This window comes from Hydra viridissima, unplaced genomic scaffold (assembly GCF_058129835.1).
Source record: "Hydra viridissima isolate aposymbiotic clone 2 unplaced genomic scaffold, HvirCarnegie_v1 scaffold_4, whole genome shotgun sequence".
Lineage (NCBI taxonomy): Eukaryota > Metazoa > Cnidaria > Hydrozoa > Anthoathecata > Hydridae > Hydra > Hydra viridissima.
The window spans coordinates 6,126,153-6,260,236 of record NW_028324303.1 but is presented as its reverse complement, the minus strand read 5'-3'; the positions used below and the strand labels follow the sequence as shown (position 1 = coordinate 6,260,236).

Genomic DNA, 134,084 nt, shown 5'->3' with positions numbered 1-134,084 from the left:
AACAAATTTATCACAAGATGTTAAACTTTCCATTCCACTTCATCTTTGATTTTTTCTGATTTAACACAAAGCAGACTATCACCTTCTTGGAAGTCAATGAAATTGTTAAGAATAACTCCACACTCAGAAAGTTTTTTTGCCATAGTAATGTCAGTTGAACCCCGCCTTAAAGATTTTAATGATCCTAGAAAATGAGAAATGTAAAAAATAAATAAAAGAAGAAAAGAAAATAATAATAAACTTTTTATTTTTCGTTGTTGTTTTTCAAACTATTTTGCTCTTAGATGAACAACAATGTTTCCTGGACAATATCCTATAAACTAGTTCAGCTTATCACTGAAAGGTCAAGCTTAGACTTTTCATAACAAAACAACTTAATGCTATATAGTTTACAAATAATGAAAAATTCTTTTCTTAAACTTTAGAAAATTGTTTTAAAGTTTTGATAAAAAAAAACACATTTCTTTGCTCAATAACTTTTTAAACTTTTTAAACTTTTTTAAACTTTTTAAACTTTTTTAAACTTTTTAAACTTTTTAAACATAACTTTATCAAAACTATTTAACTTTGTATAACATTTAATTGCAACATTTTTTTTTTGTTAATTTACAACTTAAGTAGAGCATAAGATCTTGTAACAGCATAAACTTACCTTTGAAAATCTCTTCATTATTCCTTAACACCTTCCAAACATAATTATCTGAGGTATCCAAAGACCCTTCAAGCACTTGACAACCAGCTGCAACTCCTTTCCGAGCTCCTGTGAGTTTGAAAACATTTATAACAACAGCTTCACCAATAACTGTTTCCTTATTTTTGTATGGAAGGAAGCTTTCTACATCATCCTTAACAAAAATGCACAAAATTATGAAAGGATAATTTCATGAAAAGTAAAATGATGACTGCAGAACAACTTTTAATTTCTTTTTTTATATCAAAATGTTTTGGATAGCAAAGATTTTATATCATTTTTTAAATATTTTAACTTGAAAAGGCTAAAAGATTGTGCCACTAAAGAGAATTATAACATTAGTCTTAGCTGAAAAATAAACAAACAAAAAACAGTTTTTTAATCAATTTTTACATTTTGACATATATTGGGAATGAAAAATACAATTAGTTCAGAACATTATTAGCTAATTTTTCAAAATGGTAGGTTAGGCAAGTTTTCCATTCTCTTCAAAAAGGTTATCTTTTCTCACTCAGGTATTGGATGACCATTTCTTCATAATTACATCAGGCAAATTTAGCTTTAACCATAAAAATGATACTATTTAACCATAAAAATGATACTCTTTAACCATAAAAATGATACTCTTTAACCATAAAAATGATACTCTTTAACCATAAAAATGATACTCTTTAACCATAAAAATGATACTCTTTAACCATAAAAATGATACTCTTTAACCATAAAAATGATACTCTTTAACCATAAAAATGATACTCTTTAACCATAAAAATGATACTCTTTAACCATAAAAATGATACTCTTTAACCATAAAAATGATACTCTTTAACCATAAAAATGATACTCTTTAAAGAAAGACATTTGTTTCTTGATACACTCTGGGTAGAGTAGGCCCATGATATGAAGTCAATTTTTCAATATCATAATATTACAATAACCTTTATACCTTTAAAATATTTTACTATCCCCTTTTATACTAAAATATTTCAACTTATTGAGGTAACATTTAGAAGTCTACAAGTGTCATAAATGTTTTAACATAACAGAAAGTAAAGCTCTATTGACAAATTTTAAAATATTTTCTTAACAGTAATTAAAAGAAATAATTTTAAAAAGATTCAACATAATAACTTATAGTTTGGTTTATTTGATTATTTGCATGTTTATTTTTGACTGAAACGTTTTTAAAAGTCAAAAGCAAACATGGTTTCTAATAACAACTGCCATCTGCTGTTACAATTCAAAACTAAGAATTCCTGATTGCCCAACAACAACCAGGTTGTCACAGTTGCATAACTGGGATTGATAATATTTTAGTTCAGAAAGAAAGAAGGACAAAAAGCATTTTTTGACAGGACAAAAAGCATCTTTTGACAGGAAAGCTCTTGATCATACAAGATAACTGAGGAGAATTTTATTATCTTTACAGATTTTTCAAGCAACAACAGTGATACCACTGAAGTAGCTAAAGACTAGTCACAATATTCAGACCATGAAAACCACTAAGCAAGAAAATTGTAACATGACATTATTACTGCACTAGACACAACTGAGTGATAGAAAAAGTCAAAGCTTCAGCATACCAAAACTAAGACTGATAATATGGAATATCTTGAATTAATGATAATTTTTCTTGAAGAGTTTTCTTTGATAGGATTGAATTTTTAAAAACCAGGAGCAAAACATTACTCAAGATGGATAGCTAAAGCTATTTACAGTTTGCAGATATGGATGATCCATGAACTCTTTTAGGTTACAAGCCAAGGAAATAGTATTTTGTGATTTGATTGTTTGAGTATATGTCACAGCATGCTTCACAACACAATTTCCTGTAAAATGCCCAATCAATGGACTAAATTCTGATAAACCTGAATTCTGACACTGTCAAAAGTAACCATAACAAGTTTTCCAAGACAATTTTTGTACCTAAATAAGGATTAGTGGGACTTTCATTTTTCAATCAAGCTGTGCCAAATTCAGTTAAGCCAGCAATGATGTCTCACCAAGCAGTAAAACTGGTTCTACCAAAAAGCTTAGATAGAAATCAGGGACTGTGGATCATTAAAACTAGATAATTTTGTCTCCCAAAATGCTTTTTTTTTCAAACTCTTGGAATCATTTGGGTTTTTTATAGAGGATCCTTTTTCATGGGACTCTTACAGTGCAGACCTAAGAACTGCTTAACAGCTGCAGGTTATTAATGACAATTCAGAAAAGGGTTTTTCCTTCACCAATAAATAATTTGTTTTTGAAACTCAAAAGCAATATCATTTACAGCTGGTATAGGAACATGCAGCTAAAAATTACTAAATTTGACCTATATTGCATAATTTTAAAACATTATCAAAGTCTCTAAATATTCATTCATTTTTTTATTCGATGGAGCCACACAGGGGGTAACCCAAAAGAAATTTTACATAAGTAACAGTATATATATATATATATATATATATATATATATATATATATATATATATATATATATATATATATATAGCTATTTTAAGTTGTATTATATTCAAATACAATATCTCCTGTTTGTATAAGAGTGCTCAATATTTTGTATAAATAGAGCAATATGTATATATAAAATGAAGAAACAACAACTATGTATGGTACTTAAAGTTTCATGCCTAGCGGCAATCATCAGCCATGAAATACAAATCAAAAATCTATAAAAACCATTACAAATTGCAAAAATTACTGTATCATGTGCTCTGAAAGAAAAGAAAAGAAAAGAAAAGAAAAGGAAAAGAAAAGGAAAAGAAAAGAAAGAAAAGAAAGAAATAATATAGGCCTAGTCACCAGTATCAAATTTCGAAAGAAGAAATTTATTTCTATGCCTGCATTTTGTATATACTTATATATATATATATATATATATATATATATATATATATATATATATATATATATATATATATATATATATATATATATATATATATATACTTATGCTTTCTAATATTGTTTTTCAACATTAGGGTTGACATGTAAAGATGACCTCATGCCTCATGAGGTCAAAATATAAAAACAGACTGTATATTTTTTTTGCTATTAATGTTGATTAAAATACGAAACAAGATCATATTTTTTAGATTAGAAGCACAATGCTCCATGACTGTGAGGAAATCTGCTTTGATTTTAAAAAAAAATTGCCATGCCTAAACATTTTAACCCAGGATGTGTACCACTTCAGACAGTAGGCCTTCTACTCCTTCGGCATTAATTTCTTTTTTCCCAAAATATATATTTGTAATTTAACAGCATTACAGTGTTAATTCCAGTTTGAAGACATTCCTGTATGGAATGTAATAGCAATATACTAATCAAAAGTTTCTAGCAGAAACACCAGCATACTGGAGGAATGTTTTGCAGAAATACCAAATAGCTATACAAACCAGAGCTATACAACATCATCAGTATGACAAGTGACATGTTTCTGAAATTCAAAGAAGTTATGATAGAAGATAGTGTTTGGTAGTCTTTTATTTCCAGGCCTGGTTGCTCAGAGAGACTCAAATATTAAAGGGTAATCCTCACCTTATCATATACAGGGATAAATGGAATGAACCTTTCAGTTCTAAGTATGTTATTTCTTGACAGGCCAGAAAAAAACCATGTGGCTGAATGCCTTATTCAAATCAGGCCTATACAGCTCCTTTGCTCCTCTCCAATTCAAAATTGCCTGAAGAAATCATCAGTTGCCAAAACCAGAGCAAATCTCAGACTTACAATCAAAATCAGCTATTACAAGACTGACAAGAAAAACTGTGGTTAATTAACACATCAGAAAAAATAATGCATTAGAAAATCCCTACAAAATTATGTGCCTTTCATTTCTTTTAGTAATCAAAATGACTAGGACTGCCAGTTTAAAACAAGAGATGCCCTTAGAGATGTCCTTATAGATGTCCTGTGGCTTAATTGAATATAAACAAAATATATTGTGGCTCAGTAAGGAGATCAGCTATATATCAGAAAACCTATTTTCATAAAAAAAACTGCTTTCTATAAAAATTAAAAGTAAAAAAAAATTGGAAGGCCTTCCCCTGTAACTTTATGTGATTTGATGACTTTATGATTGTATAAAAGTAAAGGATTTTAAATGTATTCTACTTTTTTGTTATTTATCTTTAGTTTATCTTTATATTTATCTTCTAGTTATGCTATTTTATTTTTCAAATATTGCATACAAAGTATTTAAATTGAACAAACATCTTTACCTTTAATACATCTAAGAGCTTGTAAATAATATTATGAGAGCGTAAGGGGATCTGCATTTGCTCTGCTTTCAATGCAATACTTTTATCAGTATCCAAATTGAAAGAATAAACAATACCTTCAACAAATAAATGACACATTATTACCTTTAACAAACAAATTGTAAAATCATGGATTAAAAAAAGGAAAATGATTTCAGAAAAAATGAATTAAAAGTAAAAATATAATACAGCTTTAGAAAACAACCTTTTGCAATACTAGCCATTTGCAAATCACTCTCATTAATAGGACCAACAGAAGCTTCAAGAATATTCAATTTGATATCACTTGAATGAAATGAATTGATGATATTTACAATTGCTTCTAGTGATCCACTCGAATCCGCTGATAATTATAGTATAAAACAATATTTTAATAAATACCAAAAAATTTGTAATTGACAACTCATACCACCAATTTTCAGATTGGAAAATAAATTTCATTTGTGCTTTTTGATTCAAATACCTTAAAAATTTTGAAAATATCTTAAAAATTTTGAAACAACTTCTTTTAAACACACATAAAGTAACCATGATTCTTTTCAAAACAGACACTGTTTAATTATTTTTTATCCAACAAAACTCAAAACTTTGAGGTAATTGCAACCATCAACATTTTAAAAGTAAAATGTAGCCACATTATTTAGAATCCTATAAAGTAATTTTGAAAAAAAAGTAAAATTACCTTTCAGTACAATGTTAACAGCAGAATTTTGAACAGTGTCATCCTTCACACCAGCAGCAGCTTCTTGCCGCATTAATACTCTCATAGGAATCTTTTTTGATCTCCCACCTTTCATTTCTGATGAAATTGACTTTTTACCAATGGCTTTTTGTAAGGGTGACTGTTTCACATTAACAGGCCTGCTTTCTATCTCTTTTAGTTTAATGATACTTTGGGCTTCAGACTTAAAATAACAGAGTAAAATAAGACAGCTACATAAGAAATTATGATTAAAATTTACTAATTATGCAGTGGAAATTATGCATCAACTTTTTAAAATAGTATACTTCATTTTTCACTTGAATAGCAACATCACCAGGTTTGGGCAAACTCTTCCACCCCATCACTTGACAGGGTTCTGAAGGAAATGCTTGTTTCATTATTACACCATTATGATCATAAAGTTGACGAACCTAAAAAGAAATCAAATGATAAAAACATTGCCACAAACACACAAAATGTCAGCTTGAAGCATCTTTCTTTTATAATGAATTACATGAATATCTAATACTATAACTTAAACAAAACCTTTGCAAAAGAATTTCCTGCTAATAAAACATGACCAACTTTAAGAGTTCCTTGTTTAACCAAGAGAGAAGCAATTGTCCTTTAAAAAGAGAAAAATAATGTTTCCCAGAAATAATATACAAACAAGGATTTATAAATGTACTAAAAATAAAATATACTTTTAAAAATGGTACTTTTTTACTATCAATTTGTAAATATTTTTTTTAGAATACTTCTAATAAAATTAAAAAAAAATTTATCCTAACCATGATCTCCACATAATCAAACCTGTTAGTCCAAAAAAATAACTGTCATCAATAGAAAATTTCTTAGATAGAAATTAGTAAATGAATTCATACAACACTTAAATAATTATACAACAAACCCATTCAATTTATTTTTTTCTGCTTCTAACACAACAGCTTCAACAGGCCCATCATAATTTGCTTCAATTTTGTGCTCTTTTGAAACCTCGCTAAGCAGAATTAAAAATTTGTCAATATTTGTACCCTAAAAAAACGAACATAATTTAAGTGATTATTTAGTTATGTAGAAAAAACAATTTCAGGTACAGGAATACTTCGTATTTACTTGCCTTCAAATCAAACTTAGCACTAATAAAAAATATTTATGAATAAAAAAAAGTCAAGTTAAAATCTCAAAAAAAAAATGCTTATAAAAAAGTCACATAAATATAAGGTTTTATTAAATTATATAAGAACCTTTAAAGCAGAAACATTAATACTTTTGATTGTTCCCCCAAACTCTTCAAGGTGTATGCCATTAGTGAGCAAATCTCTTCGAATTTTAGCCTAAGAAAAAATCTATAATAATATTACTAGTATAAATTATTTTCATATAAGTAATCATGTTAAGAACTGATTATCATATTATTAGTTTACAAAACAATTTATTAAGACTCCTCATCATTGATGTGGTTACACCTATCAAAAATTAACATTGCAGAAAATGAAAAACTAAACTTACAGGATTAACATTGGGCTTATCAATTTTGTTTATTGCAACAATCAGAGGAACTGAAATCAAAAAATTATTCATAATATAATCATACATGATTACAATCATTATCACTACTATTATCATCATGATTACCATTATCAATATAAGGAAAGTTACTTAACTATTAATCATATATAAGGATAGCTTTAACTACTAATCATTTTTATTTAATTTATGAGAAAACTGGTATGTTTTAGTATTTCTAGTATGTTTTCTTCATTTAATAAACTTTTATGCTGTTGCACCAACAGCACTGAAAGCTCTTTCTGAAGATGCTGAGGAAGCAGGCACACAAACATTTTTAAGCAGCCTGAGCAAGGAGAAGAAATTTCTATTTATTTGCTCTCCAAAAATCCAGCATGTCCACACAAAATTTAAACTTTATTAGTCCATAAATCTTGTACAACAGTTGTATTGCTGGTTAATCTTTAACAAATAAATGACATTTATAGTGTGATCTGCTCATTAAAACAACCATTGTTGTCATCATCATGATATTTATCAATACACATAATATAATCAACTTTTCTACCTTGTGCTTCTTTAATATGCTGAATGCATTCTTTTGTTTGAGCCATAATTCCATCATCAGCTGCAATAACAAGAACCACTATGTCTGTCAGGTGTGCACCACGTGAACGCATCAAACTGAAAGCAGCATGTCCAGGAGTATCAATAAATGTTACTTTTGTATTATCAAGACCTGGTACCTGAACTAAAACATTCTCATCTTATTAAAAAATCTGAAAAATTATAAAAACTATTACTTACCAAAATATAGTAAATAAAGTACAATAACTCAATTAAATTCCAAATGTACAATAAGTCAATTATTCAGATTTGTTAAAAACTCTGATGACACAGTTTTGAATAACCACCACGCAATTACCTGAAAAAGCTCCAATAGATTGTGTAATTCCTCCAGCTTCTTGAGCAGCAACAGATGTTCTCCTCAGGTAATCTAATAATGTAGTTTTGCCATGATCTACATGTCCCATTATTGTTACAATTGGAGGTCTACAATAATTTTAAAAAGATATTTAAATACAAATACCCTAAAATTTATATTTAATTTATAAATAATTATATTATTGATTTTTTGTTTTATTTGTTATTTTATTAAAAGTTTTTATTACTTTTAATTAAATAATTTAATAAACCCCAATTTAAAATAAAAATCATGGTCACCTTCAGATAAATTTAACAAACCATGGGCACTTTTTAAAATGAAAACCATGGTCACCTTCAGAAAAACTAATTGATTACAGTTTTTAGAAATTCCTTACATTACATAAACATGTCCTGAGAACCCTTTTTTTAATGAAAATTATGCAATTAAAAAAATTATGCATTTTATTTGTTTATTCACTAACTTTTACTTTTTTTATTTCTCATAGTCTTTACCTATTCATCAGAGGGAGCTTTTTGTAGATCTTTCTAAAACCAACCAGTTCCTGATCTTTGTCTAGAAACATTTCTCAATTGAGGCTAAAGTGACTGGCAAGAGTACAGGGATGTATAAAACTTGGATAAAATCAGCATCAGAGAGATAAAAAGAGTCTTCTTACACTTTGTCTAGGATGGCTCCAAACATCTTCATTTGTTCAAGAAAATTACTGGTTCTATATAATCTAATAAAAACTTCCCAATGTTTACAGGTATTTTTTTTTCATGTTCTCATCCCACCCCCAAATTTTGGAATAAATTTGTAGTTCTACTTGTATGTCCCTAAGCACGCTACCTGCAAGTTTCAACATGTATTATTAGGCAACTGTTGCATGTACCCTCTTTCTCATTTAGCAGTTCATGGGCAAGATGAACACTTCTGGAATACTTTTGAGTTTCTGCAATCTGCTTCAAAATAGCAGTGTTGCCAAATACCAAAAAACTTATATAATAAACAAATGATATGTCCAGCTTTTCCTCCATTAGGAAAGACTGTATGAAACACCAACACAGTTGTGCCTAGAGTTTACAGAAACTTTAATCGTTGAGTAGTAAACATGTGGAATTAAGTGAATTTTAAAACAGTTTCTATGTTAATAAATGTCTTTGGTTAAGATTAGCCCTTCTCTAGTTTTGTTTTTATATTTTAATTCTGAAAAGAAAACCTTAAGGGATGCTTCAGTGATTTTAATTAGTTATTTAAACTAAAAATAAATTTGCTCTTATTACTTCAGATCCAGGCACAGATAATAAAGAAGTTTTCAACTGAGAGATCAGAAACCTGATATCTTGAACTGGAACAGCATAAGCAAATCCCAAGATAATTATACAGATTTCGATAATTTTTCTTGCCAATTTTTCTTCATAAGGAATCCATTTTCAGGCCCCTGGACCAATGCACAGAACAAGACGGATGGCTAAATTCATTTACTTATCAAAGAGCTGGATGTTTCGTAGTTAGTTTAAACTGTCAAGACAAGAAAAGCAAGTGTTTTTTTCAATGTAAGTCTTCACTGCAGAGAGCTGCATCTTTGAACACATGGTGGTTCTTTTATAAGTTGGTAGTTCTTTTAAAAATTGAAGGTTCTTTGTCTTTACTGCAGAGACACATGTCTATGAACACATGGTGGTTCTTTCAAAAACTAAAACTGAATCAGAAGACAACACATGGAAAAGATCAAATAGGCTATCAGTTAGTTACAGGGTGCGGCAGCAGTTTGTGAACTTTTTAGAACATTTTTCAAAATGAATTTTTAAAGCACTAAAAAATTATATAAATGGAATATCAATAAAAGAAAGTTGAAGATAAATGCTTTTCCCACCTAAACATTCAATTAAGTCTCCTTTTTTTGATCACTGTCTCAAGCCTGATAAAAAAAAAGCAGTGATCAAAAAAAAAGGATACTATAGTCAAGGGGATTCAGGTCAGGGCTGGATGGTGGCCAAAAGTGTTTGGGCCAGAAACTAGCCATATTGTCCTGAAGATATTGTTAGGTTTTTCTGGACCCAAGGTAAATTGTCCTGTTGAAAGATGTAATTGTTTTCTGGGAATGTCTTTTTCAGCCATGGCACCACATAACGTGTTAGTAAGCTGATATACACATGAGGTAACTTTTTCTTTCTTGGTGGACATTTTTCTCCATTAGAAGCACTGATTCCTAGCGCCATGATGGACTGAGGGTGCTCAGTGTGACACACAGGTGGTGCTTGGTCACCCTTCTGCACAATCAATCTGTCATTTCGCCTATTGAGCACACAGTCAACACTAAAATATTTTTCATCTCAGTAAACTTTAACTGTTGACAAAGCATGGCTTTTCAGCTGATTCAGAAGCTTCTTTAATCACTCCAATCTCAAAGTTTTTAGCCTTTCTGTCAAAGGTTGGCCCACACTGACTTTTCCAACTGTTTTTAGAGTTCTTCTGACTATCCTCTCATCAACATTGAACAGTTTTGCTGTCTTTATGATGGACATAGTAGAATTCTTTTCAACATGCTTTTTAAGCTTTTCTGTGAACCATTTATCAACGTTTTTGTTCATTGGAGAGGGCATTTGAGCTCTCTCAGCACTGTAATATTTTTTCATATTGTAAAATGTAGTTTTAGACACTCCAGAAATACGAATCACTTTAAGTGCAGGAAAACCAGCGTGAATTAAATTTAAAACTTCAGTTCTTTTGGCTTACATTGTAAAAATTTTAACTAAAATATTTTTATTCACAATTTTATTCAAATCTAAGACATTCATTGAACATTAACTAACAAAAAAAACCGCAAAAGTATTCTATTTACATCACAAAATCTAGCCAAAAGTAAGTTCGCAAATCGCTGCGGCAATCTGTAGAAAATTGGTGCAAAATGTTAAACAATGATTGTAGAGAACAAGAAGAGGCTTTTATTCAAGAATGTAATCAGCTTATGGCACATGATGATTTTAACCCCTAAAATATTTCATAAAAATGATTTCTTACTACAAATCAGTTCCTGATATGTTTTTAAAATTTGTCAAATTTTGAAAAAAATTTCCTTGAAAATGTTTTGTTTAACAAATAACTTTGAGATTATATCCAAACATCACATAGAATTTTACCTGGCTGATTGTTAAAATTTCAAGTTTTTAAAATTTATTTTAAAATTTAGTAATTAGAAAAATGTGTTTTTTTTCATTAAACTAAAACTATTAAAATTTACTTATTTTTATCATTAACTTTAAGTTAAAATTTTTACTATAAATTTACTAATAGATTTTTACGGTTTGAAAAAAATAAAATATTTACACTTTATTTTTCCATTTTAATTTGCAAACAAATACCAATTTAAAGCTAACTATAGTAAAACACTGAAATTTTCTCAAAAGGAAACCTCAGCAAATTGGATTTTTGATGATAGAAACATTTTCTAATCTTTTAATGATAGAAACAGATTTATTAACATATTATGAATTGTCATAACACATTTAACTTTTTAAATTGATGCAAGACAAAGAGTTGGAAAAAAATGGAAATCCACATAATAAGTTGCCAAATTAAATGAAAAACTGGTATAAGGCATAATCAAGTAAAGAAATTTCTTTAAAACTATTGGATCTTAAATTGGGATTTTAAAAAAAGTTTTTTAAAAATTTTTTACTGTGATTTTAAAAAAGAGGGATTAGTAAATGCCAACAAAATTAAAAAGCTTTTTATTCTTCAATTTTTTGTAACTTAGTTAAAAACTCAAACAGCCAGGGAAATGAAGAAAGTTAAAATTGAAAAATTTTACTATACGAGCTTGTTTGCATAATAAAATAAAATGGGAAATACATCCACTAGATCAATAAATACCCATAATAGAATTCCTGATTGAAACTCTAAAACTGTTTTAGTGCTTTTTTTTTTACTAAATTACTGACCGGTATCACTCACCTCAATTGCATGTAAAATAATGGAAGGTATAATAAGATGTAAACTTGAAACTTTTCTATATAAGTTCAAACTAATAAGCAAGCAACAGCACGGTTTTGTTAAAAATAAATCATACTTAACGAATCTACTTGAAACACTTGATTTTATTTCAACCGCTTTAGAGAATGGTAAACCTGTTGATGTTATTTTTTTGGATTTTGCCAGGGCATTTGACACAGTACCACATAAAAGATTGTTGCTTAAACTTACAGCTTATGGAATATCTGGTCTGACAATACAATGGATTGCAGCATTCTTAAAAGAAAGAAAACAAAAAGTTGTGATAGGCGAAAATGTATCCTCTTGGGCAGAAATTACCAGTGGTGTGCCACAAGGGACAGTAATTGGACCACTCTTATTTGTACTATTTATAAACGATTTGCCTGATACTTTAAAAAATCTAACAAAGCTATATGCTGACGACACCAAAATTATGAATGAAATGCTTTCCAGTGCATCAACTCTTTCTTTGCAATCAGATCTTGATTCAGCTTTTAAGTGGACTCAAGACTGGCTTGTGAAATTTAATATTTCAAAATGTACGGTCATGCACTTTGGCCGAAATAACAAAAAATCACCCTTTTATATCAATGAACAAAAGTTAAACATAACAGAATCTGAAAGTGATCATGGAGTAGTCTTCTCAAGCAATCTGAAATGGAAAAATCATGTAATAAAATGCGTAGGTAAAGCCAACCAAATGTTGGGTCGGATTAAAAAATGCTTCGTTTGCTTAGATATTAGACTGCTAAGAATTCTTTATGTTTCTTTTGTGCAACCAGTTAGAGTTTGCAGTACAAGTTTGGTCACCTATTCGAAAGGGAGAAATTGAATTATTAGAGAGAGTTCAACATTGTGCAACTCGATTAATACCATCACTTAAAAAAATGAACTATGAGTATCGTCTAAAAGCTCTCGACTTGACTACCTTGACAAAAAGAATACAACGAGGAGATATGGTTCAATTTTATAAATTCTTCAACAGTTTTAACGATTTGGAAACAATAAAAAAAATTAGTATTCAAAAAACTCAAACAAGAGGTCACAGCTTTAAATATGTCAAAGAAATCACTAAGCAAGCATGTCGTGAAAACTTTTTATTTAATAGATCGGTCAATTTATGGAACAGCTTGCCAAGTGAGTTGATCAGTTAACAGTTTTAAAGCAGGTCTTGATTGCTGGATGAGTAGCAATTAAGCGAATCGGCTTTCATAGTGTGTTGATACCACACTCACTGGCTCACACTAAATACAGCATTTACTAATACTAATACTAATACTAAATTGCTAAAAAAAGATTTTAAAAGAACAATTATGAATAGCCAAAATATGATTTTTTTAACTGATATGTGAAAAGAGGAAGTCCTTTATGCTAATGTAAAAATAAGTAAACAACCTTTTTAAACAATGAGCATCCTGCATGACAACATTGAAATTGTATTCATCAGCTATTGCCTCAGCTATTTCAAAGTCAAGAACTAAAAAAGAAATAAAATTTTAAAAACTTTAATAAACTCTTTATACAAATTGCAAATACTTGAATAATCCAAGACGGCAACAACAAAAACAACAAAACAATATAAAAGCAATGATGAAATAGTTAATTTGTTTAACTTATAAATAGATTTAAGTGATAAAGGTTTTAAGTTTGCAACATATAAAAATATATTTATAAAAAAAAATCTAAAACTTTAATGTTTGAAATACTAGAATTTTGAGTTTTCTTTGATGAAAAAAAAATTCCAAGTTTTAGTATTATGAACATTAAGAACACAAAGTGCAACTCTTGTGGTCATTATTTTGTTGACATTTAAAAGCCATAACATTTTGACACTTGCCATAAACATATAACTTAAATAGATTTTGCCTGCAAAGACTTTTTTTTTTAGGCTAAAATATTTTAACAATACATAAATAAACAATAAAGTCTGTGTAAGATTTATTTTATTGGAAAAAATCTGGAAAGTAGGAGCTATTAAGAAGAATTAAGTCATTAGGTTTATTTTGATCTTTTATTACCTAGATATAGTCACTTTAATCTGAATAGTATGGTTAAAGACCTGTGATTTCTTACAACTCATCTTTTAAAAGCACTTTATCTCAATGAGAATTTTTTATTCATTAAACCACTTGAAAAGAATTTATCACCAAATAATTAAACATTCCCTATGAGTTTAAAACTAATTTCAAATTAAAATGGAACTTTAAACTTTTTTTTTTTTTACATAATTTAAAATACCTAAACTATTTTTAATATTTGCTTTTTTGGTAAAATCTTTTAAGTTATGCAGCTTTTCAAATCTTACCAATTCTTAATGTTGCTTTATAAAAAGCCAAGCTTTTAGATCTTTAGTTAAAACTGCTGCTATACATTTATCATAATTAATTGACTTCTTATTTCACTTGAAAAATTGAAATTGAATTATTTAATTAAACTATGAATTAGTTAAAATTTCCTAAAGGTTTCAGAATTTTTTCACTTATATAAAAATGCACTTAGCCAGGAAGTTAATTGTTCACTGCATAATATGGAGTTTTGGCATAACTTAACTATTATCTGTTGACTCTTCAAAACTATTATCTGTTGACTCTTCAAAAAGGTCAGCACTAATTAAGAGTACATAAAATACAAACCCATCTCATTTGAAGGAAAATTTTTCATTAAACCTATATATATATATATATATATATATATATATATATATATATATATATATATATATATATATATATATATAACTTTTTTGCAATAGTAACTATTTACTTTGCATTTGTTAATTATCTCTCATCTTGATTGAAAACATTCATTTATACCTGTATTGGGACCTTTAGTTGTACAATAACCATAGTCTTTTAACAACTTTATTAAGGATACTGAATCAACTCCAAGTTTATTTGACATTTCAGCTACAGTTATATGATTGCTTAGAACTAAACTCTAAATAAAATTAAAAATTTTAAATTTTTTTTGCATAAACATAACAAAGAAAAATAAAAACTTGATTGTAGATAAATTTGTAGTTGTAGATAAAGCTTATCACACACCAGAAAAAAAATGTTTATTCATTTACATCTATACATTTGGGATGAAAAACAATTTTAATTGTTATAAGAAATTAAAAAAAAAAAACTACTGCTTTTTTTGTTTGAGAGTTGTATTTCTTTCCAGACGAAAACCATCTCCACTATATTAAAAAAAAAGACAATAAGAACATTTATTTCTTTTCTTTTTTCATTTTGTCTAATAAAAATATGTTTTACATACAGTAAACAGGAGAGATTGCTCTATACACATACCTGATTTATATTTTTTGCTTTTAATCCATTTAAATAAATAGTTTTAGACTTGTATAAATCTGTATGAATGACCTAAAAAAGTAAGAAAAAATTCTTGAAAGCAAAAGTAAGAAAAAATTCTTTAACTTATTTTACTTTTTCTCAAATTAATTTCTACAACATAAAAATTATCTTTTGTTAAAAAAAAAAATTACTTTTCATATTTGTAAACTACTACTGTTTTAAAGATATTAATGGGGAAAAAATAGCAACCAATTCCTCAAAGTTAAAGTTACTAAGATTTAAAGAACTATTAAATGTTTTACATTGAAAGTTTTTAACATGAATTTACAGAATGCTTTTTGATAACACTACTAATTTTCTGATTGTAAGTGCCTGTTAACGCTTGTTTAATGTCTAGCTGCCCTATGATTTAGCATTCATCTAGTGTTCTTATTTTTAAATTTTATAAATTTTTCTGTAGTTCTTCCTAAGTTTAGATACTATAATACCTATTCAAGTAGGTTGTGTGTAAAACTGACACTTTTTAATAATTGATAATTATTTTTAACTCTTAATATAACTAAAATGTAATGAAAAGTCATTAAAAAAATTTCAGAAAAGCTCACATGGTACTTATGCAATTTTTAATGCATATGTTCATTTTATAATTTTGAAATGGGTTAACAAAAAGGTAGCAGTGATGTAATGTAACACAATCATTATAGTATTCCAGATTTGTTTTTACTTCTTAATATTTTGCAGTAAAAGAAGTCACTTCATCTTTATTCTGAAATTTTTTATCAAAACCCAAAATATATGATTTTTATTATTACATTATCACATTTCAAAGAAATGTTAAAAAATTAGGCTAAAAAATTGGTTGTGCTTTTTAAGAAAATTTAAAAGTTAAAATATGAATTAGTTAGTCAAAGTGCAATATGAAAACTATATTTTTTGATTATCTAAGACAATCTTTTATAGCCAGCAAGACAGTGTACAAAACTAAAAAATGCTTCTAAATAGTAATTTACATACCACAATATTCAAATAATTTACAATTTGAGATACCAATGTCAACAAATTGGGAAAAAGTTTAAATATTAAAATTCATTAAAAAAAAAAAAAAAAAAAAGTGGTAAATTCAAACAAATTTAATTTAATTTAATTTTTTTTGACTAAAAAAATCTTAAAATAGTTTATTATATATTGTAAGTAAATATTTTATTACACATTATCTTACCGCAAAATAAAATGAGGTAGCAAGCTTCCACATCTCTTTTGTAAAATAGAAAACAAAATTTCATTTCAGTAGACACTGCTTCTTTTTGAATTGCTCTCACTCTATTTATTTATTTATTTTCTATAACTGTCATTCTAATACATTATATATATATATATATATATATATATATATATATATATATATATATATATATATATATATTTTCTTCTCTACACTCTTTATGATGCTAGAATTGCTTTAAAAATATTTTCCATGAAATGAATAATTAGAAGTAGTTAACATAAGAATCTTTTACCAAAGAATTTTCAATATTTAGTTTTATGTGAAGAATAACAACTAAAACAAGATACAAGGTATGATAATAAATAGTAACAACTACGAAAAGATACAAAGTGTGATAATAAAAGTTACAAGATATTGAGCTAATTATCAAGATCAAGGTGAATAAAGAGCATATATGATTTATTTAACAATTGAATATAAAAGAAAAAAACATTAAGCATATATTACATAAAATACATAAGGATTAACAAGGCAATTTTACTTTGTTATGCAAAACTCAATAATTTGTGGGCTCTGTATCTTTTTAAATCTTCAAATCTCTATATCTTATTAAATCTCCCTAATAATTGGCTAACTTTTAAATTATTATCTAATTAGTCATAGAAAAAACTTTTAAAGAGTGTTTACAAATTTGTCTTTACATAAAAAGCAAAGGCAAATTTACTTTATAAAATTATAAACTTGTGTCTTCTCAGAAGAATAGTAAATATTATCCTCCAATAAAAAAAATTGTAATCTTTCCATTTTCAAAATAATGTAATTACTGAAAGTTTGACTTTTAATGAACAGTGATACAAATTGATAAGGTTGTAGCTTAGGAAAATTAAATAAAGCTAAAAAAGAAAAAAAAAAAAAAACTGAGGGTGCACCATAGATCCTAATAAATTCTTGACAAGAGATAATTAAGACGACCTAATTATGGTTACAACTACTCTCAGTGTAAAAGAGGGGTTTAAGTTATATAGATCAAATAAAAGTTCATGGAATAGAAATGAGATAAATGAAGGAAACAGTCTGATAGAAGCACTATGAAGCTATGTATACACACATATGTATGTATGTATGTATGTATGTATGTATGTATGTATGTATGTATGTATGTATGTATGTATGTATGTATGTATGTATGTATGTATGTATGTATGTATGTATGTATGTATGTATGTATGTATGTATGTATGTATGTATGTATGTATGTATGTATGTATGTATGTATGTATGTATGTATGTATGTATGTATGTATGTATGTATGTATGTATGTATGTATGTATGTATGTATGTATGTATGTATGTATGTAGGTTTACATCTTAAGCACATGTTAATTTTGTTTGATGCGTATTCCAAATTCCAAAACTCGCGGACCAAACCAAAGAATGTGCTGCGTTATGTTGTGTTTAATATATGTAGTTCAAGACGCCCCTATCTGATTAAAAAAATTATGAACTGTTTTATTTGAGAATATTTTAACTTAATTCAGACATAAACTTGAGGGAGATTAGTATATGCAACAATAGATTATTGCAGCCACTCAATGATTTCTTGTACACAACCCTGAAATATGCACACAACGTTATTCAACACGCCAACTGCGTGACGCATATCGACAGATTCTGAAATAAGATATGTACCTTTACCTTGCGTTTTGTTTCCTAAATCTCTCTGACTAACTAACTTGTTTAGAAAATTTAAAGACCCTTGATGAGATACGTTAAAAATTGTTAAGAAAAACTGGATAATTTTGGGACAAGTGCTCCACCAACCTTTATTACAACAGTTTGGTGTGTAATAGCTTTATATTTTAATATCCAATTAGTTAAGCAAAAAAATTCGAAAATTATCAGCTACATATTTGCCAGATTCAAGGTTGATTCTTTGAATCATTTTACTTGGTTGTAACTTACTATTTATCAACTATTTATAGAAAGACACCTCCAGCTTTTATTACATTCACTTTGTGTGACATTTTTGTGTGTCAAAAACCTGTGAAAAGATTAGAGATTGCAATCCCGGGATCCCGGACGTTTTTGGGTCAGTTTTGTTTAGTCCATAGAATTCACCTTGCAGTTTGTGATGTTCTTTATGAAAAAAGTTCTACGCCAATGTCCGACACCGAAGCACCATTGAAGGAAACTCGAGAAATTGTTAATGAAACAGATGATCACGAAGATGAAGAAAATATCGACGAGGAAATGGGATTAGGCGTTGTTCCCCCAACAAATGATGGGATAGCAAATGTGGATTTACTCACCAATAAACAAAATATCAATGAACTAGTGAAAAAAGCCCGTAATGTAGTTGTTCTTTTTAAACGATCCCCGACAAAAAATGATGTAGTCTTGCAAAAATATGTCAAAGAAGAGAAAGGCAGTGAGCTTTCGCTCATTTTGGATTGCAAAACAAGATGGAACTCTCTTCTATCGATGCTAGAGCATTTTCTTGCTTTTAAAACAGGTATACAGAAAGCTTTAATTGACTAAAACAACCCAGTTTCCTTAAATGAAAGTGATTTTGTGGTTCTTTCGGAAATAATAGAAGTTCTTGCACCTGTCAAATTAGCATTAGATGCGTTATGCAGACGAGATGCTAATCAATGCACTGCAGATGCAGTACTCACATTTTTATTCCAGCAGATTGTTCAAAAACAATCTCTCTTTTCTAATAAAATATTCCAAGCTATAAAAACAAGAATAGAAAAAAAAACGATGTGAAGAAATATCTGGTGTTTTAAAATACCTTCAAAATCCAAAATATGATGCTGTGAATGATGAAACAAATGTCTGCAAAATTTTTGGAATTCCTCCTCAAACCCTTATTATTATTTAAAAACTTATTGAGAGACTAGCTGCTTTTAAAAATGATAATTTAGAAAAATCAAGTATTGATGTTGATGAAAATATAATGGCTGTCGTTAGAAATGAAGAATCACAAGTTCGAGCCTCCCTGTCTTTAAGAGAAAAGTTACAAGAACAAATTGCATAAAGCATGAAAGCCATCGAACCAGAAACACAAACTTCAAATTTAATATCAATCATAAAGAAAGAAATGCATCTATTTAAAAATGGTGGAAACCGGGGGCATAATTTGGAATTAGTATACCAATATTTGTTATCTATTCCACCGACGAGCATCAAACCTGAGCGGGCATTTTCTGCAGCTGGGTATTTGGGAAGTAAAATAAGGAGTAGGCTAAATGACATTTCCTTCAATCCCGAAATCCCGGGATCGTAAATCAAACCCGGGATCGCAATCCCTAGTAAAGATTAATTAATCGTATTTCTTTGAAAACGTCATAGGAACAAAACACTGCTTCATGATATTTATTTTCTTCAAATTACACTGGTCACACTGCAAATTACATCGGTTACTCTTCAAAATGAGCTCAACATTTTAATGGTGACTCATTGATTTCATTTTCCTTACCAAATGTAAGTAAAAAAAGTTTAAACTTTAATTAGTAATTAATTTTTTTTTAATTTTGATCCCTTTAACCACCTTTAAATGTTTTATTACAAGAGAAAATCAGAAATCTGGGATTTTTGCCCGCCCAAGGAAATAATCTTACAGATATCAATGGGTAGCGGTTTGTTTCTTAAAAAAAAAGAATTGTATGAACATTACTTATATACATAAAAATGATTTATAAAAACTTATAAAAACATTTTTATAGTTTTACAACAACTTTCAAACTGTTTCCTATTGTGGGAACAATTTTCGTTACTTTTAATGTATAAGTTAAATGTCACTCTTGCCGTAAACAAAAATTTACATACTTTGTAGGATCGAAGCGTGTTTTAGAGGTTGTCTATTTTATAAATAACAGCGATGAAACTATTTTAGTCATTAGAGAAGCTTCTGTTGGTGTCATAATCAGATTCATCCAAGCAACAAGAGCAGCTCATTAAGTCTTAGGTTTTCCAAAAAAATTCTCAATTTTGAGGCTCCAATTTTGCATATATTTGATAAATTATGAAAATGTGACAAAATGAATTATAACAAGCATTAGAGAGTTTTTTAGTTAAAATATTTTCATCGTACTTAACTTTTACTATGGTGCATTCGGCTCTATGATGGCTTTATTGAAACCACAATTTTACAAACGGAATAACATCCCAATTTGGAAAATGTTCTCTTAAGATATTTATTGATATTAAATAGAAATACTTTCGATCAACTGGGAATTTATTTTTTTATTTGCTGTATTTTTCATCACACTGAATGCTTGTTTAACTTGAGCTGACCTGCAATAACTTTACGAACTTTCATAGCTTCTTGAATTGTTTCAATAACTTTACGAACTTTCATAGCTTCTTGAACTGTTTCAATAACTTTACGAACTTTCATAGCTTCTTGAACTGTTTCAATAACTTTACGAACTTTCATGGCTTCTTGAATTGTTTCAGGAGTATATGAATGTTTGGAAAGTCTCTGCCATCAACCAAATTTTGAAAATAAACTTTTTGGAATACGATATTTTAACATTTTGAATAAATCCTTTATATCATTTTCTACTCAAGGTAAAATTGTCTCCTGGCCATTAAAATATGATAACCAAATAATTACTTTTGTTGATTTTAATGCTCTTATACACGCCCGAATTGATAACTGCTGTCGATAACTGCTCTATTTGTCGATAACTGCATTATTTGATCTATTTGGATTAACATTCGGTGTGTTCTATTGACCTGAATTATAAAGGGATTTTAAGGCGTCTAATTTTTTTAACTTTTAACAATTTTTACATTCTATTGTTTTATAAGAAATTACGATAGATGAATATTTATTTTGAAAATACGCCATCTGCTTTGAAGATACTAAGTTGTATAGTGCTCGACATTATGAGTTCAAACGCCAATAAAGCAGTTTTATAAACAAAGTTAATCTTAGTTCTGGCAAAAATATGGGAGAAATGGCAGTTAAAAAATCTGCTAGAAGGGTCAGTAGTTATTTGGCCAGTTCGCATCTCACATAAAAAAAAACAAACAAAAAAACAAAACAAAAAAACAAAAACTTGCAAGAGCAGAAAATTGAATGGAACAAGAAAATCATCTTCTCTACTTTCTCTCTTTACCAGAAAAGAGGTGTAATTAAACAATTTAATATAAATTAAAGTAAAAACAAACTATGGAAGCAGACCCGTTGAGAGGATGAACGAGACTCAGACTTACTTTTCTTGCCTCTAGAATCCAGAGACGGCTCCAGGAGTAATGGGGGAGTTTTTGTTTGTCACCCTTCTTTTTATGGATTTATTTACTTTGGTTTTTGCAAAGAAGAAAAAATGTATTTACTGATAGGCCCTCACCCAACGTGAGACCCATCTGAAATCCCCCTGCTTCAAATTGAAGAAATACCTGACTTTATGGAAACCAAAAAGGTTAAAAGAAAAACATATCCAAAGTCATTACACGAATCACCTAAGTTGATGGATCTATAAAACCAAATGATGTACTGACTGTAGTAAAAATTTATTTCTTCGCGAATGCGATTTAGTTGTGAAGAAATAATATGTAAGCTTTCGGCTAAAAGCACCATCTCACATGCTTCAAGGTAAAGCTGTCCACCTGTATGATTTTGGGGTTGTATTCACCCGTATAATTGAAATTACTTTTAAGTAATTTACTTTGAAAAGAAATTTTTTTAAGCAGAATAATAAATTAAACAAAAAAGTAATTATCTTAATTTTTAAGCTCAAATATTTTTTTACATTGAGTCATAAAGTGATAATTATAAACTTGAATCTCAACTCCAATCTCAGGTCGGCATAAAAAAAAACAACTTTAAATTAACACAACTTCACTGTCAATCGATTAAAAGGAGAAATGGATTGTTCCTTTGATCAACTAGTAATCGATTAAAAGGATTGTTCCCTTGATTAACTAGTAACTTTATTTCAATTCATAGAACAAAAACATTTTTTAAAATATTCTTAATAATTGTAAATTACTTTAACTTTAAAATCTAAAAATTATAACTTTAACTTTAAACTTATCTAAAAATTATAATTTTACATTTACATGTAAAAATTAATTTCTTTTTCATGTGAGTTATGTTTAAAATATATTATATAATACATTTTACTTTAACAAAAATGGTTTTATTTTCATTTGTGATGTGAAATAAACAACATAAAAGTAATTTACATGAAATTGTTTCCATTTACTTTTTAAATGAAAATAATACGTTAAAAAGCCACCCCCACCCAACCCACCCCACCCCCACCCACCCCACCCCCCAGTCGTTATTGTTGTTGATGTCTTACCCTTTTTCTTTTCTCTAGAGTTGGCAGTTGCCAAATAGCTGTTTATTTAGATAGTTCGGCAAATTGTTGAAGGATTTGATGCGAATGAAAAAAACAACAATTTTTCGTATAGTAAATTTCTGTTATCAAAAATTTTTCATAAACACTATGAAACAAATTCCTAAGAAACAAGTTGAGTTGGGATAAATGTTTATTATCTTAACCTGAGAAGCTAATTATTTAGCAAAAAAATGATTAATGAGTGTATTATCTTTACCTGAGAAGCTGCTTATCTATCTAAAAAATACTGATGAGATTATTTGATGTAAAATTATTTTTCAATCTAAACTCTTTTTTGTTATTATAATCCTACAATAAAATAACTGATTTTGATTCGTTAATTTAGAAAAGTTGAAAAAAAAAAAACAAAACAGAAAAGCAATTCAAAAATTAAATAACAAAATATTAGCTTATTTACATTTAAAATTCAATCCGTAGGTCTAGTAACTGAGTTACTCTTTAATTAAAATTTTTCTGTAGGAAATTTTCCTAATAACAGTTTTTTAAAATCAAATTTTGAAAGTAAAATAGCAATAAGACTCCAATCCTGAAACTAAAAGATAAATTAACCAAAGAATAAAAAAAGTTATAGAAGTTATATATCGGGAGGTCGAGGGGCCACCCAACTCAGCTGCAATACTTTTGGTCCATCTTCTATACATAAGAATCCCAATACACACAGATGCTTCCAAACAAAATAGCATAACTGAAAATCCTAAAGATCCAGGATCAACATAAAACTTGTTTCCATTAATCGAATGGTAAATTGCTGCCACTGACCATGCTAGACCAAGTCCAAGAAAAACATTCACTGAATTTGATCCAGTCACATTACCAATTGATCCATCGGCATATTCATCATTAATGGTAGCTACCTTGCTAGCAAAGGTATCTAGAAATCACAAATGTACAACTTTTCTTTAAAATAACTTTTAAGACACTACAAACAAAAACTCCTAATTTAATTTGATTGCTTTCTAATTGCAAACAATTTTTTGTTAACTAAAATAAGCATCACCTCAAACTGAATAAATAATTTTCGATGTTAAAACTAGCTATGAATTAAATTTTGAGATATCTCACCAGGCAAACTAGTTCCCATTGCTACAAAAGAAATAGCTACAACACTATCAGCTAGACCAACTGTGCAACCAAAATGTGATGCAATGTCTCCAGTAATAGCAGTTAGTATTCCTATCATAATAATTGAGGCTGTGAAACAGGCCCACCCTCCCCAAATATCTGTGGGAGGAACAAAAGCAAACAAGACCTTCCAGAAAAACGACAAGTAATGCATAATATAATCTGCATATGTAGGTTCAACATCATCATCCTCTTCTTCGTCTCCTCCAAATTCTACCTAAAAATATTTAAAAAATAGTTTTAATGCAAAGCACTTTAAAAATGACTTTTTTTAAAAGTAAAGACAATGCATCAATTCAATGTTTTTGTACAGGGTGCGCACAGTATTTAACAATCAAATTCAAATACACTGCTAGCAGCCTGCATGGCAAAATTTGATTTTTTTTTTCGGCGTTAGTTTGAAAATTTTGTTTGTGAAACAATTTTTTTAATGGCTTAGACTTTAGCTAGGAAATGACTGACCTGGGTAAGTAAGTAAGATCATTTGCTTGTGACATGGGAAGGTCTGTGTTAATGATTAGAACCTGTGTGGCAAAAGACTTAAAGAATAACTCCTAGAAGGTGAGAAAGGGTTAGCTACAAAACAAAAAGGCTAAATAAAAGCAGCTAAAGAACTCTTCTAAACTGCTCAACCAATTGAAGTACCCCTTATGTTATGGGTGTGATGTGGTTCTTCTATAATAAAAAAATTTCTGCCAGAGCTAAAAAAAAACAAGAACCAGAAAAACCTTTGAAAGTTTGTTTACATAATTCAAGGTTATGTATCACAAATAGCTGTAACAGGCTCCATGGCTGTGTCTTAGCAGGCATTGATGCACAAGTAATAGGTATTGATTTACATTGATTTCATTAAGTAATAGGTAAGAAAATTATTCCCATTTTAAAATGAAGTTTTATTCAAATCCAATCTCAGTGTTTCCTAAGAAAATTGCATTTTTTAAAAACCAAAGTTTGATTCTTAAATACTGCATGCATTCTGCTTTGTTTACACTCAAACCAAACCTGAAAAGCCTCTTTAAACTGCTGAGTCCATGAATTCGATCCTAGAAGATTTTGATTTTTTTCTGTAAGCATGTGATCAATTGTTTTCTTAAATTCTTTGCTCTCCACAATTGTAACTTCGCATGCTCTATGTTCCCCTTAACAAAACAGATTCTGATTAAAATTAAAAGTATCACATATGAAAAATTATGCAACAATTAATCTATTATAAAGTGAATTAAAATTTTAACGCAAAGATTTTGTATGATATATCTTATCAGTATGTTATTCTAAAACATAAAGACACATTGTTGCCTAGGACCTAAGATATTTAGCAACAATAGCTTCAAGATCTTTAAAAAAAATTTCACTTTAAATGATTATGAAAAAATCTAATGTTTTTACTTATTTTAGAAACTGGATTCATTTTAGTTTACTTTTAATCTTCTTCCTTTAAAATTAAACATGTTTATATTATATAAACTTTACTTAAACATGTTTATATTATGCAAATTTTACTTAAACATGTTTACATTATGCAAAGAGACCTTAGACAGAGAAGAATTCTATCATAAATTAGGTCTTAGACAGAGGGGAACTCTAAAACTACTCCTTAAAATGATATTCTAAAAACCATTTTTCATTATGCTTCTTTGATGAGAATAGGTTTACATAACATGAATATGATAAGTTATAATCGCTACCATTTTTTAAACCATTTTTTTTTTAATGATCAAACAAATAATACTATATTTAACAAATTAAGGAGGCTAATACCAAGTGTTGGTTTTCCAACCTCCAGAACTTTTCTGAGATCATCATCTTTAATGCTACTCAAATTGCTTATTGTTGAATTTACTTCACCTACAACTTTTGGTTCTCCAAGAACAACTGTAAATTTCTTTAGCTTCTCATACTCTTCTCGATTAATAATTGGGATATCAATTGTTTTTCTTAAAAAAAAAAATCTTTTATTTATAAAATAATATATAATTCAAAAATATATTTACATATCTTATAATATAAATGATATTTTCATAGTACATAGTATAAATACAAATAAATGTAGGAAATACTCGCACGCTCATTAGAGCATCCCGCTATCGGAAATTGCGTAAATGCGTAAATTCCGATGTGAGAAATAGTTTATAAAGGTGACTCCGATGTGATTTTATCTTTTTATTTTCCGATATTTTCCGATGGTTTGTGGTGGCTTGCAAAATTTTGCTGTAATTTTGCATAAACTTCGTAATTATAGATAAATACATCGGAAATACCACAATATTACGAGTTTACACTTTAAATACGATTTGTTGTGAAATTACGCGAAAATATCGTACGATAGTGCGTAAATCTTGAAATATATCGGAGAGTGCTTGAAATTTTCCCCATCGGCCTCGGACTACATCGCACCTCTGATGTGATACCATTCCTCACCATCGCATCACATCGGAGTCACCTTTATAAACTATTAAACTATTTCTCACATCGGAATTTACGCAATTTCCGATGGTGGGATGCTCTAACGCTCATCGGATTGCTTTTCGAGTTTGTCATTGACTAGCATACATATGGTGCCTTCATTTATTTTTAATCAACAGCCAAAGGGGCAGTCAAAACCAGTTTTAAAGTAGCAAGACACAACTACAGTGACTTGTGATCAGTGATAGTATAATAAATACAAAAAAAAAAAAGATAAATAGAAATATAACTTTTTGTGATACTTAATGTTTCGAATCTAACAGGAATCGTCAACCACAAAATACAAATCAAAAAATAAGAGGGAACTAAATGATAGAAAAATTGCGATGGTATGAATTCCGATGTCATAAAAAAGTAAAGAAGAAAAATCATGGCTAATGGCCGTCCAAACGGTATGAGCCTCAAAGGCACTGTCCCACCTCTCCACTTTTTTAACTAATCAAATATAACAAACGATTAGATATATTTTGTATCAGCTTTGTATAACTGATAAAATGAAACAAATTTCACAAGTTTCACTAATTTACACGACTTTATTAATGTTGTTTCTAGAAAAAGAACTTTGTGACGTAATTTGCAGTATAGTTCATGAAACGTGACAATTTTCTTTTTAAAATATTTTTTAAAAAACAATGTTAAGTATAAGTGCTAAATAAATTTCTAATTTCTTTTTAAGAGTTTATAAAGTATAACTATTTTATCATTTAGAACGTTTGATTACTAAAATAGTTAACACCTGTTCGGTACAAAACGTAATCAAATTACTTTTGGTTCAAAGGGTGTTAACTATTTGGTACAAAGAGTGTTAACTATTTTAGTAATCAAACGTTCGGGATAGTTTCAAGAAAGTTTCTGTATGAAATGAATGAACATCAGTGTTCTCTCCATTATTAAGCATTGAGACAGTTTGTTATCATCTTTTATGTGGTTTTTGATCATCAGTAAGAACCTTTTCACAAAAAGTTTCACCAATCGAACATAAAAAAAAACTGTTTAATTTTGTTGTTGTAGCAACAAATTGTTAGAAAATTTTTACAGTATTTCTCAGTTATGATAAATACAATAAAATAACAATTATTTTATTGTTAGCCAACATTTTACTAATAATACAATTTTTTTGCCAAAAGTTTTTTCACCGAAAACCCTGTATCTATCAGATCATTAATTGATTGGATCGAATAGAATTTTAATGAGGGTTTATGCTTTAACTGAATAACATATATTTGTTTGTAAATCTCAAAGCGTATCAATAATTTGTCAGCTGAGTAGAGCGCCCTCCCTCTCTGCATGTTTGGCAACAGGTAACAAAATTATTTTAAAAAACCATCGTTACAAGAAATTGGAATAAATGTATTTTTTCATGTGTTTGAAAAAATAATTTTTTATCAAACATATGACGTTTCGACATGAAACAACACATGTTTGATCAAGAGGCTGTAACAGAAACTCGTTTTGATCAAGAGGTTGTAACAGAATCTTGTTTTCAAATTCTGATTAAACTAGTAACTAGTCGTTGTCTAAATGTAAGATTCCATCATTTTTTTGGAAATCAAAGATTAAAAAAACAAATATTAGGCATTAAGAAAAACTTATTTTAGGACCAAAAGAATTTAATTTGACACCTTTATTTAAAAAATAGAAAAATCTGGGTTCTTTTTTAGTTTCAATTCTACAAATTATTAAAGAAGCAATTTATGAATTATTTTTTCAATTTTACAAGTATTTATCATTTTCACACGTTTATTATTAAGTGTTCTTTATCGTCTTATTCAACTTATTCGCTGCGAAGTAACACGGTGGTTAGAAAATGTAACAGCTTTTGAAGCTCTTTGTTTTTCTTCAATTTTTAAATCAGAACACTATCCATTGAGAAAAAAAATTAAGATAAGGTTTTTGTAAAAGTGAACTTAGCTTAATTATATTTATTTTTAAAGTTAAAAAATTTTTATGAAATTTTATGTAAAAATAATGGTATATATGATGTTAAAACAAATAAAATATGTTGTGCCTTTGTGTTACTAAAAAATAAATGTCCTTTATACATTATTTTCCCATCCATCATATTTTCCCCTGGATATTTAGTTTATCAATTTACGCGTTTTAGCCGTGGTCCAGTGGTTCTAGAAATACAAGAAAACTATGTAAAAATTCTTTTCACAACTGCAACAAAATTGAAAAAAAAATTTTAGTTATCATGGCTCATGGGTCAACACATCCTTACACATGGTGTGAAGCTCCAATAATGATTTGACAATGACCCAATATAAATGTTTGTTATTCCTTTAAACCAATAAGCTAGCTGGAGATACTTCCACAACCAAGTTTTCAAACTCTCACCAAAAACAAATTTAAAATATTGTTGCTTTATATATTGTTATATATTGTTATATATTGTTATATATTGTTATATATTGTTATATACTTTTTTTTTTGATGTCTGTTCCTGCCAACTATGTCTAAAATGTTGTAATTTATTTTTCCAAGTTAATCTGTATTAGCAAAAATGTAGAAGTGATTTTTAAAAATCACAAAACTTTGAACTTAATAATTTAAACTTGATAAATAATCTAAAATGGAGTCACCATTAAGTTATACATTAAAAAGGGAGTCACCATTAAGTTATACATTAAATGGTGACTCAATTTTTTCTTTTTAGACTGATTTAGACCAATAGCTGACAGCCAGAAGCTGAAGATTTGTCTTTGGATGAAGTTGAATTATAAAATGCAATAGAAGGAGTTGGAAGAGTAGTAATGCTACCAATATCTCCCATTTCTTTGTCTAGTCTTGCAGTGGATATTTCTGTTATTCTGAAGAGCACTCTTGTTTCGTTATCCAGGTCTTGGTCGTTAAGATCATTTGAAAAGAAAGTTTAAACAAACTCACCCTAGTTAAACAAATTTTACAAAAGGCAGAGTCAAAAAACTTATCTTCAGTTGATTGATCTTGGCATATACTTTTGCTGGCAATACACCAACATGTCAACGCGCTCAGCTTGTAGATTCGTGCGCTTACAGTTGCTAGTACTGTTTGAAGCAGAAAACACTTTTTCCAAGTATGTCGATGTTGCCTGCACGCATTACCATATACGGGGTAGTTTAGACAAAATTTGAAACTCGTTTCAATTGCAAACTGTCCCAATTAAGTTCCTTTCCTTAATTAATCTGTTCAAGATGGTAAATTCTTGATCACACATTCTATCATCAAATTTTGGTCTTGGTTTGAAGTGTTCTGTATCTTGGCATAGACCTCATCGTTTTCACGTGTCTGTTTTTGATAGTCTTTTATCAGCTCTGCAGCTTCAGCTCAAGAATGAGATGGTAGGTGATTAGGTGATGATGGTTAGTATGGTGGGCGATCGGTTGTAGCGAAACTTTCTACTGCATGCTTTTCTATTTCGTTCAACTTTACAATAGCCTCAAAAATAACGTTCCATTTGGGTTGCTTTTCTGAAGAAAAATGTCGATAGAAAAGTTGAACTTGAGGAAACTCAAGTTCAAAATAGTGTCAAATCTCAGTCCCTACTTCCATGTGCCATGATTTTAAATAATTTTTACCGAAAGACACCGATTCACTTTGAAATCTAATTAAGTTTGCGGAGCTAAAAACTGATTTTTACTACAGTTTTTTGTAATTTTCAGCGTAAAACTGGTCAACCCGCCACACCAAAATAACTTAGCGCACGCTCGCAGTTAAAATCAATATTCACCTCGCTTGAGAACATTAATTACAATTGTGCATATGTGAAGTTTAATGTTAAACGGTTCACCGTGTTTTTCTACACAGTGACAAAGTTTGTCGGGGACATTCGGTTCAAAAATGTTTTCCATTTCGTATTCGCATATAAATGTTTTTACTATAAATGAATTTAGATATTTTTTTTATTATAAATGGATTTAAATATTTTTTTATTACACCTAAAGTTCATGCAGTCTTTGATCAAGTGACTGAATTTTGTGAAATAAAATGATTTCGTTAGGGGCGCCTGCGCCGAACAGGTTTTTGAACATGTTAGAACGCGATTTAAAATTTTTATTGTAAAACTAATAAAATGAAAAACATCACACGACTGCGATTGTAAATTTTATCTCATTTTTGCTAACAATATAAGCAAGATTAATACAAAATAAAAATAATAAAATCGATGAAATATTTAAGTTTTGTTAAATGAATTAGTGGATGTTGCAGAACCAAAAAATATTAAAATTAGAAATTTTCTTTCCACTTTAAAATTATTCCAGCTCACCTTGTAATGTTTACATATTGTCAACAAAATATCGTGTGTCAGTAATTACATAATTATTTTATAGTTAGTAATCGCAGGATCATGAATAATTCCATCAAAAACAACGAATCACTATTTGTTTGTTTACTTGTTTTAAATTATGCATAAAATATAGTTACGGAAAATTAGATAATTAAACGCGATCAAGTGCAAAGTTCTAGATATTTTGTTTGAGATTAACAATTATAAAAAGCAAAAGAAAATACAGATTTTTTGATGAGTGATGAAAAGCATTATTGTTCTTGGTCACAATATGTAAAAATATGATAAATGCAAATTATATTTACCTCGGAAGTTGCTAAAAACTTGTGGTACGCAAAGTTTTTAAAATATTTTTTTCAAAAAGTCAAAAGTAGAAATAAGTAAAATATGAATCATGAAACCCAGAGTAAGAGTAAGAGTAAGAGAAGAGGTTGTGAAAGACGTTTGTAATCATAATGTTTGAGAAAAAAATTCTAACCTGGTCGAGTTTTAAAATGTAAAGAAGAGAATTTTTATTGAACTCTAGAAGCTATTTTTTTAATGTTTTGCTTAGTAAAAGATAATAGAGCTACCTAATTTTCAATTGGCTATAAAAAACTTCCTTTGCTCACAGTGAAATGTTCCGGGATATTTAACAAAAGCTCAACATGTCTTTGTAAAACATTTATAAAGCACAGTTGCATTAATACCAATTAAATTAGTATTATATTGCCTCAATATTTCAAGAATGATAGCAAGACAGCACTTTATCGCGTGTGTGTTTATTTATATATGTTTGTATATGTACACACACACACACACACACACACACACACACACACACACACACACACACACACACACACACACACACACACACACACACACACAAGCACGCATATAGTATGGGTTTAAACGAGACGTATAAAAAACGTTTCATAAAGCACAAATAAAAAACTTTAGGAAAAAGAAAAAATTTTAAAAGTAAAAAACTTTAAGGAGAATTTACAAAGGCTTTACTTACATCGTTTCATCATCGAAGAATTCAACTTCGCCCATGCAATCTTGGTAATCTACACCTCTGCCGTAAGCACTCCCTTCAATAGTTCTGTATGGCACGCTAACTTTTCCACGGGCCCCAATAAGTCGCAAAATACGAAGACTTAAAACACCAACTGTTTCCATGACTTCAAATTCGGAGTGATCAAGAGAAAATATTCCTGGATAATCGTCATCTAGAATGGTTACCGTTGCAGTACTTGCTTCCCCAATAATAGTAGATGAAATTTCGTTTTGCCCTTTCTCTGTCGTGCATCGAATAGCTGTCAGTTTGCAAAAAAAATGTTCGTCTAGCTCAAAAAGATCATCATCAATAATGGTGATAGGGATTTTTTTTATTGTTTCCCATGGCTTGAACTCAAGCGTACCTTTCGCAAGCTTATAATCATCGCCTTCATTAGCAGTACCGTCAAACGTTTCGTAGTCTACATATACAGTGTTCTTTAAATCTCCAAATCTCATCACGGTTAAGAAGCACTGACCACAACTTTCCACGACAGTATATTGGTCAGGATTGAATTGAACATAATTACCTACCACGGTATTCTTATTAGCATTAATTTCTTCTAATTCATTGTTTATGTCTTTGTTTAGCTCGCTGTCATTTTCTCTTTCTTTTATTCGCAAAACATTTCCTTGACCAGTTAAAGCTCGAGTTGCTTGAACCCGATAAAAAGCACGACTTTTGTGTTGTAGTTTCAGATTTTCTTGATCCACTAATTTTTTTAACGCAACAGTATCGGCATCTGGGTGTTTTGCTCGGGCTCTATGGAAGGCTTCCATTGCTATTTTTTTTTTATTGTTCATGATTTCTATTGGGTCGTCAGATTCTTCATAAGTGAGAAGTTCAATGTCTTTTTCGTCAAAATGATCGCTGCTGTTATGATGTTTTTTGCTTTTTAAACTAACAGAAACAACATCTCCATCTCCAGTTTGTACAACTGTATGCCCGTGTTTCTTTGTTTTACGGAACTTTTTTCGAAGTAAGTGATAAAAGTTTATTTTTCTATCTATTGCCCATGCTGCACAAACCATAGCGGGAAAACATAAAAATGTTATAATGCCTTCCCAAACTTCAATAACTCCAGGACTAAAAACTGATAAGATCAAGTACAACCATATATATGCAAACATTGAGCAAGTTGCTGTAAAAGCAAAAACTTTGATATGTCGAATTCTCCTCACTTCTCCAGCGGGTAGAACTACAACACAAACGGCCGTAATCATAAATAAGTTAAATGCCGCAGATCCAACAATAGTTGACGGACCAAGATCTCCTGCTTTAAAACCAAGCCCTATTATCTCAATTACTGATAACAAAATTTCAGGTGCAGAACTACCTAAAGCCATTAAGGTTAAATTTGCAACTGTTTCATTCCAAATTTTAACTGTTACTGTTTGTTTTTTTCCATTTACTGGATCTCTTACAGTTACCTCTTTTTCCTTTGACGTAATAATTTCTATTGCAGCCATGAATCTATCTGATATAATGGAGATTCCGAGGAAAAAAAAAAACATTGCAATTAAGTACACAAATGCCTTTCCAGCAACTGCTGCTTTACTATTTGTTATGGTAGGACTTACCCAAGCAGGAAGGACAATACCATTTTTGCATGCAATTTTTTGTGTAGTTTTGCATACTGGCATTGTTTTATTGGCAAATGTAGCTTCAAAAAACCAAATAAAAAGCAATGCTACCACTAGACGCATTTTTTTTTATAGATAAATGACGAAACTTTATGCTTTAACCTGAAATAAAACCAAAACGTTTTTTTTGGTGAAAACTAAAGAACATTTTAAAAATCAAGCAAACAAAAATTAAAAAATACAAAAAACTAAAAAGCAAACAGTAAGACATGAGCATAAGACATGAGCAGTGGAAAGTAACATAATCGGTAATATTAACAAAAAAATGTGATTTTTTTTTTAAGGGAACGGTTATAAACGGCTCAATTGCTATGTCTAATTAAATATTTAATCGATACTGCAGTTTAAACATATACACAGCGACAATCTCATAAATATTAATACAAACAAAAGATATTTTTAAAAAATCTTTGAAAAAACATTTAAAAAAACCTTACTTTTTTTGTTTCAAATATGAACGACATCAACTTTATTTTTTATTTATTCAAATTTGTTGAATATTTTTTCCTGTTTCTAAATCGGCGATTGAAATTTACGTTCAAATTTAACTTGCGCAAGATAGCTGAATATACCTCAAAGATAAGTCAAATTTTTTAACACCATTAAGATTTATGTTAGGATATTGTTCACGATGATGGTTTATTAAATATCAGTAATCCGAACTTTTAAAAGCGACACAACTGTCTAAAACAATATTCTTTTCTACTGGAATTAGCCATTGTTTACAATCTCGCAAACTCCAACGGGCAATCTTAGTTGTGCTAGTTATCCAGTACGTAAAAACGCGAAAAGCGTTGTGGAAACTATTTTGCACTTTTTGTTAAGAACGTCAGAAATTTTTAACGGTTTCTTGAATGGATGCTTAAGAATTTAATAATTTTTTTACAACGAAAAGAGTATTCTCATATAAACGATTTGAGTTTTGCAAAGTCAAACGTCGTTGAAAATATAATTGCAGAAGAAAAAAGAAAATTGTCAGAGGCTAAATCATTTTATTTTTAAAAAACCTCGATTACAAGAGTTTAAGAATTAATCTTTAAATTGTTCAGAGCTCGCCGAAATTAATTCGTTTACGTACAAAAAAATCCGATTTCAACGAAGATTTTTTAAAAAAATGGGGAACTTCTTTGTGAATAAGAAATCAACGAAGCAAATTCAAAAGTAAATTAAGTGCTCTTTTTAATATGAATTTCTACTAATAGCCAACTTAAAAATGCTAATTATAGTTACAAACTTTAGCACCACAAAAATAAAGTTAGGGACAAAACTAAATAAAGAATACATACACATTTTGCCACATCAAAAAATTTCCATATTGTTTGTTTTAAAGGGTTTAAGAAACATGATACGCACTAAAAGCGAAGGAATCAGTGATAATAATGGATCTGTTTTCCGAGCTCATAACAACCTTGATGTTTTCATAATTTTTACAATCGAAAGTCTATAGTATATATTTAATATACCTAAAGTTAAGTATGGTAAAAGATAAATGATAAAAAAATAATAATAATTGTGCGAATAAAAGATAAGTATGCAAATAAACTAATATTTTAAATCTAATTATCTATAATAATCCGATTTTTGGTTGGAGTTAAAACGCAATAAATTCTTTAATAAATATATTTGCTTTGTTGAAATATATAGTAATTAAGTAAAACTCTTGCTGTGCAAGCTTCATATTTTTGCGCGACGTCGAAGAGATTGAGCGACAAGCGGAGAAAAACGTTTTCCCATATTGTGGAGGAACAGTTGCCGAGTGTTGTGCGATTTTTCTGCGAACCGATCTTATCGATTTTAAAAAAGGTGCCGCCTTGTAAGGTCTTCTGAAAATTCATTTTGTTAAATGAATTCTAAAAATTGTAGTTAATATGTTTTTATGCAAATATTGATTTTTTTAAAAATTGCCTTCGCAAAAACGCACATGCCTTTTACAGCGTAAAAGAAAGTCACGCTTCTCAAAAAAAATTTTTAAAAATTCTTCGTAAGATTATCAAAGCCTGTGCACGTTTTTTTCTGAGTTATTGTTCTTTTAACAGAAAAATTTTAATCATAATAATTTTGACCACAAAATGGGTACGCAAAATTTTTAAAATATTTTTTTCAAGTCTGAAAAAATAATTACGAAAATAAAAACCTAATAACGATATAACGATAAAAAACATAATAACGATATGTAATAAATATATAGTAACGATATATAATAAAAACATAATAACGGTATAGTTACTAAGGTTTCGTGTACGATTTGATTTTACATTTGATTTTTGCCTTTTTACACATTTGATATTAGCTTATCTCCTAAACCGGTTTTATGCAGTGGTGACATTTTGATCAGTAGAAAAACACGAACAGATGTTTCAATAATATCTGTTTCCAAGAAAGTTCAACAAGAATAGACGTGAACTGTTTTTGAGCGTTCAAACAGATCATTTGCTCTGTTTTTAAAGCAATCGTAAGAGATTGAAGTTTTTAACGGTCAACGCACCAAAAATTTGAATAGAGACAAATTGCACAGTATTAAGTTGTTTGATGGTTTTTTATAATTTTATTGTTTCGTTAAAAAAAAAAAGTTGAGAAAAGTGAATTATTGAAACTACCCGAAGATTTTTTTAGACATTCGTTAGAACACTGCTCAATGTAAAAGTAAAACCCCAAATGTTATGTATAATGTTTAATTTGCCATTTAATGGTTGAATATTCTAAATGAACTTTTTTTTTTCCCCAAAAGTGGAAAACTTTTAGAAACTGAGAAAAAAATAAGCAGCATCAACTTTTATCCATGAACAAAAAAAATTTTAAAAATTTTAAAAAAATTAAAAAAAAAATGCTGAATAATAAAACACACATTTTATTTGTGTACAAAGATTGTTTGTGTACAAAGATTGTTTTAAAAAATTGATGCGGCAGCGAGATGCTAAACCTGCTGAATTTTTATAAAATATCAGTTACGTCAGATATACATACGTTAGATAAAATACGTCAGATAAACAGCCAATTAACTGATTTAACTGTTCCCTTTTGTTTTTTTTTATCTTTTTTTTATTTTTATTTTTTTTTTTTTCATCATTTAGCATTTTGTTGTATTATACTAAATTTATTTAGCGAAACCCTTAAACTTTAAGTGTGTTCAATTGTAAAATTTTTTTTAACAATAAATTGAAAATTGAAAATTTGGCTTTAGTAAAAAAAAAATGTCAACGTCAACACGATATGCCAACAGATAAATGTCAACGTCAACACGCTATGCCAACAGATAAAAAAAAGTTCTATACGGAAAATTTTTCACAAATTCCAAGTTACCAACAATAACAAAACTTTGTGAATAGAACCGTAAACAAGTTATGTCTTAATATTTGAAAGTGGTTTATAGTTTAGTACTTATAGTAAATATATCTTTAAAACAACAAACAAAATGATATAAGAAAATGATACTTTGAAGAGGGTGGAATGGGGTAAGGCGGGGGTGTGTGTTGGTGAAGGAGTTGGAAGAGTGGTAGGAGGAGAAAGGATTACTTTATTCTGTTTTATTCTGGTACATTGGAATAAAATAAAGCCGCAATATATATAAAAATTTCTCTTTATAAAAAGAAAAAGAAACGAAGAAAGTTTCCCGACCTAAATCTCGTAAAATTAAAAAATTAAAAAACCTATACTACTTAGATTCATTTTCTGGATCAAATTTTTAATGTTTTTTTAAATTTTGTCTTTTTCCTAGTTTTATTGATACAAAAAAGATGTTTTCAAATCATTGGGGAGATTGGTCAAATAATTAGAAGCTAAAAAGTTTCAGTTTTCTAGAAGAAACAAAATAAAATGTACAGGATGTTCGAAATGTACAAATACAAATGTACGCGCAATTTTAACATAAGCTAGCAAAAATAATCAAACTACAGTAAATTTTATTTCAAAAACACAACTAAATTAGGAATATTTTTGTAGCTTATAAAAGTATGCTTGAAATGGCCCCCATTTTCTTGCACAACAGAATCCAAACGGGCTACAACAAAAATGGACGGACATTAAACTTCTTGGAAACACCCATCCAAACATTGACTTTCTTCGAATACAGTAGCATTGTGTAAGAAGCATTTGGATTTTTTTTGGACCATTTAATGCAGTTCTTTGTATTTATTTTGCTATTGATATAGAAGAAGCATTCATCAGTCCACCATACTCCAAAAGTTCCTTGTTTTGAAGCAGCCAATTAGCAAAATGGATTCAAAGTGGTAACCCTGTTACTTTCAACTCCTGTAGCATGGTGAACTTGCAACGAAATATTTGAAGTTTTTTTCCGAAGGATATGATGAATGGATGTTTTAGGAATCTCACATCATCTGAAGTTTGTTGAGTGGAGCAGCAACCTCCAAAGCAATATGATACAGTGATTTCGTCATAATTGGTGTTCATTATTCTTCTAAAGATGGGCGAGCTAACTTCTGCTGGTCGAGAACTTTGCTTGTTTCTTCGAATATATCAACTAATCTTTTGATGCTGTGTGTAGTGAATGGATCTTTTATTAAACCACGTGCTTGTTAAAACTTTCGTAGTGTTGCTGTTACACTTTTACCCCCACTTCTAGAATAGCATTTGATGATGAAAATTCTGTCTTCCATAGAAATATTGTTCATTGCTGTATTCAAAAATAACAACCTACGACATAATAATCCTTCCTTATATTTGTTTAAAAAGGAACATTTTAGAAATATTCTCATTGGCTAATTAGTAACAGACAAATAAAACTGTGCGTTACTTATCGAACACTCTGTACTTTGGTAAAAAAAGCCTAACTGCTTTTGTAGTCTAGCGCTATGATTAGGTCACTAGTCTCGAGGTCACTAGGCTCGAGGTCACAAGCCGGGCACTGGCTTGCTGGGGGTGTCACCGCGGCATTATTGCTGTGCCAGCACCCTCAAAGTTCATAGTAGTATTTAATAAAATATTTTCTTGCATTTCCACCGCAGCTCAGTATCGGACGCCCACCACAACCGCAGTGCAGCCGCCCTAACCAGTCATTTGTATTGGCTAAAGACAAGCAGCGTTGCTAAGACTTCATTTGCTTGCCTCACTGAATGCTGATATCGTGAATGGAATAATTTCATGAATACAATAGTATCACGAATGCAATGTATTATAAGTTTAATGATATCATGATGCAATGAATATCATCACTGTATGATGTCATTATATCGCTAAGACGCAGTCATCCCTCAACATCTTATGTGGGTGAAAAACTGTGATGTCACACCCCGGATGGAAATGTGAGAGGGGGTGAAGCAGCAAAATATTTTTCTCTAAGGTACCGAAATTCTTCACACCTGCCCTGTTTTTCAATGTATTTCGACAAACTCATCGACTATTTTTGTCAAGATATTTCTCCTTTTTACACTGTCATTTATCATTTTAAGTTACATTAATTTTCTTAAAGTCACAGTGATGAGCAAAGATTACAATAGTAATCATCCCTGTTGTGTTCCCGAATAATTCAAATAACAAATTTGTTACTATTCAATGAAAGATTTTCCTGAAGCAGAATAGATAATAACGTTCTAAACTCTAGAACATTTTGTTCAGCTAATTCATCAAGGTGTCAGCACTATGTGCTCATTTAGATATTGCCTCAATACATAGTGCAGATTCATTCATTGAATATATCAGCACCACATATTCCATTACCACACTTCATTCATCAATGGTGTATCTTGGCAACCTAGAAAGCACTTCCCTTAAAAACCTTTTTAGGTTTCGAAACTTAATATTTTCTGAATCATTCAACCGATCAGGGAAGTAGAACCACCGATCATATTATTAGATGAAAAGAAATTCTTACAACACCAAAAGGCATGAGGGTATATCCTTTATCAATTTATCATGGTACGTAAATGATAATCATGCCTGTTCTTTTGAGGGTCGCGACACGTTTATTTTTTGGTTTCTTACAAGTAACCATATTTGTTTTCTATTATTAATAATCTATATTCGAAAACCGATTGAATATATCTATTATATATCTTATACTGCTATATTTAAACTTGTAAATAAAATGTTTTTATGCAGCTCAAACTATAAAAATATTTAAAATGACATGAAAACAGATCTTTTTGAGAAATCAGGTCAAATTTCAAAACCCAATATCTCACAAGCCGTTCTATAACCGTTTTTTTTTTTTTTTTTTTGGTATTATTGTTTCAATATCTCACAAACCGTTCTACAAAATTGAAATTTATTCCTTGTGATGGTGTAAAAAAAACTTTTATAGTTTTTAAGGGTCTGCGTATTGCTTCAGTTCCGTATTGTCATCATTCCGATAAGATAGCGGAAAAAAAAGTGTCTTCGGAATAATTACGACAAAAAATCGGTAAAAAAATTTTATTCGGTATTGTAGTTTGTTTAAATCTCGGTATATACCGGATATCTCGTCAATCCGATGACACTTTTTCTTCTGCTACCATATCGGAATGATAACCATACAGAAATGAAACAGGAGCGGTTAAATCCTGATATGCGGATGACAAAAGTAATACTTCAAAACAATGTTTTGAAAACACACCGCGTATATCTTTTTAAATGGATAATTTACGGTTGTCTACAATAACTGACAATGAAAAATGAAGACTTCTCTGTTTTCTTGTGGATATGACAATTGTAAAAGTACTTTCACACGTCGATATGATTTAAAAAGACACATGATCAAGCTCCATGGAGTCAGCGATGTTAGTCACAGTGGAAATTGTTTATGTATTTAATGTGGACATCGGTTCCATAAAATCAAAGATTTGCGAAAACACCTCAATCAAAGTCATAATATTGAATTCAGAATCGAGTTACTCAATTTTGATAATAAAGCAAGTAAGTCTGCTAATTGTGGCTAAAAATATTAGTTGAAAAATGTCAAATGCTATGTTAAATATATAGCATTAATTTGTTTGTATTTTTATTTAAAAGGTTTTGATAGCTGGAAATGTCAGTTAGAAGAAGAGAAGGGAAGTTCTTATGTTAAGACTCAAGGTGATGTTATTGGAAAAGATGGTTCCAAAACAAAGTATTGGCAATGCAATCAATGTGATATATATAAATCAAGAAGAACCGGAAAGCGCAGAATTAAGTCTTCAGGTAACATAGTTTTTTAGTTTGCTTTGTGACAAAGTCTTGTGTCTTAACATAGCATGGAATGGTTACATTTAGAAAATGAAGTTTTATTAGTTTTATATTTATATTTTAGTTGATATGTTAATTAAAATCAGATTTAAAATTATGGTAAATAAGATTTTTTTTGTGAAAGGTCTATGCATATAAATCTATTTGAAAGTCACTCGTGTGTAAGTAATACTTTAAATTTGTAATAATTTAGGAACATGCAAGATTGAGAAAAACTGCACATCAACCATCAAAGAAGTTACAAATAGTGATGAAAAAGTAAAAGTTGAAGTCTGCTATACTCATTATGGGCATAGCCAAGGCTATCATTACACATGGATAACTAAACGTCAACGCCAAGAAATTGCCTCTAAACTACAACAAGGAGTTACACGCAGAAAAATTCTAGATGATATAAGGTAATTTGTTTAAATGTGTATTGTATTTATATTGATATTTTTGCAATTGAAGAGCATTTTTCTAAACAAAACTCTATTAAATCTAAAGTCTATTTTTTCTGATCTTAAAATATTGGCATACACCCTGTCACTTACAAACCTTTTGATTCCACAGTCTGTAATATGATTCCAAACAACTAGTACATAGTAATTTGTTTTTTTATTCTTGTCATAAATGTACTTACAAATTTTTATGATAGAGATGATATTGGTTCTTAGTTTCAAAGAATTCATTTACTCGAAAACAGAGATATTTTAAACATTGGACGCGCTTTTGGATTGCAAGAAGTGCAACGACATGCAAATGACCAAATGAGTGTTTTATCATGGATCCAAGAATGGGAGCAACTAGATAAGACCCCTATTCTTTTTTATAAACTTCAAGGTAAATAACTTACTTTTAATGCTCTTGGCAGTAAATCTTAAAAAAAATTACTTTTATTTCCATATATTAAAAAAATTAAGTTTTATAAGCTTGAAATTTCTGCATTCCATAACGTTGTGGAAAGAATTTAGCAAACAAAATTCTTTTTTTAATATCTTAATAAAATCGTTTTTATAAAAAATTATATTTTAGGCCAAGCTTCATCTCAGCACGAGTTTAAAGATGAAGATTTTATCATAGTAATCCAGACAGAGGCACAGAAGGAAATGCTGGAAAAATTTGGGAGTAACGGTTTATGCTGCGACTCAACACATGGAACAACTGGTTATAATTTTCTTTTGATTTCTCTACTGATTATGGATGAGTTTGGTCAAGGTCATCCAATTGCTTGGTGTTTAGCTAACCATGAAAATGAATCATTCGTTAAAGTCTTTTTCAAAAAAATAAAAAATGAGGTTGGGACTATACAACCTAAATGGTTTATGACAGACTTAGCTCCACAGTTCTACAATGCTTTTTGTGAAGTCTTTAATCTTCAACCAAAATGGTTATACTGTGCATGGCATGTAGACAAAGCATGGAAAGAAGAATTGAGAAAAAAAATTAAAAGTTTTGAAATTGAAACAGTTGTTTACAAAATGCTTAGAACAGTTCTTGAGGAAACAAATGAAATTCTTTTCCAAGATAAATTATCATCCCTCATTAATAGGCTAGAATCCCATGCTACTAGTGAGTTTAAAGCGTATTTTTTAAAATACTGGATTTGTGTGACAAAAAGCTGGGCCTATTGCTACCGCGTTGGTGAAGGTATAAATACAAATATGTTTGTTGAGGCATTCCATAGAACTTTTAAATACAACTATTTAAAAGGAAAGTGTAATAAACGTGTTGACACAGTTCTTGTGAATCTTCTTAAATTTTCAAGAGATAAATTATTTTCTCGCTTGATAAAATTAACTAAAGGTTCTTTGACACAACGTATGCAAAACATTTATGACAGACATTTGAGTAGTAAAAAAATGTCTTATACAGCCATAAATAAGACTTCTGATGAAAATGTTTTCCTAATCAACTCTGAAGATGGGCAAAATAAATATGTTGCAACAAGACTGTCAGACAAGTGCAATACAGTAGGTTGTCGGTTGCAGTGTATAACCTGTTTTGTATGTACACATACTTTCCATTGCAATTGTTCTGACTTTCTCATAAAAAATACTTTGTGTAAACATGTACATCTGCTTAAGGACTTTTTAGCTGTGAACAATAAAGTTGATGATAAAGCTAAAAATTCAGTTGAACTACAGGATGGATACTCTTATAACGAAATAAATTCAATAAAATGCAACCTAGAGAAATTACACAAAGTTTCAAAATTTGAAGAAACAAAGTCTAAGACAGTGAACTTGCTCCATACCTTGATGCACCGTGTTAACAACTGTAGCAACTTGGATATTGAAGCTTTAAAATACATTGGAAAACAAGTGAGTAATGAACCATATCAATCTTTTTAACAGTTATTAGTTTTACATTAAACACACGCACACACTTACACACACAATTAAATATATTATATATATATATGTATATATGTGTATATATTTACATATATATATATGTGTGTGTGTGTGTGTGCGCGTGTGTGTGTAAATATATACACACATACATATATATAAATATATACACACATACATATATGTGTATATATTTACATATATATATGTATATATATATATATATATATATATATATATATATACACGCACACACATATATATTGGAATCTATTTTAGATAACAACTACAATAAACACTTTTGATGCAGTGTCAAAATATCATTCAGTGAAAGAAATAGACGTCGTCATTAGTTGCTTCCAACAAAAGAATTAAGCCTCAAACAAATTTTGTTTCAACAAAGAAAAAAAGAAAAGAAAAAACTAATGTGTGTTTTTGTAAACCCACTACTTATGAGAAAGAAAGTATCTTTAGGACCGAAAAGCTGAATAATAATGAAGACGAAAAATCTCTTAGCACTGTTGATGGAGTAACTCACAAAAGCTGTTCCAATAAACTTGCTACAATTGGGATTTCAACTATAAACTTAACGATTCCAAATATAAGTGTAAATATAGCATAAAGATTAGTTAATAATATTCAACAGTTGAATCAATTTAACATCTAGATTTTCTTATTTATTTTACATATGTATTTCTTCCTGACCTCAAAGTTTCTTTATTTCAGATTGCGTTTGTTTGTGTTTTTTTTGTTTGAATAATATAAAAAAATAAAGTAAACAGTTCTATTATAAGACAACCTTGTCCTTGGATTTTTAAACATAGTTTAAACATATTATATAAGGTATAGATATATAAATTAACAGAGTTAATGCCAAAGTGTATCAATTATTGTTCATAATTCATTTCTAAATTTCAAAATACGTTTCTTAAAGATTTAAATCTTTAAAGGTTTTTGTGCACTTTTAAATATATAAAAGTAAGTGCAAATATAAATAGTGTTTTGAAATCAGAAAAAATTGAATTTGTTGTGCAAGACAAAATTCAAAGTTATCCGTTTCACCCTTTGTTCACCCTTTGTTCACCCTTTGACGTTTCACAAATATACACCTTTTCAAGATGTAATTGAGAAAATGAAAGTTGTTAATAAGAAATCAAAAAAATGTAATTGAGAACATGATAGTTGTAATTAAAGAAAGTATAAAGAAGACAAAGTTCTTTGTATTTTGAATTTTGTAGTCCTAATATACATTGTAATTTATGGCTGAAAATAATATAATATCAATAGGATATATAAAGTCATGAAATGAAATGACACAAAATGAAAAAGACATTTGAGGTTTAGGCGGTAACTGGAAAAATGTTATTGGGTGTCAATTAAAATTTTTTTTATTTTTGTGAAAAATTTAATTGAGATTTTAGATGAATAATAAATAAAACACAAATAATTTAACTGAGTCGGTGAATTTTCAAACATGTTGTGTTTCTTGATTGCATATCGCGATTTCTAAATTACATGTTGTATTTCTAAATCACGTCTTACTTTTCTGAATTACAATTTTCAAGTTCTCAATTACATTTTGAAAAGGTGTAGAGCAATTCCATGGTCTCCTTAATTGTGTTTATAATACTAATTATCACATAAACTTCTTTTAAATACAAATTACTTCTTTGATAATAGTAGCAAAAACAAAAAAATTTTAAATTAAATTGAGTATCATTTATAAAATGAATTAACAGAGAAAAATAATTATTTAAAGAACTTTAAGAATTCGAAAATTTTTAAAATTGGAGAAGCGTTTTAACACGATTTAAGTAAACAACCGTAAATTATCCATTTAAAAAGATATACGCGGTGTGTTTTCAAAACATTGTTTTGAAGTATTACTTTTGTCATCCGCATATCAGGATTTAACCGCTCCTAAATGAAACGATACGCAGACCCTTAATAGTTATGATTAAATTATTCGGATAAACTGAACAGAAAAATACCCAACATCAAAGAAGTTCTAGTGCTCTTTTGTAAATAATATGTTATTTTATAACTTAATAATTGTGTCATTGTAATAAGTGTAAACGTTAAGTAAATTAGAACTGTGAGAAAAAAATTTATGAGTAAATTACTAGAAAAAAAAATCACAATAGTTAAAATTAAGATAAAGCTTTTTATTTCTTCTAAATTATTATCTTTATTTCATCTATATTTAAATAAAAGAGTTTGCTTGTACTAATTTTAAATCCATGCGTTCATTGCAAAAGGATATGTAATAAAAACAATCTTTTAAAAAAATAATACCTAACGTTTAACTTCATGGTTTTGAAACAACATTTGAAACAACATTTAGATGGCGCTGCTGATTTTTTCTACAGTATTTCCACTCATTTCTTTTTATTGCTTTTATTACTGGTTCATTAAAATGTGTAAAACACCAACAACCGTGTGATTTTAATAGATTATTAAAAAGCACCATTTTTACCATAGCCAGAATTTCTTTGAGTTTCTATTGAGTCGTTATGCAAAAAAACTCTGCGAGCGGCACATGAAATTTGAAACGATTCTTCTATTTTTAATATTTGAATATGCTCATTTAAAGTTCTTAAACAAGAATGAAAAAAGATTAGCAGCAGTAGGTCTGAGTTCAACGAAACTCTTGTTTATAAGGGGTGTATTTAGGAAGTTGTTATTATTTATCCTCTATTTATTAACTCTTTTTATTCGTCAGGATAATAAAAACTTGATTGGGAGGATAAAAATTTTAACAACAACAACAACAAAAAAAAACAGGTCGAATTTTTTGCCGCAATTTTAAACAACATTCCAAATAAAAATTTTGCCAATTTGATTTTTTAAAAATTTTTCTTACTTGTATTAGTGGATGTTAACATAACTTAATACACGATAAAACGTTTTTTAGTCTTCCATGACGTTTTGGTCGGCATTTTGTTTTGCAGTTCATTATCAAACATTATGTAGAACGTTGGCTGTTAAGTTTACTGCGCAGTCCTCTAAAAATTAAATCTCGGTTTGCATTAACAAAATTTACGAGTTGAAAATATTGATATCAAAGTTTAATATAATAATTAAAGGGGAAAAATCGCCTTTATTTATGGCACAAGGTTTCATATTAAACTTTGTAAAAATTGGTTAAAAATGGTTTTTTAGTTTATTTTGGTTTTGTTTTTTTATTTTATGTATTGAGACATATAGTTTTAAAGTTACAAAATATAAAATCAGCCAAGAATAAATGATAAGAAGTGTATCGCTTTAATTCGCTGAAAAAGCGAATTGTTTGTTCCGTGTGATAAATTTTATTCATAATTATTTATATTTGTAAATTCTCTTCAACTCATCGTTCTTTTCTTTTGGTGAGCATACAATGTTTCTGTCTGTGAATATACAAAGTTTTCTGTTGGTGAATACACGAAGTTCATTATGATGACAAGTAAAAGAGAGTAGAGGTACTATTTCTTCCATTGTCCTTTTGTCTATTCGCTTATGATCGCAGACATTTAATTATTCACGATGAAGAAGTCTATCCCTTGTAATAATATAAACAACTTGTTTACTATAAACGATTGGTTTTTTAGAAAAAAAAACTTAAGGATAGTTTTCTAATGAAAGCCATGCGAATGGAATTTAATACTTAAGATAAAACAATTGCTTGCGACTAAAGTAAATAATCGAACAGTTACGGTTCCCGATTTTGCGGTTACGTAATTATAACAAAAAGAGTAATAAATCACGCCGGTTTTTTAGACATTGCTAACGTTTACAAGTCCTTTAGCGTTCAGCCAGGATGGTGTCTGGAGTAAGTGACAATTAGTCTTTCTGAATCTGTCTTTATCTATGCAATTCACTCAGAGTTTGACAAGATAATCAGAGTTTTACTCTTAATTTTTATTATACTTTTAGACTCTTTATACTTATCCTAGAAGCCATGGTGCTTACAAAGTGTTGATAGCTGCTGCCTATAGTGGTGTTAGCGTCGAAATTTGTCCAAATTTTGTTTTTGGAAAAACTAACGAGGATAAAGAGTTTCTACAGAAGTTTCCCCTTGGAAAAGTAAGTCGGTAGTCAATATTTGTATCTATTTATGTTAGTAAAATAGTTAATAGCTGGTAAGAAATACTAATTACTGACATACAATGTGAAAAAATTTAAATTTATATTAGTTTTTTTGTTGTAGAATTAGCATTCAATTCTTTTAAAAAATAAATATTAAAGTAGAATGTAATTATTTGACTTACAAGAAATACTTTTACTATTTACTATAATGCCACATTTTACTATCTACTATAATGCCGCAGTTGATTGCCTGTAGAGAGTTATAAAAAAAAAAAAGTATTTAGCAACAACTTGTTTTAGATAATATAGCTAAAATAAAATTTAACACCAATCATAATAAAATTTTTCAATATTAAATATCTAAAGGTTCCTGCATTTGAAGATAGTAATGGCAACTGTTTGAGTGAAACTAATGCAATTGCTCGATACGTTTCAAATGATACTCTTCTTGGAGGTCCAAATGCCATTAATCAAGCTCTCGTGCAGCAATATATAGAGTTTGCTGATAATGAAATTCTTCCATCTGCATGTACCTGGACTTTTCCAACCCTTGGCTTCAAACAATACAACAAACAAGACACTGAAAAAGCAATATTTCAAATTAAAAAATGTTTAGCATACCTTAATGATGTTCTTCTATCTAAAACATATTTGGTTGGTGAACGAATAACTCTTGCTGATATATCTCTTACTGTTGATCTTCTCACCTTGTATGTTCAGGTAAATTTTTATATTACCAGTATTATAAATCATACAGTAGTTTAAGTGTCTAATAAACTTCATAAAATTTATCAACCTTTTTTTAAAATTAATGTGCATGCATAACATCAAGATTGAAAGTCATAACTGCAATATCGAGAAGTTTATTTTAGCTTAGAATACTTGTAGAAAATTTCCCAGTTTTCTCATGAAACACTACAGAGCATTAAATAGTGAATTTTTTTTAAGAAGATTTAAACATCAATGTTTCTCATCTTCCCTGTGACTCAATTACATTTGAAAATTATGAAATTAAATGGCAATGTTTTAATGTTATCATTTGCAATGTAATGGAGTTGCCATTCCAACAACCTTTACTTTGTCTAATATTGTATGGGCTGGTAGTTTGGCTAAATTGTTTTCCCTTTTAAAACTCATGCAATTTTGGTTGCATGAATCCTGTCTGGGGAGAAATTTGTTTCAGATTAGGATACCTGTAGGAAATTTGTGTGGTCACCACAAACAGTTGGTTTTCTCATGAAACACTACAGAACATTAAATGATGAGTTTTTCGTGAAGATTTGAACATAATGTTTCTCTATCTTCCCCGTGACCCATTGACATTTTAACAGTTATAAGTTTGAAAATTGATGTTTTAATGTTATCATTTGTAATGTAATGGAGTTGCCATTCCAACAACCTTTACTCTGTCTAATATTGTATGGGCTGGTAGTTTGGCTAAATTGTTTTCCCTTTTAAAACTCATGCAATTTTGGTTGCATGAATCCTGTCTGGGGAGAAATTTAATTGACTAAAGGAACTGGTAGAATACCTGTGTGGAAAAAAAAAGTTTATTAAAAAATGTTTTTTCCAACATTTTAGGGGTCTGGGTGCCTATAAAAAACGATTTTTCTGACATCCCTCGGTAAATGTGTTTTGCAAATATCATATAATTGTTGTTTTTAGAAACATTAGAAACCAAGACAAAAAAAAAAGTTCTTTTTTTTTTTTTTTTTTTAAGATTAAACTGTTACTATCTTGAATAATGTTTAAAAAATTTAAGCTAAGGAAAATGTTTGTTTTTTTTAATCTTATTAAGTTTTTATCAATGTTGATATCAATATTTGTATTTAGTAATAAGCAGTCTTAATAGTATTTGATTAGTATGCAATTGTTTATTTCACCTTCTATGAATTTTTTCAAAACATCACAAGTTTTACAATTTTCAGTTATCTCTTTGTTATTAAGGTACTAGAGCCATCTTTTAGAGCACCATATGGTAACGTCAATCGATGGTTTTTAACATGTATAAACCAACCCAACTTTAAAAAAATTATTGGTGAAGTTAAACTTTGTGAAAGTATGGCTACATTTGATAACAAAAGATATCAGGAGCTTCATCCTAAAGATCAGAAGAAAGGTAGCAGTAAATTGAAAGATGTTGCAAAGTGTAACATTTAGCTTGTGACTCACTGACTTTTTTTTTTTTTATATATATATATTTACTTAGTATATGTTTGTTACTTTTAGCTCCAGCAAAAGAAACCAAACCAAAAAAAGAAGAAAAGTCGAAAAAAGAAGAAAAGTCGAAAAAAGAAGAAAAGTTAGAAGAACCTACTTCTCTTGAAGATGAATATGACACTCCAGCTCCAACTAAAAAAGTTGATTACTTTGCTGATGTCCCTGAAAGGTTTGTTGTCTTAAATATGCTGCTGATTAAAATTAATTTTCTTTGTCCACAGGATCCATATGGATACCATCACTTTATATCAAAGAAGAGGAAAAAAAGGGTTTATGGATTTTTTTCTTTTCTATTTTAAATTGAAAATTCATAAAAGTTTCATTGAGCTTATGTAAAGTGATGGTATCCATTTAACTTTGTTTCAAGACATATGGATCCTGTGGATAATAAAGGGTTAAATAATAAAATTTCTATTAGACTGTTTTTTACTCTAGCAAGTTTGTTTTTGATGATTGGAAAAAAATGTACTCAAATAACAAAAGTGAAGTCTACTTGCCCTGGTTTTATGAGCATTTTGATAAAAATGCTGCAAGTATTTGGCACTGTGATTACATGTACAATGATGAAAATAAAGTCAAATTTGTTACATCAAATCTTGTAAGTGGTTGGATGCAACGTCTTGATGGACCTCTTCGTAAAAGTGCATTTGGTCTTGTAATGACCACTTACAATGAAGAAAAAGCATATTATGCTATTCATGGTGTTTGGCTGTTTCGCGGACAAAATATTGCTTTTAATGTAAGTATCAAGCTTTGTTTTCTTTATTTTCTTAGAATTTTTTGCTTTAATTAAAACTTTGCTATTTTTTTTCTCTAGCTGAATCCTGACTGGGGAATGGATTCTGAATACTATAAATTCAAAAAACTTGATATTGAGGTTGCAGAAGATAAGCAGTTATTTGAAAAATACTTTCACGATGTGGAAAATAATTTGTATGCTGATTTTCATTGTTACAAATAAATTGAAAATGTCAAGCATTTATAGTAAACGATAAAATGTCAAATATTTTTGCTTTACTGACACTTTTAGAAACAAATTATTTTTTGAAGTTTCTTCTGATTATTCTTATGTCTATTAATGCAGCGGCGTAGGGCGAATAAAGAGGCGCTTACGTAGTTAATCACTAGTAACTTTCGTGACTCGTAAAAAGATCAAATAAATGTTAATGAGAAAAACGGATTATCGTAAATAGAATAAAATGGGGTCAAATGAAATAGTTAGGAATTTTTTTTTTTTCTCCAGGGAAAAAGGTTTTTAATTCTTTTCAAAAGAGTTGTCGAGAAATTTGAGCTGTATCTAAATATACAAAACAAGTAAAAAAAAGTTTTCAGCTTTTTAAGGAACTTTAATTAAAAAGTCATTCCGGGAGAAATACGCAAATCTATGTATAATTAAATCAATAAACTAAAAAATATATAGGACAACCAATAATAAAAAAACTATTCTTGTGATGATATTGAGTCGTTGAGAGGAACTAGAGGTTGAGTTGACTCACGGCACTTTTTTGGTGCAATAGGACTCAGCGCCATTTACATATCGCCTTGGTATGCATGTTTGACAAGGCCAAACCTTGCATTTTGATTTTTCACACTGGTACCATTCCATATTTTAACTTGCTAAAAGCTTCGCCTAAAACTTTATGGAACTTTTTACACTTAATTTGGTTTGTAGCTATTATTGTTGTCAGAGTCGCTGTTGTTGCTTGGTTTATTTGCTGCTCGTTATTAAAGCTAGGCTTACGTTGTTTTTTAGCTTGCTGCTTTTTTGCTCTCAGCATCTTTCAATCTCTCGAGTATTTCAGGTTTATTGAGACACTTGCCTTCGAACCTTGGTACGTCTACATCTTTTCGTTTTTTTTGTGTCAACGTGTTTAATGCGAAACTGTTGCAAAGCTGGTGCAAGCGATTGGGCCGATTGCAATTGCTTTTCAACCTCATTTTGAATTTTCTTTTAAATAGCCGGAGTTTCTACAATATTGGAGGTTGTTTGCAGGCGAGTTGACTTTGGAGGTGACTTTGAAACTGATGCTATGCGACATACTAATGCTAGATGTTGTTGGTGTAGATTCAAAAGGCACTGGCTGAGATAGTGTGGTTCCTGCTGCTAGTAGTGGTGGTGATACTATCATAGATTCTGGAGGTTGAGATGACGGTGTTTCAAACGTATTAGCAATTAGTAATTTTGACTGATCATTTTTATTGATGTCGAGTGGAAACAAGCCAGTATTCTAAAATCCAGTGACTATTTAGGTGCGTGTAAAAACTTCACAAGAGCTGAAATATTTTGCTTGCAGTTGACTAAAAGATTCTTTTGATAAGTTGCTGAACTTTGTCTCTGCATAAAACTTTTCAAGTAATTTGCGCCGAACTCTTTTAACATGGCAATAAACACCGACATCTAGTAGCTGCAGAATGTGTGACGAATGAGATGGTAAGCAAATTAACAAGATATTGTTCTCGATGCAAATAAGTATGACCCAATAGGTGACTTGTCACATCTCCATCTACGACTAAAATATGAATGACTATAATTGGATAACTGTAATTAGATTTATTTAATTAAATAATTAATTAAAGTAAAAATTAACCAATTACCTGAAAATTTTTTAATGGCGGGAACATACGTGAGCCACTTCACGAATTGCATTATCATATTGATTGAATTATCATTATCATTGAATTACATTATTATATTCATTGAATTATCTTCCGGATGGAGATATGGCGTATAAGGCATTGTCTGGACCACCCAGCAATATTTTATTTTGAAAATGTTTTTTTGAGGGATAAAAATTCTACTTTCGTAAGACAGGAACGATTCCTCCTCACCCTTATGTTATTTCCCCAGTAACTCTTCAAAGCCAAACAGAAACATCTAAGCACTCTGAACATACTAAATAGTTTTTACTTTTCAGAAGTGCCTATCTCGAGAGAACAGGTTTTTGCTTCTCTTTCCTCGCACTTCTCATAATGTTTTTAGACATCAACCTCAGTTATTTCTTTATTACAAGAAGAAATTTTTGTGATTTCAGGAAAATTTGGTCTCCCAATTGTTTGAAAATGTTGTCCTTCAAAGACTATCATCAAATGAAATCTCACAACCGATAGAAACAACAGTTGTGTTTCCACAATCTAAATATCTCCTGAATGTTAGGACTTTTCCTTTTTGGATTCTAATTTTTCATGAAAACTGAGTCGAAAATTATTAATTATTTTTGAATTAAATTTTGAATTTATTAATCATTTTTGAAACACTAAAGAAATATCTATCATATTTTATCCTTCATATTTTAGCTAAACTAAAAGTCAATTTTTTAGCCCTCCTGAAATATCAATCAAGAGAAATTTGTGCACCTATGACTTCTTGTAACTAAAGCCTACCCATTCTGTTTAATCTATATTAAGTTTTAGGTTAAAAAAACTAATAAACAAAGCTGTTGCAATGGCGGTAGTTAAGGAAGTCTAAAATATTATGACCCACTAAAACATAAGTATTTAAAAAACAAAGTTAAAGTGGCTGAATATTCAAAATAATACAAAAAGATTGTAAGTGGCTATCAATTGCTTTTTCGATGACTTGAATAGCATTTGACTATCTGGTCTAATATGTCAATACTACCTTTATATTGGCTATGATTCAGAACAATCCATGGTTTTTCATTTTGATCAATAACAATTTTATTTCTATGCTGATAATGCAGCTTTTATTTTCTAAGGAACATAAGAAACAAATACTAGAATCACTTTGAAAACTAAAAATACTAAGATTCACAAGTTGCTTAAGCCTGGCATTAACTGAGAAATTTCTCATTCTCTTTTTAAGGCTGCCGGTGTAAATCATTTTTTGTCCTAGCAAACGTTGTGTACAATGAATATTAGTAAAAAATTGTCTGTTGTTATGTATCTACCACTTCCATTTAAATGATTAGTTAGTTAGAGAGCCACTCTTCTACACTATCTGACATCCCACACTTCAATAACTCCTAACATCCCAAACTCCAATTACTCAATTAATGCATGATTGCAGGTTTATACAGTAAGAGAAAACAGACTCACATACTTGTACCCATACTTTCATTTTATTTTCCTGGTTTGCTTGGTATAAACATCTTAAAAGGACAACATCTCATAAATGTAACAAGCTGGTCATCAATGGTAATATGTGAACTTGGATTATAGTTGATTCTATGCTTGTACCAAGCATTTCTATTTTATTACAAAGAGGGACAAAGTTGTTATCAAAACCCCTTTCATTTCTAGTTTCTTTCTGAGCAAATGTAATACATCCTTGCAAATCAGTAAATTGATCTTGCTGCATTGAGACAGAAAAATAGGGATGACATCTATAAGCTTCAGCATTAATGTAATTAAAAACAATATGAATCATTCCTGGTGCTAATAAAAGTTTAAAAGCAGCATTCAACACTCATATCACAAGCTTGAACTGCAGCTGGTGTTGGACCAGTAATTGTCAAATAATATGATCTAAAACTTGATTTTCATGATCACTTTCTAGCTCTTCATCTTCATCATTCTCATCAGAGATAACAGCATTTTTTTCATCATCAACTGTGATAGTATCTCCTTCATCATCACTTGAGTCATTACTTAAATAAACTTCATTTATATAAAAAAGAATACTATTAGCTTCAGCTGCAACATTCCAACATAGCCAAATCCTTACAATATATAATCTAAACAATTGTATTTCATTTAAAAAAAATCAAAACTGTGCAATAAATATAACTAATGCTACAAGCATTTGTTTGTGTCAGTAATGTAATATCAGTGAGATAATAAACAAAATATGTAACATAAGCACAGTATATAAGCATTACCATTAAAGACTAAATAATTAATGTATCCATGCTACAACTTACTCATTAAAACCAAACACATATCAATGAAAAACAAAACAATTACTTAATTCAATGCCATTTATATTTTATATTGCTATACTGATAACAATTAAGGAAATTAGTTTGAGGTATAAAAATATCTTAGCCATCATTAATGTAAAAAATTTTAAACTGATAATTTTATTGTTAGTCTATTAGTAAAAAAAAAAATTATGCTTAAAACCTCCTTATATGACACTAAAAAATGTTTTAATGTTGCAGATCAAATCAATATAGGTTTGAGTCTGTGAATACTTGTACTATCATATCTCAGAAAATTGATTTAGTTTTCTCCCAGTAGCTGTTATTGTTATACAAAAACAATTTGTAACACAAGAAATCAATGATCAGACTACTTAAAACATTCAAAATAAAAAATTTACCTTTGTTTAGAAAGTATTGCCAAATAAATATTCAAATATTAAACATATAAATACATACATAAAAAATATTAGCTAAATTTGTGAATTTTCGATCAATATTGTGCTCAGATACATTAAGCAAAACAAAAACTAAATAAAATGCAGTCTTTCTATCTTGCAAATCATTTCGTCAGCCCTTTAATTAGCGGTCTTTTTAATGTTTTATCACTACTAACACGTCCGTTAAAAAGACGATTTCACACAATAATATATTATATATAATATATCATTGATTTCACCAGACACACGTGGTCATTAGGGCATCCCGTACTTTTCAATATTTGTTAAAAAAGTTGGCCCTAAGGATTTTTTTGCCATTAGGTACACATATTAAGAAAATACAAAATTTTTTTTACCAGAATAAATGCATCATTTGCAAAAACAGACCTTAATTTTTCAAAATTTGATTGAACTGGGGAGGGGGACCAAAAATCACATATGTCTAAGAACATCCCATATAGACGGTGAAAATTTTTGTTTTTATGTTTTAACATTTTTTCATTAAAGTAAATAGAGAACAGTTTTAAAATTTAGAAGTAATGCACACGCCCCCCCTCCTCCTTTGCCTATAAAAAATTTCTTAAGTGCTTGTTTTACACCATAAAAGCAAAAACACAAATGAACACAAGTTAAAGTTGAAATGAAACTTATAACTCTATCTTTCTAATATATTACATCAGAGATACTAAAAATGGTAAAAAATATAAGTTAAACTAAAATGAGGTCCTGCTTGCTGTTAAAACGAGGAATTATTGCTCTATTTTCTGCTCTAGCTTGAATAAATCCATCGCGCCTCTCAAAACCAAACACTGTTTCAGAAGCTGCAGTTACCTTAAAAAAAAACACGGTTTAAGAAGATTTTTTGAAAGTTTCTATTGATTAACATATTATTAAGTATAAGGAAAAACCCTTTACCTCTTTAACTGCCCTCTCAACTCCTTGTGTGTGAACAGGGAAATACGGAACTACCATAGGACAATCCACAATCATTTCTAGCTCACTTATGTTCATTTTACAGGTTAAGATGGGTTCATAAGCCTCTTCCCATGTTATAAGCTCTGTTAATATGGTTGCATCCAAGTTTAAATAAGGAAGCTTGTATGTTCTGGTAGCTAGATTTCCCATTTCCAAATTTTTTCTAATTTCCAGAATTTTATTAACAGCAAATTCTCTTTCAATTTTATTTTCGCTGCAGAGTAATGTTTGCAATAAAATTTCGGAATGAGAATTCCATGCAGAAGATCTCACACACTTTTCAATAATCATTTGTACAAGTTCATCTTGAAGTTTTATTAGGGTGAGTTGGTTCAAGATGTGTCGTGGCCCTTCTATCCAACTATGCTTCACTTTAATTTGGAACCACATAGGGAAGTAAACTGATACAAGAAACTTAACAATTAACTCTAGATTTTTTAGGTCATCCCCCTCTAACCCATGCTTGCTTACCCACAATAAAAGCAAGGAAGAACCTGTATTGAGCCACCTTGAATGGACTAAAGTACCTGGTTTTTGGTTAGCCAAATCTTCAGTAAGAGTTCCATTAATTACTGTCTGGCATATTTTATAGGCATATTTCTGATCTGAAGATAACTCTTTTACTAATTCTTCAGGAAGTTCAATTAGACCAGGACCTATGGATATTGGCTTAAAACTGTAATTTCTTTCCATTTCAGTAATCTTTGTAAGCAACTTCCCAAAGGGTCCAGAAAATCCTGTCTTTGAGGTTGTCTTACCATCAAGCTCTTCTATTAAATGTCGAATACAAAGTTCATTTGTGTGAAGAGAACATATTAGCCATCCTAATTTTCTTTCTAATCTAGTTTCTAAATAATGGATAACACCTCCAATATGACCTGTATTTGTCGCCGTGCTATCACAACCAATGAATTTTAAGCTATCTTTTACCCCATGCAAATTACACCACTGAAATATTTTATTTGCAATATGTTCAGCAGGTTTAATTTTTGATTTTTTGGGTATTTCTTCTTTGGTTAAATGATGAAGATATTTACCATATTCATCAGTTAAAGTATAGTGATTTTCCTTTTGAACTGAAGGATAAAATTTTTTAGTTTCATCATTAAATGTCAATACATTTGTTTTGTCACTTCTTCCATCAAAAAGAATGCAAGAAATATCTTCACACTTAAATCTATTTTCTCCAATATTCTGACACTCTGACATAACTTTATCTTTGGCTCTATGCACTTTGTTTTTGTCTAATAACAAATAAATAGCTGATTCTGGGACAATTTTAGCCTCCACCAAATCTTTTAAAAACCCTGAAGCAATAGCAGCAGCAGCAGCAGTGTTTGAAACTTCATACCTAATTGCAGCAATAGCTGTATTTGTATCTTCATATAATTTCTCTTTAATTTAATATCCTCGCTTTTATTGCTTTTCGCTTCCTTTTAACCTCTTTATAATCTTTTGATCCTATCATAACTTGAGCTTTGTCCCCCTTTTTGTTTCTTTGTGATTGAATAAATTCTAACTCTATCAAGGGAATCCTTGCTGATTTTTCACATTTACAGTTAATATGAACTTTTCTCTCACATCCCAGACAACTTGATTCATTACAGTAAAGAATTTCACATTTACATTTAGTTATATCAAACAGTCGTGACATAGAATCCATTATGTTGTTAATTTTTTCCTTTTTGGTTAATCTTTTTCGGCAAATATCCTGAACATCACAATAACTTTTTTTGATCTTTCTGTCAATGGACTTATCTGTAAATATTACTGGAGAAGAAAAATCTGAATTTGCTTTTTTCCATTGATTAACAACTTCCAATCTTGTCTCCCTAATCAAATCATCCAAGATATATCTTCTTTTCTGACAACTCTTTAAGCAGTATAGCTTTACGAAGAACAGCACCAAGAGTTGGTAGCTCAGATGGAATAAAGTCTCTTCCTTTTCCTGGAGATAAAATATTATCATACTATATATAGTTTTTAATTAATTATTATTGTTACTCTTATTATTATTGTTGATAAAATGGTTACTGTTCATAATGTTGTTGATGATAAAACTTTATACAAGAAAATATATTCATGATTCAATACTAATGATAATAGTAAGAAAATAAATTAATAACATATGATATAATTGTCGTGAATATAATATTATCTTTGTATTACAAATATTATTTTAGTAATATTACTAAAATAATATTAATAATATATAGAAAATATTATATTCACAACAATTTTATTACCTATTAAGTCGGACATTACTGTGCTTGCTTTTTTTCTTGTTTTTATACCACTCATTGCTTATTATATATTTTATATCACGACTATATGACAATACGACTGAAAAGTAAAATAAAATATTGAAAAATGCTTTAAAACAAATATTCAAAATAATTTATATTCCCGAAACATTCCTTTGTGTTTGATATTTTATCAAGAAGTTTCTTGGGCTTTTGGTTGTTTCCGCAAAAAAATCTCTTTTTGTATTAAGTTATATTTTTGGTCAACAAAAGACCAATTTTTGCAAATGAAGACTTTTTAAAATCAACTTTTTTTAAACTGAACTAAAATATATATATGTTCAGGCAAAAAAATACTTGGGGCCAAGATTTTATAATGAAAAAATATGTTTTTTGAAAAGTACGGGATGCCCTAGTGGTCATGTCTGTTATTTCAAAAATCGTTTTAAAAATTTCGAATATTGTTTGACCAATAATCGTCTATTAGCTGAAAATGAAAGTGTCATACTTATATCAAAAATCTTATTGTATTATTCGAAGGAAATTAAATCTTCTAGTAACCTTTAGGTATTCCAAAACATCTAATTAACTCCAATTCTTTTCTAGAGCATTCTAATCAACTACCTAAAAGAGCAACTCGTATAACTGTTCGCTAATCTGTTTTTGGTCAATTGCAAGTCATGGTTTAAACTATAATATATGCTAGAAAAATAGAAAGAATAATAAGGTATTTCTCAATGCTTTCAATTTCTGTAAAAATAAATTAATACTAATAAAAAAGACTTTTAAGACAAAAAATGCTGATTTAAATTCTAATGCTCTTAATACTTAGGAAAATTAATTGATCTCCAGCCATTACATACATACATACATACATACATACATACATACATACATACATACATACATACATACATACATACATACATACATACATACATTGGGTTGCATAAATATAGAGTTAGTTGATTTTTAATATGATTGGTAGTGTGATAGATGAGAAACTTTCATTTAAAACACATATAAATAACCTTACTCTCAAATTAAACTGTTCCAACAGCATGTTAGCAAAAAATCAACACTACATTAATTTTGATACATTACTATCTATATATTGCGCAATTTTTGGTTCACATTTACAATATGCATGCCAAGTTTGGGGACAATCTAAAACAGTCTGTCTTTTCAAAATTGTTTCGCTTAAAAGTAGAGCAATATGAATAATTCATTTCTGTCCAAGAAACTTCACTACTAACATCCTGTATCTTACATCCAAAGTTCTTTATTTCTATGATTTAATCCAGTTTCTAAATTGTTCACTTGTCTAGAATCACGGTCTCCTTCCTTCCATATTTTGTAACTACTTTAATAGTAGGACATTGTGTGGGCATAACCTAAGATCAGTCACTTTTAACAACTAACCATCCCACAAAAACAGACAACTAAACATGGAATAAATTCCATTACATATCAGAAAAACAGAGCAAAAATATAGAGTCAGGATGCATTTTAGTATTTTGTATGCACACCACAAACTTTCACTCATGCACAAACACATCTAGGCATAGATTCAACTAGTCGGATGCATAATTCTGTTGGAAATTCTTTCCAAAGCTTTTTTAAGGCCATCTGTAATTGTGCAACACTGGCTATGTTCTCTTTGACTAATCTCTTGCTTATCCAAGCCAAATGTTCTCGGTGGGATTGAGATCTGGAGAACGAGCTGGCCAAGGCATGATCTTAATATTTTTCTGACCAAAACACCAAGATTGAAGTGTGAGCTGTTGCGCCATTGTGCTGAAAAATCCATTGTTATTGTCTTCCGTAAAAAGCTCTGGCTGTTGGCAAAAGTTTACTTTTGACTTTCTCTTTGTAGTTGTACTGGTTAATTCTCCCATTATAAATGTGTTTTATGACCCTGTACCTTTATGGGAGAAGAATCCCCATATTCCAACTGATCCTCCACCACCTTTTATCCTTGGTACACAAAAATGCTCTTTGAACTTTTCACCAGCCAGCCTCTTGATGATTAATCTTGATTTGCAATTTATTACCTAAAAATTGGATTCATCGCTGAAAATGACTTTGGCCCAGTCTTCTACAGACCAGTGAAGTCTTTCTCTACACCACTTTAATTTTTTTAGGCGATCTGAGACACGCAAAAGTGATTTTCGAGCAGCGACAGCGACCTAAGCCTTTCTTATTTAGGCATCTTTGTACAGTCCATCTACTAACACTAACATTTTCAGGCGTATTTGTAAACCCTTCAGCAAGTTTGCAGTAAGAAATTTAAGGGTCTTGTCTAATCTTTCGATAGAGATAACTTTGGTCTCTTGAAGTTAGCTTTAAAGGCCTACCAAGCCTTGGTAAATCTTTGACACCATTATGTAGCTTGTGGTTTTTCAATGTTGTTTGCACACATTTAAGCGCAACATTGCACATTCGAGCTATTTCCTATTGGCTTTTTGTTTTATCTTTTAGCAGACCTACAATTTGCCATCGTATATTGTCTAAAACAGCTTTTCTGCCCATTTTTGTCTTTTTACTTTACCAAATGATTACCAATGCGAATAACTCAAGATATAAAAATGATAATTTAATTTTATTTTCGCAAGAACATTTATATAGTTTGAAAGAAATCAACCATCAAATTTTAGATCGTTTGAATAATATTTTGTTGAGATATTTTAACTTAAGTTGTTAAATTTTAATTGACTCTATATTTTTGCTACATTAGAAATACAGGTATGTTCTAATTGAATTAATAACTACTCAAGACTGGTTAAACCAACGAGTTTGAATTATATACCATTTGATAGAGAATCAATTAGTTAAGACATTTAATACGCTTTTAATCGTGTTAATTAGTTGTTTTCAAAAATAATTTTGAAAAAAACAAAAATATCACACAAACAAAGTAGTGACTCTATATTTATGCAACCCACTGTATAACATTCTAAATTATTTATATGTTTATCTTACAGATAAGCAGAAAAGATTGAGAAAATAGAACATAAATTTTCTAATACTAATTTTATGTTTTTATCATAGTCAATTTAATTTGTTAAAAGTTATTAAAAATAAATCAATAAAAGCTTTACATACAAACTCTCAAAAAATTAAACTTTTTGTTTTATCTGCTATTTTTTACTCTAAATTATTACTGTTTTTATTATTTGTTTCAGTAGCTATAGTATTTCAATTAAAGTATCATGGGAGTAAGTCATAATTTTTAATAAAGTTTATTACATAGTTATACTTTATTACATTCAACTATATAATTAATTATATACCATGGTGAGTTTATCAATATTTTGTTAGTGTTTGTGCATTTAGTTTATTCATTTACAAATCTATTCATAATTATTAATTTTCATATGGTTTTAACAATTGCTTAAATTATAAGGCTTGTTATTTTGTCTTAATTGTTAGAGAAAATCCTCTAAAGGAAAAGAAAAGAAGTTGAAACGACAAAAGGTGGATGCTATGTATTTTCAAATTCTTTATAAATATATAAATAATTGATAGGACTTTGCTGAAAACCCCCGATAATTGACATTTAAATCAAATGTCAAGTCTTTAAGCAGCTTATTCATGAAAGAACTGAATTCAATGATTAATTCATCTTCCCTGGCATTTAAACGCTCCTATCCCTGCCATAGCAATTTCATTACATCTTAAAGCTATGGCAGAGACTTTGCTAAAACCATTTAAAAGCTACATGTGTGATTTAAATGACAGTTGTTTCTTGCTAAAAAAAACTCTCTAGATCAATTAATGTATTATATTTAGTTATTTCTTCATCTATTATGAACATGAAACCAGCAACTAATTAGATAACTGAAATCTGAGGTTTTAGTTGATGGGGAATTAAAGAAATCCAAGGGTTCAATTGACCTGAAAGTTGGTTTTTCTTTAATTTTCTAAAAAATAGCTTTTAATAGGGATGAAAATCAAGTTATTAAGTTTACAGACTTTCTCAAGTCCCTAGTCTCCTTTTTGTAAATAACAGTGCAAAATATGGTGTTAGATTTTGTTCATTAGAACTTTCAGGAAAGAAAAGATAATGCAAACCATGTTGCGACTGACCATTGTTTAAAGTTTAAGAAAACAGATAACCTTGGTTGAAAAATTTAACATTATCTGTTAGTTTAAAAAATCTGAAATTATGAAGTTTATATTAAAGTTAAATTAAACAAGTAAAAGAAATTTTGATTATCTTTTTTTTTATTTTTATTTTTTATTTGCCCCCTGCTCCAACTAACTAAACATAAATTTCTACCCATCTACTTCAATACCTTTTTTCTTTGTAAGTATTGACACATAAGTAAACATTGTTAAATACTAAAGTAGATAAAATTTTTTACTCTAAAATAGTTTTGAAAGTACTATATTTCTAGTTTTGTTACAAATTTGAAATTATTCGACTGTCGACTAAATCGATTAATGTATTTTTCAAAGTCGACCAAAATTGACTAATACATTTTTAAAATCGACTAAGTTGACTAAAAGTCAATTTAGTCTAAATATTTGAATAAAAAATTTGTTATAATCGTATACTTTAATGTTACTTGACAATTTATTTTTTAGATGCTATGAAGCAAATAAAACTTTAAGAGAGTAAACAAAAAAACTAGGTGCTATGTAATACTGTTGTAATAACACATACTGTTGTTATATCAAGAGCATTTTGTTTGTTCAATTTTAATTCATTTAATCTCTTAAATGAATTAAAATCGAATAAACAAACAAAAGCGGAAGTTAAAATCACAAAGTAAAGAAAAAAGTACACATGGGCTATTTATATCATTTTTCACAACAAAAAATTAACAAAAAAATTTAATAAAAAACAGTAGGGTAGATTGGCAGGGGCAGATGGGGCGGCTAAACTTTTTTTGGTGAGGCAGATTTATAAAACTTTTTCGCATCCTTAACTGAGTACCATAACACATTACTTACCATTTTGTTTTAAAAAGCATCAACTGGTTACTATAATGAGAAAAGGGAATCATTAATGAAGTGGTGGTACATACAGTAAACTAAGACTTAAGTTTATGTGATACAGCAAATTAGGTTCAGTGTTCAGATATTTTGGTTGAATTAAAAAAAACCGCTATGAATGATGTTCTTACGCATGACTCAATCTTTATAAATAGTAGTTTATCTTTACAAGATAAACTACTAATAAAGATATCTCTTTACTAATTGGTCAGCATCATCACAATTTAAAGATTGATAAAGTTAAATCAAGTGAAAAAATAGAAGTAAGGATGTCAGGATGATTACCCAGTTAAATCAACTTTTAGTCGATTAGTAAAAAACCTATAGTCAATTAAATCGACTATTTGATTTTTCATAGTGGAGTAATTTCAACTTTTAGCTAGTTGACTTTAAGTCAATTTAGTCGTTGTCAATAACATTTAAGTTATTGATGCATACATTTTAATTACAGTTAAAAATTTTGTTCCGACTAAACACTCTTAGTTGGAACAAAACATTTTTGAATCAAAGTGCTATAATCAGAATAAAAAAAATTCAGATAGATCAAACATCTTTTATTGCAATATGTTTATATGTTTAAAATACATGCAGTTTGAAAATTTACTTAGAACATTGGCTCAATACCATCTACTTCATCATTTTTTATCATTACGGTGAATAAATATGTTGATATAAAAGTTTTTGGATTTTAAAATGAAGCATTTAACAATGATGCAAGTGAAGAGCAAGTATGTAAAAATTTTCAGGAAATTCAAACTTTGAATGAAGCAGTGTTTGCTGTTAATAAAGCTGAAAAGGTATTTTACATAGTTATTGTTTGATTTTGATTTTGAACATCTTTTTAGATTATGTTTTTTTTAGGATTTTTGATTAACTTTCAGATTGAGAATCCATTTTTACTGCTTAGTGCTTTTCAAAAGTACAACCGAAATGGGTAAATTTATATCTGCTATTATTTATATTCTTGCTATTATTTACTGCGCATACAAGTTTTTTTTACAAAATGTTTTTTTTTTTACACAAGTTGTTTTTGTTTGATGCCAATAATTTAATATAACAGTTTTTGTTAATGAATACAAATTTTGTAAAATAACAACCTTTGCTGATCCTAATGAAGAAGTTGCTAATTAGAAATGTTAAGTTCCTATATTGTATAGCAATTTGAAATTTATTGGTAGAGTACTTTAGCATTTAAAATGACTAATGCATATTGCAGTAAAAGATTTTATTATTGTTACAGAATTGGGAACCATTTTATAAATAATTCATGAATTTTGTCCATTATTTTAATGCTAAATATCAACAGGTGGCTTATTTTTAGCTATTTAAATGTGAAATTAATATCAATAATAAAAGATTGATAAGAAATTCTTTTAGATTAAATGTGAAATTACTATCAATAATAAATGATTAACAAAAAAAAATTCTTTTAGATTAGATTTAGCAATAACTTGTAAAAAAGTGTCAGCTTTGACAAAAGAAGAAATGGATCATGCATTTAATCTTGTAAAAGACAATATGATAGCTTTGTAAGTAAAGTTCCTGTTTACTGTTTACCATCTTTTTGTTTTGTCAAACTACTAAATTTTCTTTAACATTTTTTCTTATTATGTAAAACACAATGGAAAGAGTTTGATGCTGCTTTTATCTTTTTTCTTCAAATAATTAAAAGTTTTATTTCCCAAATGTGTTGTATTTGTTTCACCAAGTTTAGAATGTTGTTTTAAAATACTTTAAGTTCTGCAAATTTTTTTTTATTAGGGTTGGAAACTTTTACAAAACTTAATTTAAATTTAAATAAATTTGTTTAGTTACCAAGAGAGCAGCTGGGGATGGAGTGAGATAAAGAAACGTGAAGAAATGGGAGAACATAATGCTAGGTTAAATTCAGCTTTGTATATATAGATAAATGACTGTTTTGTTTATTAAGTTACTCCTATAGAGTTTAAGTATTTGTATCTCATGTAGGTAGAGCTCTTTGCATAAATTTTAGGTATCTTTTGGTAAAAGATTGTGAAAATAATATTCTTGGAATGGCACACTTTCGATTTGACGTAGAAAATGAAACTGAAGTAATTTATTGGTGAGAGTTAAAAAATTTGTTTTTTAGCTGCTTTTTTATATTTACTTTTTTTAATTTCATTTAAAATTTATCTAGTTATGAAATCCAGCTTGATGATAAAATTCGTGGAAAAGGAGTAGGAAAGTTTATAATGCAAATTCTTGAGTTGATGGCAATTAAGTAAGGTTCTAACTCTATTACAAAAAAAAAAGATTTTTTTTTTCTACAGAGAACAATAATTTCTTCAGGTTTTATATTAAATAATCTTGTCACAGGGCAAATATGAAGAAGGTTATGCTAACTGTTTTTAAAGGTATTGTTTTAAACATTTTTATAAGCAAGAATATTTATCTATGTAGCTTGTAAGTAAATGCAAATTTTTTTTATAAATTTTAAAAAAAAAAGAGTTAACAAGTTTGACAAATGACTGTCTCATAGATATTTATATTTTGATGCTCTTAGCATTTGCCAAATGCTAAGCGAATTTTACAGCTCTAAGTTTACTTAGAGTGAAGTGAGTTGTGGTTTTTGTTCTTTTTCTAACAACCTCTTTTTAATTTAGCTAATTTAAAAGGAAAAGATTTTTTCGAAAAACTAAAGTAAGCTTACATTTTCTTTAATTTTTATGTTTGCGGTTGTACTACTTGTTGTTTTTCTTTTGTTATTTTTATTGTTGTATTTCAAAAGTTTCAAAAATACTTAATGGAAATTTCACAGAGCGTAACTACAAATAAAAAAAATTACTTAGTATTTATTTGGGCAGCCTTTTGCATTATCGTTTTGGCATGGAGTTCCCAATCTTAAATTGGTGCCGATGGACAATCTTGTGCTTGGTGTTCTCAATTAATGCAAAAAAATTTCTCCCTTTAAGTAATTTAGTCGATATAAATGATTTGAAAGATGTTCAAACGAACTAAGATTGAACTATATTGACTTTATGATGGCTGGTGGATTTCCAAACAATCCTTAATTTATGTCATTTCTTATTTCCAACATCATAGCTGGTTTTGTATTTTAGGCACAACTTTGCAGCCAACTGAATAGCTGGTTTTGTCAGTCTTCCTTTGAGAGCTCTGTGATATTTTGAATAATCTTGTAAATGTAATTAATTTTTCGTCTTAAAACTAGACAAAATACATTTTAAGTTAAGTTTCTCATAGTTTATACATCAAACCAAATCTTTAACAACTTTTACTGCTTTTTCAGCACATATTGCTGTGTTGGATGTTTGTAATAATTAAAAATAACTTAAAATGCATTAATTGCTCTTGAATTTGATCTTGCTCAATGAAGAGATGGTGATGTATTAGGAAAATTAATTTTAGGAAAATACTCATTTTCTTTATAACAAAGATATCCTATGCATAGATTGTTGAGCAATTTCATATAATCTTTAAAAAAGTTTTAGAGTTTTAAAGAAGTTTAAAGAAGGACCATTGTTGTCAAATGCTGCTTGTAAGATTGTTAAAAGAGTAATGCAGGTTAGATGAGGTAGACTCTTCTGGACATACAGAATCAATGACTAACTTCAAAACTCTGTATGGAACATGATGTTGATATGAAACATATTATGGATTATCAAACTCAAAGTCACTATATTTTTTTTGTAGTCTAGTTACTACACCATTTTTTTACCAGTATTAACAGCAATTGTATCTAATCAGTATCTGTATCAAAAGTATCAAATCAGTATCTGTATCTTCTGTAGGTGAGTCATTCAAGTTTTCATTTTGGGAGTTTTTTTGTTTTCTTAAATGTGTATTAAGGTCTATTGATTTTCTTTTTTATAAGAAAAAAGAAATATTTGCTTTTTAATTACCATTCTGTAAATGACATTCAAGAATTTTAATGGAAATGATAAAAATGTATATTTCTAAACTTCCCGATTCGTTAGCCATATACCCTTCAAATCAGTTTTTCTTCTTCGCTTGTTAGCCTTCAAATCAGTTGTCCTTCTTAACATTCTAGCCTTCAAATTAGTTGTCCTTCTTTGCTTGTTAGCCTTCAAATCAGTAATATCAAACATTTGAGAAAATTTTGGTTTTCTTAAATGTTTGGCTGTTATAAGATAAACATTTGTTATAAGATTTCTTACTTTCCAATGAACAGATTGTTTTGATAAAGTTGGGAATGAAAATTTTTGCCACATTTCTATCAGTTCCAAGCAAATTATTTTCGATTCGACTTAATTTTGACTTTTCTAAGTACACAACTGATTCGAATCTTTTAGTAAAACTGTAGCTTTACATGGCATTCTTTTTAAACTGTCTAAATTTTCAATACTGACTTTATGTTTTCTAATAACATTTTGAAATCTTTTTTTTTTTTCCCAAACTCTTTGTCCAATTTTTCTTGTTTTTGCTTGGTAAATTCTTTGATTGCTTATATGACTTTCTAAAAAATAAAGTGTAAATGAAATTATTCAGGTAAATTAAAAAAAAAAAAGGTGAATAATATATTTTCAAAATAAATTAACTTCAATTTGCATGAAATAGGACATTACAAGTGTATTATTATTTGTATATATTATTGTTTTCAGAGATGATTTTAAGGGTTTACTTATTCTATTTTTTAACTTATGTATTTGATAAATATATGTTATGTTTCATTATATATTTTAAATTGCTTAACTTTAATACAACATAATTTAAGAAAATGTGTTTGCTTTGGTGGGTGACTTTTTTAAATAATCAATCAAATAACAGATATATTCATGCAATATACATAAATATTCATTTACTGTTTCAGGGTTTCAAAAAAAATTCATAAAAGCTCTTAAAAGTCAACACCTTATTCTCCATACTTTTCATTTCGACAATTTATAGTTTTTAAATATTTTTTGAAATTATAATAATAATTAATAATATAGAGGGTGTTAAAAATAACAAAAACAAATTGCATTAAAAAAAAACAAAAAAAAACACATTAAAATGATATAAAGCTTGTAAAATAAAGATAAAGAAAGTGAAGAAAATGAAAAAATAATTCAAACAACAACATAAAAGTTCTATCAATTTTTTTTAACAGTTAAAAAGAATTTTTTGTTGTTCTTTTTTCCAGGTATACAGTCGATGATACTTCTCCACAATATTATGACCCGCACCATCCTGAAAACTATGATTATGAGATTTATAGTAAATGCTTCTTTCGCAAAGGACAATGAAATTTGAAATAAAAACCACTAACTTTATAAATTGTAAATAACATTGAACGTTTTATTTGAAGTTCTTAGAAAGTAGTGAAAATCTATTGTGATTTTTTCAAACATTTGAAGAACACTGAGCCATAAAAATCCGATTAGTAAAATCTTGAAAATCGTGGTTTACGGGTTTTTTTAAAAAAACATTTTCTAAAAAACAGTAAACCTTTATATGGACTTGAACATAAGAGCTGTAGGAATCACGGAATCGGAATCAGAAGCACTATTGGAGCGACTGTAGTTACTACTGTACGACTGTTACGACTGAAGTTACTGTAAAGGTTGGTTAAAATTAAAAAGTCATCTGTAGTTTTTTATTACTATGATCCGTTTTGACACCCTTGCGTTTCTAATTAAATATCAGATCTGTTGGTTTGGATTATGAAAAATATTTGCTGAGCAAGAAAGATATTTAAAAAATATTTGCTGAGCAAGAAAGATATTTTAAAGCTAGTAGATTTAAACTTAAGGCACAAGACTTGCTTCGTCCCTCTGAAAAGGATGGCAGTGATGTTACATCAAAGGATGCGAATCCCTGAGATTTACACTAATAGAAGCAACGGTTTTTTTTAACAACAGTTCTTAAACAATTCTATTTAGAGCACTTTAAAAAAACCAAGGAGTTGTTTTTCTAAACGGCCTCTCTCTTATGGTGGTGTTTCCAAAAATATTAAGAAATTGTGAAGAGGCGGTCTGGATAAGAAAAACGGTGGTTCATATATCTTTTAGTTGATTGTAAAACTAGTTTGAGTGCTGATCATGTTTTTTCTATTTAGCACAGAGTTATTCATGAACATACTTTATTATAAGTTATAAAAATCTACAATTGCAATTGTGCAGTTTATGGACAAACGTGTGTAAGATCGGAGATAAGGCTTTGTAAGGGGAAATTTCTATTGCGGATCAGTGAAATAGAATATATTTAAAAAAAAGATTTTTAAAATAGATTTAAAAAAAATTGATGTCTTTTAGTTGGTAAATGTGCTATATAAATACGCTGTATGAATTTGAGTTCAATTAAAATCATCTAATGCTTTAACGAAAATAAACTCCCAACTGAAACACAGAAAAAATTGAATCCTTTCGGTTTTATCTTAAATAGTTTTAAGATTTCACATTCTGACTGGTCATACAATCTCATAATTGATTTAAAAAAATCTATAGACGTCTAGGCTTAAAAAACTCTGTAACCGTCTAGGCTAAAAAATTTATAAGTTAGATTAGCACGCGAGGCATGAAAGCGCTTTTCATTTGAATGATATTATAAGATATGAAGTTTTTGAAGTTTTTGTTTCATAAGGAGATCACTTGTTAGTTTTATACTAACAAGTGCGTTACCTCGTTTAAGTATCTGATTGTTAAAATAGGTTTTTTTCACTAAAATACCTTTTTATTAAGAATGGAACTTCTTCAATCTAAATTTTGTAGTCCTACGGTACAGTAAAAAAAAAAAAAATCAGTTTTATTCGGACAGTAATCACACAAAAAATTGGGCAAATGTTGTTTGAAATACTTTGAAGAAAGTAAAATTGAAAATAACCAAACATAATGAACATTTACAAGAATCTGCGCCAAGTATGCAAAAATATTCTAATATTGTAGAAAAATTTTGTAGGAAAGTGGCGAGTGAGTGATAGCGGTGCTGCATTATGTAAAGATTAAAGTTTCTCCAACATCAATCTTTCTCATATCACCAAAAACTAACAATTTTGTGTGATATTTGTGAGATTTCACTCTACTTACTACTTTTTTACTTACTACTTACTACTTTTTTTTTACTCTCGGATCAAATTAGATCAAATTCTAGGATCAAATTTAGTAAGAATGGATGACCGAAATCCATTTCAGGGTTCTCCTCTTATGAAAGTTTTTAAAGTAACCTTCAAAGAGAACTTTAAGAAGTGTTAATGAACTCATCATAGAAGTACTTGAAGTTTTTGTCTAAAATTTACCTAAAAATTAATTGAAATGCTAGGTATAAACAATAATCTATAACCTTCTACCTTTGTTAGCAAATATTTTGAAATAGAAAGTACTTTTTTCACATTCTTACGATTGATGTACAGCTGTATTGCCCTGATTAGAAAATAGACAGTAACTGAAAAAATCCCATCCAGTGGTATTTTTAAAAAACTATTGTTGGTTTGGTCAACTAATTAAATTTATAATAAAGAAAATCTGCTTACAAATGGTAACAAAAGCGTTTTTAAATGAAGTTTCTTTAAAATTTTAATGCTGATTTTTTTTTTTTTTACTATTACTTTAATGAACATGAAAGTGAAACTCGATTTTATTTGTTTTTATTATTAAAAGCGGACCATTTTCTGAGCAGGGCAGTGTAATAAGATGTGCAAAATTTCTATCTACGGAATACCATCGTAAACAGGGAATGATACGGTCCTCTCATGATGATTCTAAATCTGTTTGTTATAATTTGAAAAAGACATTCAAATTACCCTTTTCTATAAATTTCCGGTTTTAATGAAAGAACTAAAGTGCGAACCATGCGAGTTATCTCACTGATTGACGAAGAAACTTATCATTTTAAATTTTTATCAAATATTTACACCTTCTTTATTTGAAAAGGTCAAATCTTTCTAAATATTAATAATCATCAGTATTAATAGGAAGTAACTTTACAAATGAATAAAAAAATTTATACAAATCAAAGCATTAACCTTTTCTTCACTCAATTATATCAAATAATCAAACAACAAACTGATTGTACATAAAAAAACAGTGATTTTAGTGAAATTTCCAATTGACAGAAACTGAGATATCGTTTCACTGCCTGACACAGATACATGACTTCGATATGGAATTTTTTTATCATAAAAAACCATCACAAACGAAAGACTTAACTTAAAAGATCTTTTAATCCCAAACTTATCCCAAAAAGTAGTAAATAAATAGAAGGGTTGTTTTGAAGAGAACATAAATGGTTCATAAACGGGGGTAGCATTAAATTATAATAGTTATGTACTTTTTATTTTAACTTCGATAATTTATCATGTGATAAAATATCACAAGAAAATGTATAACATAAGGATATCAAAAGTCTGAAGCCAGCAAAGTGTCTCTGGATCTTTAGAGAAAAACATTTGAATATTCAAATAGCTGTTGTTTCTAACCATAATTTATTTTATAAGTTTTTTTTTACGATTTTATCAGGAAATTTTAAAAGAAAAGGAGCAAAAGAAACTTTTGATCGTATTTCAATATTTAACTTATTACGTTTACTTGTGACGTTTACTTGTTACGTTAAAGTAAGGGTAAGTTGGTGCTGTTGCGCTGGTGCGCTCTTGTATTGCGCTTACTGAGAAGCTCACATAACTTATTTAAATTTGCGATTCTCGTTTGTGACCAGATTTATTTCACTTTTTCTGAATAGCGACAAATGTCTTCTCCTATTTTCCCCATCCATTTGCATATTTGTGCGTATTTGCTTGACGTCAACCGAACGGCAACGTTAAAATTTTGTGCAACAATAAAAAATTCATCGTAGACACGCCATCTATTTCCAGAAAATACACCAACTAGCTCTCGTCGCCAATCGTTTAACTCTTCATTAAATACCCACGAATATACACCCGACCCAGAAGATCCTGGTTTAGCGTCGCAATAATGATAAAGAAAGTATTGATCGTCTTCTACGACATTGCATGTCCTACATTAAACGACAGGAATAAATTTTACAAAAAAATAAGAATTTTTCTTTAAAATTAAAATTTGTTTAAAATTTAAAAAAATTCTATTCAAGTAAAAAGTAAAAACCTAGAACTTTTAATCATCTGATGAACTATGAGATGAACTGTGAGATGAACTGTGAAATGAACTGTGAGATGAACTGTGAGATGAACTGTGAGATGAACTGTGAGATGAACTGTGAGATGAACTGTGAGATGAACTGTGAGATGAACTGTGAGATGAACTGTGAGATGAACTGTGAGATGAACTGTGAGATGAACTGTGAGATGAACTGTGAGATGAACTGTGAGATGAACTGTGAGATGAACTGTGAGATGAACTGTGAGATGAACTGTGAGATGAACTGTGAGGTGAACTGTGAGATGAACTGTGAGATGAACTGTGAGATGAACTGTGAGATGAACTATGAGATGAACTGTGAGATGAACTATGAGATGAACTGTGAGATGAAATATGAGATGAAATATGAGATGAACTATGAGAAATTTTAGAAAGTTACTTTCAAATTAAAAACCTTGTCCATAAAGAACTCTCTGGTTTGTCGTCATCAAATCCGTTAAAAGAGATTCTTTCTCCCACTCCGTGTTGATCGCTTTCGCTTACTGTTAATATAATGAAAGAACGTTCGTGCTTTTTTACTAAGGTGAGCAGAGCATAATCATACAAAGGTCCATTGCTTAATCCTCCATTAATCCATCCTTTAGATACTTTTATTGATTGAACATCGAACCATGAAGTGTTTTTTATTTCGTTCAAGAAACCCACTTGCATCACTTTAGATTCTTTAATGTAATCCTTTTGATCATGAACGCAGTGAGCAGCTGTTAGAATATGCTGCGGTGATATTGCTATGCCTGAACAGCCTGTTGATATGCGAACAGTGTAGCTGTATGGCTCGACTAAACCAACCTTCTCGTGTAGCGGAACATATAAGCGATCGTCGCGCCCGTAGATATTTCTTCGTGCACGTCCAAGAACATCTCTTCGAACGCGTCCTAAACTTCTTACTTTACGACGCAATTTCGACGTTTTGTCAATGTTTACGTATGTTGCGACTCGTTTCCCGGTTTTTGTTGAAACAGTTTCCCAAGATAAATGATTTGATTCATCAAATATTTTCAAAGGTCCTCGGTCGTAAGATGTAAAATTGGATGCGTTTAGAACTCCAGTAAATCGTGTTGTTTTCTCAGTCCTGCTGTGAGTTTTATACATTACTGGTATTTTTATTTCATCCTCAACTGAAAGCGATTCCAACAATCGTCCAGGGTAATAAACATCATCAAACACATCTGAAGCGCATGCGCAGGCAGCAAAGTAAATAAAATGGTAAAAGAATTTCATTCTTTGTGAAAACAACATGAGTGAAGTTGAAATCTGTTCTTTGATAAAATTCCCTTTATTCCTCCTTTTTATGTTAATAACTATGACAGGAAATAAAAAAGAAGATTCTTTAAATATATATTTAATAGGACACTATAAATAGGGCTTTTTTCCTCTGATAACCTAAAAACCTAAAAAACTCTTGTAGCACGCATATCTCGTTACATACAAGTCTAGTGCTAAAATAAGTTGATTTAGCCGCATCTTTTGTACTTTACTGCAATTGTTAAGTCTTTAAAAATGTAAAATAATTCAACAGACAATTTACTGATGCCTCATAAAATCACCGTGGTTACAAGCGAGCTGATGTTTAAATTGAGTTTATCTAGAAATTGAATGAGGTTTCTTTCAAAAATAGCCTGTTTAAAGTAAGATTTCCGTTGATTCTTCAAAAACTTTTTGTTATCTCTTTTAAGACAGTTGCCAGCCACCTATATAAGTTTTGTTTTTCATATATGTTAGTTTTCGTATGACTTGTATTTTATTAATGGTTCTAATTTTTATACTGCTTGAAACTAATAAAGATGTTTATAAAACTTTGAAAATAATTTCGTAATTTTCAGTTCGTTTGTTTGATGTTCATTTGTAGAAAACGCGTAATTTTAAATGGCTAAGTATATTGGATTCAGTGTCTGTTATCAGATTTCCTGTTTTTTTGTTGTTGTTGCTGTTGCTTTTTGTTTACAAAAAATAGTGACTATGACAACAGTGTCGACTTGGTTTTTAACGTGCATTTTGTCTAAAACAGTTACCTTAAAAGTATTAACTGTCGCGGCCATTTATTTGCGAGTACAAACTCGAAAACGTTGGTCATGGATTTGTAAACGTTCGCAAATTTTTTTTATTGTAACGATTTTTAAAGATCTTTTTTTTAGGGAACTTTTAAAATCGTTACAATAAAAAAAATCTTTTGAGAATAAAAACTTTTCTTTTGAAATTTTCACAGGTAAAAAATTGTTCCCATAGATGAAATTCGGAGACAGAAAATGATAAAATGTCGCTGAGAAGTAAATATCACGTTAAATTGACAAATATTTTCACCTATGAAAATATATAATGTCATAAATTTACATGAAAGAATTGCATCATAAAAGAGCGAATTTTTATTGTACATCAAATTAAAGTTTTTTGTATGAAAACTCATCACAACAACTTCCCTGATTTTAATGAACTTTCATATAAAAACAACACTTAAGCTGTTTTAAAAGACTCATTAATTAGAATAATCTTTTATAATTTTATTTAGGTTTGTCTTACAAGAGGGGCTGAACTGTTAAAATAAAGAGATACTTTAAAAATGCAAAAGGAAAACTAATCCGTTTTTTGTTTTATTGCATATTTGTCATAGATGTGGGTAAAATTTTGCACATAGTCAAGTTTATGTGATTAAACTCTTTAAATTTTCATAACGTTAACAAAAACGTTACCAACCCTTCAAAATGACATGTAAAAATCGAATTAACAGATTGTCTTCAAAAGTAATGACAAAAATTTTATTTCTCCACAAAAGTCTTTTCGCAAATTTCTTGTTAAAAGTTACGACATAAACCGGGAATTATTTATATATTAAAGTAAAGATCAGAAATAAATTTTTAAAATGCGACAATTGGACAAAAGGACTAAAGATTTTATGATCAAACGTTAGCGACAATATATAATGGGAAACCAGATTCGGATATAAAATTCAATTATGACTTAACTTAAACCCATAAGAATAATGAAAACTTAAAATTGCGGAATAACAAAAATTTAAAAAAAAGGAAATTTATTTCTTATCTCAAGTTCTTGCTTCCAAATGATCTCCAACTATTTGGATTCTTATTACAAACGCTTTTAAATGATAATAGGTTCACTTACAAAAAAAAACCATTGTGTCGATTATTGGAAAAAAGTAAACGTCACTCTTGAAGTCTACAAAATTCCTTCAAACGCACTTGTTAATGGTTTCTTTAAATATTGCCGGCGATTAAAATACCTCGATAGTGAAAACAATATTGGCGAGTAAAATACCTTGATATTCTAAACAATACTGACGAATAATGCACCTTTATAGTCTAAACATATCGTCAATAAAATAACTTGATAATCAAAACAACCATTGTAAGTCGATTATAATAAAAGTACATCAAGGTTTTTTCTTTCATAAGTTACTAAGCTACAGACGCAACTTGAATTTTTTTCACTCTGCATTTCACACTGATCTTAAAATAAAGTTGTTTAATGAAGAGGATATTAAATAAACCATCGCGGGTTCCAGAACAATATTAATCACTACTTATTTTCCAATTCTATTTATATTACTTTATAAAAATTTCTGTAAAAACATTTTACATAACAAACGAATTATTGGTAACTAAGGTCAATTATCATTCTGCTGATAAGCAGATTAAATAAACTATTGTTTTGACTTTTGTGTTACATTTTAAGAGTACATTTTTATTGGCACGATGATTATGAAACAATGTTAAAGAACTTCATTGACAAAAAATAATAACAAAGTCTTTTAAATTAACATTCTGTAAGAATTTGTTGAGAACAAAAAATCCAAATGCAGCGAAAGAAAAAAAAAAAAAAAAAAGAGAACGTTTTTTGATCACAGCTTTGATAAATTTAATTTTCCGTAAATCGTCACCACAGCAGCACCACCAATCCCAAAGTTATGTTGCAAGCCATATCTTGCATTGTCTACTTGTCGTAAGCCAGCAATACCGCGAAGCTGAACAAAAAATTTTAACTTTAAAGTGTGAATTAGAATAATTAGTAAGTAAAAATCGATCCAGATTTTCCGATAAACTTATATATTTTATGATTAAAATAATACATCACTAGTATTATAATTTCCAACTAAATTTTACCTGAGCAACTATTTCAGCACACTGTGCCAGCCCTGAAGCACCGATAGGATGTCCTGGAAAATATTGTTAATTGGTTATCTAGGTGTTGCCGTTTACAATGTAAGACTTAAAACGTTTACCTTTAGACTCTAATCCTCCATCAGTGTTAACAAACCATCTTTCACCAAGCTGGCACAATTTCCCGCCTAAAGTTAAAGGCACATTTAATGTGCTGCAGTGCATTTTATTGCATTCGCAATAAAAAAGGAAAATCTTATATTTTACATAAAGTTTATAAAATTTGACAGCTGAAGATCTATTTACAAATTTTCAAATAATCATTTTAAAGTTAATCTACTTTTTTCAGAACTAAAAATTAAAAAAAGCGATATAAAAGAAAAGGGTTCAACTAGATTTTCTAGGAGGATGTAAGGAATTTAAAATCAGCTCACTAGTGAGCATTGGTATTAATTTTATTTTTTGGTATATTGCTCCTGGACTTATGAAGATGAAAACACTTACTACAAACTAATTTTTGGAAGAGTTCTTCTTTGACCTCTATAAACATAAAACCTCTTAAAATGAATGCTGTGAAATTCACTCAAGAATTACTTTAAGTAGCAAGAAACTATTACAAGTTCAACAAACAATAAAATTAGGAGCCACAAAGACTTTAAGTACTTTAAGCCTGTTAAATCATCTAAGAAGTTCAATATAGAGTAAATGATATACTTATGGTAAAAATCAAAGAAAAAATGATATGTTGAAATCACAATCAGAAAATACAACTACTAACACTGGTTCTATTTTCTTGGTCTAGTAAATATCTCAAAGAAGAGTTTAATACTACAATTATTTGGTGCAGTTATTAAATTATGCAAATTGCTGCATAAAAGGGGATTTTTTTTCCCTGAAAGAAAAAAAATGTAAAGGAAACACCTCAAGAGAATTTAAATAAAATTATTGAAAAAAAAATTCATGTGATGAAGTTAATGATTGCATGCTAAAATCAATATTTCTCAGGGTGTACTGGCCAATATGAAACTTGAAAATAGTTCATAAATATATGCTACTATGAACAAAATTTTGCTATGAAATGCACTTTATCCTTCTTTGCAATAAGACATGGTAAATCACCCTGTGATGGTATTAGTGAGACTGTGAAAAGACTAACTTTAATGGCTAGCCTTCATAGAAAAATAAACAATATACTTCTAGCATCTGTAGTCTTTGATTTTTGCCAAAATGAAATTTCAGGAATTAGTTCTAATTTTAAGGAATTAGTATTAAGGAGTTAAACATGATAATCCGAAGTAAAAAGGATTGAAGATGCACTACTACAAAATCTTTAACGGCCATTCACAGCCATCACAACTTCACTCCTTTAATTAACTCAAAAAATGAAACTAAATTTATTTCTGAACTATTGAAATATCCATTTGTTTTTAATCTCCAAAACTGATAAGATTATTAAAGAATGTCTTACGAATTATTAAAAAATGCCTCATGTTTATGAATATGAGCTTCAGAGTATTTGTATACTTGAGATATGATAACAATACATGGATCAGTTGTGGAGATTAATGCTGAAAATAAATACTCAAGTAAGAATTCATGTTATCTCTAAATGTCATATTATTAGCCTTAAAGAGGTGATGTTAACTGTTAACAATACGTTTGTTCTATTAACAAACGTATTGTTAACAGTTAATATTTCAACAATTATCACAGGAAGGCAACACAACATCAGTGAAATTGAGCAACAATTCTATGAAGGCAAACTTTAAACCAGAGAACTAAATTTTTTTATCAAACTTTTTAAAATTGTTCTTCTTATTACAATTTCATTTTTGTATTTTTAGTCATTTCATAAGTTTCATGGTTTATTTTTGTAATTAACTATATTTCTTGAGTTTATTTCTATAAAACTTTCAATTCAAATAAATTCAAAAAAACTCTTGCAGTTTTTTCATATTATGGAGTTTGTTACATATAAAACCATAAGAAAACATTTCAGAACCATATCTTTGAGGCATCTCTGGACTTCTTTTAGTATGGGGGCATTAAAAAGCTTAAGAAAATTGTTATATCATTTTTTAATTGAATATAGAAACTTGATTTTGTATGGTTTTCATCATCATTTTTGAATTCTACACCCTAAAAAAATGTCAGGTACAAATTTTCATCACTATTGAACAAATACTACATAAGTTAAAGCTAATTGTGTGATGCAATTTACTTAAAAAATGAACGATGCTGAAAAAAAAAGGTCAAGAAAGGGATTTGGATAGAGTATTTATATCTCTGAAACTGTAAGAATTACATGCTACAATTTGAAGTGAAGTTTTTTTTCATGAATGTAAGCTTGTGTATCAAAAATCATTAGAGTCGGAGATGGTATGGTGCATAAGTTGAATTGACCTGGAATGACCCAAAGAAAAAAACAATTATTAAAAAATATAAATTATTATAATGCAAAAGAGTGACACACAAAACAAGAGCAACCTGAAAAAAATATCCATAAAAATAATTTCAGAAGAAATAGAATAGATGAAAACATATCTGCAAAAACTTTGACATTGTTACAAAAAAATTGATATTCAGAACAAAAACAACACAGAATGGGAATTTTGCTGAAATAATCTTTGAATTTAATTTTGCTGAAATAGATATTCATGCTTTTAAACAAATTTTTTTCTTACCATTGGAGTTTTTGATCCATTTGGCATTATCAATTAACAATCCACCTTGTCCTTCTTCGCATAACCCTAACGCTTCATATAAAAACATCTAAAATCCAAAATTATAAAAATAACACAGAATGAAATTCTAATATTGATAAATAATTTCAGCTTGCATATGTGCGTGCGCATGCATAAGTTGTTCTGCTTGGTTTCTAAAATTTTAGTCTCACAGAAAAAATTAATGTCTTAAAAAACCAAAAAAGTATTGTTTCAAAAAACCAAGCTCTGGACAACTTTCAAAAGAAGCACTTTAAAAAATGGGCTAAATGTTAGTGCAAGAAGTTCTTTATCATACGAATCCTTGATATTTAATAACTAGCTTATCATGCTGAGGTGAGATACAGAATGTTACTTGCTTTGCACAAAGGTATCTTATGCCAAATCTCCCCTCCACCCATCTTCTTCTTGGTGTACCCTTATTACGAGCAGATTATTAGAGACAGACATTATAATTATGATGTTTAAAAAATGAGTATTAGAAATTTTGGTTTAATCCTTTGTAAATTGTACTGATCAAATAGGAAAACATATTTACAGTACTATAAAAAGAAATATGAAGCTTTATTTATATAAATAATAAATATATAAATAAATATATACTTTATTAATAAATTATAATATAAATGTGTAAAATAATTTTAAAAAGTTAATCATTTTAACATATTTTACACAACTTTTTTTCATTTCTTTTTTACCTCATTGCAAGCAAAACAATCATGCAACTCGATAATATCAATATCATTAATTGTCATTCCAGAAGCAACAAAGCATTCTTGAGCTGCTTTTTTGGCCATATCATAACCCCCAATATTAAGCAAATTGTCACTGAATGAAGAGGGAAGGTCTGTAACCATTTTTTGAGAAATTATTTCTACAGATTTTGACTAAAAGAGTAAATAAAGAAGTGGTTAAAAAAAAAGAAAAGTTTTCTTGAAATAAATAATAAAATATCATAGACAACCATTAAGTTGTAGTTCTCCATGAAATCTTTACTGCAAACAACAGCAGCTGCACCCCCATCACCAGTAAAAGCACACATTGCAGTTGTAATAGGTTCACAAACAACACGAGACATAATGGTTTGCATTGAAAACACTTTCTGAATACTAGCATTAGGATTGTATTGACTATGAAAATGATTTTTGTATGCAATCTTGGCATGTTGCTCTTTAGTAGTTCCATACTTCCTTGCATGTTCACGGGCACCAAAAGCATATAACTAACAATAAAGTAAATGGAATGTAAATGAAGAACATTCAAAACTACTATAAAATCAAAAATATCTTAAAAACCTCCTTATATACCTACGTATGTATGTATATAAGAAGGTTTTTAAGATATTTTATAAGGAGGTTATACATACGTACATATGTATGTATATACATAAAAATCTTAATCCAAGTATTGCAAAATAATTAAAAAATTTTCAACAGCAAATGATTTTTACAATTAGATACCTTAAGAAAGTTCAACCTTAAGGATACCTTAAGAATGTCAGAAGTAAAACTTTCAAGATGTGGAATATTTTCAAGGGGAACGCCAAGTTTTCTCATTGAAACAAAATGTGCTTGAGATGGATGTAGTCTGTCATTCCACTTCACTGTTAAACCTCTATCCATCTTTTCAAAACCTAAATGTTTGCAAAGATTCCTTTAGCAAAATTTTAAAATTTCACCACTTGTGTTATTTCTATTAAACTTTGAAGAAACCATAAAAACTGTTTACCAAGAGCAAGAACACATTTAAATTCTCCACTTTGAACAAGAAGCCTGCTTAGCATAAGAGCACATGATGCTGATGAACAATTATTATTTGTATTGAAAATGGGGATACCTGTCAGACCAAGGCCTAAACGTTTTATGAGAATTCTATATTTGTATTTTGATACTATTTTTAGCATTTAGAAATTTACTTAACTTAAATGCTTCAATTTAAAAAAATTGAAGCACATAAGCCAGCTAAAGCTTGAGTTTCTACAAAAACATAAATTTTTTAACAATATTTTAAAAACACTAAACAAATACTGCCTAATAAGTTGATTGAAAGTCAAGTGCAAATTGAAAAAAAAACAAAAAAGAAAACAATATTTACCATATACAGCTTTCTGACCTATAAGAAAAGAAGGTTTACATTTAATCATAATAAAAAGAAAGTATAATAATATTAACCTCTCTAAAACAATTCTAATAATGTAAAAAAAAATTGACTTAAAGCCAAAAAAACAAGGGTGACATTTGTGAATTCAAAATATCATCATTCAGAGTTTTTATTTTGTCAACATGGATGTGTAAAATGAATAAAAAAGCTTAACTTAATAATTTGAGAAAATATTTCAGACACTTTTAAGACCCTTGTTTTAGATTAGATTTATTATTGCAATTAATTATCCAATCCAATCACACACACAAAAAAAAACTTCATATAAATATACATGTGTGCATATATACACAAGAGTTATGACTTTAAATTTTGGTCACAATTTTTATTGGCTATAGTTAGAAACCTGAGAAATCAATAATATATTTTAAATTACCAATAATTACTAATAAATACTAATAATTTTGTAATTTTTGACTTGAATGTCTTTTTAATTGCTGGCACAGTGTACTTAAATAGTTGCTCAGGTAAATTTTGTACTACATACAGTAAACTTTTATATAAAAAGTCTTTTTATTACAATAACTTTAAAGCATAGCATATTAATAAACTTTATTCGTGCTTTTTAAATTTATCTAATATGAGTCTTAATCTGGAAGATAAGAAATCTTAAAGGCCAGAGTTTTTAATGCAAAAGATACAACTTCCACACGCAAAATAATTGCCCAGTTCAGTTGTTCAGATTTAGATTCACAAATCAGCTATGAACCACTGGATACATACATACACAAAATGTTTGTAATGATATATTGTACATGTTAATTAGTGAGCATAACTTTAACTGTCCAGGCTATAAACAACCAGTTACATAAAGTTACCAACTTTATGGTTGAATAATTTTTGATGACTAATGGTGATGACACTACTTTGTCTTTAGAGAGTTCTTTCCAATATTTTGCTGCTGAATTAAATAAAAAGTTATGTCTTAGACAAAATCTTTTCACTAACTCACATTGAATCATCTGTTTATGTCTGCGAGTTGAAGAATCAATAAATTTAGGAAAACTTTTTTTTTTAAGCATATCTAACCCATGAATAAGTTTTTATATTTGAATAAGGTCACCTCTTAGTCTCCTAAATTCAAGATAGTTTTTCAAGTCCCTCTAAGTAACTTAGTTTTCTGAGAGTTGGAGTCCATTTGCTGCTTTTCTCTTTACTGTTATGGCAAACTTAACACGTGGCCTAATAAAGGTTTTAAAGAGCATTAGCACCACGTTTTCATTCACAAATGTAAATGTTTTTTTGCCAGAACTCTGAGAGCTTTAGAGATCCAAATTTGAAAATTCTTTCTAAAGTTGAGATTATTCTAGAAATATATGCCTAAACCTAATTCAAAAGTGGACTTGCTTATAGTGAGAAAACACTTGAATGTGTTATTTTTACTTCTGTAAAAAAAATATGACGACAGTTTTGAACATTGAGCTTTAACTTCCATATATTGATTCAGTTGTGTACCAAGTTAACCAAAACTTGTAACTCATAGCTTGCTGATAGTTGGGCACCTTGGCTATTAGTTTAAAGTCATCAGCAAATAATCCACTTAATAAAGAAAACCTAGATCAATCAGATCATTGATATAAATAACAAACAGCAGAGCCCTAAGTATCAAACCTTGAGGAATGCCACTAAAACATCAGATCAATACACCATCAACTTAAACTATTTACTTTCTCTGATTTAAATAGGCTATAATCTAATTAAGAGGTTTACCCATAACTCTGAAAGATTCAAGTTTAATCAGAAGTCTTCGGTGTAGTACAGAATCAGAAGAAGAAATAGTGTCTTTATTTTTCATAATTAAAGAAACCCTTACCTATTAAAACTTCAATAAAAAAATCACTTCAATAAAAAAACTCCAATTGATACCCTACAAGAAATAAAATCAGACTTTTTTGTATTAAAATTTAAGTACCTGATGTAGATTCACCATAAACATGACTGACTACAACAGCATCTACAAGTTTATAAGGAATGCCAGCATCTTCAAGTGCATTTTTAGCAGCTTCCTGACCTATCTCTAAATTATATACACATATACAGTGTGTATATACAATCAATGCATTTTAAATAAAGAGTTTTAGCTTAACTGGAGATTTTTCTTCATTTTACCAGATTTGGTTACAAAAATATTTTGCAACTGTTGGTAAAGATGGCAGCTTAAACAGGTTTATGTAGCATAGTTATGTAGTGTATAAAGATAAAAAGATTAAAGGAAAAGGTTTTTTATCTTGTTAGAGTGCTCTTTACCTGCTGTCTTTAATTCAACAAAAAGCCAAGACAAGGATTAGAAGTATCAAAAAAAGCAGCCCTCAAATGGAAAAAATCAAGAGGCATTTTTTAAAAAATTTTAAAGATATTGATATACTCATTACCATTACCACTTTAAGCCTGTTATAAATTATGTTGATATTAAAAACAAAATAGTGAAAGAACTGCAGTGCTTTGTGTTATAACATACTACAGTATTTTGTGGTATTTAAACCTAAAATGTTATTTTAATTCACGAATTTATACTATGACTTGAATACTTTGAACATTAAACATCTTGCTCTTAAGCTAAATATTTTTATTAATTTGTTTTGTGATTAAAAGTATGTATGTATGTATGTATGTATGTATGTGTGTGTGTGTGTGTGTGTGTGTGTGTGTGTGTGTGTGAACATAGTCATTACCAGCTGAACATGATACCTGGATAGTCCCAGTTTCTTGAATGTGGTTTAACAAATCTAGAGATATCCAAAGGGTAAAGGAAAGTTACCAACAAGTAAATTAAAAATTAAAAGTGATCTAAGTGAAGAACAAAAAAAATCATTTAAATAGTTATTTACTTTGTCAACCCAACACCAACCACAAATGTTCTACTCATTTAATGGCTGTAATAGAACAATTAATGAGAAAACTTATAGTTTTCTTTCAACTGATTTTAACTTGATGCTAATTTTTAAATAAGGAAACATAACAACAACAAACTTCACAGCAACAATCAAACAATTATAACAACAAAACCTTCCTTTAAAAACATGATGTTAACATGACAAATTTATTTACATCACATTAAAGAAAATTAATTATAAAGAAAAAGAAAATATTCAAGTAGAATTTGTAAATAACTATCTACACAATTCTATTTGTAAAATTTGATAAAAAACCAAAGTTATTAAAATGAAATAGAACAAGCACTTATACTAAAGAGAATTTGTAAAAGTCAAAATAAAATACTAAACAAAAAAAAATTAAAAGAATTTTTTAAAACTAAGTCTTTAAAAGAATTAGTGGATGCTTTGACATTTCTTCGAAACTTTTCTCCACTTAAAAATTAAAAAAAAAAACAACAAGTAATTGTGAAATACTTATTCAGTGAAAAATATAAATAAGAATTTCTTAAATATTAAAATAATACAACCAGATAGAACTGAAACAACCACTTGATAGAATTATTGAAACTTTAAAAAAAAAGACAATATTGATGAAAAAGTTTCAAAAAAAGATAAAAAGATATAAGATTACCAAAGATTTAATAACTTAGTAAAAGTAAATTTAAATAACTTATAAGTGAAAGAATATGCTGAAATAGAACCTGAATGAATATGCTGAAAAAGAACCTAAAATTTTTTTTTAGAAATGCTAATATTTTATCCTTGCAGAATTCTTGCAATAACTTTTGATATTGACAACAAACAAAACGGCTTGTGTTTAGAAATTTCTCTGGCATGTGGAATAGTATCTGAAACATAAAATGTTTGAAACAGATCTGATTCAGTAAATCTTTTCCAAGAATCTTTTGGAAAAACAGCATGAGTGGCATATGCACTTACTGAAAGGGCTCCAGAATCTTTCAGTGTCTTTGCACATTCAATCAATGTCTCTCCAGTCATGACTAAATCATCAACAATAACACAATGGCAATTTTCAGATGTCCCTTCTTTGATTTTAATTACCCTTTCATCACCATTGCGTATCTTAATGCAGGTTATAAATGGATACTTTGACTGAAAAACTGTATGAAAGCGTTTATAGGCACCATCGTCAGGAAAAGTAATTGAGAATTTCTTATTGGATGCTTCTTTATCAAGTTCTTCCAATAATAATGGTACAACTGACTCTAACCTTGGTATAACATTATCTCCAAAGTAGAAACGTTCTTGCAAAGCATGTATATCAAAAATAATTATCTGACATGGACCTTGAGTTGATAGAGGTATTGCTGAAAGAATACGAGCCATAGTTGAAGCTGTTGCAATTCTCCCTTCTGTATCTACACGCTCCATGGTGGCAGTAGGAAAGTATGGAAGAATAAATGTAAATGATCGACAAAAATAGCGAGGTAAAGAATAGAGTACAGCAATCTGCTCAAATATAATTTCTGGAGAATGTAAAGAACCAATAAAAACAACATCCTTCCCAGAGCATTGGTTTTTTACATCTGTAATGAAAAGGTTAGGCCATTCATCTTGAAAACGATACCACAGAATATCTCCTTTGATTACTGTTGTTTGTTTTCCATAACACTCTGATTGTACTTCACCAGCTAAATCCCCCATAAGTGGATGTGAATATAGCACAACTGTTTTATTTGACATTTGCATAGGAAAAGTGTAAACTATGACATTTAACAAAAGGCCTTAAACAAAAAAATCAAAAATTACATTTCAAGCATTTATGTTATATTACATAGTTAAAATTAAATTTATAGACATAACTTTAAATCTAAAATAATAGTAACTACTTAATAAAGGCAGTGGTGAACAAATGATATTAAAGTTTGATATAAAAACAATCTTTGATATATAAATGTATATTTGATTCAAAAACAATAGTCACATTAATAAAACTTTATGGATTGTTGCATATTTCTCAACACACACAAAAAAAAATTTGTTTCAAGAGTATTATTTAAAATGGCATCGGGGTATCTTCAACTAATACAACATGATCTTTAACACATACTGGAGTTTCACCTTGAAAAATAAAATGCACCCCAAAGGTGTTGTTTGATAATGATATTTCTGCATTTTTCCCTGGTGTTAAGATAAAGTTAGGTGTTGTTATATCATTTGCCACAGGACACATTCTTTCTAAATGAGCTTCTTTTTTTGGTGTTATTGTAACTGATATGTCTATTGGAATGTAATCTATCTTTTTGCAGGAATTTAAATTTCGAGAAGTTACATTTAGTCTTGGTCTGAGCTTTCTGTGAGACTGCATAGTTAAACAATGTGCACTGGCCTCTGAACCTTTAACTTGTGGTGATACCCAATCAGAGGATGTCTGGTAAGTCAGTTTTCGGGTTGGTAGTTGGACAGGGTCACCTACATGTATTGAACTAGCAAAATGTATATCACCTTCATAACATTTTTCTTTGAACTGTAGAGGAGCTTTCTGCATTATTTTCTTGAGTTTTCTTTTTCTTTTAACTGACATTTTTTCTTAGAATGCAACTTAATCTGATCTGTGAATAAAAATCTTATATCAAATATAATATACACATTTCCTTTACAAGTTTAAATTAAATACAAGTTGTTTAAAAAAACTCTGAATCAACTATTTGTTCTTCAATAGGTAATTGGAGATTTAGCATCTTGAGCTGCATTTTTGAATTCATCAAATTTGTTTCAATTTTAGCCAGAACTTTTGAGACTTCAGTCACATTTTCTATTTGCTCAATGGCTTTCTCCATATATATTTGTTGATTCAAAGTAGATTTATAAAGCTCATGCATTTTAGAGTCAACCTCTTTTATGAGCATTGAAAGAGAACTTTGATCGAAAGCCACAGCTTGAGCACACTCAGTCAAATGTAATTGGTAGCGTAACACAATTTCTGTTAAAGGACCTGATGTAATATGTGGTAATGAATAGTCTAATTCATTTACTGATATAGTGTTCATTACTGGTTTTGAAAACTTAATTTTTTTCAAGTTATTTAGATCATTATCAATTTGATTATGACTATCAAACTGATCAACCTTAGAGACAACAATAATATCCTCAAGCTTTGCTTTCTCCTTCTTTTTTACTAAAGCATGTTTGTTTCCATCTGTAGACATACTTTGAGTGCTCTGCTCTTGTCCCATTACTCTCACTCTTCTATGTATATACTATTTAGAAATAATTTGTTTTCTTTAATTTAAACTATATTTACAAAACACTCACATAGTCAAGTGTTCATAAGTAAGATTAAGTTCAAAATTAATCATACCCTGATTTTTATTTAACAAATAGGCATTTGATTAACATAAAAAGTTACAGAATAATAAAATAAAAAGATAAAAGATAACGATTTTTTTAATCATTTCTTATACGCCCTTTAAAAAAAAAAGGAATTTTTTATTTATTCCCTTTCTCAATAAATAATTGCAAAAGAAAGTAAATAATAATTTAAAAAAAATAGGTATTATTCATCTTAATTCTTTTTTTTTTTTTTTTTATTATAACTATTATTATTTTTTTTTGCGTTTTAACCTATTTCTAAAAGGTAGTTTAGTAATCCTTATGCAAAATATTTACTAAACATCACTAAAATACAAACATATCATTAACATGATATTATTATATATATCTAAGTTTATAAAAACAAAATGTTTGGCTCGCTGCATAACTCGCTGATATAAACAAACGTGAAAAGAAATCGGAAAAACAAATTATGGTACAACTTTTTTGACGATCAAGTTATATGCAACCCATCTGAGTGTTTGAATTTTTAAGAATTGTTCGCAATTTTTTTTCTTAAAAGTTATCAAAACTTAAAAAATGGGATTTCTAGTGACAAACAAAGCATTATTTACTTTGATAGCATGTTTTTTAAGAAATAATTACAGCAGAGTCAAACAATTTCATATTTTGTAACTTCTCTTTTAGACTTAATAACATTTTTTACTCTTTCTGGCCTATAATACAATTTTTTAGTCATTTTTCGGAGATATTTGTTATAATTCCTGTGATAGATGATTTTTTTTTTGATAAAACGAGTTTATTTGTGAAATACTCTTTTGCTATTTCTTTCTTTAGCAACTTCCAAACGTTCTCTACCGGATTAAGGATTAAGGTGTTTTGTGGCCATTCTATGGTTAGTCTACTCCGTTAAAATAAAAAAAAGTTTAATTAAGCGGTATGGCATGCTTTTCCATCTTGCATAAAGTTTTTTTTTTCACCTGAAGAAAACCATTCCTTATGTTGGTGCAACATTTTATGTACTAATACAACTTTATACTGCAGTTGATTCGTTGTTCCTTCCCATCCTTTTACCACAAATAGCGGACCAAATCTTAACAGAAGGTTAATGTTTAATTGTCTGAATGATGCAGCTGGATAATTACTCTTCTCTAGCTTTCTTTTCACATATGGAGCTTTGTTTGACATGACCTGAAAAAGACTTTCATCACCAGTTGGTGATAAAAGTCTTTTCAAAAAATCAATTCAATTTTTCAATTCAAAAAAACTATATCTCTGTTCTGCTCTAAAGCAGAACAGAGATATAGTTTTTTTGAATTGATAAATATTTCTTATTACCCATATCTACATATAACGAACGCTTATTAGAGCTATAGTTGAATGCACATACTTCATAAATTGTTTATTAAAGTCTACAAAAAAAAAAAAGGTTAACATTTCGAAAAAGGTTGACTAAATATTTTACCAGATTTAAGTACTTAACTAAATGATAAGTTTAAATTTTTTTTTTTACAAATAATACCTTTTTATTTGATTAGTTATAAAATATGGTAGATACGGGTTCTTTCAGAGCCCAGAAGAGGCGCGGGTGGTTTAAAAATTCGAGCCTTTAAAGTTTTTAACCTCGATTTTTAAATTTTGATCAAAATGTATTAAATTTTTACATTAAAATGTGAATTTTGCCTTTTCAACATTCAAATGCTCTTTATTAATTTTAATCCATTTTCAAATTTTATTTCTATTCTAAATTAGCTTTTATGAAATTTACAAACTTTATAAAAATACTTCACATTTTTGTTAATACAGTAAACATTAAATAAATTTGGAATTTACATCACTTTCAATAATAAGAAAAGTAATATTTGTGATCAATTTGTGAGTTGGATTTAAAACTTGAATTGTAAAATTTCATTGTTAAAGTTTTTATTAAGATTTAAATGAGTGAAGCTTGTAAATGAATGATAACTAATGTGAATCCTTCGATTCCTTACTTACGTATTACAACAAAAATTTAAAAAGTTACAAATTTAGAAAAGTTCATTTTGCTTTTTTTTTTTGGATTGAGGATTCTATGAAGGTCCCTTTACAGTGGAGGTTCTGCCCAATTAGGTCAGCTGACCTCTCTCACTTTAATAGAGCCTTTATGTAACAAACATTGTTTTCAATTAGGTTTAATTTTTTAAAAGCACAATTTTATTAAGGATCTGACAAAAAAAGTTGATTGCAAAAGCTATATTGAGGACGTCATGGGTTATTCAGATCAAATTGTGGCCCGAATACTCTAATAGTCTATCACCATGAACCACTGTAGACTCATTCAAATAATATTTGTTTTCTATTGTTAAAATTTTTTCTTAATGAATTAGGCAAGGTCTTTTATTCAAAAATGGAGAGGCTGGTGTTGAGAAAGAAAAAAAAAAACATTTAATATATGAACTTTATGCAAAACAAGGTCTTTACAATAACATTGGATGAAAAGGATTCAAATTAGATCCCCAACCCAGACATACATTTCTAGGTGCACAAAAAATCACACTGAAATCCGATTCACATTAAAAACTTTTTACTAGAATTGATTAACTACATAGCAAATTAAGTCACATTTACAAGAAATTCTACTTTTTACATTTCACACCACAGATTTTTTCACAAAACCAAAATTTATTAAAAGATAATACAAAAAGTGGTGAGAAAATCGCTTATCGGTTAAGAATTTCTTTTAAAAATATATAAACGGACAACCTCAAAGCATTTTTAATGATCAAGATTATTGTGTATCATAACGATACCCATCATAATTACATTAAATCTTTACTTCGCTCCTTTAGCTTTTTTATTTTGTTGCTGGTTACGAGGAGGTGTTATTGGACGGCCTGAATTCAATCCCCCATATTGATATTTCGCTTTCTTTTCAGCTGGCTTTAATATCTTTAATAAAAAAAATTACATTTTTAAATTTAATTATAGATATATAACTAAAAACTTAAATAATGCCAACTAAAAAAACCATTACCTGGAAAGAGCACATTAGTGTATCATCAACACTCATCATACCACCAGCATTGTCGAATTCACCACAGTAGTTGGGTGCAGAAAATAAGGTCACTAGTTGACGTTTAGCAAAGAACTCATAACCATCTTCAACAACCTAAATTTTCATAATAGTTTTTTTTTTAAAAAAAACAACTTAAAATTAAAGAAGTTTAAGTCAGAACATAAATTAAAAAGTACCTGATGAGCTCGACATATAAGATCCAGATCATGCCTATTTAAGAATCGAGCAACAACATCTCCTCCAAAAGTAAATGAAACTCCTCTATCATTTTCTCCCCATCCTTGAATATCTTTATCAGGATCCGACCAGAGCAAATCACATAGAAGACCTCAATAAAACAAAAAGAATATTTACTATCTATTACCTAAATCAACTAAGGAGCTCTTTGTAAAAAGTAATATTTAAAGACTATGCCCACCGGTATCTGGAACATCTGTAGGTCGCATTATTCTTCTTATTTGCTCCATAGACTGCAAATCAGGGGAAAGACCTTAACAATAATAAATTTAAAAAAAAAAAATTCAACAAAAAAAAAAATAAAGCATCAAAATAAATATACATTAAAAACCAGTATTGTACATCAATCAAAACCAGCAGTGAGAAGTTTTTGAAAACTTGTTTTGGAAACAGAAAACAAAAAAACTCACATTCCAAATGAAGATGAAACAACAAAAAAAAACTCTGAATTGATTTAAATGTGCTTTTAAAATTTAAAAAACAACAACCTCCATGACAGCAAAATATCTTCTCATCAACAATAGCAGCAATGGGTAAACAGTTGAAACAATCAGTAAAAGTTTTCCAAATTTTTATGCTAAAACGACGCTTGCCTAAAATGTAAAATACTCTTCTCTACATTTGGTTTTAACAGAAAAATCAAAAATAATAGAGTTTACATTTATAACTTATATTTTATCAAAATACAAATTTAAGTGTTAAACTTGCATTCATCATAGAAGCCATATATGCGGTTGATGCTGGCACATTCATGATTGCCTCTTAGTAGAAAAAAGTTTTCAGGGTACTTGATTTTGTATGCCAAGAGCAAACAAATTGTTTCAAGGGATTGCTTTCCTCGGTCTACATAATCACCTAGAAATAGATAATTTGCCTCTGGGGGGAAACCTCCATATTCAAATAAACGCAGAAGATCTGAATACTGACCATGTATATCACCTAAAAAGAAACCATACTTTTAATTAAAATAACTACTATAAAACAAATAGCAAAAAAGCCACTAAGCATGAGCATTATTGCAAATAAAATTTGCATATGTTATTAGGATTTTTAAGAATTCATATGGCTGCAAAATTTTATCATTTCATAAATTGAAGTGCAACTTTTAAACTCATTGAAAAAGTGACTTAGACACTAGGGTAATTATTTTAAATTACAGCAAAAACTACTGAGTCAATTCTAACATTTTTACAAATGACTTCCTAATTTTATATATATATATATATATATATATATATATATATATATATATATATATATATATATATATATATATATATATATATATATATATATGAATATATTTACATGTGTGTGTGTGTGTGTATAAATAGCGAATGGAAAAGCTCATAGTATACAATATATCAAACTCTAAAAGGATGTCTATATAAAGAAACAAATTTATGTTTAAAGTTTAATTTATAAGGTAACTTTTACTTTGCATAAAGAAAAAACTTAAAGACCTAAATAAAGTTTACCACATATTTTTAAAGGAGCTTCAAGTTCTAGTAAGATTGGTTGACTTAAGAATATTTCTCGAGATTTTACACAAAGTCCACGCACTTCTGCCTCTGTCATCTGAACTGGTTTGCCAGGTTTTCCTCGAGCTAAAGAATAAATATAAAAAGAGGAAAACCATGCTTTATACAGTAATAAATTGTAATTTTTTGAACCCTATGAGGACTAGTATGTATGTATGTATGTATGTATGTATGTATGTATGTATGTATGTATGTATGTATGTGTGTGTGTGTATGTATGTATGTATGTATGTATGTATGTATGTATATATGTTTGTATGTATGTTTGTATGTATGTTTGTATGTATGTTTGTATGTATGTATGTAATACACAAGTAACTGCAATTTTAAAGCATGACTTAACTAATATTTATCATCAATGATGTTAAAAAAAATCAGCACAACTTCTACTTATTTATTTAAATGTTTTGTCAAAAATGCACATCGGTGGAATCTTTTCCATTTAAATTCATTTTTACGAAAGTTTGACAATATAATTTACCAACTAATTGCTTCACTTAGCAAACTAGATTGTACACATTTACACAGAGTTTAAGTTTTTCTTTTTTACCAAGGTGTCTAAAGTTGGGCAGCTCCTTAAGACTGTCAAATGTTTTAGCTTAACATTAAGAGTCAGTATTAATGCACTGCCTCAATGTTAAGCTGAAACATCTAAATACTTTAAGTACTTCTTCCTGGATTACGTTGATACTGCAAAAACATTACATTCATAACGAAGCGAAGTAAATTTATTAAATAAGCTACCTTCAAGAAGACGAGCTATAATTGAATCAATATTAAGTTCCGCTTCAGCCATACTTAACAGCAGATAAATTCGGAACAAGTTAAAAAAACAAAGCTCAATGGAAGGAAAAGGTTTTGGTCGATACGGTACTCCCGCGGTACGAACTAAACATAATTCACCGTGGTCGTACTTTCCTGAGAAAAACCATTAAAACCGAGTATCTTATTCATAATGCGCATGACTGTATTTTAGTGAATAACACCACAATATAAGGTTTCACCCATAACCGCGGGGTATTTATAGTACTACTCCATGTTACGTCTTAAGATGAGGAGCATGGCGTCCACTACTTTGCCTGTCACTTTTGCAACGGTTTATCGATCGTTTAACAAGTTTTTTAAACTAAGGTAACTAAATGTAAAATCTTATCCTAATTTTTTTGTTTTCGATTTTTCTTAGTTGGAAGAACACTTTATATGGCTCTCTTAGTTATTATTTAACAATTTATATACAAAGTTGTTGTTCATAATGAAACTTTTTTTTTTTCTAAGAAGAAAAAAAAAAAAAAAAAAAAAGAAATTTCTTTAAAGCTTTTTGACAAAGATAGTTACTTTGTGACACATATGCAGTCAAGTTTCGGAGTAAATTTTCTTAAAATGGAAATTTGCTTCATTAAAGCAGATCATAACTTTAGCAATATACAAGGATAACCATTTGGATTAAATGATTGAGTTATAAAATTTTATACTTGTTACTCTAGTTAAATATATTGCTTTTTTTACACTTCTAGGTCTATATCAACAAGTGTTTATCTTTACAAGACTCCACGTGTCTTACCAGTAACACACCAAGTTCTTGGTGAACACAATGCTCAATATTTTACTCCATATCCACATTTAACAAGAGAAGAAATGGAAGGTATTTTAATTTTTTTATTTGTCATGCACATTGGACCCTGGGTATGCTGAATTATGCTGATGAAAAGGTGTGTCAGATATTTCTATAAATGTTATGTTCCAGAACCCCCACCTCGTGTTTCTGAAGAAGTAAGAGAACTTCTTCAGTTAAGAAGAAAAAAGCTAATTGGTGAAAATAAATGGTTGCCACCAAAAATTAATGGATATCGATTTCGACAAAAACGAAAAGAGCTTATTAAAGCTGGTCATTATTTTCCAGTATTTCCCTCCCGTGACAGAATGATTGATCCAATGCCAAAAGTGAGGCAGCATATCTTAAAGAAAGAAGAACGGTGTGTTATTTTACTATTAAATGCTTTTACTACACCTTGGTTGTTTTTTAAGCAAAAATTGCAGTAGTGCAAGTTTTGACCAAGAGTAGGCACACTTTGACTCAGTGTGTCTAGCCCTGGTTTTGGGCAACTGAATTTTTAGATAAAAGGCATTTATTGAGCACTTATTTTTTTGGTATTTTGTATGTCTTTTTCTGTTTTTGTAACAAGTTTTGTTCTTTTCTTCTTTTAGTTTAAAAAATATTGAACTAAACATGCAAATGATGCCAGTTTGGATTGCAGAATATAAGGCAAAGATAAGAGAAAAGAAAATAAAACAATTAGCAGATCAGGAAGAACAAAAACGTAATAAGAAATATATAGAGAAACTGGGTTTACATCCAAAGGATCCTAGAGCAAAAGAAGTTATAGAAGGACTCCCCAAAAAACAGCCTGAAAAATTGAAAAAGAAGAAGTATAGTACAAAGAAAAAACCTAAAGATGAAGAATAATTTCATTAATCTTAAAACTTTTTACAGTAATAAATTATTAGTATTTTCTAAATGTATACATTCGATCCATTAATAGATGAGTTTTATACATTCGATCCATTACTAGATGATATGGTTTAATATTATGAAGGTCTAAAATGGAAAGTTAGATGATCAATTTTGAGGACTAATTTTAGTATCTTTTAGCTTGAGAAAATGAATTCTTTAAGTTATCTGCAAACAAATTATTAATTCTGTTTCTAATTTTTCTTTTTTTTTTTAAAAAAAAAAACCCTATAGTTTAACTTTTACAGATACTTAAAAAGTAATTTGAAGAATGACAAAGTTCAAAATGTTTTTTTCATATACTTCATACATGTAAAGGAAAAAAAATTTTGAGTATTGGACCTAAAAATGAAAAGCTAGAGCAGTTCTAAAGGCTATCAAGGTAATCATGAGCTAATTTTTAACAATTACTTTAACTCGAACTTATGCATATCTTATAAAATATTAACTAGTTAATCTATTACATCTACATTAAATTTGTATCAATATTAAATAAAATAAAAAATAAAAAAATAACTAATTTGAAGGCCATTAGCCACAGTGCATAGGAACATGCTCTAAGACCTTGCAACACATCCCCAGAAATTTTTTTTTTTTTTGATTATCATTAGAAAACATTTTCATCATTCAAAAGTGTAAACAACTTTTTTTAGTGGGGGCCTGGGGAGAAATCACATGTTTTAGGGGAGTGTCCAGGAATTTTGTTGTTCAAGATAGGTAACTAAAAGGCATGGGGAATACTCAAGTTTCTTGTATGTAGTTACTGGTGTCAAATGAGGATGACTTGCAAAAAATTAGGAACCATACCCTAGGGGGTTTTAGGAACCATACCCTAGGGGGGATTCGGGGGATCGTTTCGAACACCACAAAATCATGTCCAATGCCCCTGTGTTCAGATTTTCAGAAATGTTTGTAATAGATTTATCAATTCTTTTTTTAATGTAATTTAAAATGTTTTTTTAACTTTAAAATTTACTGACAAATATGTAATTTTCAGTTTTTTCTGAAATAAAAGCAAACCAAAGCAACCTTTTGCTATTAACAATTAGTAAAAGCTAGCAGTTGCTAATTGTTAACAGTTGCATAATAACTCCTCACAAGCGTTGACATACGAACTGAAAGCATGTTTGTATATTGGCATTTGATAAATTATGCCAATATTATCAATCCATATAAGAAGTTTTTATTTGAAACATTCATTTAAAATGCCTAAACATGCAAAAGAACAGTGATTTTGTTAAAAAATTTTGCATTTGCTGCTTCAGGAAAGGCAAGGATTTAAGACCAATAAATAATGCTGAAACAACTTATTTAATTTAATAAAAAGAAAAATGACTAATCAAACCTTATCAAAACTATATTCTGGAAAAATTATTCAGCGGATAACCCTGACTTTTCTACAATGCTTTGCTCGAAATGTAGAAAAAAGCTTGCAGGGACTGATCATTACTTCACTATGAGGCCCTGTTATGAAGGTAATTATAACTATATTTATGTTTAATTTACTTTTGTTAAAATTTAGTAACGTTATTTTAGTTATATATAGTTGCTATACATTTGCTATAAAATTTAGACCTGAATACCAGAGTTATTAGAGGGAGAAAATGTGAATGTTTTATTTGTGAAAATGGGTGCAACTCACTATCTCTTTCGAAAAGACTGAGGTTAAGAAACCTTTCTTTTCTTTAGATAAATTGAACTAACTTCAATTAAAACTACATGTCAGTTAAGTTTTTGTTGCTTAAAAATACTTTTAAACTAATTTTGATATGAGTTTAAAGCAAATTTTTGTAATAACTTTATTATGATTTCTAAGTAAACGCAACATGATTGAAGTTGTACAATTTCTGAGAAGTGAGGCAGGACAGAAAAGTGTGGAATCTGATTTGAATATTAAACTGATTGAGAACAACGAAATGATTGGAAAATTATTCAATTGTGATAAACTCTAATTGCTATTAGAACTAAATGAAAGCATAGAGGTATGCAAACTATTACCAAAAAAAATATTTTTTGATAACTAGATTGCAATTTGTATCATTCATTTCAATTTTTTATGGATGTATAGTTGGTAGAAAAAGATACTCCTATTGTGTATTGCAATGACATTGAAGAGCTTGTAGCAATGGTACTTCATCACAGAAGTCAAGGAAAAAATGATGCTGATATTAAATTAGGTGTAGATGGAGGGCAGGGATTCCTCAAAGTTAAACTGTCAATAACCCTAAAACCAGAGTTAAAAAATAATAAAGTTCCAGAGAAACTGAGCAAGTGTGACGGATATGCGTGCAAAGATTTTAAAGATTCAAGCATCCACAAAACTATTATAATGGCCATTTTGTCTTCATTGAACGAAAAATACCATAATTTGCAGTTAATTTTAGATAAGTTAAACATTTCATCCTTAGATTACACAGCATCTGAAGATCTAAAGGTTTTGCTTCAAATGGTTGGAAAACAAACTGCAACATCAAAGCACCCTCGTCCGTATTGCATGACGTCACCTCCTGACTTTCAAAAAGCTGATCATTATACTCTAGAATCTTTGTGTCGATTGTACGACCAATGGATGGCTGATGGTGCAAATTTAAAAAAAGGAAAAAGGTATACAAATTTTGTTAATCCCCCTTTGTTAACAGGCGACAAAAACAAAAGAATACTAGAACCTGTAATTATTCCTGGTCTACATATACTGCTAGGTGTTGTAGACAAAATTTAAAAGAGATTGAAAAAAATTTCATTTGAAAATAAGGAGTGTGGGTTACAGTTTGTTAACCAATATCTGTCTCAGATAAACATCTGCAGAGTGTCCTACCAAGGGCAGCATCGTTTGAAAGGCAATGCTTGCAATTACTTAAAAACGTAGACAGCTTTGGACTGTTTTTTCAGGAGTCTAGCCTTAAAGTTTCCGCTGCCAAATACATTAAGGTATTTAGAGATTTTGAAAAAATAGTCCATGGTTGTTTTGGAAAATGATTAAGCTCCACATATGTCAAATATTTAGAAGAGTTCTCTACGAGCTATAGAACTCTAAGGGCTACAATTCCTTTGACGGTACACATAGTTGAGCAACATATTATCGAATTCATCGACATGAAAGGTGGATCTTTCGGTATGATAAATCTATATTTCAACAGTTGAATCGTAAAATTTGCTCAAATCATGACGAATATTTGTTATAAATTTGCATTTCTTTTGTACTATTATATTCTATAGGCTTAGTTTACTGGACCGAACAAGGTCTCAAATCCATTCATCAGGAATTCAATCATTTTTGGCGATTGAGAAATGTTGTAGAGCACAGTCCAAACTATATAGAGGCGCTAAAAAACGCTATTGTTTCTTACAACTACAAGCACTTTTAAAGTAGCTTTCAATTTGCAGGAATGTAGTTTGTAAAAAGTAAAATACTAAACCTCATATGAACAAACGTTTAGAATGATTTTGAAATGTAAAATATCAATCATAATCTAACCATAAAGACCAGAAATTTTTTTTTACTGTAATAAATAACTGTAACAAACCCTACTCGACCCCTAATAGCCCTCCCTTAGGGTATGGTTCCTAAAAACACTTTTCAATTTTTTGCTTGTCTTATATGAAACTAAATGAAATTTCATTAACAGATTTCAAATTACATCAAAAAAATATTTTTCGTTTAAAAGTTATGACCATTTACAGTTATATCAGGGGGTATTGAAGGTAATTTTAAGCTTTGCATGTTTATAAATCTCAAACAAAAATAGTATTTTTGATGAAATTTGAAATCTGTCGATGAATTTTGATCTAATTTATGATAGAACAAAAAAAAAATTATGATTAAAGGAGACGTAGTTCTAGGAAGGGAGCAGTTAGGGGTCGGGGCAGGGTTGGTTTAGCTCCAATTACCCTAATTTTTTTCAAGTCATCCTCATTTGACACCAGTAACTACATACAAGAAACTTGAGTATTCCCCATGCCTTTTAGTTACCTATCTTGAACAACAAAATTCCTGGGCACTCCCCTAAAACATGTGATTTCTCCCCAGGTCCCCACTAAAAAAAAGTTGTTTACACTTTTGAATGATGAAAATGTTTTCTAATGATAATCAAAAAAAAAAAATTTCTGGGGATGTGTTGCAAGGTCTTAGAGCATGTTCCTATGCACCGTGTACCGCTCTAAAAACCACCCCTCTCCCTCTGTTTGCACTTTTCAAGAATTCAGACATTCAAGTCAAATAATAACAAGCATTCCATATTGCTTTCAAAGAACTGAGCTTAAAGATTATATCCACCGGTATTTCTCAAGTTAACGTGCGCAAGTAACCGCACGTTAACTTGAGAAAGTATCTCTGCTGTCTCAGCAGTTCTCCTGGTTGTGTTTCCTGTGTTTGTATTACTAAATCTATGTTTAGGTGTTTAAACTAGAACTTGATATCTTATAATCTCAGATAAAATTCAAACACTATCTTCAAATATCCGAATCCAGTAATGTATAAACTATAACTCAATTGTTAAAGCTCTGGTCAGAAGTTTTTTTCATTTTACAAGGTATAGCATATTACAAAATTAATAAGAATCATCTAATAGTTCCACTCAGTTCTCAGCTTCTACTTTGCACTAGCCCTTTTATTTCTTTTTGATATTGGAGACGTGAATAAGATAATTTTGAGTTTGTCTAAATAATCGTGACTCCAACTTTCAACTTCAATAGAATCAATGAAGTTTGAGATAACACCTTTTACTGAGATCAGTCTGCTAAATTTTAATATTTTAAATGGTTTGGCATAATGGTTTATCCATTCCAGTCTTTAAGTAGAAACGTCTGTCTGTTTGGTTATCATTTGAGATTCGATTGTTCAGAGCTAATAAAAAAATTTTTGAAATTTTTTTATTAACCCATTATTTGAAAAGTGGATTTTGTGGAATTTTCATTAAATTAAGCTTTTCTGGATATCATGCTATTTTGGCTTTTGATAGTGTTTTAAAATTTGAGAATACGTCCGCATTTTGCATAAGACAAGAATGTATAATAAGCTGATATTGAGATTTACTAAGACACCATGGGTTTTCAAAGTCATATTCGCAGCTTTTTCAGCTATCATAATTGGTTTTGTGATACATTTTATAAAGATCATAATTAAAAGTTGTTTAAGATCTATCGTATTCATCGTTTAACTAAGTTACAACTTTATAGCAGAGTGCTAATTAAGATTATTTATCCCAACGTTTTTTATTTTTATCTGAAATATCAATCCTTCTCAATTTTGTTGAAAACAACATAAAACTCTACAAACTTCATTGTTCATTCTTATACACACTTTAAATTGAAATTGTTTTACGTGTGAAAATTAACCTGTATATATTTTTGTTCTGTCTTCGCCATTTTATATTAAAAAATTGAAATGAATAAAAAGAGTGAACGCCTCAGTAGTTGGCCAATTAAAGCGTTTAAAGCCAAGTTATTTGATAAAATGTTTTGGTTATTTTTTGTAACAATCCTTTAATCATAGTAATGATAAAATATCTTTATTAAATGTTAAAATAGAATTTCTAAAAATTATAAAAGTTGAAAAGAATGTGTCATCGTTGACCAGAGAATTTGCCTTGTATCTTTTTAACTTTTTTCACGCGTATCTCTTTCTCTTTCACCTGTAACTTGATTTGTCAACAATGAAAAAAACGACGAAAAAGTAAATTGGTTACGTTTGCTGTAAATTGAAAATTGAAACGTGCGCCAGTTTGAAACTTGTCAACCACGAATGCATGGTTATGTGCTTATGCGTTCATTCACGGTTAAGAGAATCAAAATATTCCCCGAAAAATGGCCCAAAGTGGCCTTTTGACCAATAACTTGAGTCTACTTAAGTTAGAATAAAGGTAAAAAGTTGCTATAAGCATTTTAAAAAGTAAAGATCTTATTACTTACCAATTTAGTCAAAAACATCACATGTTACGATTTCTAAAATTTAACGTTAAGAATTCAAAAAATGCCTAAAAGATACATTTTGAAAATTTTACAAAGGTTCAACGAAAATGAAGCTAATTTTAAATCACTTGATAATTTTGTTACAAATTTATCAACACAAAAACTTTTCTTTGGAGTTATTGTGTTGATTTAACAACAACATATTCTTTCCAGAAAAAAGATTCTAAAAATGATGCTGTTGTAATCAACAACGGCAAAAGGAGCTTCTTTTCATAATCAGAGTTACTGATTCAAACCCTTGTAGCGATGAGAAAGAAATTTAAATTCAAAGTGAAGTACCTCACTAGATTGTTTATGTAAACACCTCGACTTTCCTCTTTTGTTATCAAAAAATCTTGTATAAACCTTGATGTTACTATTACACTTTGGTGTAATAGAAACATCAAGGTTTATACAAGATTTTTTGATAGCAAAAGAGGAAACTAAAAAGGTAAGCTGAATTTTAAAAAAGAGAACCCTTACAAAAAAACCCAGTGAACTTCCAGTGAAAAATTGTTCCAAAACCCAGCGAACTTCCAGTGATCTTTTCCAGCGAACTTCCAGTGATCTTGTTCCAAAACCCAGTGAACTCCCAGTGAACTTTTCTAGTGAACTTCCAGTGATCTTTAAAGATCACTGGAAGTTCACTAGAAAAGCTTTCATAGCTAATTAGTTATGAATTCATAGCTAATTAGCTATGAAAATTAACTTTCATGTTTATATATAAAAAATGGAAGTTTAGCGAATTCGCTGGAATTTTATTTTTTAGGATATATACTTTTTAAAACGTTCATAAACATTTTAAATATTTAAAACCGTGAAGCGCGAAATAAGACAAATTAAGCATAGGAAAAAAAAAAGTTTAATATAACATTTATTTAAAAATATCGATATTTAGAATAAAAATACAATGTATAAATAATAAACTACCTTAAGTATGAATACAAATTTTCATAAATCAAATTTTTTTCTATTTTAACCATTTAAACAAACAAAACAGAAAATCAGTTGTATTTTTATTTTTTTGTTTTGATAGAGATTTAAATCATAAAACATAATCTACAAAAAAATTTAATAAAGCATAATCATTTTGCATAAGCTTACACGAGCTTGTTTGAAAAACTTTGAAAAAAAATTGAATAAAAAAAATGTCTCATTAGTCGAGAACCAAAAGGCCGTACGTACATTTTTTGTTTTCGAATAAATGCAATTTGTTTATTTTTCCTGATAATTTATCTAAACTTTTTAAAATTTTATTTATTAGTATATTTTAGTATATTTTGAGGCGAAAAAAATCATGAGTTTAGCGGTGTGTTCGTTCTCTACAGACAAGTAATCAAAACAAAAACAAACAAAAAAAAGAAAAGAAAATCGTAAGTTCGTGAGTACGTTCGTAAGTATGTCTTTTAAATTGTGCTTGACGCATTCTTTTCCGTTTGGGACTTCGGAGCTAAAAAATGATACAATATATAAAGGACATATATAATAATTATATAAAAACATATATAAAATAAACAGTAAAATAGTAAGCAAACTTAAAATAGTATAACATGTATAAACATAATTAACTTTAAAAACCAAGGATAAATTATAAAAACAAAAACATATGTATATTTAAAAATCGATAATTACTTTAAAATAAAAAAATTTGATTGGTGACACTGAAACATAAACCTGGCCTTACTATTAGAGATTATACGGTAATCAAAATAATTAATACTAAAAAAATATACTAAATCAATAATAATAATTACAAGATTAAAATAAAAAAATAAAAAATCAGACGATAGTCACAAGCTAGTTGAAATTAAAAAATCCTATTATTTATTGTTTTTCTATAAAATAAAATTAAGGCATAGTAGTCCTAACAAAATTTTGTTATTTATAAAAGATGAAAACTAGTGATATAATTATAATTAAATACGAAAAGTAATACAATTAAAATATAATACCTGCTTTAAAATAAGCTCTGCGCTCGTCATTAATTTTTTCACAGAGCGCAACACTGACATCATTTTTCGAAAAATTCGGAAACTTGGATATTGTAAGTTCTGTAAAAATTGCAGATAAACAATTTCTCGAATTGAATTGATTATGGAATTCCAGAGTATAAGTGTTAAAATTTAATAATTTTTTACCTGTTATTAAATGCAACACAGCTGGATCAAGGCCAACTTTTTTTGAAACAGAAAACTTTGAAGAGCCTTTTTTTCCTGATAGCGAAGCACTCACCAACTTATTTCTTTCATAAAAATGGCCTAATAACTGTTTGACCAGCTTTTTTCCTGTTGGTGCTGTTAAGACTCTATTAGGAATTATGTTTTCAGTGACTTCTTTGTCACTGCATATATAATCTGTTGGTTGTGTTGTATGGGAAACTAATGAATGTGCTGGTACTTGTTCTGATAGTTGTGAATGGATTGATAGTGGAAGTTGTGAATTTGTTAGCGATGTTGGTTGTGAATGCAACAATGGTGGTGGCATTTGTGGAACAGAATATAGTTGTGCTGGTAGTGAAAAAGGTGGAGAAGGCATTTGAAATGAATTTGAAGTCGATTGAATGTTTTCTGATTGAAGTCGATTGAACTCAATTGAATTGAACAAATTTTCATGAAACGAATTATGATTGTTAAGAAAAAGTGAGGAATCAGGATGATCATTAATGGAGTCATTAGTTGAAAAAGACTGGAATTGTTTGGGTTGGGATTGGGTTGAGAAAGGAGGAGTTGTTGGTAATGTTTGTGATAAAAGAGGTTGTACTTGTGAATTTGTTGGTTGTAAATATAATGGAGATGGTTTTGAATGGGTTGTTGGTGGTTGGGAAAACAACATTTTTGCCTTCTTTCTTGGCAACTCTTCGCTTAAGTCACCTTCTTCTGCTTTGCTAACAAGCCCTAAAAGTGAAATAAAATCCATACATTTAAAAACATAGGGCATTATAAAACTGAGGGTATTTTAAACAGAGGGTTTTATAAAACAGAAAAGTTGAACATTTAAATTTACTGAATGGTCACAAGCAGTGAATGTCTAAAAGAAAAATGAAGTACACTAGAAATAGTCATAAAACATCTGATAAAGTAAATCGCAAATGTTTAGCTGTTATAATTCCATTTAAAATTTTTAAAACATTTTATAATAAAATTCTTATTATTGTAAAAAAAAGAAATAGAATTGCCGAAATTGATCTCAGCTATGCCAGTATTTTATTTGGAATACAAATGACTGTTTACTTACTTTCTATTTTTTTGTACAATGTTGTTAGCTTCTTAGCAAAATCTTCTTTTAATGCTATAGTATGAGTATTCTAGGTATTGTAAAAATATATGACACAAAACTATATTTTATGAATAAACAGGATAGGTTAATCAACTTTTGTTTATGCCTAATGTCTGCTTTTCCAAAATTGTATGATTTTGATGAGTTTCCATTTTGGAAGAGTTAAAGCCATTTTTATAAATGAAACTATTAGCAGAATAAACTTACCAACAATAACTCCATTTGCTGAACTGTTATATATTCAACTCTAACAGAACCCTTAAAAGTAAACAAAGTTTTATCCAGAGTTTGAACTGATCTTGTTCAAAGTAAATTTTATAATATATAAACCTCAATTTCACTTGTTATGTTTAGCAATTTCTTATCTTTTTTTTTCTTGAGAAGTGAGCCCTTTTTCAATAATGCTTCTTCTAAACTGTCTAAATATAATAATATAATTACTATTTCATAAATGTTAAATATATCTTTAAAAACAGATGTTTGTAATACATCAAACATAAAAGACTACTAACGATGTCATTATATGAAATATCTTAAATGCTGGAAACATACGCAATTGAAATAATTAACAACTTTAAATATAAAATTTCAAAAGAAACTTAAAACATTTTCAAATTTGAAGCTTACCAACCACACATATAACTTTACCCTTCTCAATGGGGCCTTCATCTCAATTAGTAAGTTTTGTGTATCTTATATCACCCTCTTTGTTATTTACAAGAAAAGCCCTGTTAAGTACAGATGTATCCCATTCAACAGAGACAGTTCCGTTGCGAGACCATTGTACAACAGCAAACTTAGACATTATGAATACTAAGACTTAAATAAATTTAAAGATTACAAATAAATACATAATTTTGAAAAAATTTTGAAGTAAATTATAAGTTGCTATTAAATCTAATACCTCATTAGCAATGTATAGTTATAGATCTGTATTACATAAATTTATAGATGTATATTAATAAGACTTTAAGTATTTAAAAATTGTAACAACAAATAAGCAGTTAAATATATTGTAACCGATATTGCAACGGTCTAGGGAGACAGTAGATCAAATGAAAATTATCCAATTTTAACCAGTACCATGCTTCTGAAATTTTTTTTTTGTTAATTCACCTCCTCAAGGCTGAGAAGGCCACTGCAGATGAAGAGGCTACTTAATTGTGGTTATAACCCTCTCTCAACTCTATAACTCCAAAACACAAACCTTGATGAACAAGGCCGCTGCATGAAGAAACAAGTTGAGCGCGGTATTACCAGGGACATGGTGGGGATCGAACGTGGAACCTCTCGCTTATAAAGCGAGCGCTCTACCACAACACCACTACCGCTTAAAATAACAACACTCTAATTGTTGCTGTGTAGGAAAGTGAATAAAATGACCTAGGTAACCCTAAAAAAAAAAAACAGTAACCCAGTAGTTATAGAAAATGTAAATATTAACTTTATAAAATAAAAAAACAATTCTAAAGAAAAACAATATTTTTAAACCAGAAGTTTTTACAAAATTGACAAGCCAACATAAACTGTTGAAGGTTACATGTAATTTTTTATCACAAATATAAAATGCAACAGTTCACCTAAAAAAAATAACAATTCACCAAAAAAAAATTACAGTTCACCAAAAAAAATTACAGTTAACAAAAAAAAATTACAGTTAACAAAAAAAAATTGCAGTTTACCAAAAAAAGAACAGTTCACCAAAAAAAAATTATGTAAACAGCTCACAAAAAAAATTTTCAATGTTACAAACAAACCATCATGCAAAGATAAAAAGCAATAATAATACAAATAATAATATTATGCAAAGAATAATTATAGAAGAGTTAAAAAGGGCATAAATCAGGAATACTAACAACACAATCTTCAACCAAAAAAGCTTTTTGTATAATTTGCTCTGCAAAAATTATAGATAGACATTCTGCATAAGTATACATAAAAATATGCTTAGCTGCTTTCGGACTTGTTTTTAAAAATTTAACACAAGCAAAAACATTCATCTCAAAAATAAAGAAATATTCAATACTACAAAATGATCCACAAGTAAGTTTAACAAGTGAGTCACAATGACGAACATTCTTATGACGAATATGGTAAATGTTTTTGGCAATAGAAACTTTGTAATATTTTTGAATTTCAAAAATATGCTTACCTAAATAATGCTCAAAAAACAGTTTCTCACAATAAGGAATATTATAATTACAGCCTTTATCTAAGACTTTAATTGAGCCAATAATAACTCCTTTAAAATTAAAATTATAAGAAAATAACATGTCATCCAAAAAGTCAATGCAATCTTCGTCTATAATATTAGAATGAGAAGCTTGAATGTTACATGTAGTTAAATATGAAAATCGATCTATTACTTGAGTAGATATATCTTGAGTACCATTTAAAAGAGATAAAATAATGCCATTAAAATTTTCAAACTGATGACAAGAATAAGATAATAAAGGCCCCCATAGACGAGCACATGAGGGAAGATGAAGTAATTGGTGCACATTATAAGACATATTCTCTCTACCATACAAACTTGGAAATTCATAAACAAATCTATTAATTAATAATGTGGCTTCATTAACAACACTTTCAGATAATACCTTATTATTTAACATAAAAACAACATTAGATAAAAGAATAAAATGATCAAAAAACTTCGGAAGCAAAATATCACATAAAATAACAGGACCATAAAAAACTAAAAAATTAAAAAACTCAACACCTTTCCAATGCTTTATGCAACTTAATGATCGTGGAGTCCGCCTTATATTGCTTGGCACACTAATTACAGATAACCGATTATTTATAACAGTACAGTGTCTACGAATAGAAAAAATAGAACCAGAATAACAACTATCAAACCATAAAGAAAGCATAGCTTTCATAACACCAAGCTCTATACAGTGCAGATTATCAACAACTGTTCCATTTACACAATCGAAATTAGGCAATCTTACTAATGGTGAAATATCTAAAAACCCTTCAACCACATTAACACAAAAAAAATCTATTGCTTCTACAATTCATACTAACATCAGAAAATGGATAAGTCATACAAGACCCCCTGCCTTTTGGAACTCTTTCCCCTCTAGAAGAACACCAATGGCAACCATTATAACCATTAAATTGCCTGCGACAAAAAACCAGAGCTCTTGCAATTGTATCACATGAAAAAATAGATACATGAAAAAAAACACGAACATTATTAGATAAGAGTATACCATTAGTGGATAGGTTAGTAAAAATATCAACAAAAGGAGATAAAAATAATTGTATATTTGGTTTTTTAAAACCCGACCAGAGACCAAAAAACAAAATATTAGTAATTTGCAATGAATATGGAAAACTATGAATTGATGCTAGCAAAGGCCACAAGGACCACTTTGATGATTTGAAAATGGGAACTCCATCAGTATTAACAACAAGTCTAATTGTTGCTTGCCCATTTTCTTCAAGATCTGCTAAATGTGCCCAATTGTTATCGCAAGTATTTTTAAGCTGTTTGTTTATGTTTAAAATATGAAAAAAATTGCATTTCTTATGAAGATAGGATGATGTAAAATATTTCAAACATTTTGTACACTGCTTATTAAGACTTAAAGCAACTTCACAAACATCACAAAAAAAAACTTTTTCATATAACTCTTTTTCCTTCTTAAAAAACTTCAAAAACAAATATTTAGATGTATGCAAAACACTGTGTGGCAATAAAATAGTTAAGAGAGTTAACAACGCCTCTAAGGCTTCGTTGGACAAATTAAAGCGCAAAACAAAAGTCATTATGCATAAACATGCATTAGAGACATTTATCTTTGAGCCAGGATACAGAGGTGGACTCTCTGAACTTTCATTTTCATCAAACTCATCATTGATTGTTTCATTTTTTGGTTCATCTAAGTCAGATAAATGATCCATAAATTCATCGTCAATAGAATCATTGTCATCAGAGGTGCTCTCATTCTGTTGTTGAGCACAGTTAACTTTTGACATCCTCCAACGTGTTGTTCTTGGAATACTTACTTCGCCTGATTGCCATTTCTTGTAGCGACCAATTCTAGGCATCTAAAATAAAAGAGACAAGCAGGCAAAATTAAACTTTAGTTAACCAAGATTAACATCAGAAAGAGAACAAGAGAAACTATTGTACTTAACCTAATTGTGCTTAAATAACAATGATGCTTATTTAACAGCTAGTTCTTTAGTATATACAATACAAACTATACTTTTATTTGATGAAAATTTTTTTATCAGGTGTATGATGTATATATAAATATCAAATGCATATATATGTTAAATAAAGGTGTTTAAGAGGTATAAAATTTTATAATTATTCAGAAAATTTAATATTCTTTTGAAAATTATAAAACTTACAAAATATCTATTCTGATGAGTCTTAATTGATGAAATTTTCTGATGAGTCTTAATTGATGAAATTTTCTGATGTCTTAATTTATGAAACACAGTGAAAATGAAACAAGTTTGATAAATGATTTTTACTAATTTATTATTGCTATGTTCTTTTAAGAACATTGAGCCCTCTATTTTAAGAATACATTTAAAATTATTTGGATATATACGTGTATATATATATGTATGTATGTATATATATATATATATATATATATATATATATATATATATATATATATATATATATATGTATGTATGTATTTGACATATTTTTGAAAAACTTTTTTTTTGAAATTATAAGGACCCCTTAAAATATTTTTTATTCCAAAAAAATTTTAAACCTAGTGTTTTTGTATTAGATAGAACACATTTAGGGGATTAGGGGATAGAACACATTTAGGGGATTACATATATGTGTGTGTGTGTGTGTGTGTGTGTGTGTGTGTGTGTGTGTGTGTATTAGGGTGTCCCAAAAACAGCATTTTTGAAAATAATTTGTTCCCACCCCCTAAATTTACATACATACATACATATATATATATATATATATATATATATATATATATATATATATATATATATATATATATATATATATATATATATATATATATATATATGTAAATCAATCATTATCTATTATGTTCAATAATCTACAATAAAGAAATTTATAATAATAAATTTTTGTGAAATTATAAAGTTGAATATGTATTCGCTTTAATTAAAATGAACATACTGAACAACATACCTGTGGTTTTGGAAATTGAGTAGAACTTAAAATAATAGAAACTGAAACTGTGGATATAAAAAAACAACGTTTACTTTATTACAGAAATTGGAAAAAAATTTTCAAGATGTTATATCTGTCAAATTTCAAAAAAGTTATGTTAGCAAAAGTTATATCAATATTAAGTTATGAAACCCGCGGCGTTTTCGATTATTGAAAATCAGCGCTAAATTTCCACTAAGGTTTTAGATCACTGGAAATAAAATGACGTTTTTCGTTAAACTTCCAGTGAACTTCCAGCGAAGTCGTAAAATTTGCGGAAAACCCAGCGAACTCGGTGAATTTCCAGTGATCTTTTACATTTCCAGTGATCTTTTACATTTCCAGTGAACTTTCAATGGAAGTTCGCTGGGTTTTTTTGTAAGGGAAGATAATCATTAGATTTGATTAAACAATTTTCACAGGCCGACATTTACATATGGAGCAAAACTCTGGATAGCAGCTTTTCAAAGAGAAAAAGGCTGTTTCTCATTCATGCTTTGGAATGATACTTGAAAAAGATTTTACTGAAAAAATTGAGGCTATCAAAAAACCTTGATGTTTCTATTACACCAAAAAAAGCTGCTATCCAGAGTTTTGCTCCATAAGTAAATGTCGGCCTGTGAAAATTGTTCAATCAAATCTAATGATTATCTTCTCTTTTTTAAAATTCAGCTTACCTTTTCAGTTTCCTCTTTTGAAATTTTCCATTAGTGTTTTTTTGAATGTGAATTTCAAATTAGATTTGGCTGTTTTTGAAAATCTTGAAACAATAAGACTTTCTAATGATCACAGATTTGGGCTAAAAATATAATAGATTCTAGTTTATTGAGAATTGTCAACAGCTTTGACAAACTAAGCAGGCTTTACTTCGATTCTTTTCTTGACGTTTGCACTGGTTGGCATTTCAAAAAAAAGAAGAGTCCTAAAAAAATAATAGCTTGAAAAAATTTGTAGAAAAGGAAGGGAAATAAAAAGAAATAAAGAAACAAAAAGAGAAATAGAGAGCATTTTAACACTATTTTTCTTGCCTTTTATATCTTAATGCGTTTAACGCAAACAAAAAAGTATTGGCGAGTTTTTGACTAAACGATCGTTTACGGACCATCTCATTAAATAAATACAAAAATGAATACCGGTTTCTATAATGGCCACCGAATTTTTATTTTCATAAAAAATGCCATTTTTTTAACAAATATTTTTCAAAAGTTTGGATAATAAAATTTCTAATGAAAAGGTTTAAGAAATTGTTTCTAAAACTCTGTTAATTATTTGTTAAAGCTGACGCTACCATGCCGCTTTTGATAAGATACTTATTACGTTTAAAATGTAGATAAAAAAAACTAATGAAATTATACTATAAACTGATTTTAATGTTTTAAATAATATATCTTCTCCTTAAACCATTCTTGAAGCTCTACTGTTATTGGATTCAAAAACGTCTTAAATGGTGGCTTAAAAATAGTGGCTTAAAAACAGATTGATATCTGCTAAAACGTATTAAGTTGATATTAACTTACTTGTCGTGTTTTTGACGTTTGGGTTTGTTTACATAATACATATCTTTATGTAATTACATGAAACAAATGTTTTTTTTTTGATATTACGGATAGAGAAACTTTAATAGTTAGCTAAAAACTTTAATTGTTCTTAGCGAACTAAAAAAGGCGCCTTTGTTAAATGAAAATTAATTTAAGAATAAAATATGGTGCAGAGAATTTGGTGTTCTGGCGTATAAAGAGTTACTACTTATGCTTTCCAGATTATAAAATGTTAAAGCGATTTGTAACCCATTTTTTACAATATTTGCAAGTTATCTTTTTATAGAAGTGTTGATGAAATAATCTTAGGATACGGTGCAATGGTTCTATAATTAGCATGTGTTTGAGTTACTGTTTTTTATGAGATTTTATGCTTTTGCATAAAAAGACATTTTAACAACTTAAAGAAGAGCGAAATTACTGGCGTGTAAAACATCATGAGGATTAATTAGCCGTCATTCGGTTTTTTTTTCTTCTAAAACTTAATAGCTATACTTTTAACGAACAAATCGAAAGAAAACTATTATTTAGTAAATTATGTTCATAGTTTTTATTAGTTGCATATAACAGCTTTCTTTTCAATTATTATAAAATCTATTATTATGTTTACTTCTTAGTGCAGCATTTCATTTTTGTTTAGAGATCAGTTCTATGGGTAACACATATTCACAAGTGCCTGTTGAATCTATTGACAAAAAGATTAAAGATGGTTGTGTCGTAATTTTTTCAACAACTGTATGTAGCTATTGCACTAAAACCAAAGAGCTCTTAAAAACTATGAATATTGATTACAAATCTATAGAATTGAATCAAATGGAGCCATCTGAAGGTGGAAAATTAACCCATGATTTAATGAAGAAAACTAATTGCAGAACTGTTCCTCAAATTTTTATAAATGGTTACTTTATTGGTGGTTACACTGAACTGTTAGGATTACAAAAAACTGGTTCTTTGTTTGAAAAAATATCAAAATGTCCTAAGACATGTCTATAAGCCTCAATGTTAAGAGCAATTTATTAAAGTGAATAAAAGGGAAAAACTTAAACATCAAGTTCTTGTGTTTTGTTTTTCAAATTCTGTATTTTTCTGTGCATATTATACAAGTTATTATTTATTATATACATTTTTCATAATTTTTTAAAACATTTTTAGATTAAGTTTTTTTTATAGCTTTGCATAGTACATACATCGTATTTAAAAAAATACAAAGATAATCCAATAATGTACAGTGGTTGGATATCAGAAAGACGTTCCGTTGAAGATGAATGTGGTTGTGCCAGTGTTCTAAATAGCTATCCTCCTAATGTTGGTAAAGATGTTACCTCTTCAATTATCCGTAGTTTAGTCCTACTACCCAGTGAAAAAAAAGGGTTTTTTAAATCAACCAAAGATCTTGAGTGGACAATGGATGTAATTTGTTATGGCTTAACAATGCCATTGGCAGAAGTTGAAATGATTAAAAACTGTGTTTTTCTTTATCTGGAGTGGACAACTGTTATGTTAGTAAAACCTAAGTCTGGAATACCTGTCCAAATCATTGAAAATAAAGATCAATATTTTTCTACAATATTAAGACATATGGCAAATTTATTTATTCCACGTGAAAGTTCTGCAACAGTTATTCAAGCTACATTATGTACTAAAGTATTGCACCATATACGAGAAATTGTAGAGGAAGGTAATCTTAAGAAAACTACTCTTGAAAATGTGTTACGATTTTATTTAGGAATTTCTGGACATTTATTATCGGTTCCACCTGTTCAGGGTGGCCTGGCAGAGCAGTTATGTGGAAAACTTATTAACTGCCTATTAACTGTTTGGCTTCATGCTTGTTGTAACCATTTCCCTTCACCTTCACTTTGGTGTACTCTTGCAGAAATGGTTTTAACATGGAGGCATCACCATATGCTGATTTTGCAATGGAACAAATTGATGTTTTCATTAACATGCAAGGTCCTTCTGATACTTTATGGGCCTGATTATCCTTTGCCTGGTTCATATAATGATGAAGATGCAAAGTCAGAGCCAGTTTTTCTACCATCAAGTATGTCAAATGAAATAGTAGTTCAGTGTTGGCACAGATTTATGCATATTATTGGCAATCCAGTTGCACTCTGTAAATATGAAGAAATAAGTGACACTGAATACTTCAGACAATATTGTTCTCAGTTTGATAGGTTGCCAGAATTGCATCCATCTTTGAAATCGTTGCCCAATAGCTTTTACAATATCATGAATGGTATATCAGTTATGGTTAGTATGTTTTTGGGTGCATCTACATGCAATGATCAAATAAAGTCACCACACACATTTCATAGAGGAGAGCGAAAGTCAGCAAGTATAGGAGCAAGTGAAAGAGCTGGCCTATATGACACAAGAAAAGCCTCAAGTATGATTTTTTAAAGTGTTTCTGCATTTAGTAAATTTTTACTTAAAAAAAATCTCGTTAAAAAATATTCACACAATTTTGCATGCTTTTTTTAAATCAAATATTGCAATTATTTATTTATAGTCAATATTTTACTAAAAGCATGAGTAGTATGAATAGTATGCTGGTATTCAAATTAGGCAAGCAAAGAAAGTATTTTGATGCATGGTTTTTTCTGAAAGTTAGGAAAGAAAAATTACCAAATTTGATGTTTTGCAGAAAATAATTTGTTTAAAATTTTAATAATATGTTAAAATGATGAAAGTTTTAAATTTTATTGTTTTTTTTTGAAAAATTGAAAAATTTACTCTACTTTCCTTACTGCTGATACAATTTTTGGTGAAGTTATTCAGATAATTTGGAGAAATTTTATTCAATGCTTTTTGGAAAATTGGCAACAAGTGAATTGTTGATGTAATAAACTGTTTTTACAGCTCATCTTCTAGTTTTCCTTACAGTTTGGATTGAGGTCCAGTGATCATAGCAGCCATTTTTTGTTCTTTTTGAATTTTAAGTAAGCAATTGATACAATATTTGGATGTATGTTTAAAGTTGATACCTTGTTGCATTGTAAAACTGTAATGAGTTAGACAATATCCACATTGTATCGTAGTTCAACCTAATATTTTGTAATCCTTCTTATAGCACTATCTATTTTCTTATTATCAATAATCTTATTTGATGCAAAACTGCCTACTGTGTGTGGATAGAATACATTTTGCCATTCTTATTCAGTCCAATTTTTTATACTGTTTTTAGTTTAATGGGAATGTCCACCTCTTTGCATATAGTACCACTCATTGATGTTTTTGGTGCTTTTAAAATTTTATAAAATACTCTTTTGCCAAAACATCAATGAAAGAATTTTATTCTTGTGGTAAAATTGAATTTTTGTGGATTTTATAACAAAATTTTATGAAACCTGAAAAAAAAAAAAAAAAAAAAAAAAATTTTACTTTTCATAAATTGAAAGTTAAAAGATCTCCTACCACAAATTAAAAGTGATAATTAAAAAAAAAAAAAACTATCTGAACTGTTGAACTATCTAAACTATTTATCAGTTTGATATATTATTGGCAAATCTTAACTGTTGATCCAAAAGGGCAAAATGGGGAAAAAATATTTTTTTGCTAAAAGTTGTTCTCAAAAATGCTTCTGACACTTGTAGATGGCAAGGCACCTGTGGATAAAATTACTGTGCAAATTCAGTTTCCTAGCAACTTTTGCAAAATTGTGAATTCTGTTATGGAACTGAAAGCAAAAGTTTTTCCTAAGATCCAGCTTCATCTTAAGAATTCTAACTGGCTACATAAAGAGCAAAAAATGACAGTGTCAAAAAGATTAATTTGGAAATTCAAAATCTCCTGTCTGGCATATGCAGGACCTGCAAGTCAATTAATACAGTCCCAGACCCTGCTCAAGCTGTTCTTTATCCAACAGAATTCCTAAATTCACTGAAGCCTTCAGGATTATCACTACACAACCTTCTCAAAGTTGGAGCTGTTGAGAAACTTGGAATCTCCAAACTTGTGTAATGGAAAAATGCTGTTAGTAAAAAACCTGTTTCCTAACATCATTGAAGCTACTATTTTGACTGGATTTTCTAAAAAAGAAGATGTTTTCATTCCAAGAATTCAGCTGATACCAACAGATTTGCCTTTTGATTTCAGATGTCTTCATTTTCCTGTACATCTTGCTTTTGCAATGTCCATCAACAAGACTCAGGTTCAGTCCTTAAAACTTGCTGTTGTTAACCTAGAAAATCTATGCTTTTATCATGGTCAGGTATATGTGGCCTGCTCAAGGGTTGGAACAGCAAAGAATTTGTTCATTTTTACAGAAGGAAAAACAAAGAATATTTTCTATCAAAAAGCTCTCAGTTAAAAGAAGGAAGAACAAAATCAACGGATATTTTAAGAATTATTTGATTTGTGATAATATTTTTGTGTTTGCTTACATACTTTTGTGAAATAAGTTGTTTTAGAATTAAGCTTTTTCATTATAATTCAACATATATTTTATCCCAGCCTATGTCAGGCACTTTAGCTAGTAACTTATAAAAATTACAATCAAATGGCAAAAATCAATAGAAAATTTTCATAGTGCTATTAAAACTTAAAATGCTAAGTTTTAATGCATGAATTGATAAATGTGTTTTAAATAATTTTCGCATTATTCACCAAGTGCTAAATGTAATGAAGTTTTGCCAGATGAAATGTTAATTTACTTGAAGATTAAAATTTAGATGAGATCCCACAACTGCTCAATATAATTTGAATGTAGGCCTTATAGGAAAATTAGGCTTATAAATTTAATTAGAATATGTTGGGGTTTTACAAATTCTTTTGACTATTTTATATGAGTGGTAGTGATATTTGAATATATTTAACATTTGATATAAGCATAATTTGTTTTTTAATGAAATTAATTATGAAAATTAATGTCTAAACAAGTTGATAATAAATCTTTTTTTTTATAGGCTTACCTAAATACTTTGAGAAATCAAAACTTGTACGTGATGACATTAACCTACAATCAAAACAAAGCAAGAAAGTGGTAGAATGTGTTGTGGATACAAACTCAATTCTTCATATATTTAGTGCATGGCTTTTTGAAACATGTTTAACTGGCATAAGTTTAGAGCAAGTATTACAAACAGTGGGAAAGATAAGTTTTGGTTTACCATTGAGTTGCCTTGAGGTGAGCAAGGAGGAAAAGGAGCAATATGGGAAGTATGTAATATTCCATATTTATAATCTAAGACAAAAATGGTATTTTTTTACTTTCATTGTATGATATTCTTAATCTACAGCAAGTATTTCAAAAAAATTTTTTTAATTTAAGAAAAAAAAAATCTTTGCCTGTTTTAAGTTCTTTAGGTTTGTTTTGATGTTAAACAGTGAAAATATTAAATTACTTTTAAAAAAATATAGTTACAATTCTTTTAATGCAGGAATCTTTTTTTATATTATTAGTTTCTTGCCTGTTAAAAAGAATGACTTTGAACCAGGAAGAGCTCAAACATTTTGTACCCTTTGTCACATATTCTGTTGTCAAAAAGCAGTGGGACAAGCTATACTTCCTGTTTACTTATCTCGATTCTATTTAAGTCTGGCTGTTGGTCTTTGTTATGCAGAGGTAAATTTTTATTGCTTTTGATGTTGATGATGTGATTATGATAATGATGATGATCATAAGAATAAAATAATAATTGCCATTTTCATGTATCTTAACGATAATAATGGTTTTATATTTCAGACTCGTGCTGGGATGGTGTTAGGCAGCATTCTACTTTCAGCAACAGATTTGTTCAAGTTAGACTTGCAGGGTGTTCAAGTGCTTATTCCTCATGTATTACAGGCATTGGAAATAGTTCTCCCTGTACCTGACTCTGAATTAGTTCTTGGGTCAGTGAAAGTTTTATGGATAAAAAGTTCTTTACCTGATAATAAAAAATAAAAAACCATTAGATGTTTTTCTATACTTCCAGATTTTGTTAGTTTTTGAACAAAAATTTTTACTGAAACAAGATCCCATTAAATAAAAAACATTTTTAAAAATCAAAAAAAATTTGTCAAATTTAAAACTAAAACTGATTTTTCAGAGAACTTTGCTGTTCTCATCATCAAGAAATTCCTCTTAAAAGTATGTTTTTCTCTTAAATTTTTGATTGGTAATTGAAAAAATATCATTTTATAATAAATTAGTGTAAAACACACTTATTCGCTATTATCATTTACAGTGTATTCAAAAATTGGTTTCTTTTGAATGCAAGACAAATGAGAAAATAAGTGCAAATACTCATGCTTGTTTATGTTTGAGAAATTTTAAATAAATGCATTTATAATATTAATGAATTTATTAGTTTTTTTTAGACAGTTAAAAGCAAACATGATATTCGCTATTATCATTTACAGTGTATTCAAAAATTGGTTTCTTTTGAATGCAAGACAAATGAGAAAATAAGTGCAAATACTCATGCTTGTTTATGTTTGAGAAATTTTAAATAAATGCATTTATAATATTAATGAATTTATTAGTTTTTTTTAGACAGTTAAAAGCAAACATGATAGGCTGCAACAAGCATTAGAATTTCACTAAAATTTTATATCTTTGTTATCAAGTTTTTTCAAGCATTTGGCTGGAAGATTAAGGACGGTCATAGAAGTTATTTTCCAACAAACACCTATAAATCACCTTTTAAAATCTGCAGGTATTAGCAATGGTTCAGTATACCTTCAATGCAAATAAGTTTCCCAACCCCAGCTGCAGCCATTGATTGCCGAACCAATACATTGGTGCCACAGCAAATGTTTTTCAATAAAATGAGTGAATGAAAAATTTTTTTTTTCCACAGCTCAAAACTTTTATCAAAATACTGTGTTGCATGTGTTGAAATGTGTTGCATGTGTTGAAATGTGTTGCAAAGTCCACATTTTCTGATTAGTTGTAGATATCAGAGATTTCTTTCTAATTATTCTCCTATAAAATATATCATTTCTGAGGATTCAGTTTTATGATGATGACATCCCACAATTGCTACAGTCTTTCAGTGATTATTTCAATATCAAGCATTCCCTTAAGTCAGAAGCAAATGATGTGTTTAAAAATTAATGTAGTGGTCATCATTTCTTACAATCACCTAAAGATTTAGGATGACCCCCACATGAATTTTAGAATATGTTTTCAGTAACTTTATGGGTTTATTAATATCTGGATACTGGAGTTGCATTTTCTAACAATATTGGCAATTGTGTTTTGAGTTTTTATTGTCTCCATTTTTATTTTGAAATATATATATATATATATATATATATATATATATATATATATATATATATATATATTTATATACTCTTTATCATTATATATACATTTATTTCTGTTTTTTTTTTTTTTTTTTTTGTAAAAATGGTTTCTGTAAGGATGATGTAAACATTTGACTCACTGTATGGGGCATATTTACTAAATTGCTCATGCTCAGACATTTTTTTTAGTAACATTGTAATGATTGTCTGACATATTCTTTCTTATTTCAGCTATGATTTCTCTGTTGTTGAGCTGCGTCAGTCATGTATTCAGATTCTTTTCTCAATGATATGCTTACCTCTGCATTTTATGTCATTGTCTATACAAGGTTGTTTTTTGAATTTTTCTGATAAAATTTATAAGAATTTGAAAAATTTAGTTAAAAATAGTTTTTTTTTTTTTTTTTTTTTTTTTACATATTTTTAGCTTTTAAAAATTATTTAAGGGTTGTATTTATTTAATATTTTTTATGCACTATTGTGTTTGTTTCAATCAGTTGAGAAAAGAGTTTTTTGCTCTATTTTACAAAAACATAAAATCACCTTAAACAACAATTAGATAATAATATTTATAATTAACAATACCTATACTAATTAAATGGTTGTTTTATTTTTTAAAATTTGACTAGATTTAAACATAAACTTTTTTACAATGTTTTTGTCAGCTCTATGTCAAGAGAAAGTTAATCAAAGTTCTGAAGCTGGTAATGGTTATCTACCACAAATTACCTTCATCTCTTTGCGTTCAAGAGTTACAAAATTATTAATTAAAGCCATTGAAGTGGAAACAAATCCAGTGAACACACAAATGCTCCTCGGAGGTTATTTGTGTACTTTAATTTTTAGTATGTATGATATTATCGTATAGAGAACCTTGTCATTGCAATTTTTTTTTCATATCTAGGTGCAAAGTTATTGATGGAAGATGCAATGCAAGTAGAACTCCATAATGACAACCTTAAAAGTTCCAAACCTGGATCTCTCCCATGTATTGTTTTGGATGAGCAAGATATTCTTAGTAGCAGCACCTCAAAACTTATTGACTTTGATACTTCTACTTCATCTAAAACAGACTCTTCACGAAAAAATAGCATATTAGGCAGAAAGAATATTGGATCATTAGGAGACTCTAATGGTACTCTTTAGTGTTGACCAACAACAAAAATTTTTAAGATGATTTTTCATTAAATTTCAAAAAAATGTTTTGTCCAGTAATAATGTCTTAAAATGTTATTTCCTTTTACCTCTGAAGTTCTTCTTTTTACAACACTTGTAGATATGTTGACAACCAAAGGGTTTTTTTGCTATATGTCTGCTCTTCTATGTCAAAAGCTGATGTTTGCTGGAAAGTGGAGAGGAGATCTGGCTGTTACATTAGCAGCTTTAGAGTTTTTGTCCGGCATGGCACAGCTCAATATAAAGTTTGTAGGTATGTTAATTCCTTGTGATTTGTTTGAATATATAACTATAAAAATGCAAATGTGGTGCTGCTTTCCCTGGTATGTATATTCACTCTAAAGTTTTTTTTTTTTTTTAAATAGGGTCTTTCTTTTTTAACTGAAGTCATAAAGTTTTAAAATATCATGTCATATGTTTGATAAATGCTTGGCTAAGCGGACCATACTTTGAATTTTTGTAATATGCTGCTCCAGCATATAAATTTCCATGCTCCATTTTTTGTACCTTTAAATTTTGTTATTACTTATCTGGGTTGAAAAGATTTTTTTTTAACTAACTTTCCAGCATGATAAGTTAATGAATCTTATACAAACATTTCATGCACAAATACACTGTTGCTCTTCAAGTCAAAAGTAGATTTATTTAACTTACTTGTTTTTCATGTTAACATTTATAAATGAAAAATTTATAAGTGCCAGGCAAATGCTACTCATTATATGCATTTATAAATAAGTTCAATCATGATAAAATATACCTGTCAAAGATAAACTATTTTTGCTGAGTTTGCTGAATGTGTTAATAATCTAAAATAATTGTAAGTAAAGTAAATTAATCTTATTATAAAGTAAAGTAAATTAATCTTGTTATAAAGTAAAGTAAATTAATCTTGTTATAAAGTAAAGTAAATTAATCTTGTTATAAAGTAAAGTAAATTAATCTTGTTATAAAGTAAAGTAAATTAATCTTATTATATTTTGATTTTTTTTTTTTTTTTTGAGCTTTAACAGTGAATTTAATGACTGGTTTCTATAAACAAACTTATACAATATGTTTTAAATTTGTAAGTAAAGTATAATATATAGTATTCAGGCGCGGATCCAGGAATTTGTAACTGTGTGGCCAAATTTTATTTTCACGGTTTAAATTTCAATAAAAGATTGATAATTTAATACTTTTTCACAGCATTTATTTATTAAATAAAACGTCGGTAGCGTATAATAAGAACCGTTGTAGCCACGGCAGGAATCTCTATAGCCAAAATTCGTAAATTACGGCAGACAAATTAAAATTTTTAGGGATATTCCTTAAGCAAAAAAACCCAAAACTAATGTGGCTGCCGTTAAATTTAAAATATATGGCCATTGCCACAATGGCCAACCCTTAGATCTGCGCCTGGTATTGTTAAAGTAAGGGAGAAAATTTAACTGTGTTCAGATCATTATTACTATGATTTAATGTCCCACTAATGATTTTATCCCACTAATGATTTAATTGGGGTAATGTCACTAATTAAGTTAACAAAAGTAGCATGTATAGAAATAATTTTGTTTTAAAGAAAAAATCCTCAAAATTTACAATAAAAACTGAAAATTTCTGTAACCCTGATCTAAAATTTTCAGTAACTATGATCTAAAAAGTTATAAAAGGAAAAGAAATACAAGAAAAGAAAAATGAATACAAGAAAAGAAAAATGAATACAAAAAAAGATTTTAAAAAGTTTGATTGGTATTTCTTAAAAACCTTAATTAACAATATTTAATTAATTGTGAAATTTTTTAGATGATAAAGTTGCAAGGAAAACACTGAAGTGGCTTTGTGATTATATAGAATTTCAAGCAAAGCAGCCTCCCCCATCACATTCTAAAGATCTGCATTCAATCATAGTTGCAGCTTTTTCTTGCATTAGTGTATGGGTTGTCAGTCATTCCTGGCTTCTTGATGATAAGGTAGAGTGCACTAATAATATTTTTTAATTTGAATTTTAGTTGAATAAAAAACTGTAAATATTTGTCAAGTTTTATTAGTCATCTTGCATTCACAGATGTTTACTTAAGACATTTTTTTTTTCATCAGCAATGTCTTGTTTCTGTCATGGAGGTGATTGAGTTAGGAATTTCAGGCAATAAATCAAAAGTATTATCTTTTAACTATTCTTATTAATTTTAAAAATAATTTTAATTTATTGTTTCAATTTTATTAGTTTAAATAAAACATTTTGCTCTGAGTTTTTATAGCAAAAAAGTTTTTATCTGTTTATGGTTTTGAGTTCATTTTAAATTGTCAAAGGTTTAATTTTATTTTTTTGTTAAATACTTTTGTTTTTTAATAATTTAATTTTGGATTATTTTTTTTCATGTTAAGGGTCGGTTTGGAGAAGTAAACAATGTACTGAAAGGTATATGCCAGTATAAAAAATTTCGAAAAATAATTTACAAATGTATTTCCTTTGATAAATTCAAAAACATATTAAAGCATTAAATTTATTTATTAAATTGAATTTATCTACATAACACATAAATTATCTACATTAATCATAAATTATCTACATAATACATAACTGTAAAATGTTGTAATTAGTTTCTTTAATGAATTAGGGAACAAAGAATTGAAGCCAGTTTCATTTAGAGTTCGTGAATCAGCTGAAGCACTTCTTGCATTGATAATGGAGCATGCTGTATATAACCTCATTACTTTGTTTTTAAATTTTTTTTTTGTATTAAGCTCCTTTTTTTGATTTTTGAAACTGATGAATGTCTAATGGAATTTTCTTCTCTTAAACTTCTACAGAAATTGTTTTCATGTTGTGACCCTTGAGTACTTTTTTTAGCAATTGAGTTATTCTTTTTAAGAAGTTTAATATATTTATTTGACAGGGATTTTTCCCAACACCTTGTGGTCCAGAATCAATGTTTACGCTAATGGATGAGAAAGATTTTTGTACTGAAAATGATCACAAAGTGAGTTAAGTTTTAAAAAAACTTTTTTTTGTTTAGTAGTTTTTTTTTTAAAGTCTTAGAGTTTTTTTTTTTTTTTTTTTTTAAAAAGGAAATGAAAAAAAAAAAATCTTTTTATGATCTCTTTTATTTAGCACAAAGTTTTTTTAATCTGATTTTTTTATGAGATAGTATGAATATATATCTAATAATACTTTCAAGCTTAATAACCCATGAACAGAACAATTTTTTTTAAATTAAAAAAAAATAAGTTAACAAATCATTGATTTTTCAATTGAAACTTGAACAATTTAATTAAATATTCAGTTTGATTTACAAGATTTATAAGATTGATATAAGTTTTTTTAAAGTTTAAATTTGCTCATTTCTTAATTGGTAGAAAATCAAAAATTTTGTAAAATTTAGCGTGAAGTATGATTTTTTTTTATATAAGTATATCATGTGGCAAATGCAGTTTTTTAAAAAAAATTAAACAAAAAAATTGTGCAAAAGTAGAAGCTTTCAAATGTAGAGCAACAATCATCATAGCAATATAACAAGCATCATAGCAATATAACAATCATTATAACATTATTATAACCCTGCCTTAAGGTTTTTTAAAATCTTGTCACTTTCACTTACAGCTTTTTCAGGTTTAGAAATATGAGAAATGGGTAGAATGTTTAAAAAATATATAATTATGTTGATAAAGAAATTAGTAACAAAAGTATCATCCCCAAAATCCACTCAAAAACAAAAGATTGTTACAAATTTTTGTAATTTGTGCCAATTGAATGTCATTTAATTTTAATTTTAAGAAATTAAAAGAATTTATAGCAGTACCAGTTTAGCATCCAATCTTTTGATAACTGAGTTAATAAATCTGCTAATAAAAAGCTTTGTGAAAAAAAATCCAAATTGTAACTCCTTGTTAGACAGGGTTATGGGAGTCAAAAAAAAAATCAAGGAGAAAAAAATGATTAATAAAGTAGTATGAAGGTCTCCTCAAATTTAGGAAACCAGGAAGAATTCAAATCCCTCTATGAGTTATGCAAAGCTTTTTGTTACTTAAAGAAACATGATCAATTTCCAAAATTTAAGTGTTGTAAACTAACACCATTACACAATTAGAGATTGAACTCTTTGGCATCATCTTTGGCCTGTTTTCTGATACCCTGATGGAGCAAGGTTGAAACTGCAACAGCCTTTATGGCAAATCAGCAGGACAAAGTTTGTAATCAATTAAATGATCAACAATCATGATTACATGCTATTGTGTGTCTTCAGTCAGCTATAATATAGATTATCAGACACTTCAGACAGTAAAAAACTATTAAAAGAAAATTAGAAAGTTGAAAAAGAAAGGAATTCAAAACAAATTAAAAGCGAGAAACATTAGGGTTTCAATTTTCAAAAATCCACCACAGTCCTTGAGAGATTTGGCCAAAAAATTTAAACAGAATAAGTTATACATCCATAAAGTGCTTCAATCAAATGGTTTTTCTTTTTACCATAAGTAAAAAGTACCAAAATGCAGTCTGGGTAGTGAGAAGAAAGGTATTTAGCATTTAAGAAAATGGTATGATTTCTACTTCAAGAAAACCCATGCCTCATGGATGAAACTTACATGAAAGTGGATTTTACTCAAGTTTCTGGGCAGGAATTTTACTTAAAAGTTAAAGGTAGAGATGTCAAAATAAAATTTAAATATATTCACTGAGAAATTTGCTCCTAAGTAGCAGTTAAACACATTGAAATTTACCAAGATAATGCCTAAAGTTAACTATCCTCGACTGCAAAAAAAATATTATAAAATCTATTTCAATTTTTGGTTCAACATACACATGTGAATCTTTATTTTCTATTAGAAATTTGTCAAATCAAAGTATTGTGCAAATCTAACCAGTGAGCATTTTTCAAGAGTTACTTAGAACAGCAACTACAAATTTAAAACCAGACTTTAAGAAACCTACCAGTAAAGTTCAGAGTCTTAGTTCCTGATTAGAAAATTCATAACTGTTGTAGTTACTTTTTTAAAAAAATAATGATCTGCTTATGCTTCTTTAAGCAATTCTATAACTGGTTTTCTAGTGTAAAAAAAGTTTTTTAGAAAAAGTTTTTCAGAAAAATTTACTTGTTTTCATAAAAAATCTAAATTTTATCTTATGGAATATCTTACAACAGTTATTTTGCCACCAAATTTTTTGTAAGGCAAAATATCCGTAACCCTTCATTGCATGATTTTTTATTTTTTGTGTGAAAAAAATCACAGTAATTAATGTTTGTTTACATCTTGAATCAGTACTAACACCCCTAGTTTACTTGTTTAGTTCACACAATTGCCACCCCTAGTGGCAATTGTGTGAACTAAACAAGTACTTGTGGTATGTAACATTATTACAACTATGAAATAGTTGACTCTATAAGTTTATTTGGAATTTTAATCAGGTTTTTGAGTTTGTTGCAAATTTGTAACAATATGAAATAAAAGGCTGAAAAAAGTTTGCATGAAAATTTTCTTAACAAAATGTTTAATGTGGCTCTTAGGCTCACAGAAGTATTTGAATTTGGCTCTTGTGCCAAAAAGTCTGGCCAATGTTGGTATAAAGTCTTAAATCTTGCATCCAAGATCAAAACATTGTATCATTTAGCCTGTCTAATAGTATTACTGACTTAAAGAACATTGAGTTTCTTACATGAATAGGCAAACAAGTGATGAAGTAGAGTCCACATAACTTAAGAGTACTGATTATGTCAAGCATTGGGTCTCTAGAGAAATCTTGTGAGTTCAATGCTTTTGCATATTTAATTATCTTTTAAAATTAAATAACTTTGTTCCATTCATTAGTTGTAAAGCTTGAAAATGAAATTATAAAAAACTTAATCCTATTTTAATATATTGTTTTATGTTTAAAGTTTACCTACTATGCATTGGATGGTTCTCTTATCATAGGACTTTTAGAAGATGGTGTAAATGGTTTGTCAGGTAATCATTCTGAACTTGTTTAAAAAACTTGTATTCATGATAAAAGCATGTAATATATTCAACTGAATTATGTAATAAGTAGCAGCATGCAAAGGTTTTGGAAAAATACTTTTTTTTTTTTTTTCTTTGTTATAACCTTTTTTCTTTGTCCAATTCGACTGAAACTTTCATTTAATATTAATCATCTTTGACCATCATAAAGAGTTCCTGTTCATTTGTTTGTTTTCTATCAATCATATCAATTATCTAACAATCCAGTTGCTCTCATAAGTGTTTGATATAATTTAAGCAAATACTTTGTGAACATACAGCAGGAATGTTTTAGTTAGAAAAATTTCCTGCTGTATGCTTTGCATCCTCCTGTGGGAGAATCAATCCCCTTAGGTCAATTTCTTAAATGAGACTGCATCATGTATTTATACATATTTTTATTTACATTAATTGCAAAGAGTTAACTTGATGGAATTGCAAACAGAAGAAATTCTTAAGTTTCCTCCATAATGTTTTATAGTCAACAATTGATAGTTTAGCCTAAAGAACAAATATAGCCTATTTTAGTTAATTTGAATGGACTTTGATTAATGCAAAGAATTTTAAGCCTCTGTCTTAAAATTCTTTGGATTAGTTAAGACATAACTTTGGATACTGCCTTCAATTCACATGTTGCTTAGTAACTTGGGCATTTCTATTCTTTACAAATCTGTGGTTTCTTTGTTGATCCTTTTCTTAGTCAATTGGGACAACATAGCCTGTGTTTTCTACACTCGCTCCAGGATCTGCTTCACATTAAGTTGTCTATCATTTCTTTTTGTGTTATCATTTTTGTTATCATTATTATGATGATGACTGCCAGTGCATGACTATTGTGTTGTATGTAATAGTGCGTTGATAAATTAAAAATATATTTATTTTAATAATAAGGAGAAAAAGTTTAGATCTATAATTATTCTATTTCAAATGTATATTTTATATTTTCATCAGAATCATTACCTTCTGTTATGTCCATTATACGAGGTCCAACTGGGAAGAGGGTATGCTTGATGCAGCTTCGTCATTTTGCTCGTTCAAAGCAGGTATAATTTTTAAAATGAATTAGTTGCTTGTTCTTAATTTTTTTTGTGGATCTATTAAATATTTCTAAATAAATTTATAGTATTTAGCTGAAATGTATACAACTGAGCCTTCCACTCCATATGGGCTACATAATATACCTGATGCACCACCAATATCACAACGCTGCTATCCTCCTGGAATTGATACTGTAGAAAGTACAAATGCGTATGTTGTTTCTGAAATTTTTAAATATACTGTAAATTTTTAAATATACTTTAAAGATACTGTAGAAAGTACAAATGCGTATGTTATTTCTGAAATTTTTAAATTTAAAAAATCAATTAAGAGTTTCTTTGAATTGTTTTTTCTTTTTTTTTTGTAGAGACATGAGCATTCCAGAAATAAAAGATCTTTTAAAGGAAGGCTATCAGATGATGGAGCAAGAAAATTTACGTACTATATTGTCTTTACAGGTGCCAATGTTTTTTTTTTAAATTCTTTGAGTTTCTTTAAGTTAATTTAAATCAATTGTGAATTCTTTTTAATTGTTAAATGAAAAAAAAAAAAAAAAAAAAAGAAAAGAACATAAAATTAAATCATTTGGTTTTCATTACAATCAATCATTTTTCATCACATCATGATTTTCATCACTTCATATTGTCATTATTATCAACATTATTAACATTCATCACATCATTGTTGTCATGTCAATGTTAAGATCATCTGTTGGTTTTTAAGTATTCCGTTTAATAGTGATCTTACTTGAAATTAGTCAAATAGAAGAGACTTTTTGAAAAATGTCACAAAAAAAGACCTCTTTTTTCTAGATTGAACAGGAGAATTTAGCAAAGCTTAAGTTTTTAGAAGACAGCAGTGGCAGTATTTCTCAAAAGCAACCTGAGTATGTTATTGTTGAATTTGCATTGTGAATTCAAATAAAGCAACCTAAATGTGTTCTTGTTTATATTGTGAATACAAAATAGAATTTTACCATAAAAGTAAAATGATAAAAAAGTGAACTTTTAAACTAAATATCTATAAGGTTTATGATGCCTTTACCTTTGCTGCTTATTAAAATTATGTAGCTTGTTAAAATACTGTAGTAGTTATGTAAATTATGTAGTAGTTCACAGCTTGTGCTAGCAACATTTTTTTTTTAAACATTTTTTGATGAACTTTTTAAAATCCCAATTGAGATTCTAAAGATCATTTTTTTGATCAATTCTTTTACATAGCTCTATTGAAGACTGCAGTACTGCACGCTTAGTTTTGTCTCATCTTGGATTCCTAAATTTGGAACATCTGCAGGTTTGCAGTAGGATTTTTAAATGTGAATTGTCTTTTTTTAATCTTTAAGAAGTTTATTTTTTAAAAATTATTTTGATATATGCAGATATCATCCTCACGACAAGTATGTGGATTACAGAGATTAAACAATACAGAAGAGAAAAGTTTGTTACCAAAATTGAAAAAGTTGGACACTTATCCTTGTCGCACTTTTGACACTATGTTTGTTTTCTATGTTAAAAAAGGGCAGAATGATCCACTAAGTATCTTATCAAACAAGGTATTATGTTGTATTAGGGCAATTTAATTTCAAGTTTTTTAGGCCATCTCACCATTTATCTCAAAGTATTTTGATTTTTTAATTTTTTAAGAGCATATTAAAATTCAATTACCCTGGAAAAGTTTGCCATCTGACTCCAAGCAGTACCAAAAATTTTACTTGTAATTTTAGGGATGATTTAAAAATTGTTTTCTTTTTTAGCTGGAAATTAGTACCTGGGTGTATAGGATGAGTAGACTGCAGTCATAAGTCAGTTAATAAGCAAAACTAAAAACCTAATTATTAGTGACTTTTGTTGAAGATGTTCAGTTGCATAACACTGAATAGCCCAGAAGGCTATGCTTTGAAATCACCATTTTTCTTTAAAAAAAATCTAATGATTTAATGTTATGTTAAAAACCTTGTAGTTTAAAATAAAATAACATTAAATCATGAAACTGTAATAAATTTTAAATCATAAAACTGTATAAAAGAAATATTTCTTTCTTAATATTTTATTTAAATTTCTTAACATCTCTTAATATAGATCATAAATGCCACATGGTGATGCATTATAAATGAATGAACAATTAATCACCTGATAATAGCCATACTAGTCTTCAGTTTTCTGATTAAATCAATTAAGTAAATTCCTAAACTCTAGATGGATCAAAAAAAGAATGGCGCTTTTTTTATTTTTTATCTCACTGAATTTTAATGATCTTGGTCTAGTGTTTTAAAAAAAAGGATTTTTTTTTTATTTACAAGAAACTTCATTTTAACTATTATTTATATTTGTTTAAGATGATCAATGGTATTATTCTTTCTGAACACCAATTTTTTTTGAAATTTTTCTTGCTTTGCACCATCTTAGTAGTAAGATATGTAAAAAACAAAAATGCACCATTCTTTTTTCAACACCTGTTATTACTGAAGTTACCCTCATTTTAAAATTCCTAAATATATTAACAAGGTCCAAGGTGTCATGGACTAAAACTTAACCATATCTCTGTATATATATTTCTTACATTTTTTATATTCATTTAGATCACATCAATGGAGAGTCACTTTTTCATGGAGTTTTTGCATTCACTAGGTTGGCCAGTAAACATGAGCACGCATGCTGGCTGGAATGGTGGGTTTGTGACAAACTTCAATGCTGCTCAGTCCAATAAAGGTAAAAGCTCCAGAATTTTTTTTCTAATGTTTAAAGAAATGTCGAATTTAACTTAATTGAACTGTTTTATTTTAGATAAAAAAATGTATTATTATGCAGATCCTTTAACTGAGCTCGCCATACATGTTCCTGTTCTTAACGTAACTTTTTGTTTTTTTCTTGAAGTGTTTCTTTGCTGTTGTTGTTTGACTTTCCTTTCTCGAGAAAAAAAAATTCTTTTTTTGTTTTACAGGCTGATCCATTTGCAATTGATGCAGTCGAGAACACAATAATATCACAGCAGTTACCGATTGTTGAAATTACACCTGCCGCTGGTTTAGAGAATTTAAGTGAAGGTTTGACATTTCTTAAAACACATAAAATTATCTTAGCAATTGTATCTTAGCAACTGCAAAAAAAATATTATTCTGCTCTTGCTTATGTCTTAAACAAAATAAAATTTTCGTTTAGAAAAAATGAATTTTTGTTTTTATAAGTTGTTACACGGTGCACAGTAATTTTTTTATCAAAATTATTTTCAAACACTTTTTGATTTTTTCTCGCATATTGACAGATTTTCATTCGTGTCGATTTGTAATATTGATAATTACTATTGTAGGAATGGATTAGTTAATAGAATATGACATAAATAGAGTGTCTTATACAGGTGTAAAAATCGACTATTTTTATCAGTCGACCTCCTGTTTTTTTAACTGAAAAGATTTAATGTTTATTGTGTAAAAGTGATAAGTCAAGGTCCTCCACAAATAAATTTTTTAGTCTTCTTAAGGAACGTTTTTCATTCATTCTAAATGGATTTAAGATCTATGCACCGGTGTATATCTGAAATACTAAAAAAAAGAAAAAAAATTTATAAAATACTTTCCCTCCTCGGTATATACGATATTTCAAAAAAAAAAAAAAAAGAATTTTACAAAATTGTAATAACGAGGTTTGCTTTAATTCTGTACATTTAACGACATATTTCTTAGGTAAAAATTCCAAAAGACACACTGTTCTTGAACAAACAGGCGGTGTGGAGATAAAGCACCGCACGCATCACTGCCATTCAGAAACTAAGGTTGTGATTGCGTGGTTGCAAGAATTTGCAGATGAAGCGTTGTTTCCTGCTCTGGATTTGATTGAACTCTGCGATCCTCATGAAAAGTATTCATCTGTGAATATCAACTACAGTCGAGTTCCTGAAAAAGAAGTCGTCGTCATATATATACATCCTCTCAAAACAGGCTTGTACCGTATCAAGATAAATGCTCTTTTCGGGTGAGAACCGTCTCCAATTTTACTCATTTTTAAATTTGATTAAATCGATATCAAAGATGTTAATAGTAAAATAAATGTTTTCATATTTTTTTTCTGAGACACTTAAAAGTTGTAAATCATTTATAGAAAATTTTTTATCAGTAAAATGTACCATGAATTGTTTTTCAACTTCGCAGATCAACGTTGCAGGTCAATTTAACACGATAGTGACGCTCTTGTATTTAAAAATAGTTTAACTGTTTTTTCGTTTTATTTCGTTTGATCTTATTTAGCTCGTCTGTTGGGGGACCACTCGTTAGCGGCATGGTTGTAAGTCGACGAGTATTAGGCAGCATGGTTCGAAATACCGCCATCAATATTTGTAGAAGAAGAAGATTGGAGTTAGACAGGTAGTTCATTTACTTCAATGTTTTTCTTACGTTCTAAGAATACTCTTAACCAAAAAAAATTTTCTTTAGTTGCTCGCCCCCCCACGTTTGTCGTAAAATAAAGATACAAGAAATAATACGAGAGCACGCGAAAGAAATGAATATTCCTGAGTTTTATACAGAGTTGTTGCAGACATGAATCTTCTCATCTCTATTTAATCTTTAGGCACACTTTCGAAAATTTTTTACGTTCATTTTTTAATTATCTAGATGTCTTAAGAGCTGTGTACTTTTAATGATCACGTGCGCATTCATGAGTTTTTTTGGCTGTAAAAATGGATATTATTTTATTGTTTTTGCAATTATTTAATTTGAATTTGTTGTAAATATTTATTGTAATTATTTTTTTTAAACAATCGAAAGTGAAATACACTTTTAAGAAAACGGAAGATTTTTTTTTACATTTAACTTCCATATTTCTTCAGTAAGTTTCTATTATATTGCTACTATATTTAAATGATTAGATTGGTTAAATGAAAATGTTGTTAACATTCATAAATCTTTACATTTTAGAATTCTTAACGATACAAAAATTACTATTTCCCATGCACGGGGGAGGGGTGTATGGTATAAGCTTTCAATATTGTTCTTTTTTCGATTCAAATCAAAATATAAAGGGTCTGTTTTCAACTTCAAAACTTGAATTTCTTTTAGACGTAAAATTTCTTTGTATATCAAAAAGCCAAAAAGGCTGAGGTATTTTGATGGTCATAAACGTGATTTTGCAATGTTTGCAAACTAAACAGATCATTACAAATTGGTTTTTAAAAGTATGTTGATGATAGACACACATGGAATGTGTTTGGTTGAAACTCGACCACATTGACCGAGTTTAACCAAACACATTCCATATGTATAAAAAACAAGCCCTTTGCCAGCAATTCTATTTGGGGGATGGCAGTTAAAATACGTAAAAAGGTGGCTTAGAATTGACTAATATGTTATTTAGCTTTACAACCCGCAGCTGCATTATGAACAATAAATAAAACAGTTTTAACGGAATTAGATATTTTTAAATTTCTTATAACATGTCTATAAAAATCATAAAATAATTGTTTTATTTAACACGAAAAAACCAATAACAAATGCATTATAAAAGAATCGAGCAAACAAAAATTGACTTAAGAATAAATCAGAGTTTGTCCTTCCCAGTGACTTAGTTACTAAGACCAATGGAAAAAATTAAACAATACAAAAGAGTAAATATCTTTAAAAGAAAAAAGAACTAAGTTTTTGAAAATATTTTTACATAAAGTTTTTAAATTTAAATTCTTCAAATTTTTATGCATAAAATACTTACAACAAAATTTTTTTGGATTTTTTGTAAAATTATAGAAATTTTTCCCTCATAAAATAATTTTTGTAAAATTTATAGAAATTTTGATTTTATTAACTTTGTTAAACCCTAATTCTAATATTTTTAGTAAATTTTAATAAAACTTCACACTCCCGCTTTTATTTACCGAGCCGGGTTGGTCAATTAGGACTTTTAGTGATTCTTTAGTCATCCATTTTTAATGATAATCAATTATTCAAAAAATCTTGAATTTAACAATCAAAATTTTTATTTGGCTTGCTAACGAATCCAAGATCCTTTTACAAAATTTGCCACAATCTTGTTTTAGTGATGGCCAATTCCTGTGAACGGTGCATTTGATTGATTCGGATAATCGACAGCAAATACACATACGGCCTCAACATTTGCAACACTCTTTCTCTTACTGGCAACAAAAAATTAAGCACCAAAAATGTAGACTAATATTCGAATTGTGAGTCGGATGGAGATGATATGGTGTTGGTGGTGGTGTTGGTTGGTGGGGGTGTAACAATCGAAATTCGGCATAGGCGCTCTTTAGTTGGGACCACACCCTTCAAATTTTTGTAACAAGTTGTAACAATTTGTAAACGTTACTTGTTTGAACTGAATCAAAATGGTTGAATTGACAAGTAAAATCGTATCGTTAGTTTACAAAAAAAAGCGTTGAAGGTTCAAATTTAAAAAACTATATATAGTTCCAAATGAAAACCTTTTAAAAATCATTGAATATTGTTGTAATGTAAAAAAAAAAGAAAGATTTTCCATGAAGGTATCAAACTACCAAAATATAAAGCTATGGTTGCAAGAAAATTTGAAACTGGTAATAGAAAATTAAAAAAAGGAACAACATCGAGTTTGAAAGCTAACGGCAAAACATACTATGAATATCAAAAGCCTAACACTACTAGGAAATGAGAGGTCTGGGGCAAAATTATTTTTTTCTTCCTCGCGGTAAAATTTTTCGGGGACAAAACATTTTTTTCATGACGTGAAAACGCGTAATGAAAAATTTTAATTTTTGTAAAGGTGTTTAAATTTTTTTGCTCGAAAAACTTCTTTTTCTTTTTTTCTTTCGTCTTGTTCTTTTTTTGTTTCGATGATTGATTTGCATATTTCTATCTCCCGCCATTTGATTCCTTTATTTTTTAAAATTTGAATGGGATCTTGAGACAGTACTTTAAAACTTCGAATTTTTCCGTTTTCATTTCGTAAGATTTTAATTTTGCGAGTTTCAATGGAATTCATTTTTAATGTGCCAAGAATTTCTTTAAGTCAAAAATTTTCACAAAATTAAATTTAAAAAAGGGAACGCTTGAGAATGGGGAGTTTGGTCCGAGAAGTAATCCGGAGCCGATAGATTCGTATCCTTTTCCGCTTTTTACATAAAATCCATCTCTGACTGAGCTTCCTTTCACCCACGGCGTTAAAAACAGTCCGTTACCTCTGAGAGTTCCCATTTTAAATACGTTTCCATTTCTTTTGACGTATATAACACCTCTTCCTGAAATTTTGTCGACCACAGTGGACCCAAGCGAAGAGGCAGCTCCAGTCAACAGACCAGTGGCAACCATGGGAGCGGCTCGCGCTGCAAGCATTCCCAATAAAGGGAATGCTTGCAGCGCGAGCCGCTCCCTGCTCATTTTTTTAATGTTGGAAAAATATTTCACTTCTCGAATGTGATATCGTATCGTGATGTCTTCCCCTCGAAAGTCGATTAAATTTCCATTTTGATCAATGATGCGAGTGATCATCGTGGAAATTTCGGGCACTTGACAGGGAGATAAACCAAATGGGTGGGTCTTTCGATGATTTTAAAACCTGGACCAACAGCTGGATAAAAGGAGTAAATGCAATTTAATTGGGAGCCATTAATGTATGTCGACCCGATTATGTTGTTGACGATTCTGATCGTGTTGACGCTTGAAATTCTGACAATGTCATCGGACTCGTATTCAGAATTGGAATCTAACTGTCTTTTTGTAAATCCCAAAACTGACGCGATGCTGTTTTCCACGTTCAAGTCCATCAAATAATTTAGACCAAGTTTAATGGTTGATTTTAAAGTATTGGAATTGGATCCAATTTTGATGTTTTCAGGGGAGTAACTGATTTTATTTGTAGTGACGTAACTTGCACTTTGAGACGCGTAACTTTTTATTGTGTTTGAGACTGACTTTTGCAAGTAATTATTAATGTCGATAATGTCGTAACTCCCTTCTGGAATGGCTATGTTTTCCCAATTGGCTCCATTGTTCATGCTATACCTGAAAGAATTGTTTTTGCTGGTGATATTTGGAAAGCTGTTGTACGTTTCTAGACCGAGAAAAGCCATTTCGTAACTTTTTCCTTTTTCAAAAACGATGTTGTCCTAAAAATTTGTTATGATTACGTTTGAATTTCCATCCACGTCGATGATTGTGCCTGACATTTTTTATTATGCATCATTTTTTTTTTAAACATATTCTCTGATATGAAATTTCACAAAAATCTCTTCTCCTTTAAAGTCGATCAAATCGTCATTTTCATCCACAATTCGTGTCTCCATTTTTGAAATTTTGCTCACTATTAATGGCAAATATAACAAGTGACG

General features: G+C 29.0%; 14 protein-coding genes, 1 long non-coding RNA gene and 3 pseudogenes across 23 annotated transcripts; 8 read left to right on the top strand and 10 right to left on the bottom strand.

Moving 5' to 3' along the window:
* Positions 1–23,034: 23,034 nt before the first annotated feature.
* On the bottom strand, positions 23,035–45,545 carry LOC145182444 (sodium/calcium exchanger 1-like). 3 transcript variants are annotated; one of them, XM_090084854.1, is made up of 6 exons: positions 45,315–45,545; positions 31,850–33,633; positions 25,875–26,050; positions 25,119–25,255; positions 24,057–24,333; positions 23,035–23,865 (listed from the first exon to the last, which is right to left on the bottom strand). In XM_090084854.1, exons 2-6 carry the CDS (start codon positions 33,592–33,594, stop codon positions 23,483–23,485), a joined length of 2,718 nt encoding a protein of 905 aa, XP_089940980.1. In that variant the 5' UTR covers positions 33,595–33,633; positions 45,315–45,545; the 3' UTR covers positions 23,035–23,482. The 3 variants fall into 3 exon arrangements, with proteins under 3 accessions (XP_089940980.1, XP_089940982.1, XP_089940981.1); XM_090084856.1 differs by lacking the exon at positions 45,315–45,545 and adding an exon at positions 34,818–34,994; XM_090084855.1 differs by lacking the exon at positions 45,315–45,545 and adding an exon at positions 33,969–34,486.
* On the top strand, positions 40,275–41,468 carry LOC149889577 (uncharacterized; the record flags this gene model as incomplete). Its single annotated transcript, XM_090085146.1, has 4 exons — positions 40,275–40,377; positions 40,474–40,641; positions 40,880–41,084; positions 41,343–41,468. Coding segments are annotated over 4 exons (516 nt in total), but the record flags the coding sequence as incomplete, so codon positions are not given.
* On the top strand, positions 41,101–43,679 carry LOC149889576 (uncharacterized). The gene is made up of 3 exons (XM_090084857.1): positions 41,101–41,508; positions 41,701–42,989; positions 43,299–43,679. The coding sequence occupies exons 1-3, from the start codon at positions 41,436–41,438 to the stop codon at positions 43,392–43,394; spliced, it is 1,458 nt and encodes a 485-aa protein (XP_089940983.1). The 5' UTR covers positions 41,101–41,435; the 3' UTR covers positions 43,395–43,679.
* Positions 45,546–45,667: 122 nt separating the features above from the next.
* Positions 45,668–50,353, top strand: LOC145182485 (elongation factor 1-gamma-A-like). 2 transcript variants are annotated; one of them, XM_090084860.1, is made up of 8 exons: positions 45,668–46,477; positions 46,776–46,827; positions 46,932–47,081; positions 47,451–47,804; positions 49,032–49,203; positions 49,314–49,473; positions 49,740–50,043; positions 50,122–50,353. In XM_090084860.1, exons 2-8 carry the CDS (start codon positions 46,816–46,818, stop codon positions 50,263–50,265), a joined length of 1,296 nt encoding a protein of 431 aa, XP_089940986.1. In that variant the 5' UTR covers positions 45,668–46,477; positions 46,776–46,815; the 3' UTR covers positions 50,266–50,353. The 2 variants fall into 2 exon arrangements, with proteins under 2 accessions (XP_089940986.1, XP_089940987.1); XM_090084861.1 differs by having other exon boundaries at positions 45,707–46,477; positions 46,607–46,827.
* Positions 50,354–50,629: 276 nt separating this feature from the next.
* On the bottom strand, positions 50,630–54,874 carry LOC149889575 (uncharacterized). The gene is made up of 2 exons (XR_016451717.1): positions 51,900–54,874; positions 50,630–51,814 (listed from the first exon to the last, which is right to left on the bottom strand). It is a non-coding gene; the product is annotated as an uncharacterized LOC149889575 (long non-coding RNA).
* A 385-nt stretch (positions 54,875–55,259) lies between these two features.
* Positions 55,260–57,151, bottom strand: LOC149889574 (uncharacterized). The gene is made up of 2 exons (XM_090084859.1): positions 55,540–57,151; positions 55,260–55,455 (listed from the first exon to the last, which is right to left on the bottom strand). The coding sequence occupies exons 1-2, from the start codon at positions 56,806–56,808 to the stop codon at positions 55,333–55,335; spliced, it is 1,392 nt and encodes a 463-aa protein (XP_089940985.1). The 5' UTR covers positions 56,809–57,151; the 3' UTR covers positions 55,260–55,332.
* On the top strand, positions 55,572–68,419 carry LOC145183806 (N-alpha-acetyltransferase 40-like). 4 transcript variants are annotated; one of them, XM_090084863.1, is made up of 13 exons: positions 55,572–55,921; positions 58,449–58,569; positions 61,028–61,060; positions 61,275–61,319; positions 63,590–63,640; positions 63,725–63,777; positions 64,277–64,372; positions 64,655–64,723; positions 64,837–64,926; positions 65,002–65,085; positions 65,181–65,218; positions 65,468–65,504; positions 67,966–68,419. In XM_090084863.1, the coding sequence occupies exons 3-13, from the start codon at positions 61,055–61,057 to the stop codon at positions 68,066–68,068; spliced, it is 672 nt and encodes a 223-aa protein (XP_089940989.1). In that variant the 5' UTR covers positions 55,572–55,921; positions 58,449–58,569; positions 61,028–61,054; the 3' UTR covers positions 68,069–68,419. The 4 variants fall into 4 exon arrangements, with proteins under 4 accessions (XP_089940989.1, XP_089940990.1, XP_089940988.1 ...); XM_090084864.1 differs by having other exon boundaries at positions 55,614–55,732; XM_090084862.1 differs by having other exon boundaries at positions 55,628–56,152.
* Positions 68,420–71,081: 2,662 nt separating this feature from the next.
* On the bottom strand, positions 71,082–75,373 carry LOC145183801 (serine protease 23-like). The gene is made up of 2 exons (XM_080059278.2): positions 72,327–75,373; positions 71,082–71,771 (listed from the first exon to the last, which is right to left on the bottom strand). Exons 1-2 carry the CDS (start codon positions 73,169–73,171, stop codon positions 71,474–71,476), a joined length of 1,143 nt encoding a protein of 380 aa, XP_079915404.2. The 5' UTR covers positions 73,172–75,373; the 3' UTR covers positions 71,082–71,473.
* Positions 75,374–75,470: 97 nt separating this feature from the next.
* On the bottom strand, positions 75,471–83,918 carry LOC145183799 (sterol carrier protein 2-like). 2 transcript variants are annotated; one of them, XM_090084717.1, is made up of 12 exons: positions 83,756–83,918; positions 83,616–83,653; positions 82,840–82,944; positions 80,862–80,879; positions 80,496–80,618; positions 80,255–80,400; positions 79,732–79,989; positions 79,466–79,654; positions 78,729–78,816; positions 76,167–76,232; positions 76,048–76,100; positions 75,471–75,908 (listed from the first exon to the last, which is right to left on the bottom strand). In XM_090084717.1, the coding sequence occupies exons 1-12, from the start codon at positions 83,791–83,793 to the stop codon at positions 75,786–75,788; spliced, it is 1,245 nt and encodes a 414-aa protein (XP_089940843.1). In that variant the 5' UTR covers positions 83,794–83,918; the 3' UTR covers positions 75,471–75,785. The 2 variants fall into 2 exon arrangements, with proteins under 2 accessions (XP_089940843.1, XP_089940844.1); XM_090084718.1 differs by lacking the exons at positions 83,616–83,653; positions 83,756–83,918 and having other exon boundaries at positions 80,255–80,420.
* Positions 83,919–84,459: 541 nt separating this feature from the next.
* LOC145182915 (uncharacterized) lies at positions 84,460–85,665 on the bottom strand. Its single transcript, XM_080058190.2, has one exon. It carries the CDS (start codon positions 85,511–85,513, stop codon positions 84,560–84,562), a length of 954 nt encoding a protein of 317 aa, XP_079914316.2. The 5' UTR covers positions 85,514–85,665; the 3' UTR covers positions 84,460–84,559.
* A 41-nt stretch (positions 85,666–85,706) lies between these two features.
* LOC145182916 (BLOC-1-related complex subunit 5-like) lies at positions 85,707–87,000 on the bottom strand. The gene has a single exon (XM_080058191.2). The coding sequence runs from the start codon at positions 86,998–87,000 to the stop codon at positions 86,449–86,451; it is 552 nt and encodes a 183-aa protein (XP_079914317.2). The 3' UTR covers positions 85,707–86,448.
* A 2,520-nt stretch (positions 87,001–89,520) lies between these two features.
* On the bottom strand, positions 89,521–92,843 carry LOC145183802 (serine/threonine-protein phosphatase PP1-beta catalytic subunit). Its single transcript, XM_080059279.2, has 8 exons — positions 92,675–92,843; positions 91,868–91,996; positions 91,098–91,328; positions 90,878–90,982; positions 90,571–90,642; positions 90,329–90,480; positions 90,111–90,245; positions 89,521–90,025 (listed from the first exon to the last, which is right to left on the bottom strand). Exons 1-8 carry the CDS (start codon positions 92,724–92,726, stop codon positions 89,909–89,911), a joined length of 993 nt encoding a protein of 330 aa, XP_079915405.2. The 5' UTR covers positions 92,727–92,843; the 3' UTR covers positions 89,521–89,908.
* Positions 92,844–92,904: 61 nt separating this feature from the next.
* On the top strand, positions 92,905–94,493 carry LOC145183804 (uncharacterized). The gene is made up of 4 exons (XM_080059282.2): positions 92,905–93,061; positions 93,445–93,572; positions 93,675–93,903; positions 94,136–94,493. Exons 1-4 carry the CDS (start codon positions 92,967–92,969, stop codon positions 94,392–94,394), a joined length of 711 nt encoding a protein of 236 aa, XP_079915408.2. The 5' UTR covers positions 92,905–92,966; the 3' UTR covers positions 94,395–94,493.
* Positions 94,494–96,265: 1,772 nt separating this feature from the next.
* Positions 96,266–97,158, top strand: LOC145185110 (uncharacterized; annotated as a pseudogene).
* A 4,154-nt stretch (positions 97,159–101,312) lies between these two features.
* LOC149889573 (uncharacterized) lies at positions 101,313–105,074 on the bottom strand. Its single transcript, XM_090084990.1, has 6 exons — positions 103,992–105,074; positions 103,869–103,919; positions 103,620–103,689; positions 102,524–103,279; positions 102,338–102,436; positions 101,313–101,835 (listed from the first exon to the last, which is right to left on the bottom strand). The coding sequence occupies exons 1-6, from the start codon at positions 104,157–104,159 to the stop codon at positions 101,792–101,794; spliced, it is 1,188 nt and encodes a 395-aa protein (XP_089941116.1). The 5' UTR covers positions 104,160–105,074; the 3' UTR covers positions 101,313–101,791.
* A 54-nt stretch (positions 105,075–105,128) lies between these two features.
* LOC149889572 (uncharacterized) lies at positions 105,129–109,162 on the bottom strand (annotated as a pseudogene). Its single transcript, XR_016451747.1, has 2 exons — positions 108,820–109,162; positions 105,129–107,723 (listed from the first exon to the last, which is right to left on the bottom strand). The product of XR_016451747.1 is annotated as an uncharacterized LOC149889572 (transcript).
* Positions 109,163–110,426: 1,264 nt separating this feature from the next.
* On the top strand, positions 110,427–130,560 carry LOC145183794 (ral GTPase-activating protein subunit beta-like). The gene is made up of 26 exons (XM_090084344.1): positions 110,427–112,767; positions 115,286–115,538; positions 115,782–115,944; positions 116,065–116,213; positions 117,846–117,943; positions 118,280–118,435; positions 118,519–118,749; positions 118,891–119,043; positions 120,573–120,739; positions 120,867–120,926; positions 121,155–121,188; positions 121,388–121,467; positions 121,667–121,750; positions 124,643–124,712; positions 125,694–125,785; positions 125,866–125,990; positions 126,148–126,238; positions 126,593–126,666; positions 127,001–127,073; positions 127,159–127,332; positions 128,359–128,488; positions 128,564–128,628; positions 128,721–128,823; positions 129,460–129,748; positions 130,021–130,137; positions 130,207–130,560. Exons 1-26 carry the CDS (start codon positions 111,600–111,602, stop codon positions 130,313–130,315), a joined length of 4,308 nt encoding a protein of 1,435 aa, XP_089940470.1. The 5' UTR covers positions 110,427–111,599; the 3' UTR covers positions 130,316–130,560.
* Positions 111,030–111,371, top strand: LOC145183338 (glutaredoxin-2, mitochondrial pseudogene; annotated as a pseudogene).
* Positions 130,561–134,084: the final 3,524 nt, after the last annotated feature.

Coding starts and splice junctions, on each gene's coding strand:
- LOC145182444 (XM_090084854.1), bottom strand. CDS start 33,594: ATGCGTCTAGTGGTAGCATTGCTTTTTATTTGGTTTTTTGAAGCTACA. Junction 26,051..31,849: donor TTCTTCGATGATGAAACGAT/GTAAGTAAAGCC, acceptor TTTTTTTTTAAG/AAAAACAATTGATATCCCAA. Junction 23,866..24,056: donor AATGGGAACTAGTTTGCCTG/GTGAGATATCTC, acceptor TGTGATTTCTAG/ATACCTTTGCTAGCAAGGTA.
- LOC149889576 (XM_090084857.1), top strand. CDS start 41,436: ATGAGTGTTTTATCATGGATCCAAGAATGGGAGCAACTAGATAAGACC. Junction 41,509..41,700: donor TCTTTTTTATAAACTTCAAG/GTAAATAACTTA, acceptor ATTATATTTTAG/GCCAAGCTTCATCTCAGCAC. Junction 42,990..43,298: donor TAAAATACATTGGAAAACAA/GTGAGTAATGAA, acceptor AATCTATTTTAG/ATAACAACTACAATAAACAC.
- LOC145182485 (XM_090084860.1), top strand. Junction 47,082..47,450: donor AGAAGTTTCCCCTTGGAAAA/GTAAGTCGGTAG, acceptor AAATATCTAAAG/GTTCCTGCATTTGAAGATAG. Junction 47,805..49,031: donor TTCTCACCTTGTATGTTCAG/GTAAATTTTTAT, acceptor TTTGTTATTAAG/GTACTAGAGCCATCTTTTAG.
- LOC149889574 (XM_090084859.1), bottom strand. CDS start 56,808: ATGTCAGAGTGTCAGAATATTGGAGAAAATAGATTTAAGTGTGAAGAT. Junction 55,456..55,539: donor TTGAGAGGGCAGTTAAAGAG/GTAAAGGGTTTT, acceptor TTTTTTTTTAAG/GTAACTGCAGCTTCTGAAAC.
- LOC145183806 (XM_090084863.1), top strand. Junction 64,373..64,654: donor AAAGACAATATGATAGCTTT/GTAAGTAAAGTT, acceptor AAATTTGTTTAG/TTACCAAGAGAGCAGCTGGG. Junction 65,219..65,467: donor TATGCTAACTGTTTTTAAAG/GTATTGTTTTAA, acceptor TTTTTAATTTAG/CTAATTTAAAAGGAAAAGAT.
- LOC145183801 (XM_080059278.2), bottom strand. CDS start 73,171: ATGTTGTTTTCACAAAGAATGAAATTCTTTTACCATTTTATTTACTTT. Junction 71,772..72,326: donor GAGAGTTCTTTATGGACAAG/GTTTTTAATTTG, acceptor CGTTTAATGTAG/GACATGCAATGTCGTAGAAG.
- LOC145183799 (XM_090084717.1), bottom strand. CDS start 83,793: ATGAGTAGAACATTTGTGGTTGGTGTTGGGTTGACAAA. Junction 82,945..83,615: donor AAGAAACTGGGACTATCCAG/GTATCATGTTCA, acceptor TATATAATTTAG/AGATAGGTCAGGAAGCTGCT. Junction 80,401..80,495: donor TAAATGTGTTCTTGCTCTTG/GTAAACAGTTTT, acceptor GCAAACATTTAG/GTTTTGAAAAGATGGATAGA.
- LOC145182915 (XM_080058190.2), bottom strand. CDS start 85,513: ATGCAAATGTCAAATAAAACAGTTGTGCTATATTCACATCCACTTATG.
- LOC145182916 (XM_080058191.2), bottom strand. CDS start 87,000: ATGGGACAAGAGCAGAGCACTCAAAGTATGTCTACAGATGGAAACAAA.
- LOC145183802 (XM_080059279.2), bottom strand. CDS start 92,726: ATGGCTGAAGCGGAACTTAATATTGATTCAATTATAGCTCGTCTTCTT. Junction 91,329..91,867: donor AGCTCCTTTAAAAATATGTG/GTAAACTTTATT, acceptor GTTTCTTTTTAG/GTGATATACATGGTCAGTAT. Junction 90,643..90,877: donor GATATTTTGCTGTCATGGAG/GTTGTTGTTTTT, acceptor ATTATTGTTAAG/GTCTTTCCCCTGATTTGCAG.
- LOC145183804 (XM_080059282.2), top strand. CDS start 92,967: ATGTTACGTCTTAAGATGAGGAGCATGGCGTCCACTACTTTGCCTGTC. Junction 93,573..93,674: donor AACAAGAGAAGAAATGGAAG/GTATTTTAATTT, acceptor GTTATGTTCCAG/AACCCCCACCTCGTGTTTCT. Junction 93,904..94,135: donor ATCTTAAAGAAAGAAGAACG/GTGTGTTATTTT, acceptor TTCTTCTTTTAG/TTTAAAAAATATTGAACTAA.
- LOC149889573 (XM_090084990.1), bottom strand. CDS start 104,159: ATGTTTGATGTATTACAAACATCTGTTTTTAAAGATATATTTAACATT. Junction 103,920..103,991: donor ACATAACAAGTGAAATTGAG/GTTTATATATTA, acceptor TTTACTTTTAAG/GGTTCTGTTAGAGTTGAATA. Junction 101,836..102,337: donor CAGAGCTTATTTTAAAGCAG/GTATTATATTTT, acceptor ATCATTTTTTAG/CTCCGAAGTCCCAAACGGAA.
- LOC145183794 (XM_090084344.1), top strand. CDS start 111,600: ATGTACAGTGGTTGGATATCAGAAAGACGTTCCGTTGAAGATGAATGT. Junction 118,436..118,518: donor CACACAAATGCTCCTCGGAG/GTTATTTGTGTA, acceptor TTTCATATCTAG/GTGCAAAGTTATTGATGGAA. Junction 121,751..124,642: donor GTACTGAAAATGATCACAAA/GTGAGTTAAGTT, acceptor TTATGTTTAAAG/TTTACCTACTATGCATTGGA.